Source organism: Sus scrofa, chromosome 7 (assembly GCF_000003025.6).
Source record: "Sus scrofa isolate TJ Tabasco breed Duroc chromosome 7, Sscrofa11.1, whole genome shotgun sequence".
NCBI classification, from domain to species: domain Eukaryota; kingdom Metazoa; phylum Chordata; class Mammalia; order Artiodactyla; family Suidae; genus Sus; species Sus scrofa.
Window position 1 is genome coordinate 23,531,295 of NC_010449.5, and position 124,144 is coordinate 23,655,438.

General features: G+C 49.8%; 8 protein-coding genes, 2 long non-coding RNA genes and 1 pseudogene across 33 annotated transcripts in view; 4 read left to right on the plus strand and 7 right to left on the minus strand.

The window, feature by feature from the left end:
• Positions 1-3,175, plus strand: part of LOC110261492 — a 14,873-nt gene extending 11,698 nt beyond the window's left edge. The window contains exons 3-4 of one of the 2 annotated variants that reach the window (XR_002345609.1): positions 174-284; positions 2,480-3,175. This is a non-coding gene — a long non-coding RNA (uncharacterized LOC110261492). Of the gene's footprint in view, positions 1-173; positions 285-886; positions 933-2,479 lie in introns of those variants that run through there. The other variant, XR_002345610.1, reaches the window with a different exon arrangement.
• On the minus strand, positions 9,047-11,842 carry PSORS1C2 (psoriasis susceptibility 1 candidate 2). 3 transcript variants are annotated; one of them, XM_013977604.2, is made up of 3 exons: positions 11,538-11,842; positions 10,568-10,688; positions 9,047-9,805 (listed from the first exon to the last, which is right to left on the minus strand). In XM_013977604.2, exons 1-3 carry the CDS (start codon positions 11,556-11,558, stop codon positions 9,450-9,452), a joined length of 498 nt encoding a protein of 165 aa, XP_013833058.2. In that variant the 5' UTR covers positions 11,559-11,842; the 3' UTR covers positions 9,047-9,449. The 3 variants fall into 3 exon arrangements, with proteins under 3 accessions (XP_013833058.2, XP_013833059.1, NP_001116643.1); XM_013977605.2 differs by having other exon boundaries at positions 10,568-11,271; positions 11,538-11,555; NM_001123171.1 differs by lacking the exon at positions 11,538-11,842 and having other exon boundaries at positions 9,450-9,805; positions 10,568-10,619.
• On the minus strand, positions 12,625-26,856 carry CCHCR1 (coiled-coil alpha-helical rod protein 1). 10 transcript variants are annotated; one of them, XM_021098444.1, is made up of 19 exons: positions 26,673-26,816; positions 25,939-26,051; positions 25,574-25,640; positions 25,282-25,495; positions 23,177-23,480; positions 19,977-20,140; positions 19,742-19,877; positions 19,443-19,553; positions 19,085-19,234; positions 18,520-18,630; positions 18,329-18,435; positions 15,914-16,026; positions 15,753-15,798; positions 15,462-15,598; positions 15,154-15,342; positions 14,961-15,062; positions 13,704-13,855; positions 13,424-13,595; positions 12,625-12,947 (listed from the first exon to the last, which is right to left on the minus strand). In XM_021098444.1, the coding sequence occupies exons 3-19, from the start codon at positions 25,593-25,595 to the stop codon at positions 12,835-12,837; spliced, it is 2,343 nt and encodes a 780-aa protein (XP_020954103.1). In that variant the 5' UTR covers positions 25,596-25,640; positions 25,939-26,051; positions 26,673-26,816; the 3' UTR covers positions 12,625-12,834. The 10 variants fall into 10 exon arrangements, 9 of the variants coding, with proteins under 9 accessions (XP_020954103.1, XP_020954100.1, XP_020954099.1 ...); XM_021098441.1 differs by having other exon boundaries at positions 25,912-26,125; positions 26,673-26,815; XM_021098440.1 differs by having other exon boundaries at positions 25,912-26,145; positions 26,673-26,815.
• Positions 27,032-30,780, plus strand: TCF19 (transcription factor 19). 3 transcript variants are annotated; one of them, XM_005665754.3, is made up of 4 exons: positions 27,032-27,246; positions 27,660-28,220; positions 29,250-29,811; positions 30,056-30,780. In XM_005665754.3, the coding sequence occupies exons 2-4, from the start codon at positions 27,983-27,985 to the stop codon at positions 30,294-30,296; spliced, it is 1,041 nt and encodes a 346-aa protein (XP_005665811.1). In that variant the 5' UTR covers positions 27,032-27,246; positions 27,660-27,982; the 3' UTR covers positions 30,297-30,780.
• Positions 33,360-39,397, minus strand: POU5F1 (POU class 5 homeobox 1). Of its 2 annotated transcripts, none has more exons than XM_021097869.1 (5): positions 38,899-39,397; positions 35,209-35,329; positions 34,767-34,897; positions 33,980-34,138; positions 33,360-33,880 (listed from the first exon to the last, which is right to left on the minus strand). In XM_021097869.1, exons 1-5 carry the CDS (start codon positions 39,304-39,306, stop codon positions 33,614-33,616), a joined length of 1,086 nt encoding a protein of 361 aa, XP_020953528.1. In that variant the 5' UTR covers positions 39,307-39,397; the 3' UTR covers positions 33,360-33,613.
• On the minus strand, positions 62,762-65,524 carry LOC102165507. The gene is made up of 2 exons (XR_002345612.1): positions 65,065-65,524; positions 62,762-63,929 (listed from the first exon to the last, which is right to left on the minus strand). It is a non-coding gene; the product is annotated as an uncharacterized LOC102165507 (long non-coding RNA).
• Positions 65,606-79,137, plus strand: LOC100153163 (MHC class I polypeptide-related sequence B). 2 transcript variants are annotated; one of them, XM_003128306.4, is made up of 6 exons: positions 65,606-65,753; positions 72,733-72,982; positions 73,264-73,548; positions 74,123-74,401; positions 74,523-74,642; positions 78,235-79,134. In XM_003128306.4, exons 1-6 carry the CDS (start codon positions 65,748-65,750, stop codon positions 78,342-78,344), a joined length of 1,050 nt encoding a protein of 349 aa, XP_003128354.1. In that variant the 5' UTR covers positions 65,606-65,747; the 3' UTR covers positions 78,345-79,134. The 2 variants fall into 2 exon arrangements, with proteins under 2 accessions (XP_003128354.1, XP_013833060.1); XM_013977606.2 differs by lacking the exon at positions 65,606-65,753 and adding an exon at positions 67,992-68,149 and having other exon boundaries at positions 72,728-72,982; positions 78,235-79,137.
• On the minus strand, positions 88,317-89,455 carry MIC-1 (MHC class I related antigen 1; annotated as a pseudogene).
• Positions 91,058-94,524, plus strand: SLA-8 (MHC class I antigen 8). Of its 4 annotated transcripts, none has more exons than XM_013977617.2 (8): positions 91,088-91,211; positions 91,393-91,774; positions 92,046-92,321; positions 92,897-93,172; positions 93,305-93,403; positions 93,845-93,877; positions 94,015-94,062; positions 94,312-94,524. In XM_013977617.2, the coding sequence occupies exons 2-8, from the start codon at positions 91,516-91,518 to the stop codon at positions 94,317-94,319; spliced, it is 999 nt and encodes a 332-aa protein (XP_013833071.1). In that variant the 5' UTR covers positions 91,088-91,211; positions 91,393-91,515; the 3' UTR covers positions 94,320-94,524.
• Positions 103,437-107,428, minus strand: SLA-7 (MHC class I antigen 7). 4 transcript variants are annotated; one of them, XM_021098282.1, is made up of 8 exons: positions 107,401-107,428; positions 106,502-107,265; positions 106,052-106,327; positions 105,181-105,456; positions 104,952-105,062; positions 104,486-104,518; positions 104,300-104,369; positions 103,437-104,156 (listed from the first exon to the last, which is right to left on the minus strand). In XM_021098282.1, the coding sequence occupies exons 2-8, from the start codon at positions 107,058-107,060 to the stop codon at positions 104,090-104,092; spliced, it is 1,392 nt and encodes a 463-aa protein (XP_020953941.1). In that variant the 5' UTR covers positions 107,061-107,265; positions 107,401-107,428; the 3' UTR covers positions 103,437-104,089.
• SLA-6 (MHC class I antigen 6) lies at positions 114,041-118,048 on the minus strand. Of its 2 annotated transcripts, NM_001113704.1 has the most exon segments (7): positions 114,042-114,325; positions 114,969-115,001; positions 115,413-115,514; positions 115,928-116,203; positions 116,778-117,053; positions 117,300-117,644; positions 117,878-117,990. In NM_001113704.1, coding segments are annotated over 7 exon segments (1,110 nt in total). In that variant the 5' UTR covers positions 117,951-117,990; the 3' UTR covers positions 114,042-114,320.

Sequence of the window (124,144 nt, forward strand, 5' to 3'; positions counted from 1 at the left end):
CAGGGGCCCATCTTCCCTCCTCCTTCCTGCCTGTCTGAATCCCTCTGGCGAACTCCTTGTGGGTGGGGAGCCCCTCCTTCCCCCAGAGTGTCCCTGGCACTTGATAACGTCACTGGCACAAGCAGGTGACAGTAAACACAGGCTGTCATCCTATGTCCACCTCTGTTCTCTAGGTTCCAGGACCAGAACCAGAGAAGGAGACTGACTCCTGACAGCGTATAACCATCGGCACGTCACAAACATCTGCACGTGTGGGATTTATCTTGAGTCTCTCAATGCTCCCAGTAAACAGAAATTACTATTTATCCTTTGATGCTGCAGAGGCAAGTTCAGGGCCTTAAAGTGATGCCCACTACCAATAGCTGGGGACTGTACCTGGGATCCTGATGCTGTAGGCTACACACAGCAACAAGCTGGCTCTTCCTCTTCTGCCTGGATGTTTACATGCCCTGGCTCAGTCCCTCATTTCATTTGGTCCGCGTGCCCTGCCGTCTCCTCAGAAGCCCTCCCTGATTTTCCTTTTTTTTTTTTTTGCCTTTTCTAGGGCCACTCCCACAGCATATGGAAGTTCCCAGGCTAGGGGTCAAATTGGAGCTGTAGCTGCTGGCCTATGCCAGAGCCACAGCAATTCGGGATCCGAGCCAAGTCTGCAAACTGCACCACAGCTCACGGCAACGCTGGATCCTTAACCCACTGAGCAAGGCCAGGGATCAAACCCACAACCTCATGGTTCCCCGTCAGATTCGTTAACCACTGAGCCACAACAGGAACCCCCTGATTTTCCTATTAAAATTGCACCCCAGCCCGCCCCCCATACTCATGGACCATCACTCTCTATTTTCTTACCCTGCCTTCCTTTTCTTTTTTCTTTTTTCTTTTTTTTAAGGAGCAGCCAGCCTACACCACAGCCACAGCAAGTTGGGATCCAGGCCACATCTGTGACCTACACCACAGCTCATGGCAAGGCCGGATCCTTAACCCACTGAGTGACACCAGGGATCAAACCCACATCCTCATGGATATTAGTTGGATTCTTGACCTGTTGAGCCACAATGGGAACTCCCTGCCTTCTTTTTCTTCATAACTCTTTTTTTTTTTTTTTTTTTTTTTGTCTTTTTAGGGTCGTACCCATGGCATATGGAAGGTCCCAGGCTAGGGGTCAAATCGGAGCTATAGCTTCCAGCCTACACTGCAGCCACAGCAATGCAGGATCCAAGCTGCATCTGTGACCTACACCAGCAATGCCAGATCCTTAACCCTCTGAGTGAGGCCAGGAATCCAAACTTCATCCTCATGGATGCTAGTCAGATGCGTTTCTGCTGAGCCATGACCGGAACTCCATTCTTCATAACTCTTATCTCAATGTGATATCCTATTGCATACAACCCATATGCTTCTGATTGTTGTCTGCTTCCTCCACTAGAAGGTAAGCCCCGTGGGGGTGTCCAGGCTCTAGAGTGTGCCTGGCCCATGGAAGGAACTCAGAAAATAACGAGAGAAAGAATCGATAATGAATGTGTAGAACATTGAGGCAAGCAGCTGTGACTGAATTTTCCTAAGGGCCCCCACAGCCTGCCTCATTTCACCTCATGTGCCTGACCTGACTTAGAGGGGTCACCTTGGCGACTAAAAGGGCTTTGGTGTGGGCCTGATGGAGGCCCCCAGGGAGTGGATGACATTAAGAGGCAGAGCAAGGACTCTGGAGGAGTCTCTATGCTGCCCTCTGGTGGTAGCTGGTGGAACACAGGCGAGGAGTTTAGGCTCTCAGCTTTGCATGGAAATTTAGAGATTATTTTTAAAATCGCCTAGGAGTTCCTGTTGTGGCTCAGCTGTAACAAACCCAACTAATATCCGTGAGGATGAGGGTTCGATCCCTTGCCTCGCTCAGTGGGTTAAGGATCCAGCATTGCCATGAGCTGTAGTGTAGGTCGCAGATGTACCGATTTGACCCCTAGCCTGGGAAGCTCCATCGCCCCAGTGCAGCCCTGAAAAAAGGAAGGAAAAGAAAAGAAAAAAGAGATCTCCTGGAGTCCCATCCCAAGACCACAGAGAACAGACGGCAGAGTAGGAACAACGAATTGGGTCAGTCTGACACTCTCACCATTGCACTATCCTGTCTGTTCCCATCACAGAGTTGAGATTATGCCGCAAAAGAGATGGATGTTAACTGGACAGCCCTTAAGGGATGGGCTTGATTTAATTCAACAAGTTTTTTGAGCCATTGCTAGGCACCTGCTGGGCACTTAATCAAATAGTAGAGGGAGAAAAGGTAAAGGAAGAGAGCTTAAATTTATACCAAAGGCTTGCTTTGGTCAAATGAATTTGAAATATGAAATTGGCAGAGGAGTTGGGGCTTCCCTGCTGGGCTCCTACCTCAGGGTGTGCCTCTCTCTTTTATCTCATTTTAGCGTCATGATTTATGTCTTTGTTTCCTCACGTCAAATTATCGTCATGATTTACGTCTTTGTTTCCTCTCTAGACGAAGAGCTCCTTGAGGGCAGGGAGGACTGAAACTTCTGCCTGGGATTGTCATCATCACCTCGCACCCCAAACAGTAGATGCCCAATAAATGATCCTGACAAGGGCAAACGGATAAACAAATGAGTGGTTTGGAGTTTCCCTCCTAGAGAGCTTCAAAGGAGAACAGACAACTATCTCCTCTGTCTAGTCCAAAGACATTATTCGCCTGCCCAAAGGCTGAGGGCTGTGCCCGATGCATTCTCTAAATAACTCAGCTTCTATAATTAGGTTATACCATGATGCTCTTCGAGGTTCTTTTCTCTCATTGGCTATGCACTTATTTATCGACTACCTGCCATGTCCAAGGTACTGAGCTATTGTTCTCTAAATCCATCATCCTATTCTATTCTTTGATTCTATGACTCCATGTTGACATAAGATGCAGTAGGGTCCCCACCACATTCACTCCTAAGTGAGGTCAGCCCAGGCTGATGGGAAGGATCAGCACTGTCTCATGGGAATGGATAACCTGGCACAAAGGGTTCCCCTGTATTAATGTTCCATGCCATCCAGTCCCACTCAGCCTCCTCCAGCTCATAAATACAGCATTTTAGGTGCCAGTACCTGCTGCCCCTTTATATGTATTAAAATCTCTGGAGTTCCTGTTGCGGCTCAGTGGATTAAGAACCCAACTGGTATCCACAAGGATGTGGGTTCAATCCCTGGCCTCGACCAATAGGTGAAGAATCCAACGTTGCCACACACTGCAGCATAGGTCGCTGATGGAGCTCAGATCCAGAGTTGCTGTGGCATAGGCCAGTGGCTGCAGCTCTGATTTAACCCCTAGCCTGGGGAACTTCCAGATGCCACAGGTGCAGCCATAAAAAAAATTTTTTTAATTAAAAAAAGTAATAAAGTCTCCAGTTACCTCTTGCCTCCCCTTCCCTCTCCCACTCACCCACCTGTTGTGTCAAACTGGGAAGAATTGGGAGTTCCCTGGTGGCTCAGTGGGTTAAGGATCCAATGTTGTCACTCCTGTGGCTCAGGTCCCTGCTGTGGAGCCTGCATCCAGTTTTGACTTTGGCACCTTGTTAAGTCTTAGATGAGTGACCTCTGTCAGCAGTAGTTTCCTCATCTGTGAAATGGGGGTAATGATTTGCTTTATTGAACACCTTCTGGGCCAGGTATCAGGGGAGAAATAAAGCAAATGAAGACAGACAAGGCACAATCCCTGCCCTCAAGAAGCTCTTACTTTACAAGGGAACCAACACAGCAGGGAGGAAGTGAAGACAGACAGCATGACATAAAGAGCCCTGGGTCCTCTCCTGGGTTACATCAGAGACTCGGTTTTTCCCCTCACATCCTCTCTCCTTTAAAGGTATTTTTCTCCTTCCCTTCCCAACGAGCTCCATCTCGCTGGCTTGGGCAGTTGCCGAGGGCCAGTTTGAGGGGTCCAGCCTTCCTCCTTCCCTTCCACCCCATGACTCCCTGCCACAGTCCACCCAGACAGGTACGTGTCTCCCCACGTGGAACACAGTGCAATCAGAGGAGAAAAACTTCCAGATATGAGCCCTGAGCTAAGCGCCAAGACCTTCTTGAATTGCCCCCCACCTAACTGTCCCACAACACCGCCCCCTCCTCCGGGTCATAAACCTTCACTCTAACCATCTTTTTGTTGGTGGTGGTGGTGTTGTCTTTTTAGGGCCGCACCCACAGCACATGGAGGTTCCCAGGCTAGGGGTCTAATCAGAGCTGTAGTCACCAGCCTACACCACAGCCACAGCAACACCGGATCCGAGCCGAATCCACGAGCTACACCACGGCTCATGGCAACACCAGATCCTTAATCCATTGAGCAAGGCCAGGGATCGAACCTGCAACCTCATAGTTCGTAGTTGGATTTGTTTCCACTGCGCCACGACAGGAACTCCCCCTCTAACCATCTTGATCTACTCTCAGTTGCCCAGACTCGTCATTCATTAATGAACTCAGCCATTCATAAAACATGTATGGGATAGTTAATTTTATGTGTCATTTGGGGCTAAGGGAGGCCCACAATGCTGATAAATTACGTTCCAGTGTGTCTGTGAGGAGGCGACTAGCATTTGAATTGGAAGACTGAGTGGCCAGTGTTGGAGGGCAGCATCCAATGTGTGAGGGTTGAACAAAAAGGTGGAGGAAGGACAGATCTGGGCTCTGAGCTGGGCCATCCACCTCCTCCTGCCCTAAAACATCGGCCGTCCTGGTTCTGGGTCCTTTGGATGGAGACCCGACCCAACAGCGCCTTGATTCTTGGGCCTTTGCACCCATACTGGGACTTAAACTATTGGCTTCCCTGGTTCTCAGGCCTTTGGACTGAGATTAAATTGCTCCATTGGCTTTCCTGGTTCTCCCCCTTGCAAGATGGCAGATAAGAGGAATTCTCAGCGTCCATAATCCCAAGAGCCAATTCCTATAGTAAATCTGCATGCATATTCTATTGGCTTTGTTTTTGTGGAGAGCTCTAATACAAGTGTCCACGTTGGGTCACGGTTACACAGATAAATAAAGAGATGAGATAATGTAGTTAAAGTCATGACAGACCTGAGTTCAAATCCCAATTTTGCCGCTTTTCCCTTGTATGACCTTGCACGAGTCAAGTACCTTTCCAGGCCTCTGTTTCCCTCTTCTGAGAAATGGTGATAACAGTAGTTATTGTGCAAATTAAGTTAGAGTTTAATCTGGAAGCCTTGGGCAACAGTACCGGTACGACCCATGCGCAGTAAAACGTAGCTACAACGATTTGTAGCAAACAGTACTTTGCATCTTAAGTTGGATGCACCAGAAGCAGATCCTGAACAAAAATTCAAGTAAAAAGAATTTATTAAAAAGTTTTGACAGTGGGAAGGAGGAAAAGGGAGTGGGAAAGTGGGACCAAGATGGATAGGAGGCCAAGAAACTGTGTGGAACCAAGCAAAGTCTCACTGAGGGCAACCTGGGCAAAGAGCCCTGCCATATTGATTCTCCCCTATTTCTCCGTCATCCATTAAGGGCGCGGGAGCGGGGCGGGGTGGGGTGGGGAGTGGAGAGCGAGGGCTGTCAGGGAGAAAAGTTTCCAGATGCTTCCAGCACTCCCTGCACAGTGCAGTGCCCCGGAGCGCGAGGGAGGCTCAGGTGGGCTCCTGGGAATGACAGCACACTGGGAGTCTACAGGCACTAGAATGTTGATGGGGTCCAAGAAGAAACACGCAGAACACGGTCTCTGCCCCCAGGGGGCTCGAAACCTGGGAGGGGAGATGGGGCTAAACATTGCCATCGGAGCTCTGTGCCAGGCACAGCCGCAGCGCTGAACGAGGCGGCGAGGCAGAGGGTGCAGGTGAGGTGGGGAGCGGCGCGTGAAAGGCGTCGCTGAAAAGAAATACAACCGGTTGGGGAGAGTGAAGCCATTCCAGGGAACGCGAACAGCACACTGCTGGGAAGAGGCTCTGGCCGGTCGGGCAGCGAGTGGGCGGGGGATTCCAAGGGCCCAGCCTCTGCGCCTGCGGCCCCGGGGTGGCGGGGGCGGGGCTTCCCTGGCAGCTCCTCCCACCTTGACACTTGTTTTCCCCGCGTCTTCTGCTCTGGACCGCCTCCTGCAAGCCTCCCGTGACTACGCCCGGTCCCGGTGCGTGACTTTCTTCTGAACTCTTAGCGTTTACTATCGAGGCTCTTACTTTGGTGCCTACTCATGTAATTATTTAGTTAATGTGTCTTACAGTTTGTAACATTGTCATTTAACTTTGCATGTAAATCCTGTCTCCCCACCTTCACTCCCCGGCTCAATTTTAAGCTTTCTGAGAGTGGAAACTGTGTGTTTTTTTTCTTTATATTCTCCCATGGCCCCCAACATTGATGGAATATTAAGGGTATAACATAATGATTAGTGAATTAATCTAGTCCACGTTGGGGCTGTTGAGTCACAGGCTCACCCCTATAATTAAGTGTTCTAAGATTATTTCCAAACACTAAAGCATAGGGTTGTTTTGTTTTGTTTTCAAACCAGTCACATATAGGTTTGCAAACTGGGTCCTAAAGGGTGGATTTAAGGTCACAGAACCCTCATTTCTTTAAGCCCCTCTTCAACCCCACCCTGGCCAGCCACTTAACTGACATTAGGCCACTGGGATCGCTAGGCTTCTCCTCTTCCAAATTTCCTGCTCAAATACTCCCTTAAATAATTGGCGGGCGACGGGGGGGGGGGGGGGGGTTCCCGTTGTCCTGTGACACGGTGGGTTAAGAATACAGCATTGCCCCAGCTGCTGCTGGAATTTGATCCATGGTTAAGAAACTTCCATACGTGGCAGGGGAAGGCAGAAAAAAAAATTAGGGAAACTATGTACCCCTTACACATTGTTATTATTTATTTATTTATTTGCCTTTTTTTTTTTAGGGCCTCACCTGCTGCATATGGAGATTCCCAGGCTAGGGGTCCAATCAGAGCTACAGCTGCCAGCCTACCCACAGCCACAGCAACGTCAGATCTGAGTGGCATCTGCAACCTACGCCACAGCTCATGGCAACACCAGATTCTTAACCCACTGAGCAAGACCAGGGATCAAACCCGCAACCTCATGTGCCACTATAGGAACTCCCCCCGTAAACATTTTTAAATCAACAACTTTTTTTTTTCTGCAGTGTGCGGTGGCTTGATGTGGTTTCTCAGTTCCCAGACCAGGGATTGAAGCCAGGCCACAGCAGTGAAAGCACTGAGTCCTAACCACTAGGCTACCAGGGAATGCCCAACAACTTTTTTTTTTTAGGGCCTCACCTGCAGCATATGGAAGTTTCCAGGCTAGGGGTCGAATCAGAGCTACAGCCACCAGCTTATGCCAGAGCCACAGCAATGTGGGATCTGAGCCACATCTGTGACCTACATCACAGCTCACGGCAATGCCGGATCCCGACCTGCCCATATTGCAGAGGGTTTACTTTCTCAGGAATTGTAAATACGTATTTAAAAGTCTTTTTTTTTTTTTTTTTTTTTTTTTGGAGGCAGGGGTGTTTTGCAGCATGTGGAAAATCCTGGGCCAGGGATTTAACCTGGGCCACAGCGGCGACCTGAGCTGCTGCAGTGACAACCCTGGATCCTTAACCCACCGCACAAGAGAACAACAAAAGTCATATCACTCTTAAGCGTAGTGGATGGAATATAACACCACAGCCATCTCATGTTTGTGACCACCCTTTTAATAAGTGAACATGTCCATTAGCCAGTCAGCAAATTTACCACATTTCTTTTTCTTTTTAGTTCCTTTTTCCATTCCACTTTCCCTGTAGAGTTTTATCCTCATGAAATACTTTTTTTTTATTGTATCAGGCAGCATGTCATTGTATTTTAGTGTATTCTTGGAAAGTTTTTTATTGTATATCTCTGTAACAAAAATATGGACATAAATTGAAATTTACTTCCCATGACCATAAGACTCTTAAGTGTTAACAGTGAGTTTATAATTACAATTATTGCAAGATACAGTTGATCAAAACTATAAATATTAGCAGTGATTAAACAGAAAAGTAAACTTTTACTGAAATAATGAGATGGAAAAGCCTGGTTTTTATTTTCCATTGACTTCCATTTGGTGGCTCCAGGAAGAGCTCCCTGGTCTGGTTTGGGTTGGCGAGAAAGCTCAGTTTCCTCTGTCTCCAGCAGGAAGGGTGGTTTGTTAATGGAGGCAGGTGGAAAAGGAGAACACAGTTCTCTGCCCGATTCATTTTAGGAAGGGACACACATACTTCTGGAAATTGTTCCTCTTAAAACTTGGCCCTGGAGTTCCTTTCATGGCTCAGCAGTTAACGAACCGGACTAGGATCCATGAGGATTCAGATTCTATCCCTGGCCTCACTCAGTGGGTTAAGGATCTGGCGTTGCCATGGGCTGTGGTGTAGGTCACAGATGTGGCTCGGATCCCGAGTTGCTGTTGCTGTGGCTCTGATTCGATCCCTAGCCTGGGAACTTCCCTAGCCAGGGCCACCTATGGCCCTGAAAAGCAAAAAGACAAAAGACAAAAAAAATTTTGGCCCTGCTCACAGGCCCCTGGGAAAGTTTTCATGTTTAGCTAGAGGTATGCAAATCCTAAGCTATTAAAAGAGGGATTTAGCTTGGTTTCTCATTGTCCAAAATAGAGGTCCCGGAATGGGGGACTTGTAACTGATAGTTGCATTTCCAACCCTCCATCTACTGAGCTCCACATCCTTATGCATACGGGCAAGACAGGAACTCACACGACTTCCGGATCTCTGCAGGTTTGTGGATATGAGGAGGGCATCTGAGTGGCCATAGACCTGCTTGTTGGCAAAGAAACAGCCTAAGGAGTTCCCTTCATGGCGCAGCAGAAACAAATCCGACTAGGACCATGAGGTTGCAGGCTTGATCCCTGGCCTCGCTCAGTGGGTTAAGGATCTGGCGTTGCCGTGAGCTCTGGTGTAGGCTGCAGACAGATCTGGCGTTGCTGTGGCTGTAGCTCCAACTGGACCCCTAGCCTGGGAACCTCCATATGCCGCAGGTGCGGCCCTAAAAAGACAAAAAAAAAAAAAGAAAAGGAAAAGAAAAGAAAAGAAACAGCCTAGATTCAAAACTAAGAAAACGGTTTTTTATTTTTCCATTTCATGGAAGCACTATCATCTCCTGGTAGTTCCCAGCTGATGGCCACCAGGTGGCAGCAGAGAACACAGTGCTGCCGGCCCTGCCCAGAGAGTCCGGTGGAGGAAGAGGTGGTGGGAAGGGTGAGGACTCCACTGAGGGTAGAGTTAGAGGTTATAGGTTTGGGCTGACAGAGACAAAAAGAGGGGTAAGGTGGGGGCTAATATAGATCCCAGGAGGGAACAAAAAATACCGAGAACACCTTCCGGGTTCAGGAATAAGGAAAGGATTAAGAAGTTAGGCTCAGTTGAAGAGAATTCAAGGCAAGTGGGAAAAGAGCTGAGCTGGAGGGCCCTCTGCCTGGAGGCACAGGATGCCTCTGGGGATCCCATTATCTGTACTCCTCCCGGGGTGGGTCAAGGTCTGGCTCCTCTCGGGATCCGTGGTCCACCTCAGGGGCAGGTGGCCAGGGGTTTTCTGGAGGCTGGGGTCCTGCTGGCCAGGGGTCGTCAGGCCGGGGAGGTTGAGGGGGATCAGTACTAGGGGGTTCAGGAGGCCAGACTCCAGATTCAGGCAGGTCTCTCCAGGGACGATTGGGCCCTGGAGCTGGAGGGTCCTCAAAGATAGGAGGTACCCCTGGCCAAGGGTCACCGGGGATTGGGGGGCCCCGAGGCAATGTTGGGGAGCCCTCCTCCTCTGAGGCCTCCGTGGATGGGGGAGATGGGTGGTCTCCGCTGCCTGAGATGCCTGTAGAGGAGGAAGGAGAAAAGTAAGAGGCAGTAAGGGCCAGCGACCCGCCCCAGGTCCCCCCCAAACTTCAGGCCCAGGGGGCACGACTTCTCAGGGATGGACTTCAGTCAGCCGATCCCACAAACCTCAAAGTAACTCTCAGAGAGCTCTCTGCACATTCACAAAATTCCAAAGTGATCTTAAAAATGACATAAAAACCTTGTCTTGAACCATTACCTGGACCAACTTTAAACTGTCAGGACCCTCCTCCCTCTACATAAGCTCCATCCACAACTGGGACACCCAGCTGGCATGGCCCCTGTGCTGGTCTGCAGTCCCAAAGCGGCCTACACTCTGGCCCCATGTGGCACCCAGACCCCACACACCTGAATTCTGATTTTTTTGATGTGTGTTGAGGGGGGGCGCGGAGAGGGAGTGCTTGAGGCATGTGGAAGTTCCCAGGCCAGGGATCAAACCCACGCCCCAGCTGCAACCCAAGCCCTAGCAGTGACAATACCAGATTCTTAACCCAATGTACCACCAGGGAACTCCATGAATTCTGATCTAAATCACCACAGGGAGCTACACTCAAACCAGCCAAGCATTTGGTCTGAGCTAAAATGTACCTTCCGGCATCACCTGCATCCCCTTTGCTCTTACCCTCACATGAATTCTCCGAATCTCCCAGAATCTCCTCTGTGCATCCATGTCACCCCCGCCTCATTTTGACCATCCCCCATCCCCCCCAAACTGCACTCCAGACCTCTACTCCCAGCTCACCTCCGGCGAACAGGCAAAGGACCAGGATCCCCAGTAGCTTCCAGTTGAGCATCTTGGCTGTCTCTTGGCCCCCAAAGTCGGGGGGGTAGGCTGAGTCTGGTTGCCCAGGAACCCCAAGAGGCTTTATAGGGAAGGCAGGAGGGGAAGAGGCCAGTCTCTGGGGAGGGGCTGGCCCAGTGACACAAGGAATCACACGGGAATCTAACTGGTCAAACCCGTTTGGAAGGCCATGGCTAGTGTGTAACCTGTGATGGTGGCGTCCCTCATTTTAGTCCCCCAGCTCAGGACCCAGCCATCCAGGCTTTATCGGTGACCTAGACCTTGGTCATCCCAACTTTGCACATCCCCTTCTGCAGCAGTTTTAATAACAGGGCCTTCCCTTTGCATCCCTCAAGGCCAGCGGCGGCCAAGGAATGGGAGCAGCCTCGCGTGGGGAAGCAGTGTAATTACAGGGGCTGGGAGGCAGGAGGCCGCGTGGGGGTGGGCGATCGGGGGCACAGGGAGGGGTGGATGGGGACGGTGAACCTTTTCAACAATGGGCTGCAGCTAGGACAGTCTCAGCTAGCACAGGTTCCCCCGCCCACCCAGGGTGAGGCCTCTTCCTGGGGCTCAGTTCTTTTCCTGGAATTGCCGCCTTCCAGCCTGTGCCTTCCCCAGGTGTAGGAGGCCTCCAAGGAGTTTCATCCAAGAGTCACCTGGGGTGACTGCAGATCAGGAAGGAAACATGAGGACCTCCTGATTCCTTCTCCCCACCCCAGGGCTGGTTCCGGGTTACACCGGAAGCTGACTCAGCTCCCCTCCTCCCGCTGGAATCCTCTTCACAGCCCTTCTGCCTCCCTCTCCTGGTCCTTGGCGAGAGCTCTGTGCCCACCCGCCTCCTCTCATCCTTCAGATGTCACTAAATGGGGTCTGTGTCTCTGAGAGCCCTCCTAGAAACTTTCTTCAGTAATGTGCCCAGAGCAGAACTCACCTCCTCACCAGGCTGTCCCATGTCCCCCTCGCCCTGGTCTGCTTCCGGCAGGAAGGGACACCACTGTCCCCCTGCGCTTCCTTCCTCTCTCTCCTCATCCCTCGGCCACACCCTAAACCGTCCTCCCCAGCCAGCCAACAGACCCCTTTAAAATGTAAATCGGAATTGTGCCAAAGTCCCCAGGTTAAAAAGCACTCCAAGGAATTCCTGTTGTGGTGCAGCAGAAAGGAATCTGACTAGTATCCATGAGGATGCGACTTCGATCCCTGGTCTCTGTCAGTGGGTTAAGGATCCAGTGTTGGCTTGAGCTGTGGTGTAGGTCGCAGACTCGGCTAAGATCCTGAGCTGCTGTGGCTGTGGTGCAGGCCAGAGGCTGTAGGTCTGAGTCAACCCCCAGCCTGGGAACTTCCATATGTCACATGTGGCCCTAAAAAAGCAAAACAAACAACAAAAAAGCACTGCAAGGACTTTCTATGGCCTTAGAGTAAAATCCAAGCTCCACTAGGTCCTGGCCTCTCCCTGCAGCATCCTCCCTCCACACGGGCCGCGCTTGTGCTTCTCCCAAGTGGAGGCACAGCCTGGTCCTCGCCTGACCCCGGCCTCAGCACATCGGGCCTGAGAGGCCTCGCCTGTCCCTTCATCTGATGCTGCCCCTCCCCACAGAGCCAGGCTCTTATCTCGTCACTGTGATCTTTTTCTTCTCTTCATAGCACTTATTGTTTGAAATGTTGATTTGTTCTTGTGGAAACTTGGTTGAGTCTGTCTCTTCCATGGGAGTGTAAGCACCACAGGAGCAGAAACAGGTCCGTCAACACGGTGGCTTCCTGGCAGGATGCCACCTGGCTGTGCGACACCAGCTGAACCAGTGAAGGTTTATATCTGCCTCACTCCCGGCACTGACCATCTTCCAGACAATTCCAAGCTCTTTAAAGCGCTTTAAAACACAAGTTGGGAATTAAAAAAAAAAAATCTGGAGCTTCTCAAAACAAACTTTGAGCAGCCCGGGAAAGGGATTTTGGAAAAGGAGCCATGTCGTGAAAGAGCCTGTGGGAGGGACCACTTCTCACATTGCCTAGACAAGAGAGGCTGCAGAGAGAAAATTCCCTTTATTCCTAAAGAGAACTGTCCAAACAAAGGCTCCTGCTGTAGGCATCATCTTTAGTGAGTCACGGGAGAAATCACAGACATCTTGGTGCCTGTTGTCCTGACGGTGGCCAGATGGGGAAGGGGCTGGGCGGGACCCCCCCACTCTGGGGCCCACTTCTCCACCATCCTCATCCTTGGTCATCGCAGCTGCTCAGAGGCAGACTGAAGTAGAAGAGGTCTGGTTCTCTCCTTCACAAAGAGCCTCCTCTTTGGAAATGGCCTCACTCAGGCCCTGCAGGTCATCCAGCAGGTCGGAGAGGGATCCTAAGAAAGAAAACCCTGGAGTTCCCAGTGTGGCGCAGCGGACACACATCTGACTAGTATTCAGAAGGGTGCAGGTTTGATCCCTGGCCCTGCTCAGTGGGTTAAGGATCCCGTGTTGCTGTGAGCTGGGGTTTAGGCTGCAGTTGTGGCTCAGATCAGGTGTGGCCGTGGCCGTGGTGTAGGCTGGCAGCTGTAGCTCCAATTCAACCCCTAGCCTGGGAACCTCCATATGCTGCAGGTGCGGGCCTAAAAAAGGAAAAAAAAAAAAAAGTAGACCCAGAGGGACAGGAGGCTGTTAGGTCAAGATGCAGAGGAACAGGGCAGCCTCGGGATGTAAGGGTGATGAAGGAGAAGGCTCCTGGTTCAAGGCGGGCGTGGCTAAGAGGCTGTGGGCCTCCAGGGGTCAAGAGAACAAGGTTCATGCACACCAGAGTGCCTGGAGGAGAGGGTCCTGAAGTCCCCGCCCCATCCCTTACCTCTGATGGACTCCTTGGTGCAGCGGGCCACTGCCAGAGGCGCAGGCGCTGAAGACTCAGGGTTCCCTGGGCCAGACTCCACAGGTTTCCCCTTATCCAACAGGGAAGGAAGAACTGCCAACAGTCGTTGCTGCTTGTAACGGGAGAGGAGACCCTCCTGCTGCAAGGTGGCCTGGGAAGGAGAGGATTAAATGCCACCGAGCCGGGGCAGAGCACCGCCCCCCCAACAGCTCTGCTCCCCAGCCAGCCCAGGCAGGGGCCCCGTCTAGCTGCCTCCTACCAACATGAGGTTCTTGTCCCTCTCCAGCTCCTTCAGGCGCTGGGTCAGCCGCTGCCCCTCCTCCTTTCGGGCCTCCTCCTGCAGGCGCCGGAGCTCCTGGTTCCGCTCCTTCTCCCGGGTGGCTTTGCGCTGCATCTGGCGCAGGGAGACCACTATGGGAAAGCCAGGCCACAGGGGGAACGGGTGTGGGCCAGCCTAGAGGCCGCAAGGCACCAAGAAAACAAGCCTGGAGGGATGGGCAGGAACACTGGGTCCCCAGCTCTGTGACTCAGAGGAGCCACAGACGCTTGTGGCCTTGGGCTCTTCCGTACAGAGGGAGGGTGGCCCATGCTCTAGGATCCCATGAATCTGTGAACCCTAAGTACCTTCCCCATCCCCGAACCTTCCCAGAGTCCCTTAGGGGAAATCAGAACAGGGACCGGATACCAGATTGTGTGCAATGCATGTTCACTTTCTTAAAGGGTGACAATGGCACTGAGGTTATAATATAGGGAAATAGCCTAGTTGTGGGAGATGCTGCTGAAAGGTCATGTTTACAACTTCCTTTCAATCTTCCCCCCGAAAATGTATCTATCAATGTGTGTATGTATATACAGACAGAGAGGAAATGTGATCAAAGGTTATTAACTGCTGCTTCTAACCAGACGTGGTATATGAGTCCATTACATGAGTCTTTTTTTGTCCTTTGAGGGGCCACACCCACAGTATTTGGAGATTCCCAGGCTAGGGGCTGAATCAGAGCTGTAGCTGCCAGCCACAGCCACAGCCACAGCCACGGGGGATCCGAGCCGAGTCTGTGACCTACACCACAGCTCACGGCAATGCTGGATCCTTAACCCACTGAGCAAGGCCAGGGATCAAACCTGTGTCCTCATGGATACTAGTCAGATTCGTTTCCACTGAGCCACAACAGGAACTCCTGCATGATTCTTTTAACTTGGCTAGGTGTTTGAAATTTTTGCCAATTAAAAATCGGGGTGATCATTGGTGTGGGATGTCAGGTGTGAGATGTCACGATGCCTTTGTGAAGGAGAGTGACGGGTGGGGAGCGGCCCCAGGGGCTCCAGGGCTGGGGGCTTGCGTGCTGTTGCTTGATTTGGGAGCCGGGTAGATGGGTGTTTACCACCTGAGAATTCATCTTCCCTGGTAACTTCATTACTTGCACACTTCCAAAAAAGCTTTAAAGTTTCAAAAATAACCTCATGCCTCAACACTTCCTTCTTCCCAGAAGCCCACCTCCACCCCGGCCCATCTCACCGGCCTTGGTGTGTTCCCTCCGAGCCTCATTCAGTCTCCTTTCTGACTCTGAGAGCTGTTCCCGCAGCCGAGTTTCCACTTCGGCCACCTTCTCCTGCAGCGCTGGGGTGGAGGTGCAGATGGGGTGTGGGGGGGTGGGGCTTGCTTCACAGTCCCCACCGCCCCCTCGGGTCTGCCATGCCCCTCTGCACACCTTGCCCATAGATCTCCTGCTGCTGGGTCAGCTCCTGCCGGAGACCAGCAGCCTCCGCCGTGCTCTCTTGCTGGCCCTGGCGAGCTGCCTCCAGCTGCAGCCCCAAACTGGCCAGGGACTCCTGTGTGTGCTGCAGCTCCTGCTCCAGCTGCTGGGCCACCTCGCTCAGCTTCTGCCGCTCCACCTCCCCTGGGAAGAGATGGCACCCTCTAAGGCTTCTCCACCCCTAGACCCAGCTCTTCCTCTTCATCCCCAAGGCTCAGACGCTGGCCCCTGCTCCAGCTCAGTAACCCGAGGACCGGGCATACCTTGTTCCCGGGCCCGGCCCACCTCCTGCTGGATGATGTGGGCGCTCAGCTGCAGTTCTGCGTCCAGGCGGTTCCGCTCTTCCCGCAGCTGCTCCAACTCGAGGTTCATCTCGGTGGCCGGTGGGGGTGGGGGGCAGCTGAGACAGAGAAGAGAAACTGCTGGGTGGGGGAATCACCCAGCTGCCTGACCCGGAAGGCCCACCCTTCCTCCAGCCTCGCTTTTTTGGTCCAGGGACTGACATCTGAAAAGCCCCACCCCCTCCCATCCACTCAAAGTGGCCCGAACGTCACCTCTCCTGGCGCAGCTGAGCAAGGGCCAGTTTTCGAGCCATCAAGCCTGGGGAGAAAAGGTAGAAGAGCAACAGAGAGATGCGTTTGCGAGGAAGAGGGGAGACGGGAGGAAGGGGAAAGAGGATGCGGGGCGGGGCGCATCTGGAGGCTGCTCTACCCACCCCGAATGGTGTGGACCTTTCGGACGGCATAGCTGAGGCGGGCGCTGAGGCTGGGCAGCCGGGCCGTGGCCCGCTCCACCTCGGCCATGGTGCTCTGGAGCCAGGCCTGAAAGCTGGAGAAGGCACAAGGTCACCGACCTTCAACCCCACGGCACATCCAAATAGACTCGACCCCCCTCCCCCCAGAACTGCTAAGCGCGTGGGGAAGGCAGGGAAGAGGGAATGGAGCAGGGGCAAGAGACGCTGAAGCTAAGGGGAGGGGCCCCACCTCTGGGCCCTGCCAGTTGTGAAAGAAGATCTGAGAGCTTACGCCCCTTGGTGATGGTCAGATAAAAATGATGCAGTTGCTCATAAGAAAAGCACAGCTATTGCTGGTCCTCAAACCTATGATAAGCTTCTCGTTTGGGTCCTCATAAAACAACAGTGAGGTTCATGGGGTTGCACCTTCACGGACTACCGTAAGGACTCTGTGACGATGATCTACCTGCAGGGGCTAAAACGAGTGCCCTACGGTGGACTAATTGCTAGTAATTTAGGCATTTTTACCTGCAGGCCCCCGGATGCATCTCCAGAGTGTGGGACTGTCCTGGCACCATAAGCTACATTCAGGGTATATGAACTTATGTGCATTCTTCTTTGGACCAAAGCCCACAGCCCAAGAAGGCATTAAATGACTTTACATCTTTTTAAGCGAACTGCAAAGCTTATTCTCACAATCTGCTTTTTCTTTTTTCTTTTTTGTCTTTTTAGGGCCGCACCCACGGCATATGGAAGTTCCCAGGCTAGGGGTCAAATTGGAGCTATAGCCGCCAGCCTACACCACAGCCACAGCAACGCAGGATCCGAGCCGAGTCTGTGACCTACACTACAGCTCATGGCAACTGTGTCAAGGTCAGATCCTTGACCCACTGAGTGAGGCCAGGGATCGAACCCGAAACCTCATGGTTCCTAGTGGGATTCGTTTCCTCTGTGCCACGACAGGAACTCCTTCTTTTTCTTTTTTGTCCGCGCCAGTGGCACATGGAAGTTCCCAGGCGAGGGGATCAAACTCAAGCCACGGCAGTGACGAGGCGCAGATCCTCAACATCTAGGCCACCAGGGAACTCCTCACAATCTGCTTTTTGATCACTATTATGTATCAGAGATCAAAGTTATCCTCGCCAACCAATCCCTGATGCCAGCGAAGGCCAGGTCCATGTGCTTTATCAGCTGGCTGGACCCAAAGCAGCTGGGTGGCTCTTGAAAATCAAGAAGCCTAACCAGGGCCCCTGGGAGGAGGGCATCCCTAGCATCCAGCACTAGGTGGGGCTGGAACTCCCTAGGAGAGTGCAAGTCTGCGCCAACAGAAAAAGAAGCAGATGACAAAGGGTGAGGTTGTATCCCTAGCAGCACAGCAGACATCACTTTTATCTGGAAATTATTTGAGCAGGTGCTTCCAATACACTGTGGCTCTTATGAAACCCTTTTCCTGATAGCATCTCCAAGCCATCAAGAGACTAATAAATCTGGCAACAATCTGAGATTGGGTTGGGCGTGGTTTTTTTGTTTTTTTTTAGGGCCAAACATGTGGCATATGGAAGTTCCCAGGCTAGGGGTCGAATTGGAGCTGCAGCTGTTGGCCTTCGCCACAGCCACAGCAATGCCAGATCTGAGCCACGTCTGCAACCTACACCACAGCTCATGGCAACACCGGATCCTTGACTCACTGAGCAAGGTTAGGGATCGAACCCGCATCCTCATGGATACTAGTTGGGTTCGTTACCTGAGTCACAACGTCAGGAACCTCCTAAACCTTCAACTGGAAAAACAAACAACCAACGCCCCCCACCCCGGAACAGTTCTGAAGCCTCCTAGGCTCTATTTAGTTCAAGCTGTTACATGACTAACTGTAAGAGGAAGTAATAGCTCACTTCCAGTCAAACACACAATGATTGGGAATCATAACAAGTGACCCTGGTGTGACTGTGGGATGGGGTTACCCCTTAAGAATAAACAAACAGGTTTTAGGAGTTCCCATTGTGGCTTAGCAGCTAACTCTTCCAACTAGCATCCATGAAGATGCAGGTTCGATCGCTGACCTCGCTCAGTGGGTTAAGGATCTGGCATTTCCATCAGCTGTGGTGTAGGTCACAGACACGGCTCGGATCCCGAGTTGCTGTGGCTGTGGTGTACGCCAGCAGCTACAGCTCCTCCTGGACCCCTAGCCTGGGAATCTCCATATGCCGTGGGTGTGGACAGAAAAAGACAAAAAAAAACCAAAAAAAAACCAGGTTTTACAGGGCTAGATACCTCCAGCCCTGCATCCTCCACGTGGCCAGCTTTTTGGCCCCTCTTGCCCAAGGTTCTTGAACTCCAAAGCGCCCAGGAAGCCAGGGAAGCAGAAATGCCACTCTACCCACCCTCCACCCCAGACACCTGCTGACGGCATTGGCCACAAGCTTCAGCTGCTCCTCCGCCTCGGCCGTCTGCTGCTGCCTCCGGCGCCGGGCCTCCTGAGCGCGGCTCAGCTCTATCTGCAGGGCCTAGGAAGGAGGCAGTAAAGAGAAGGGTCCCCTTCCTGGGGTGTCCCTGCTCTCCCCTGGCCTCTGCCTGTCTCAGACGCTGACCTTGGCGCTCATCCGCTCCACCTCCACCTCCGCGGCTTTGTCTTGCAGGGAGCGCTCCAGGATGGCCCGTTCCTGGCCCTGGGTTTCAGCTCTTTCCTGGAGCTCTGCCACCTGGGGGAGGACAGGAGGCAGGTCTAGACCCAAAAGCTGTAGGGGGGACACTGGGAAGGGGTCAGGGGCAGAGGTCTCGGAAAGAAGGCCGCAGAGGGAGACAAAGCTTGGGTTCCTGAGACTGGAGTCTGAGTCGGGATTTCCCTCCAGAAACATGGTCCCTATACCCACACCCTGAGGAAGCGCCCTGTGACCCACCCACAAGGACCCATGGCCTCTGTTCATGCCGCCCACCCATCCTTGAATGCTGTCGCCTCCTCAGGTGACCATCCCACCTAAGGCCGGCCCACCTCACAAAAAGTAAACCCCACAAGAGCAGGTCCTTGTCGGCCTCTGCTCAGGGCGGTGCAGCCAGCATGTGAGAAGCATTCAGTAGGTATCTACTGAATAAATGCCAGCCCTAAGGAACAAAGAGCTGGGGGAGAAGACGGGGAGAAAGAGGGTACCAGGCCACCTGTCCCTTCAGCTGCTCCACGCATCCTCTGTGCTCCAGCTCCTGGGCCTTCAGCTGCACCATGAGGGCGAACACCTTCTCCCGCCAGCGCTTCAGCAGGGCCTGGCACTTCCTGGTGAACTCGGGCTCCAGGCAGTCTGAAGGCTGAACCTGCGGGTGGAGGAAGTGGCGGGGAGTGTGGGCTCCTGGGGAGCAGAGGAAGCGGGTGGGTTTTGTTTCTTCTGTCCTGCCTAGGCCATTGGCAGCCACAGCAAGAAAAGGCATTCAGGGGAAGACGATGCTGGCAGGTTCGGGGAGGGGCACGCCAACCCCTCCCATGCCTGGGGTTGGGGACAGGGCAAGGCACCCAGGGGCCTACCTTGCGGGCCAGCTCCTCCTCCTGTATGCAGAGGATGTGCGTGAGGCTCTGCACGCGCACCTGCAGCAGCTCAGCCGTGGTGTGCAGCCCGTCCCGGTCCTCCTGCAGCTGCTACAGTGGAGTGGGGGTAGGGGGAGGGCAGCCGCTCTGTTGGAGCTCCCAGAAGCCCTCAGGGATGGCCAGTCTGGGCCCCGGTCACGGCACTGCCTTCTCTCCCCGGGGGCTGTATTCTGCTCCAGCGGCCCCCTTGCCCAGGACCTGAGCCCTCATGTCCCACCCCATGCCCAGCACTCTCTCACCTGCACAGTTTCTAGAAGCTCCTGTCGCTCTGATTCCCACGTCTGGCTGTGGACCTCGGGAGGAACCTGCTCCCCCACATATCTCCTTAGGTTCTCAGCCAAGGTCACCTGAGCCTCCAAGGCCTCTTGGGTCTTGCTAGGGTTGGGGTGGGAGCAGGGTAGCCATCAGTGGGGCACCCTGGAGACCCACCCCACCCACCAACTGCTGGACCCCCTCGGCCACCTCCCTACTCACCTCAACTGCTGCCGCAGCAGCTCAGCCTCCCTCTGGGCCGCAGCCAGCTCCTTGGCTTCCTCTGACCTCCTGGTTTCCAGACTACTCAGAGATTTCTCCAGGCCCCCAGCCTTGTGAGTCAAACTGGAAAGAGCCTCCTGGTGAGCCTGTGTCAAGGAGGAGAGCTGTGGAGAGAAGGGGGCGCTCAGCAGGGCCTGCTGGCCCACAGCTGGCTTCCCAAGTCCTCCTCCCGCCTCAGTCCTGCCCCTCACCCCCACTTCCTATGACCTTGGATGACGACCCAAGAAATCACCCAACGGCACACGACTGAATGGAGACCGTCCTTAGCGCCTTACTCCCCCTCACCCCGGCAGGTCTCCCCCAAAACACTGTCACTCCTCTCCATATCCAGTGCCACCAACCTGAGGTTAAAAACCACCCTCATTTCTGGACAAGGACAACTGTCTCCTGACTGGTTTTTAAAAACCACCAGTGGTTTACCCAGACCAAAACCCAGCTTCTTCCCTGGGCCTGTGAAGCGTGTTGTGCCTTGGCCTCTGCCTGCTTCTCTGAGCTCACATCCTGTCCCTCCCTGTGCCCACTCTGCTCCAGCCGCCGTGCTCTCCCACCGTCCCCGCAACAAGCCCGCCCTTTCCCACCTCGGAGTCGACCCAGAGGCTTGGCTTCCCCCAGCTCTTCAAGTCTTGGGGACACCATCCCCTTGGGCAGGCCTCCCGGGGCCTCTACTCCCCACCCACCACCCACTCTGTCCATCACATCACACCCATCCTGCACTTCTTAGCATCATGAAATGATCCAGCTTCTGCATGTGCTTACTATCTGCCTCCCCATCCCGAAGGAAGCCCTAGGAAGGCAGGCAGTTGTCCTTGGTTCACAGCACCTCCGTCAGTGGTGAGGGTGTCAGAGTTGCTGAAAGAGCTGGGGTCAGCCGGTGACGGAGGGGAAGTCGCTGCTCTCACTTGTGGCCTGCCCACCTCTAGCCCTATCTCCAAACCACAGTCACAGGGGGCTTTTTAGATATGAATCACAAAACTGGTCCTTCTAGACATAAAATACAAATGTGATCACCTCATTTCCCTGTTTAAAGCCTTTCGACAGTTGCCCGTTGCTCTTAAGGGAAAGTATAAAGATGAACCAGCCGCTGGCCTCACTCCACCCCAACACCCAGAGCCCCTCTGGCCCCCTCCCGTCCACATACTGCACCCACCGCCTCCCCACATGCTTCCTCGCCAGCCAACTCCTACTCAGCACAAATGTCAATTTCTTAGCATTAACTATCTTTCATCAATCTAAAGGCCCTTTACATTTTTCTTTGAATGACCTCCTTTGTCCATTTTCTGACTGGACTGCTGGACTGCTATCCATTTCTAGGCACACATTATACAATAGGGATATAAGCTTTTTCTTCTGATGTGAGCTGTAACTACTCTTCCTTAGTTTATCACTTGCCTTTAATTTTACTTTGTCATTTCTCAGTTTATTTTTTTTATTTTTTTATTTTTTTGTCTTTTGTTGTTGTTGTTGTTGTTGTTGTTGTTGCTGTTTCTTGGGCCGCTCCCGCGGCATATGGAGATTCCCAGGCTAGGGGTTGAATCGGAGCTGTAGCCACCGGCCTACGCCAGAGCCACAGCAACTTGGGATCCGAGCCGCGTCTGCAACCTACACCACAGCTCACGGCAACGCCGGATCTTTAACCCACCGAGCAAGGGCAGGGACCGAACCCGCAACCTCATGGTTCCTAGTCGGATTCGTTAACCACTGCGCCACGACAGGAACTCCCATTCCTCAGTTTAGAATCATCAAGGCAATACATTAGTCTTTGCTTTAATGGCTCTGAATTTTGGTTTATAGGTAGAAAGGTCCCCATTCCCAAGTTATAAAGGAATTCACCCATATTTTCTTTTTCGTCTTTGGCCACCCCACAGTATATAGAGCCCCCGGGCCAGGGATCAGATCTGAGCTATGGTTGCGACCTAAGCTGCAGCTGTGGCAACTCCAGATCCTTAACCTACTGTGCTGGGCTGGGAATCGAACCCATGTCCCAGTGCTCCCAAGATGCTGCCAATCCCATTGTGCCACAGCAGGTTCTCCCCCCAAACTTTCTTCTAATGCCTTTATGGTTTCATTTCTTAACTTGTCAACTAGTTAAGGTGGCTTTCCCAAACCCCAGACCAGTTAGGCCTTCTTTGTCCCTCTCCTTGGCACTTCTCCCAACTGCAACGAATTTTTTTGTATGCTTGTTTTGCTTTTTTAGGGCCGCACCCGCCGCATATGGAGGTTCCCAGGCTAGGGGTTGAATTGGAGCTGTAGCTGCCAGCCTACACCACAGCCACAGCAACACGGGATCCGAAACACATCTGCAACCTATACCACAGCCCATGGCAATGCCAGACACTTAACTGAGCAAAGCCAGGGATCGAACTCGCATCCTCGTGGATACTAGTCGGGTTTGTTAACTGCTGAGCCATGACGGGAACTCCCTGCAATGAATTAATTAGGACTAAATCAAGCGCTGAATGTATGTGTCCCCCAGCAGGCTGTCAGCTCCACCCAGGAGGGCAGGGACTCAGCTCACCCCAGTGTCCTGTCTCCTGTCTCAGGGTGACAAAGGGTAAGCACGGATAAATGCTTGCTGAGTCAATAATCTCTCTTTCCCAGTCCATTTTAGGACACCACTACCATCTCCCCCCACCCCCACCCCCAGTGCTCCCAGATGAACTGGGTACCTGGAGTAAAGTAGGAAAACAAACTACTTCCTACTGAAGAGGAACAAGGGGGAGTTCCCGTCATGGCGCAGCAGAAACGAATCCGACTAGGAACCATGAGGTTTCGGGTTCGATCCCTGGCCTCGCTCAGTGGGTTAAGGATCTGGCGTTGCTGTGGCTGTGGTGTAGGCCACCAGTTACATCTCAGATTAGACCCCTAGCCTGGGAACCTCCATATGCAGCGGGTGCGGCCCTAAAAAGATAAAAGAGAGAAGAAAAAAAAAGAGGAACAAGGGCTTCAAGTGGTGGAAGGTCGCCTGAGTCCTGGGGGAAAAGGGCAAACGGAATATAACCCACACAGCCAGGTTCCTCTTCCCAGACACCTGTTCTTTTCACCTTCATCAAACAGCTCATTACTCTTTTCTGCAAGACCTGCTGTTTACTGAGGAGCTCCCGCCCAGATCACTACTGAGCCCTTCCCAGGGCCACATTCACCTCCTCTTGGTGCAGCCTCTGAACCTCCTCCAGCTCCCGCTGGCTCCCCTCTTCCAGGTTCTTCCGGACAACCTCAGCCCCGGCCAGGGCAGCACGCAGGCCCTCGGCCTCAGCACGGCCGGCCTTCTCCGCCCGTGCCAGCGCCTCCAGCTCCATGGCCTGGGACTCCAGCCTCATCTTCTGCTGCAGCGAGGTCTCCCGCAGCACCCGGACCTCCTCCTCGAGCCGCCGCAGCTCTTGCAGCTGCCGAGAAATCAGCTCAGCCTGCTGGCTCAGGGCCTGCGACCCCGCCAGCTCCACGGACCTTCAAAGACAGGTTAGCACAGGTGAGACCTGTCTCTGGTGCCAGCAGGGTGGCCAAGGCACAAATGGAGACCGGAAGAGGAGACGATTCCTCTGCTCCAGAGAGGGGGGACGGCAGGGGATGAAGCTGGGCTGTAGCGCTCTCCGCATTTCCATCACCATCATCATTCATGGCCCTACTACGCACATCTGGGCCCACAGGACCTAAAAGCTAGCTGAGTTCCTGGAACATGCTCTATCTCAAGGTCAATATACAGCAGATGTGTTAAACATCAGATGTGCATATTATTAGGCTGCATATTCTGAACTGGAGAAGTTGGAAGGACATTCAGAGACTTCTGAATTCTTTTTTTGGTCTTTTGTCTTTATAGGGCCACACCTGTGGCATATGGAGGTTCCTAGGCTAGGGGTCAAATCAGAGCTGTAGTTGCTGGCCTACACCACAGCTCACAGCAACGCCGGATCCTTAACCCATTGAGCGAGGCCAGGGATAGAACCTGCGTCCTCATAGATACTAGTCAGGTTCGTTAACTACTGAGCCATGATGGGAACTCTGACTTCTGAATTCTGATTTAAGGGTGAGGAAAAGTTTGAGGAAGGTGCAAAGAGAGGTCACAACTTCCAGTGTCAATATGGCAGGGCCAGACGCTAGGGGAAAGTCATATATTGAGTTCCTGCTGGGGAACAATAGATTGGCTGCATCTCTGGAGCACTGGGATGCAGGTTCAATCCCTGGCCCAGCATAGTGGGTTAAGGATCTGGCATTGCTGCATCTGTGGCTCAGATCTGAGTTCCTGGCCCGGGAACTCACTATGCCTCAGGGCAGTCAAAAAAAAAAAAAAAAAAATCAGTTGAGTGTTAGGTACTCATGAGATGTCTGAGAGGGTAGCACTTCCAATAAATTACATAGTCTCAACCAGTCTACTGGTGTCGCATAAAGTTTAAACCAGCTTATCCCATGGCTCTTGACACAGCTTCCTCACTGAGGCCCAGAACAGCATTTTTTTGTTGCTGTTCAAGAAGCAAAGATCTGCAGCCTAGAGTCATTAAGTGACGGCCAAAGGACTCCCAGCTGGTAGCCACATTAGCCACAAAGAGTCTGACTCTCACTCCAGTGCTCCCCTTTTGTCATCATGCTCTTTTCTCTTTGATGGGATCCAAGGTCGACCCATCTGCAATCCTGCTCTTGAGCAAAATGGCAGGATGACGTTCCAATACATTTGGGAGAAGACACCCATGAAACATCAAGAATGAGAATTTTCACAGGTAACACACTGACAGATGGCACGGACAGCTCCCTCAGGACGAATCCTCGCTACCACAGCACATGGCCTGTTCTCCCCGCAGGTACTGCATCTTACCTTATTCTACGCTTAATACAATCGGCTGTGGGTCAACCTATTTCCTCCCTTAGAATTTTTTTTCTTTCTTTTTTGGCTGCACCTGCAACATGTGGAAGTTTTCAGGTCAGGGAGCGAACCTGTGCCATAGCAGCTACCTGAGCCACTGGACTTACAAGGCTGGATCCTTAACCCTTTTGACACAAGAGAACTCCTTCCCTTAGGATTTTAAATTCCATGATATCAGGATCTTTCTTTTTTCTTTTTCAGTTTTGATACCCCTGTCCCTAGCATCAAGCACATCATCTTATTATTATTTGTGCACTGTAGGCACCAACAATTGCTTATGTACAAATGAAGAAATCATGGAATGAAGGGCTGAAATAGGGTAAAGGAATCTATTTCAGTGAAGAAGGGACAGTGGCAAGCAAGCCCGAGAAAACAGCAACAGGAGATCCCTACCTGCCTCGCCACCCTGGCTCCTGCCCTTTGCCAGAAACTTCCTTTTCCCACATGGTCACTTGAGGTCTCTGGTTGTCTGACAGCCTCTCTAAGACATCTTGATGGGCCGGGGGCTGGACCAAGGGAATGTCTGAGACCCAAGGGGGAGCCATTCTCGGCAGAGTTGGATGGGGCCGAGCTTGGAAGTGGGATGGGGGTATCAGCCTGGTGGAACCTGAGGAATCGTAAGGACAAAGATGGTCAGTTTCCCAGGGGGACACAATCACCAGTTCCCTTGCAAGATCCCACTGACCTGAACGTCGAAACATCTCCATATCATCTGAAGTCTCTAGATTCTGTGTCCAGTCATCTATGTTCTCCTGGACAATAGGAGAAACAAGGACACTCCAATTCAATTTTCAAGCCCCCTTCCAAAGAGAGAGCCCCTACAACAGCAAAGTCAAAAGCCTTAAATAACAGCCAGGGATGGCCGACTCTTAGCTCCTCTTTTCCTACTTCCCAAAAGAAGCAGGAAATATCTGAAAATCACTTGCTTGTCTCAATCTGGTTCCTAACAGAACTATGGCAACAGCCACGAGATGGAACAAATTTACTGAGACAGGCTGGGAAGCTCTTAGGTTTTGTTCATACTTGTAGAATTCTGGGCAGTGCCTTTACCCTCCTCCTTAAGTTTCTACAGTCTCTGCTGTTCCTGGATGGAGATGACGAAGGTGTGCGGTGCAGGGGCTGTGAGCCCAATCGCCGGAGTTCTCTCCATGGCTCAGCAAGGCCTTGGGGAAGCCCATCCAGACACCACCAAGCCATGACTCCTGGGTCCTTCCTTATCAAAGCGCTGATCCAAAGCCTGGCCCCAGATGAGCATGGCTACATGTAGAGCAGGACACCTATGGGGCCCCCAGGGAATCCAGGCAGCCTAGACCCCTTGGCAGAAAAGTCATCTCATCCAAACCCTTCCAGCAACTCCCTGCTCAGTTTCTCTCTACTGTCCTCTCAGTTTCCATTCCTGTCTCCCACCAGCCTCTCCAGAGCCCCAGACAAGAGACGGCTCTTCAAGATCTCCCCACCCTCCCACCCGAATCCATCTATTCCCCCCCCCAATCTGAGATTCCTATGCCCCTCCCTACATCCTAATTTGCTTTGATCCAGAAGGAATTATTCTGGTCCCCCACGCTCATCTCTCAATTCAATTGCCTGCTCTCCCTCCCGCCTCTCCCGCAGATACTCCTGAGCCTTCGCCCTGCTGGACGAGGAGCTCTAGGGCTGTTCTGACCACTTCATTTGTCCTTTTACCCGGACCCTGTACCCCTCCACCCTGTGGACCCCTGAACCCACCCCCGCACCCCCTCTTGGCCCTTCCCGCCCCCAACCGACTCTTCCCGAATACCCCTTACCCAGCGCGAGCGACCCCTCTGCCCTTTGACCACACCCCCTACCCCTAGCTCAGAAGCGCGGCCTCAGCCCCTGACCGCGCCTGCGCAAAGCGGGCAGGTTGGCGGGACGCTCTAAAGCCCTTCACCCTTCCGGGAGGAGGAGGGGAAGAGGTGTACGCAGGCGCGGTAGTCTAAAGCCCGGCCCAATTATGGCACTGAGGGCATCTCCGCGCCCTGGCGGCTCCTCCCAACTCCGGGAACCCGGGAAAACTTGTGAACTAATCAGAAAAAGCGGAAGGCGGGAGATCGGAGACCCTCCCAGCGCGTCGCCCAATGGAGAGAAGGAGGGCAAAAGAGATGGCCAATCAGAAACGGCACGGGGGGCGGGCTCTCTCGGCGCGAAGTTCAGACCCGGGAATTCCGAAGGCGGGGTCGGTACTGCCCGCGCGCGGAGACGGCGCCCCTCCTGGCCCCGGCTTCCTCGCTGTCAAACAGCCGCTGGAGCACCAGCCCTGGCCGGAGCCTGAGAGATCCTGAGCTGCCGCACAGGCTGGCACTGCCCGGAGAGGGGACCGCTTCGAGACTGCACCTCGCGGTAGATAAGAATCTGGATTGCGGCGGGGAGGGAAAAGGCTGGGTTTCCCTCGCATGATCCCGGGAAGCCCTATCCTGTCTTTAATCCCACCTGGAGAAGTCGGGAAGCAGGGGTTTAGATCCGCTTTGTTAGAGAACATAGAGACCCATTTGCACTGCCTTTGGAGGGATGACAGTGGATAGACTTCCCACGGGGGTTTAAGCTATCTAGTTATGAGTGAGGGGTTGGCCAGAAGAGCGAGGCGCAGGCTAGCAGGTGGGTTACTCTGTTTGGATTAGCAGAATTGACAGGAAACTTCTCCAAATTACACTGAGGTGACAAGTTAGTATCACACAGAAGCAGGACCCCAGTCCTCCCCCCTTGCAATTCGCATATTCCCCAGAAGCTGCCTAACGTATTGTTGCCTGGCACAGACTTGAAGGCTCCCGGAATATTCTGCAGCCTGAGGATCTGATTCAACTTCGTGCCATAGGACATCTTCGTCTTTGCACTATACTGGGACCCTCACGAAATTTTTCAGTTGGAAAACTGTTGACAGCCAATCTTGCATCGAATCCTAGGCCCTTGCACTCTGAATTTACACTATTCGGGGAGCGTGCCCAAGGTTGAGATTGCACAAAGCACAGTTCAACTCTGCATCAGAGGGAAAGAGAACTTAGGCCAGCTGTGCATGGCCCAGGATTGGGAAGTGATGGATTCCTGAAGTGGAAGAGGTGGTGCAGAGGGGGCACCGCCCATGCTGCCCTGCTTCCAGCTGCTGCGCATAGGGGGCGGCAGGGGTGTCGACCTTTACACCTTCCACCCCCCAAGTGGGGCTGGCTGCACCTACCGCTTGGGCTGCAGGGCCGACCTGTGTGATGTGGCCCTGCGGCCCCAGCAGGAGCCCGGCTTCATCTCGGAAGTCCACGCGGAGCTGCACGCTGAGCGCCGGGGTGATGACTGGAGGGTCAGCCTGGAGGACCATAGCAGCCAAGGTGAGGAGTGAGCAGAGCAGCCTTATGCCTGGGCAATGGCAGTTCTGGGCTGCAAAGTCTCCACAGGGACCATTGCCTGCCTTCCACCCAATCTCCCCTTTGGGCTGGCTGGATGGTTATCACCCAGACCTGTCCTCCCACCAGAAATGTGCAGTGTCAGAAGCTCTTTGTGGAGCTGACCTTGTTTAGCTCATTCAGGGGCGGGAGCATCATCAGAGAAGTATCGCAGTGGGTTGTCCTGGGGCCAAGCTCAGACTTGACCAAGTTTCCAGACTTGTTCCCAAGTTGGCACCTTGTTCTTGGCTTAGGGCAGTTACATGTTGAATTGTTTTAATGATCTGAACCTATGTCTTACTCCTTTGACTCGGAGGCAATTACAGTCTCAGAAGGCCTGGGTTCACATCTGAGTGGTGCCACTGACCCCCGGCAGCGTCCCTCAGGCCTGTCACTTCACCTTTCTAGGTATTAGTTTCCTCCTAGGTAAACTATAAGCCTTTCTTAGGTCTGTTTTGGTTGGGAATGTTGTGAGGATTGGATAACTAGTGGCCAAGATGCACCTAGTGCTTACTGTTACAAGCCAGAACTGTCCTAAATGCACTAAATGTAGGTGAGCACAAATATCCCCACTTTCCAGACAAGGAAAATGAGGCACAAAAGTTGTCCAGGGCCACATGGCTGGTTAAGTAGTGGAGCTTGGATTTGAACCTAGACAATCTGAACTATGCGGATAGGTGTTGAGGCGGAGCTGGGTGAGTGAGCATCTCTGAGAATCAGACCTCAGTAGATTGAGGGAAGGAGCTTTTTCCCTCCATGCCTCCAGTGGGAGGGCATAAGAAACAAAAATTTGTTCCCAGTTCACAAAGAGCTTGCTATCTGGTGTTACCTGCGAAGGGACTTAGAACATGAGAACTGGATAACAGATGCAATGTTCTTCCTCGTGTTCCCCAGAAAATCAAACAGGACCAGATCTCTCCACTTCTGACCCACCATTTGTTTCTGTCGTTCTGTCTGGTGTCCCACCACCAACAGGGACTTTGGTCAATAATGTCCGACTCCCAAGGGGTCACAGGCTGGAGTTGAGTGATGGTGACCTTCTGACCTTTGGCCCTGAAGGGCCCCCAGGAACCAGCCCCTCAGAGTTCTACATGTTTCAGCAAGTCCGAGTCAAACCTCAAGATTTTGCTGCCATCACCATCCCACGGTCCAGGGGAGAAGAGGGAGAAACCAGAGCTGGTTTCCGGCCTATGCTGCCCTCCCAAGGGGCCCCCCAGCGCCCCCTCAGCACCCTCTCCCCCACCCCCAAAGCCACCCTGATCCTCAACTCCATCGGCAGCCTCAGCAAGCTCCACTTGCAGCCGCTCACATTCTCTCGGAGTGGGAGTGGGCCGCAGAATCCACCCGTTTCCACGACTCCTGGGGAAGTGAGGACCACCCCTTCGGCCCCACCCCCAAGAAACCGGAGGAAATCCGCTCACCGCGTGTTGGCAGAACTGGACGATGAGAGAGAGGCTCCCGAGAGCCTCCCACCCGTGCTTATAGAGCCCAGGAAGAAACTGCTCCGTGTAGAGAAAACCCCACCGACACCCAGTGGGTAAGTGGAGAGAACTCCATCTCATCATTTCACTGCCTTTTAACTCCTTTTTAGAGCCCTAGACTGGGAGGCGGCTCTGCCCGGGGGATAGAGACCAGAGGTGGACCTTGGGATCGCAAGACCTGGGTTGGTTCTGCTCGGCAGATTCTAGTGAATCCATATAGGTTCACTTTGATTACCCAGGGGAAAGTTCTAAGTTTCTGCAGGTTTCCAGTGACCCTAGTTTTTGTGTCACTTTCTTCAGAAATCGTCGTGGGCGTCCTCGGAAGCACCCAGTGAGCATCCCCAGGGCTCCCCCAGCAGCTGGGGGCGGGGAGCCCTGTGCAGCCCCCTGTTGCTGCCTACCCCAAGAAGAGACAGTAGCTTGGGTTCAGTGTGATGGTTGTGACACCTGGTTCCATGTGGCCTGTGTTGGCTGCAGCATCCAGGCTGCCAAGGAAGCTGACTTCCGGTGCCCAGGCTGCCGTGTAGGCATCCAGAGCTAGGGCGGCCACCAACACCAGAGGACAGAGCCGGCACCTCCAGGCCATGGGGGGACAGGGAGTCCTAAGAGATGCCTTCTTCTTCCCTTGCCTTCCCCTGGGGTGGTGGGGGGATGAGTACAGAGGAAGGGTCCATTGCTATGGATTATCAATTCAAGGCCCTTGTAGCCAAGGTGACAGAAGAGATGGTTTCCTGCCAAAGATACTGCTGCCTCCAGGAAGTTGCCAGTGAGCTGGAAATCCCCACTGTTATAAGCTGTTGTGGGTCCTTGTCATGGACACTAGAATGTGTGGTCAGGAGCATTCGACTGCAGAGGGCCTGCCTGGGAGGGTGGCAGCCCCAGACTTGAGCAAGCAAGATCTTAATGGCAGCACCTAGCCTTCCTTACCTTGTGGATAGTCCTGCCACTGACCATGACTGTGACCTGACTTTTCAGAGCTTTGCTTCCATTTCCGAATAAAGAATGAGCAGCTTCATACACTCCAAGGTGCTTGCTCTTTTTGTGGGTCTGATACCCCTTGTTTTCTAGTTCTTGGGAGAATGGACTTGGTAAAGTCTGGAAAACTAATTCAGATTCTTTGCTTTTTTTTTTTTTGTCTTTTCTAGGGCCACTCCCACAGCATATGGAGGTTCCCAGGCTAGGAGTTGAATCGGAGCTGTAGCCGCTGGCCTACACCACAGCCACAGCAACGTGGGATCCGAGCCGCGTCTGCAACCTACACGACAGCTCACGGCAACGCCGGATCATTAACCCACTGAGCGAGGCCAGGGATTGAACCCACAACCCCATGGTTCCTAGTCGGATTCATTAACCACTGTGCCACGAGGGGAACTCCAAAAAACTATTCAGATTCTTAAGGGAAGAGAGTGAGCAGACAAATCAGAGAAATACAAACCTGCTTATTGAAATGGTGCAAACATACGGGATAAACTGGAGGTGGGAAGACAGAAAAAAGGAATCCGGGTAATTAGTTTCTTTTTTGTTGTTGTTGTTGTTGCTATTTCTTGGGCCGCTCTCGCGGCATATGGAGGTTCCCAGGCTAGGGGTCGAATCAGAGCTGTAGCCACGGCCTACGCCAGAGCCACAGCAACGCGGGATCCGAGCTGCATCTGCAACCTACACCACAGCTCACGGCAACGCCAGATCGTTAACCCACTGAGCAAGGGCAGGGACCGAACCCGCAACCTCATGGTTCCTAGTCGGATTCGTTAACCACTGCGCCACGACGAGAACTCCTAGTTTCTAGTTTAAAAGAAAATAGGTGTTCCCATTGTGGCTCAGCAGTAACAAACCCCGCTAGTATCCAGGAGGTTTGATCCCTGGCCTTGCTCAGTGGGTTAAGGATCTAGTGTTACCAGGAGCTACATCCGGTGGTATGGGTGGCAGATGTGGCTCAGATCCCAAGTTGCTGTGGCTGTGGTGTAGGTCAGCAGCCACAGCTCAGATTTGACCCCTAGCCTGGGAACTTCCATATACCACAGCTGTAGCCTTAAAAAGACAATAAAGAAAACAGATACACTACCATTAAACTAAGGTAGCTGGGATTTGGTCAAGTTCATGAACGGCAGAACTTTTTTACAAGTTTCGCCGGTACTACCAGGAAGAAAAAAACCTGGGACACCAGCTGGAGCAGATACTGACCTGGTCAAGTCTATCAGCCTAACCTACCTGGCTACACTGATCTCTTCTGAGTCTTAACCAAGCCAAGATACTGTTAAAGCAGAGTTTCTATAATTCTTATTAGGAAAGCCCTGTCTTGACCTAGTCTATTGCAATCTGCATGTCCATATCCACTTCCTATCCTACTTAGACTTACCAACCTAAGTTTTTTACACACCAAGGAAAGGCTCCAGAGCAAGGGCTCTCCGATTAGATAGTATCAGAGCCAGGACTAAAACACGGGGGGTTAGTGGGTCACTCACAGATAGGGGAGGCAAAAACCTTAAGTGGAAACCAAATGGACCCCAGTAGCAAAAAAGCACAGGCGGGAGTTCTCTGGTGGCTCAGCAAGTTAAGGCTCCAGTGTTGTCACTGCTGTGGCAAGGGTTACAGGGGTGGCAAGGGTTCAGTCTCTGGCCCAGGAATTTCCACGTGCTTCAGGGACAACCAAAAGAAAAAAAAACACAAGATGGAGTTTCTGGTTGAGGTGATATGCAAAAGAAATAAGTACATAAAAGACTAGATTCCTTGGAGTTCCCGTCGTGGCTCAGTGGTTAACAAACCCGACTAGGAACCATGGGGTCGTGAGTTCGATCCCTGGCCTTGCTCAGTGGGTTGGGGATATGGCGTTGCCATGAGCTGTGGTGTAGGTTGCAGATGCAGCTTGGTTCCTGCATTGCTGTGGCTCTGGGGTAGTCTGGCAGCTGTAGCTCTAACTGGACCCCTAGCCTGGGAACCTCCATATGCTGTGGGAGCAGCCCAAGAAATGGCAAAAAGACAAAAAAAAAAAAAAAAGCTAGATTTCTTAGCACAAAGCTACTAAATTCCAAAGTAGAGTGGGGGAAAGCAAAAAGCCAGCTCCTAATAGGGAAGGGACTATGTAGAAAACTACATCTTTAGGTAAAAATATGGCCTTCACCTCCAGTTTCCCCAGGACCCCAGGTATCGGGCTTCTAAGAGTGAGCTCACACCTATAAACTTGGGATCCAATCCCAGATCTCCCTCTGACACTGTGACTCTGAGCAGTTTAAATGGCACCTTGGAGAGTTCCCGTCATGGCACAGCGGCAACGAATCAGACTAGGTACCATGAGGTTTCGGGTTCAATCCCTGGCCTTGCTCAGTGGGTTAAGGATCCGGTGCTGCCAAGAGCTGTGGTGTCGAAGATGCGGCTTGGATCTCAAGTGGCTGCGGCTGTGGCGTAGGCTGGCAGCTATAGCTCCAACTGGACCCCTAGCCTGGGAACTTCCATATGCCCCAAGTGCAGCCCTAAAAAGCAAATAAATAAATAAATGGCACCTTGGTTTCAGGGCCATTCAGATCTGAGAGCTGTTAATATCTGCTATTAGACATCCCCATCCACGCTTCAGTAACTAAAGGAGGATAAACCAAAAACAAAAGTATCCACCTACTGGGTCCCAGGCTTCTTTATTTAAGAACAAAGTGATGAGTGATGTGGGGATTAAAATCAAGAGCATCATTGAACTTCACCTTCCCTCCAACCAGTTCCCCTAGACTCCCTGCCCCCACACCCTTTGTGTTCCCAATTCCTTTCTTAGTGAATGAAGAACTTAATCCCAAAGCCCTGGTACAAACCCCAGGCTTCTCTCCCTAGCTCACCCCTTCCTCACCCCCCCCACTCCTGGGAAGGGCAGGCACCTCAGTTTGAATGCATGGGGGAGCCCAGAGGGGTGACAGACACCGAGGGAAAGGCCTCACCCTCAGGGAATGGGACCGAGGAGTACAGGGTGGTGAAGTGAGGGCCCCCATAGCCTGGGGTACCAAAATGGGGCCCTGGCGCCAGAGGAAAGGATACTGGTCCCCCTGGGAAAGGAGACCCAGCAGCCTCAAAATCCTCTCGTTGCGAATAGTCACTGCTTGATCGTTTGCCCTTCTGGCGACGGTTGCAGAACCACACGCGGACCACCTGAGAGCAGGATTCAGGGGAGAGGGACATTGGATCATAAGCTCTGGGAGGGGTGGCGGGGAGGAGTTGGAGCCCACGGGGATGGGGAGAGGCACTCACATCCTTCTCTAGCCCGAGCTGCTGGGCGATGTGGCTGATCTGCTGCAGAGTGGGCTTTGGGCACTGCAGGAACATGCTCTCCAGGTTGCCTCTCACTCGGTTCTCGATACTTGTCCGCTTTCTCTTCCGGGCCTGCACGAGGGTCTCTGCCTTGCATATCTGGGCAGATGGGGAGAGAAATTTAAGGGAGGAAATGGGAAGGGCAAGCCTCAAACCTGCTGAGCAAGGGCACCCCAGGGTCAGTGACTTAAGAGCAAACTGCTCGGGAGCACTGGCTGGATGTGTCACCAGGGCCAGGTTACAAAAAGGAAAGATCCTGGGAGGTCCTGTCGTGACTCAGTGATTAACAAATCTGACTAAAAACCATGAGGTTGCAGGTTTGATCCCTGGCCTTGCTCAGTGGGTTAAGGATCCAGCGTTGCCATGAGCTGTGGCGTAGGTCACAGATGTGGCTCAGATCCCACATGGCTGTGTGTGGCTCTGGCGTAGGCTGGCAGCTATAGCTCCGATTGGACCCCTAGCCTGGGAACCTCCATTTGCTGCGGGTGTGGCCCTAGAAAAAGACAAAAAATAAATAAATAAATGGAAAGAAAGATCTTGGAAGGGTAGGTTTAGACCAGTGCCCCAGGCTGGACCTTCTTCCAACAGAACTGAGGAATTACACCCCATCCCACCGAGGACCACTGCCTCCAAAAGGAAGAGCTGCCAGCCAGGGACAAAAGCAGTGGCAATTGGGCTGAGACTGGGCTGAGATGGGGCGGCCCCTGTGCACCCCTCCCACCCTCACCTCCTGCAGATTCTCGTTGTTGTCAGCTTCCTCCACCCACTTCTGCAGCAGGGGCCGCAGCTTACACATGTTCTTGAAACTGAGCTGCAAAGCCTCAAAACGGCAGATGGTCGTTTGGCTGAACACCTTCCCTGGGGAGGTGGGTGGAAAGAAGCAAGGTGAGGCAGCAGGCAGGGCCCTCCGCACCCCAAGACTCAAGCCCTGCCACCTCTTCCGCCCTCCCTGGGACCCCATGGCAGGAACTCCTCCCAGAGAACGCAAGGCCAAGCACCAAAGCAAAGTACGGTATCTTTCTCCCCCCTGCCCTCACCCATAAAGAGGGTGGAAACCCCCTCCCCTCACTCCCTTGGTGGGGAGGAAAGGCCCACATTTGGGGATGTTCCTTCTGGGGACACGTGTGGCCCTGTGTTCTGTGGGTCAGAACATACTGAGGAAGACTCACCAAAGAGAACCCCCAAAGTGAGCCCCACATCGGCCTGGGTATATCCCAGGGTGATCCTCTTCTGCTTTAGGAGCTTGGCAAATTGTTCGAGATCTTTCTGAAGCGCTTTGATGTCCTGGGACTGCATTTAAAAAGGCAGAGGACATGTAGGAACATAAACGTACCACTTACCCACCCCACCCCCTTTCCACTTAGGCCCCAAGGAGTAAATGGTCTGTGGGGGTATCTGTAGGCTACCCACCTAACAACCAGAAATAACCTTTATTTGAAGGTCATTTACTCCAGAAAGTGACACACCTATCAAATGCAGAAGACCATTCAGTGGAAAGAGGCCCCAGCCTCAGTGAGAACACCTGTCAGGTCATTAAAAAGGCTCCTGCCCTTTAGTTCTTTAATACTCACAAAAGCGTTTTGACTTTAGTATTACCTACCAGTTTGAGGAAGTTTTGAGACTAGAGAAATAGAGAGCACCTCTCTGATTCTCTTTTTTCTTTTTCTTCTTTTTGCTTTTTAGGGCCGCACCTGCAGCATATGGAAGTTCCCAGGCTAGGGGTCAAATCAGAGCTGCAGCTGCCAGCCCCAAAACACAGCCACAGCAATGCCAGATCCTTAACCCACTGAGCGGGGCCAGGGATCAAACCCAAGTTCTCATGGATACTAGTCGGTTTGTTACTGCTGAGCCATAATGGGAACTCCCTCTGATTCTCTTTCCAAATACACTCTCTCTAGCTTGTTTTGAGGGTCCCACAAACTATGGGACAAGGCATGCACATTCACAAACAAAAAACAAAGCATGTATGAATAAAGTGCTCTGTATATAGCACTTTTCTTTTTTTTTGTCTTTTTGCCTTTTCTAGGGCCGCTCCCACAGCATATGGAGGTTCCCAGGCTAGGGGTCGAATCAGAGCTGTAGCCACCAGCCTATGCCAGAGCCACAGCAACGCAGGAACTGAGCCGCATCTGCAACCTACGCCACAGCTCATGGCAATGCCAGATCCTTAACCCACTGAGCAAGGCCAGGGATCGAACCCGAAACCTCATGGTTCCTAGTCAGATTCGTTAACCACTGAGCCACGACAGGAACTCCGCTCTGTATATAGCATTCAACTTAAAAAATCTGGGGAGCTCCCTGGTTGCTCAGCAGGTTAAGGATCCGGCATCACTGCTGTGGCATAGGTTTGATCCCTGGCCCAGGAACTTCTGCATTCCACAGGAATGATTAAAAAATCTGATTATCCCTTATTTTTATCTTTTTGCAACATAAAAGCATCCTCATTGAGTAATTCAACAGATTTATTGAGTACCTTCTGTAAGCCAGTGGCCACACCAAGATAGACAAAAACCCTGGCCCCACAGAGTTTTCACTGTGATGAAATAATTATTATCCCAGATGTTAGAAGTGCTATGGAAAAAGGTAAAGCAGGGTAGGGGGTTACAGGGAAGGTGACAATTTTAAATAAGATAGTCGGAGGTGATGTTTGAGTAAAAGAAGTAGCCAAGTGGAAGGCCTGAGGTGGGCAGGCCCTGGGAGCAAGGCCAGCAGCGAGGCAAGAGGCAAAGCCTGCAGCAAAGCCAGCACTGCCAGAGCACCGGGAGAAGACTGAGGAAAGGGACAGGAGGAACTGATGAGGTCAGAAAGGTGAGCAGGACAGATTCTGGAGCCACTGCCGTGACTCTGGTTTACTTACAGAAATGCAAAGCACCGAAGGGCTTTGTGCAGTGAAATGACTTGACTCTCGCTTTTTATGTGTTTGCTTGGGGTTTTATTTTTTGGCCACATCCAGGGCATGTGGAAGTTCCCAGGCCTGGATCAAACCCCCTCCCATGCCACAGCAGCGACCCGAGCTGCTTACAGTGACAACGCTGGATCCTTAACTCACTGTGCCCGCGCCACAAGGGAACTCCTGACTTTCACGTTTTAAAGTATTCTCTCCAGGAAGTTCCCCTCTGATGCAGCGGGTTAAGAATCTGGTGTTGCAGCAGCTGTGGCGCTGGTTGCAACTGCGGTGCCAGATGGATCCCAGACCGGGGAACTTCCACGTGCCACAGATGCGGCCAAAAAATAAATAAAATGTTCACTCCATTTAGTGTATTGACCTTAGACTGAGGAGACAACTGCAGTAATCCCAGCATAGATGACAGTGGTGGCACCAGGATGGCTCTAAGTGATTGACTCAGGATGTGTTTCTAAGACAGCCGAGTTTCCAAAGGATTGGATGGAAGGATGTGAAAGGAATGTGTGTCTGGTTTGGGCCTTGAGCTACTGGGTGATGGACAGGGTAGGACAGTGCAGGGAGCCATCCTGGCAGGAGACAGAAAATGCAACGGTCACGTCTGCAAGATTTTTGAACCTTGAGGGTGGATGAGAGGAAGGAAGGATAGAGCAGATGTGGACAGATGGAGCCCTGAGGCTCTCCAATGAAGGCCAGTGGCCAGAGGACAGAAGAGCAGTCCTGGAAGCTTCCAGGAAGTAACTCAAAGGTCATCAATCACATCAAACAGGCTAACTTCCATCCCCAACTTCTGCTCAACCAATGTCGCAAACCTATGAACATCCAACCAATGTCGCAAACCTAGAAACATCCTCAGCTGCCCGCATCGCTTCTTTTCCAAATCACATTTTAGCGCTTTGAAAGAAAGGAAACCTAGCTTCATCATTCAGCAGTTAAGACCCATGAAATAGGCTAATAATACCTCCCTAGGAGATTTTGTGCTGGGTTAATGAGATAATGATGTCGAAACTGAGCCCACAGCCAGGCACTTAGGAAATGGACCACAATTGGCAGCCATTATTATTCAAGGCTCAGCAGTCACCGCCTGCAAAGAGTCTAGGGCTTGGGGCCAGCTGAAACCACTCACACCTCCTTGGGTGAGGTCTAAGGGCTTAGTATTTGATCTCTAATTGCTTGCACTTGTCTCTTCAGCGGCCTAGAAGATACATCCTTAAGAGTCAGTCCCCAGCAGGGCTGGATGCGGAAGTCTTCAATTCCTTAGCAAATGCTACCATTGGAGAGTGGCCTGAGATGACTTCTTCCCTCCCCCCTTCACTACTTAGATTATTATAGCTGTAACAGGTACTTCCAGCTCTCTACAAGAGGGTGCCAGGCTGTGCCATCTGCCGGACTCACTGGGTTCAAGGCAGAGGTCAAGGGAAGGCACGCTTTCAACTTGTTGGTGGAAGGTAAACCCAAACTCCACACATCCACACCGCCCAAACAGGAGTTTCTATCAGAAACCAGTCCCACCCTAGACTTTTAGGAACAATAACCCTGGGATAAGGACTGTTTTCACCCTCAGGCCACACTTAACCCTAAGGCCGAGATCCTGGGTCTGATAAGGCTCAAATGTTCCAGAAGGGAGCTGGGTAGAAGAAGGGGCCCAAATCCCAAGCCGGGTCTGGTGCTGGGCTGGTAATGAATGACCCGACCCAGGTCAGCCCTAGGAAGTGGAAGGACCTACTTGACAAGGGCCGAAGGGGGAAGCGAGGTCGGCTTCCGACCGCCCCAGGCCGCCCCTGCCCTCACCTGCGGTTGTCTCTAAATTCGGCGCCTAGTTCCCACCTGGTCCCCGCTCCCGGCGGCCCGCAGCCGCCACACACCCCTCCCTGCCCGGGCCGCCGCAGGCGACCACCTCCCCTCGCGTGGCCGCCCCGGCCAGCGCGATCGCCTCCCCCAGCTCCCGGCAGCTCACTCGCCTCTCGGGGTTCGGCTCCAGCTTCTCCTTGTCCAGCTTCGCGGCGCCAGCGGGGGCGGCACAGGGCTCGGGGGAGGCCCCCTCGGAGTTGCTCTCCACCCCGGCCCCCGCCTCGCCCTCGGGCTGAGGGGTCTCCAGGCCGCCCTGGGGCACCAGCCCCACTCCGACCTGAGGTGCGCAGTAGGCCATCCCTCCGCAGAAGTCATAGGGCGGGGGGCACGCGGGAAGCCCCCACACCTCGGCGCCCGGCCCAACCCCCGGCCCGATCCCTGACCCACCGGGAGGCCCTTGGAAGCTCAGCCAGGTCCGAGGATCAACCCAGCCCGGCTCCGGCCCTCCCGGCCCATCGCCTCCACCGCCCGGCGGGGGCGAGAAGGCGAAGTCGGAAGCCAGGTGTCCCGCCATGGGGAAGGAAGGCGCCCCAAGCCGGGGGCCCAGTAAAACCAGGGCTCTCCAAGGGGACTGCTCGACACCTCTCTCCCTCCCCAATCCCACCCACTAGCCTTGACCTCTGGCCCCGCCCCCTGGATGGGTGGGGGAGGGGTCGGTGGGGGTGGGAGAAACTGAGGCGGAGGGTGTTTGCTGGCTGGTGGCGGTGGTGTCTGGAGGGCGAAAGTCGGAGAGGTCCGCCCGGGCGCCTCTGCGGTCCCCAGGCCCTTGGTGCAGGTCCCCCATGCGGCCTTCACCTCCAACTCCCAACCGGCCGCCCGGCCCTCTCCACTGCTCTATGCACATTGGGGCTGTCGGGGAGCCAGGTGTTGGACCCCTCTTCGAAGACCCTGGCACTGTCTCCTCAAGGGACCCCAGCGACCCTCTCAGGTCCTCACACAGGTCTGGTGTCTGTGCTAAGTCCTGCCGGAGCTACTCCTCAATTCCTGCTCTCTGCCCTCACCCCCAGTCCGGGAACCTAGGCATTCCCAACTAGATTACTGGCCAGATTCCGGCACCCCAAAGCTGCGATGCCCAGCAACCATCCGCCCAGCCTATTAGATTCCACCCCTCACCAGGGGCAGACTGCCACACGGGCTTCCATTCCGTACAGTTTTCCGGGTTCCGGGGCCTCCCTTCCACCAGACCCAGGGATGGAACCCCCATTTTCCCTTCCAGGGATCAAGCTCGATGGACTGGGCCTGAGTCTCCCAATCTTTGTGCAGGCAGAGGAATCAATCGGACACCCGCTCGCAGGTCCCCCGCTGTGGGTCCCCGCGCACATCAGGTTCCTTGTCCCCCAGCCCCCCTTCAGGGACCCAAATATCTAGCCCCATAGTTGACTGTTCTCCCTCCCCCACCTCCCAATCTGGGCCTCCACCCCTAGGCCCTGGGTGGGGAAAGCCAAGGAGGGAGGGGGGGGGAGAGAAAAATATCTGACTTCAGGTTCAAAGAGGCTTGGGAGGGACTGGGGGAAGGGGGCCGGACAATGGCCTTGGCTGGACAATCCTGGTCCCCAGAGGGGGCAGCTCTAACCCTAAACAAGTGCTCAACCCTTGAATGGGCCTGGATGGCTCCCCTGGGGACAGCTTCCTGCCCCCAACCCCCCAGCCCCAATCCCCTCACACAGAATCCCCTTCAGAGCAGCTAAAAGAGCTCCAGCAACAACACCCCCATCCCCTCAAAGACTGAGCCTCAGACAGGGCCCCCCACTGGGACCTAGGTATCCTGTCCCCCCTCTAGAGGACTGAGGCGTCCAGGCCTTTGTTTGGGGGGCTAGCGAAAAGATGCAGAAGGGGGTGAACTGCGATTGGGGAGGGGGTGCAGGAATCCTGCCCTAAGCTCTCCCACAGGGTCTATTTTTCTGGGTCTGTCCTGAGGCTCAGGCTGCTGGCCTAGTGCTTGATTCTGTTTGCAAGAGAATAGCTTTCAGACTGGCTGTCTGCTGGGGATGATGTTTGTCTGTCTGCTCCCCCAACTTGCCCTAAACGAAGGCCCCAGGTGAACCTGAGTGAGGGGGGCTCTCCAGAGAAGCCATGGATCAGAGCTTCCTACAGTTTGGAGGCCAGACTCCTGAGACTGGGACACAGACCTCTGCGGACCTAGACACCTCTTCATCTTGGCTGGGTCTGAGGTTGTTTGCTAGGGTCAGTGGCTCGGCATCTGTCTTGAGGGGCTGGCATCCTCCAGACTGTGACCAGTTAGCTCCACCAGGAGTCCTTTGAGTCTGTTGGGTTTTTGTGTGTCCGTGTTGTTTTGTTTTGCTTTTTCTCCTCTGAATCTCTTCCAGTGCCCATCGGCCTGTGCGTTTGGGGTGACTAATTGCGTGCATGCATTTCAATACTTCCCATAGGTCTGTTGAAAGATTTATAGGGCAGCAGGGCTGGAGCTATTTCAACTCTAAACTACTAACTGCCCCAAAAGCAGATAGATTAAGGGGCCTGGTGGGGGTGGAAAGATGTGCTTCAGACCAGGAGGGGCCCCTCCCTAGCCATCTCCCCAACCCCCAGGACAGAGCCATCATGGCCCCTTTGTCATGCATCTATCTGCTGTCTGCCAAGAAGACGGCCTCCCTGAGGAGGGGGAGGGGCGGGCCTAGGGAATCTACTGCTGAGCTCCTTGGCTCCTCGCCCTCTGGCCTCCCAGAAACCCCTCTCCCCATGTGGTCCAGAGAGCCCCTGTGCCCCTGACTTTCCCGCGGACCCTAAACACCTTCTCCCTTCCCACCCACCCCCGACTAAATAGCACCCTGTGTTTTTTAGATCACCATAAATAGCTGCTCTAGATGGTATGTTTCTGGTTTAAGCAAGTGTCCTTCCTATTCCAGAGGGAAAGCCTGGGGAGGGCTGGGGAGGGCTGGATGCCTGGGTTCCTGGATAGCTTGTAGCCAGACATCTGAGCCAGATCAGTTCTGTGCTTGCCTGGGGTCTGACCCAGAACCTTAAGGACAAGCTAAATTTGTCTGGAGTCTAGTCAGCCTGGGGGTGCTTGGCATGGCAGGGCTGAGCCTATTCCCCTCTCCTCCCCACCCTCCTGTTAGGCCTGAAGTGTAGGCAGCTTCACTTCTGCAGAGGCCAGGTCTCTGCAGGCCCAGAGCAGACTGCAAGTGGGGTTAAGTCATCAGACCTGGCTTCTCCACTCTTTTGGGTAGGGAGTCACTAAAAACTTCAAGTCCCCCAAACCAATTTAGGCCTGGGTTTGCAGACTCTCCACATACACTCCTCACCCCACCCCACCTGTATTTTTCCAGTCACGCCTGCGGCATACAGAAGTTCCCAGGCCAGGAATTGAACCTGCACCAGAGCAGAGATCCATGCCAGAGCAGTGACAATGCCAGATCCTCAACTGCTGAGCCACCAGGGAACTCCCACATGTACCCTTATTAGAGTACAATATTGAGGCCCTACACAAAGACAAATGCCAAGTATCTGGCTGTAGAGCATGACCCAGGGAGGGCAGGTGAGAGCTGCCGCTCCCTGCCAGATGCAGCTGGCCTGGCAAGGCTGCAAAGAGGTGACAGTGACTTTGCTGCTGTCAGCCCGGCCATCCCCTTGCTGTTTGGTAGGGAAAACCAGCTGAAATGACTCCTGGGGAAAATGGAGGCTTGCTCTAGACCAGGGTAGCAAACCACTTTTTTTTTCTTCTTAGGGCAGTACCCACGGCTTATGGAGGTTTCCAGGCTAGGGATCCAATTGGAGCTATAGCTGCTGGCCTACGCCAGTCACAGCAACGCCAGATCTGAGCCAGGTCTTCAGCCTACACCGCAGTTCATGGCAACTCCAGATGCTTAGCCCACTGAGCGAGGCCAGGGATCGAACCCACAACCTCATAGATATTAGTCAGGTTCATTACCGCTGAACCACCATGGGAACTCCCCAAAACATTGAATTTGAATTCTGGCTTCTGTCAGTCTGAAGGCAGAAGAAAGGGACAGAATGGAGGGTTGAGGAGAGAAGTGTCAGGCTTTGCTCAGTTTGGGGGACTATTTCCCTTAATCTCAATTTACACATATTCCCCTGCTCACCGTAAACCAACCGCCCTCGTTTCAACAACTGACCCTACGATGATCTCTCCTGCGAGGTCTGCAAACTGAAATCTGCTTTTCCCAAATCCAGATATTATGACCTCAAACTTAGGAGTCAGCTCCCTGCTTGCAGTCTGCAGGGAGACAGATGAGGGCGAGGGCGAGGGCGAGGGGAAGCCAGGAGAAGAGGTCAGGGAGAAACCCAGGGGGTGCAAACCAGAGTCCTGGTCCCCAGCTCTGACTCCCCAGCTGCTGGTGCCTCCCTTTCTCTGCCTTGGTTTCCTCACCTAATAAAGAAGAATTGGAGGCGTTCCCGTCGTGGCGCAGTGGTTAACGAATCTGACTAGGAACCATGAGGTTGCAGGTTCGATCTCTGGCCCAGCTCAATGGGTTAAGAATCCAGCATTGCCATGAGCTGTGGTGTAGATTGCAGACACCCTGCATTGCTGTGGCTGTGGCATAGGCAGACGGCTATAGCTCTGATTCAACCCCTAGCCTGGGAACCTCCTTGCCAAGGGTGCAGCCCTAGAAAAGCCAAAAAAAAAAAAAAAAAAAAAAAAAGAGGAAAGAGGACTTGGACTAAATGAGCCCTAAAGTTCCTTCCAGCCCAGTCCAGACCTAAAAGCACCGCCCCTCTCCCATACCCCCTCCTGTCTACTTTCTCCTCCTACTTGACACAGGAATATAGCTCCCTCTCCTTGGCACATCTGTGAAAAGTAATGGGGGCAAGGGGGGAGAGAAGGGATCCAGTGAGAGGCTGCAACAGGCCTTGGCTCTCGCCCCCAGCCCCCGCCTCCAAGCAGCCTTCCTGCAGAGTTTCCCCTCAAGTTTGATTAAGATATATATGACGAGAGAGTTTCCACTGTGGCTCATGGGGTTAAGAACCTGACATAGTGTCCCTGAGGATATGTTGATCCATGGCCTCATTCAGTGGGGTTAAGGATCTGGTGTTGCCATGAGCTGTGGTGTAGATTGCAGATGCAGCTCAGATCTGGCATTGGTGTGGCTGTGGCGTAGGCCGGCAGCTGTAGCTCTGATTAGACCGCTGGCCTGAGAAACTCCATATGCTGCGGGTGCAGCCCTAAAAAACACACACGCAAAAAAAAAAAAAAAAAAAAAAGTAAAACTTTTCATGGAAAACAGAAATGTGTGATTGTGTGTGTTGGGAAAAAGACAACGCAGACCAAAGGCCAGAGCAGAAACGGAAATCCTAACCCACTTCTTCATTTTTTTTCATATTCCTCCTTGGTTGCTCCCTTCTAAATCTCTGATGTGCAGTACCAGCTTTCCAGAAAGGGGGTGCCAGAGGATCCTTAAGGTCGCTTTCAGCTCCAAAATTCTGAGCATATCTGCTGCCCTGCCCTTCTGCCGCTTCTTCCAGAGGAAGGTGCCTGCAGCTGCACAAAGACCACTGCAGAGGCCAGGAGACCACAGAGGATCCAGACAGGGGTGGGGTGGAGCGCTCAGAACCCAGCCGGGAGGCTCTGAAAGGGCCTGAAAGAACCAGGAGGCTCTGGGCCACTGACAGACCAGCCTGACTCCCCTACCCTTCCCCTGGGTCACCGGGGCTGCTCACGTGAGACCTAGCATGTGCCTGGTGCCCCACCAGACAGGAGGACTCTGCTCAGTGGACTGCTGGCTCTAAGCAGTTCCATCCCACTGGGATCACGGGGCTTGAGAACCCAAGGACTCAGGGTTCAGCGGCATCTGGGTTCAGGGCTCTGCCTGTTGGGGTAATCACCCTTCTAGGGGCTTTGCAGAGAGGCGCACACATTGAGGGGCCAGTGCGACAAGGAGCAGTGGTGGCAAAGGAGACCTGGAGACTCCCAGGCCAGGGGAACTTGTCACCTCCAGTGCTGGCACACTGACAGGCATCCGCCACACCAGGGCAGGGGCTGCCAACCAGCCACCATTCACACTGTGTGCCGTGGTGACTGTTGCCCCACCCAGAGTGCCCTTGGTTGGACCTTGAACACCAACTGGGGAATGGATTGACCAAATATGTGAGAGAGAAGGCGAGCCCAGTGGCTAGGCTGGTCAGGATGGAACTGTGCTCACAAAGGACACAGACAATGCAATGGGGTGCTTCCCCCCCCCCCCGCCCCCCCTGCGTCCCCACAGTGCCCTCCGCCCCTGCACCTTCCCCCGCTGCTCAGTCCCCACCTACCCCTGCTATCATAGGCAGCGGCGGTAGACCTGGGCCCCACCCCAGCTTCCAGGTATTTCCTGAGAGAGTAGAGAGGGCCCTTTCAGGAAGGAGTACTCTTTTCACGTCTCTCCATCTGTAGCTCTGCTCTTTTCTAGCTTGCTTTTGCTGGAACTGAGAGGCTCAAGTGTGCTGAGAAGCAAGTCCTGGCTGTCAGATTTGTATCACCAGTGTCCCCAGGTGCTCTGGTTCCCAAGCCACTCTCTGGACACTGGGGTCTGGAGGGTGTGTGACTCTGAAATGCCAAAATCCCAGAACTCCAATGTAGCCTTCGCTACCTCCACTCCCAACACTTCCCAAGATGCCTGGAATTCCCTTCCTCAACTGATAAACTCTCACTCATTCTCCAAGATATATCTTCTCTGTCATGCACATCCCCAGCAAAGTCATGCTGTACCCCACCCTCCATCCCCTGCAGCAAGTGGCTCCCTCCTATGCTCCCAGCATGCACTGCTCATGCCATATTTAAGGTATGGACCACACTGAGCTCTCCTGAAGGCAAGATACCCTGTGCCCAGCATCATGTTTATTTGGCTTACTTTTTATTTTTTTAACTAAAATATAGTTGAAGTACAATATTACATTAGTTTCGAGAGTACAACTCGGCGATTTGACATTTGCATACATTAGGAAATGATCACCACATTAAGCAGTAACCACTTGTCCCCACACAGAGTTATCTGTTTACCTTGTGCCTTTCACAGCAGCATGTTTAAACCTCAGACCTAAAGGCCACTTCTTTTTTTTTTTGTCTTTCCCTGACTTTATTTATTTTTTTTTTTTAAGATTTTTAACTTTGGTAACAGAAAACACTTTTTTTTTAATGGGAGTATAGTTGACTTACAATGTTGTGTTAGTTTCAGGTGTACAGCAAAGTGAATCAGTCATACATATACATATATCCATTCTTTTTCCCCATGTAGGTTATTACAAACTATTGAATAGATTTTCTTGTGCTCTACAGTAGGTTCTTATTAATCGTCTGTTGTTGTTGTTTTTTATCACATATTTTTATTTTTATTTTTTTATTTTTTGTTACTCCAATGAATTTATCACATCTATGTGCAGTTGTATAATGATCATAACAATCTGATTTCACAGGATTTCCATCTAAATGCCACTTCTGACTGTATTGCCCATAGCTAAGGTAACCTAACCTCCCTAAGCCTCACGTTCCTCAACTGGAATCAGAAATAATAGTCGTTACCTTACACGTACAGAGCAAATGAGATCATGCATGCCAGTGTTACTGTCATGCCTGCCAATAAGAATTCAAGGACTGGAGTTCCCATTGTGGCTTGGCAGTAACAAACCCAGCTGGTATCCATGAGGATTCAGGTTCAATCCCTGGCCTCCCTGGGTGGGTTAAGGATCTGGTGTTGCCTTGAGCTGTGATGTAGGTCGCAGATGCAGCTGGTATCCTACAGGAGCTAAAAAAAAAAAAAAAAAAAAAAAAGAATTAAAGAACTGATGTCTGCTATTATAATGCTTATTACTGGCAATAGCACCATGGGCAGCACTTACGAGACCCTCAGATATTTGCTAGGTGAGAAAAAGATGATGTAGGTTAGAAATATATTTCTCTTGGGACCTTGACCAAGTCAGAGTTCCTGTAGCTACTGGAGGAGATAGGAGGTGGCTGTATCAGAAAACGGCATTTACTTCCCAGACCCTGGAGCTTAAAAAAGAGGAATACATTTTTCTTTTTTTCTTTTTCTGTCTTTTCTAAGGCCGCACCCATGGCATATGGAGGTTCCCAGGCTAGGGGTCTAATTGGAGCTGTAGCCACCAGCCTACGCCAGAGCCACAGCAACGCCAGGCTTAACCCACCGAGCCTTAACCCACCGAGCAAGGCCAGGGATCAAACCCACAACCTCATGGTTCCTAGTCGGATTTGTTAACCACTGAGCCACGAGGGGAACTCCTGGAATACATTTTTCTTTATTTATTTTTTACTTAAAGGGAAGCCTTGGGAGTCTTAAGACAATAGGGAACTCTCTAGCCCTGGTCCCTGACTGGGGAGAGGATGGGACTCTTATACTTACATCCTACCCTTTCCAATACTCCATACCCCAAATCCAGCCTTTGGGGCACCATGAGGTACACAATAGGGTTTGGGATTCAGGGATGAAATCCCCCAGACAGAAGGAGGAGATAATGTCAGAATCTCGGGGAAGGGCGCTGTACCTAGAACACTCATCACAGTGCGGGCACAGAGTTTAATAAATATTAGTTGAGGATTTGGTATTGTCACTGCCATGGCTCAGGTTTAGTCCTTGACCCAGGAACTTCCATGTGCCATGGGCACAGCTGAATAAATAACTCTTAGAACAATAATGAGTGCATATCTTTTTTTTTTTTTTCTTTTTAGGGCCGCACCCAAGGCATATGGAAGTTCCCAGGCTAGGGGTGCAATCAAAGCTATAGCTACCAGCCTACACCACAGCCACAGCAACTGGGGATCTGAGCTGTGTCTGCAACCTACACCACAGCTCACGGCAATGCCAGATCCTTAACACACTGAGCGAGGTCAGGGATCGAACCTGCAACCTCTTGGTTCCTAGTCGGGTTCGTTAACCGCTGAGCCACGATGGGACCTCCCATGAACACATATCTTTCTTTGGGACTGCAGTGAGCTCCTCCCTGGCTCCCCATCTGCTTATTGACTCCATGATGTTCCTTAGGATAATGACAAGGTGCTGGCCTCTGACTTTCAGCCTGAGAATCAGCTTCTCCCAAGCCGCTGGGTCCCTGGCCCAGAATCAGGATGCCCGATGCTCTGCCCACCTCCCCTCCTTGTAGCACCATTGGAAAAGCTGGTCATGCGAGTAGCCTGAGACTTCGTAAGGGGCTTGCCCAGGACTGGGTGATGAAAGAGCGATGAAGTTTTAGTGCAGAGAATGGGTTGCTGAGAGGGAAAAATATGGTGGGAAAGGGCAATCTCTCATAAATCATCCGCAAAAGATGATCCCACAAGGTTCATGTGAGAAAGTGAGAGGGTGGGACTAACTCTAGGACAATGAAAGAGTGAGTAAGGGGAATGAGGAGTGAACAATAGGAAGGAAAACTCTGGTTTCCCTGCAGGATCTCATCTGGGCTCAAAGTTTACAGAGTAATGACTCCTGCTCTCTAAATCCTTGCTCTTCACATCACTGTATCCAACCTTGACCCAATGGCCACCCTGACCCAATGTCCTACATCACCTCAAATTCAGCCTGCCTAAACTGAGGGCCTCCACCGCAGAACAGGCTTTTTTTTTTTTTTTTTTTTTGTCTTTTGTCTTTTGTCTTTTGTCTTTTCTAGGGCCGCACCCATGGCATGTGGAGGTTCCCAGGCTAGGGGTCAAATCCAAACTGCAGTCGCTGGCCTATACCACAGCCAGAGCAACGTCAGATCCAAGCCACCTCTGGATCTACACCACAGCTCATGGCAACGCCGGATCCTTGACCCACTGAACAAGGCCAGGGATCGAACTCGTGACCTCATGATTCCTAGTTGGATTGGTCAACCACTGAGCCACGACGGGAACTCCAAAAACATAAGATTTATGATGAAATACAATCCAATAGATAAACTGATGAATAATGCTCTGAAAAACTGGGGCATTTTACAGACTGAATGAAGACTAATGAAACTTCATTTCTTCTTCTTTTTTTTTTTTTCTTTTTAGGGCCATACTCGTGGCACATGGAGGTTCCCAGGCTAGGGCTCCAATCAGAGCTACAGCTGCCAGCCTACACCACAGCCACAGCAACACTGGATCCTTAACCCTCTAAGCGAGGCCAGGGGTCAAACTGGCATCCTCATGGATCCTAGTCAGGTTCGTTAACCACTGAGCCATGAAGAAACTCCCTGAACCTTCATTTCTTTCTTTTTTTTTTTTTTGTCTTTTTGTCTTTTTGCCATTTCTTGGGCTGCTCCTGCAGCATAGGGAGGTTCCCAGGCTAGGGGTCGAATCGGAGCTGTAGCCACTGGCCTATGCCAGAGCCACAGCAATATGGGATCCGAGCTGCATCTGCGACCCACACCACAGCTCATAGCAATGCTGGATCCCCAACCCACTGAGCAAGATCAGGGATCGAACCTGCAACCTCATGGTTCCTAGTCGGATTCATTAACCACTGCGCCACGATGGGAACTCCCCTGACCTTCATTTCCTAAGTGGGATGGCTGCAGTGTGTTCAGCACTGCTTTATCAAGGTGCTCCATGCCCACAGCAGGTGCTCAGAGGTGGGCTGGGCTTGGTGCCCTACTCAGTCAGCTGGGCAGGCAAGCAACCCATCTGATCTGTCTACTGGCCTTCCCAGAAGTGCCTGCTGGTGGGCCTACCAGGCACGTCCTAATTGCAAAATCCACCAACACTTTTCAGCCCTTATCTCAGCAGCCTATGACCCTGGATTTCACTTCCTCTTGTCACTCTCCTGTCAGAAGCTGCCACCTCTCCTCTGCCTCCCAGACTGGCTCCAGTACCCAACCCGTGACTGCTGGGTTTTCTGAGTCACGTCCTCAAGCCCCATCTTCTGCTCATTCTCCAGGTGTTGCTTGGAGAAACCCACCCTCCTCTGGACTTCTCTACTTCCCCTGGCAGCTCCCACCATCTGTCCTCCACACAGCTGCTTCGTAAACACAGGTCTCATCATTTTACTGCCCTGCTTGAGATCCTTCAACAAGACACTTGCCTCCCCGGATCCCACTACCTTTAAAACCACAGTCAATTTCTTGGCCTGGCTCCTGTGGAAAACTGAGACCTGTCTAGGATTTGGAATTAGAAAAATCTGGATTGACATCTCTGACTCAACAACATACCAGCAGCGCAAATTTAGGGAAATTATGTAACTTCTAAGACTCCCTCTCTCATCCGTAACACAGGAACCGAGGGGATATAGCTGAGAGTCAATAGTATAAGGTTAGTAAATACCCAGACTACAAGGGCACAGATGAGTACGCTAAAAATTAATACGCTCCAGAATTCCCGGTGCGGCTCAGAAGGTTAAGAATCCAACTAGCATTCATGAGGACGTGGGCTTGAAATCTGGCCTCGATTAGTGGGTTAAAGGATCCAGCATTGCCGGGAGCTGTGGTGTAGGTTAAAGACAGGGTTCCCGTCTGGCGTTGCTGTGGCTGTGATGTAGGCTGGCAGCTGCAGCTCCAATTTGACCCCTAACCTGGGAATTTCCATATGCTGTGGGTGCAGCCCCAAAAAGACCAAAAAAAAAAAAAAAAAAAAAAAAAGGATAAACATTGATATGCTCTGATTCAGCCTATGCCTTCCCACCCCCAGGCAGGTTTACAGATCTCCCTGTGGTTCCCAGAACCCCTACTCTGCCCACCCAGTTGCCTGGAAGTCCTGTTTCCTCCTCTGGTTTGTCTGCCCAAGACCCTGCTTATCTTCCAACATTGAATTTCAGCCACTTCCTCTCAAGCCTTTCTGCACTTCTGGATGTAGAATTTGCTTCCTCCTTGAGAAAGGCCCTGACCCTACACATTCTGCTGTGATAGCATCTTTAACATTTTAATGCACAAATATGGAAGCAAGCTCCCAGGCCAAGGCATCTGGGCAGCTTCTGTTACCGACACCACAGCTGGGGCAGCACCAGATCATTTACCCCCTGCGCCAGGCTGCGAATTGAACCTGTGCTTCCGCAGAGACAACCCTGAAGTTCAACACAGAGTTCAACGCTGTACCACAGCGGGAACTCCTGTTTTTGTTCTGTTTCAGTTTGGTGTTTTCTTGTTGTTTTTTTTTTTTAACCAGACTGACAGATCTTTTAAGATCGGATTTGATTCATCTTTGCATCCCTAGAACAGAGCAAGAAGTCAATCTGTAAGTGGGGGGTTGCGAATATCAATTTGATATAAAACATATTTTTCCCCCTCTGTTCATCTCCCGCCATCCTATAGGACTAGGTGGAAGGGTCAAGTTTAAGACTGAAGCCGGGGGAGAGGACTTGGGGTAATGTACTTATAAGAGGTGACCAGTCTCTGAGGAAATTATCCCATGTGTCTGGCCTTATCTTCTCAGATTTGGCACCCTCTCCAGAGCTCAGTGGTTGGGCTGCAGGAAGTGGTCACAAAAGGCTTCACAAGGGATACAGTTTAGAGCAAGGTGTGGTGGGGGTGGTGAATGACAGTTGGGCGCCCCCAGAACTCAGTGCCCACATGGGGCAAGGTCAGGCCTGGAGCACCCCGCCTCAGTTAACCAAGACGCAAGCCTCCCTGCGGGTTTGGCTTGGAAGGGCTTTGCGGGCACGGCCAGCAGGCCTCACATTGGGCCTCTCCTACGCACCAGCCAGCCTCCTGGAACCAGCTGCCCACAGCAAGCAAAACAGCAGCAAGGGGAAGAACCCGTCACGGTTGAGGGGCGGGGGTGAGGGTGGTGTCCAAGTTGTGCAACTTGCCCAGGGGCGGGAGGAGCTCTCCACACTGTCTGGCCCCCAGCGGTCCCAGGAGGCCTTTGCTGCTTGAGAGGCGGACGTTTCCTTGAATCTCATCGGACTAAATCTTGCCAGAGCCAGGATTCTGTCCTATGCTGATGGAGAGAAGTGCTTTGGTCCATATGGACTTTGGAATTCAGAGTTTAACTTGTTCTTCACCGTGGAATTATAAATGTTTTTATGCCCAGATCCTTCTCATCAATTAAATATTATGCTTTTTAAAAGATTTTAAAAATCTGCTTTCGTGTCTGATGTCGTAGCCTTTGACTACCCTGTCAGTTGCCTGAGCATTTGAAGATGCATCTTTTTTTTTCTGGTTTTGTTTTCAATTGTGCATAACATAAAATATACCATTTTAACCATTTATAAGTGTACCATTCAGTGGCATTCAGTACATTCACACTGCCGTGCAACAATCACCAAGAAACTCTTAATGTGTATAAAATTTAAAGCATAAAAGCAATCTGCACTTTTTGTTACAGGGGAACAATCCTTCATTTTCATTGCTGAGTCAGATTACACTGCAGGTTGGATCACAATTTTTGGACATTTGGGGGGTATTCCGTTTTTGGCTGTTACAAATAAAGTGACTATGAACATTTTAAGAAATCTTTTATTTATTTATTTAAATCTTTTTAGAGCCGCACCTGCAGCATATGGAAGTTCCCAGGCTAGGGGTACCAGATCTGAACTGAGGCTAGGGGTACCAGATCTGAACTGCATCTGCAACCTACACCACAGTTCACGCCAACACGAGATCCTTAACTCACTGAATGAGGTCAGGGATGGAACCAGCATCCTCATGGATACTGGCCACCATGGGAACTCTTAACTCACTGAGCTACCATGGGAAATCTTTTTTTTTTTTTTTTTTTGTCTTTTTGCTATTTCTTGGGCCGCTCACGCGGCATATGGAGGTTCCCAGGCTAGGGGTCGAATCGGAGCTGTAGCCACCAGCCTACGCCAGAACCACAGCAACGCGGGATCCGAGCTGCATCTGCAACCTACACCACAGCTCACGGCAACGCCGGATCGTTAACCCACTGAGCAAGGGCAGGGACCGAACCCACAACCTCATGGTTCCTAGTCGGATTCGTTAACCACTGCGCCACGACGGGAACTCCTCTTTTTTTTTTTTTTTAAATGAGAGTTGCAATGTTTATTTCAGGTTCTCACCCCCCCCCCTTTTTGCCACACCTGAGGCATGTGGAAGTTCCCCGGGCCAAGGATTGAACCTGTGCCACGGCAGCAACCCAAGCCACAGCAGTGAAAACACAGGAGCTTTAACCTGCTAGGCCACTAGAGAACTCCCAAAGTGATTGTTTTAAATTCTCATAGACAGGTCGCTCCACATTCTTGCCAACATTTATGATTATTTGATTGTTTTACTATTAGCCATTCTGATGGGTACATAGTGGTTTCTCACTCTTTTGACTGTGCATTTTTCCCTGATTGATGTTGAGAACTTTTTCATATACATATGTATAATATATATATGTATGTGTGTATATATATATATATATATATATATACACAGTCCATTCATGTATTCTCCTTTGTAAAGTGCCTAAGTCTTTTACTCCTTTTTGTTGTATTTTGTCCCTTTATCATCAAGTCATAGGAGTTGTTTAAATATTCTGGATACAAAACCTTTGTCAATTTGTGTATTGAAACGTTCTAACAAAGAACTTTTTTTTTTTTTTAATTATATGCCCCCACCCAAAAAGGACCTCCCGTCGCAGCTCAGTGGTTAACAAATCTGACTAGCATCCATGAGAATGCAGTTCAATCCCTGGCCTTACTCAGTGGATTAAGGATCCGGTGTTGCCATGAGCTGTGGTGCAGGTTGCAGACACAGCTCAGATCCTGCATTGCTGTAGCTGTGAAGTAGGCCAGCAGCTACAGCAGCTCCAATTAGACCCCTAGCCTGGGAGTCTCCATATGCCACAGGTGTGGCCCTATATATATGTATAAAAAATTCTAGAAAGCAAAATCTATTAATTTTTCACACTTTATTGAGAATAATAGCCCAGATTGGGAGGTCTAGCCCGCAGGAACTTCGCATTTCTGTCTTCGTGTTCAGAAACCAGGCCAAAATACTTAATTTCTCCGAGGGACCCAGGGACTATTAGAAGAATTCATTCTTCAGTTTGTAAAACTTATTTCAGAAGATCTCTCTGAAGATTGTGGAAGGAGCTAAATAATGTTAATGCCCTCTCTCTAAGCTTTGGATCCAAGGAATGCTCAACCCCACCTCCCAGTCCTGCCGACCTCACCACAGCCCCGGAGTTTGACACCCAAGGCCTATTGGTGCCCTTGGTCCTTACTTCTTCTTTTATTTATTTATTTTTGTCTTTTTGCCATTTCTTGGGCCGCTCCCATATGGAGGTTCCCAGGCTAGGGGTCTAATCGGAGCTGTAGCCACTGGCCTACACCAGAGCCATAGCAATGCCAGATCCGAGCCGCGTCTGCGACCTACACCACAGCTCACGGCAACGCCAGATCCTTAACCCACTGAGCAAGGGCAGGGATCGAACCCGCAACCTCATGATTCCTAGTCGGATTCATTAACCACTCTGCCACGACGGGAACTCCTTGGTCCTTACCTCTTCATCCTTCTTTCTTGGTCCTATTAACTTCCTCTGGCTTCTGCTCACATTCCTTGAGGAAGTCTTTTCTGATCAAAGTCAGAAAAGTCAGTTAATTCTAATGAAGAAGTTTTTTCCTCATATTTGTTAACCTCTCGGCACCTTTCCCCACCCTTGACAACTGTTTTATTTATTTTGTTCAATTCTTTTGGATTTAATGTTGCAAAAAAAATTTTTTTTGGTCACACTGGCAGCATGAGGAAGTTCCAGACCAGGGATTGAACCCATGCCACAGCAGGGACCTGAACCACAGTGGTGACAATGCCAGATCCTTAACCCACTGAGCCACCAGGGAACCACTTAACTTCACAAATTTTTTATAAAATAGGTCTAGCTGGAAGAGAATAATAGAGAATTATAAGAAAGCATTAAAGAGTTACCACTCAGGGAGTTCCTGTTGTGGTTCGGTGGTTAATGAACCAACAAGTATCCTGGAGGACATAAGTTCGATCCCTGACCTTGCTCAGTGGGTTAAGGATCTGGCGTTGCCATGAGCTGTGGTGTAGGTTGCAGATTTGGCTTGGGTTCTGCATTGCTATAGCTATGGTGCAGGCTGGCAGCTACAGCTCAAGTTCAGTCCCTAGCCTGGGAACATCCATATGCCGCAGGTGAGGCCCTAAAAAGACCAAAAAAAGACCCCCCCCCAAAAAAAAGGGTTACCACTCAGGTTTGTTAATTTGTAACATTTTAATATCATTTGTTATATGTGCTACACATAGTAAATAGTAGAAATATATACAGACAATCCTCATTTTGTATGATTCTGATATGCATGGGTTTCAGTTAACAGTTTACAGGAAAGGACTGCTGTGTGTGTGTCTTGAATTTGGTGTATGCTTTTACGTGTTACTAAAAAACTTAAAAATCCTTTTTTTTTTTTTTTTTTTTTTTTGTCTTTTTTTGTTGTTGTTGTTGTTGCTATTTCTTGGGCCGCTCCCTCGGTATATGGAGGTTCCCAGGCTAGGGGTTGAATCGGAGCTGTAGCCACCGGCCTACGCCAGAGCCACAGCAACGCGGGATCCGAGCCGCGTCTGCAACCTACACCACAGCTCACGGCAACGCCGGATCGTTAACCCACTGAGCAAGGGCAGGGACCGAACCCCGCAACCTCATGGTTCCTAGTCGGATTCGTTAACCACTGCGCCACGACGGGAACTCCTTAAAAATCCTTTTGTTTGGCATGTTTTAAGACTGTACAAATTGTTTCTTGCTGAATGTATCATTCTGTAAGTTGCCTTTTCAGTTAATATTGTGTATGAGCTGAATCCACATTTATGCAAATAATTTATTCATTTTCATTGCTGGATAGTATCCATAGTATGAATATGCTAAAATGCCTTTTCTTTTCATTGACCCTTTTTTTGGCTGTGCCCGTGGACATGCAGAAGTTCTGGGTTGGGGATCAAACCCATGCCATAAGCCACAGCAGTGATGATGCCGAAAACTTAACTAGCTGTGCCACCAGGGAATTCCATTTTTATTGAACTTTAGTTTGTTTTTATCATAGTCATGGCTTCAGTGAACACTTAGGGGCATATCTCCTTGGTCCCTTGTGTGAGTTCCCCTAGGATATGTTTGTAGGGGTGGAATTATTGCACATATTTATCATGTGATGCCAAATTGTTCTCTAAAGTTACCGTATTAATTTATATTTTACTTCCTCCCCACCCTTAAAGCTTCTGTGACATATAAAGTTCTAGTTTTCTTCCTCCCACACTGGCTACTCCTCAATCTCCTTTGCTGGCTCCTTTTTTATTTTATTTTATTTTTAATAAAGTGCATTTACAATGTTGTGTTTGCTCTAAATTTGGCTGTTTAATAGCTTCAACTGCAGACTCAAAGATTTCAAAACCAAACTTAATGCTTACCAAAGGAGGAATGTTGGGGGGAGGGATAAATCAGGAAATTAGGATTAACATATACACACACTACTATTTCTGAAATAGATAAAAATGAGTTCCCTTGTGATGAAACAGGTTAAGAATCTGGCATTGTCACTGCTGCAGCTGGAGTTGCTGCCGTGGCCAGGTTCTATCCCTAGCCCAGGAAATTCCACATGCCGGAGTTCCCGCTGTGGCTCAGTGGGTTAAAAACCTGACTAGTGTACATGAAGATTTGGCTTTGATCCCTGGCCTTGGTCAGTGGGTTAAAGGACCTGGCATTGCTGTGAGCTGTGGTGTAGGTCACAGTTGAGACTCAGATCTGGTGTGGCTGTGACTGTGGTATAGGCCTGCAGATGCAGCTCCAATTCAACCCCTGACGTAGGAACGTCCTATGCCACAGGTCTGGCCCTAAAAAAAAAAAAAAAAAAAAAAAAAAAATCCACAGGTACAACCAAAAAATTAAATAACATAATAAAAAGATAAGTAACAAGGACCTACTGTATAGCATAGAGAAATCTACTTAATACTCTGTAATAATATATATGGGAAAATAATCTGAAAAGGAAAGGATATTTGTGTGTGTATATACACACATACACACACACATATATATATGTATCAAACTTGTATCCTCATGGATACTAGTCAGATTCATTTCTGATGAGCCACGGGAAAAAAAAAAGAAAAAAAATATATATACGAAACCGATTCACTTCGCTGTATACCTGAAACTAACACAACATTGTAATTCAACTATACCGTAATCAAATTTAAAAAAAAAGAAAGAGAGAGAGGAGTTCCTGTTGTGGCTCAGCGGGAATGAATCTGACTAGTATCCATGAGGATGCAAGTTCGATCCCTGGCCTTGCTCAGTGGGTTAAGCATCCATGATTGGCTTGAGCTGTGGTGTAGGTCATAGACATGGCTCAGATCCCACATTGCTGTGGCTGTGGCATAGGCCAGCAGCTGTAGTTCTAATTCAACCCCTAGCCTGGGAACCTCCATATGCCACGGGTGTGGCCCTAAAAAAGAAAAAAAAAAGAGAGAGAGAGCTTTACCTGGGCTGCTTGCTCTGTTCTTACCACCTTCCTAATTACTCCAACTTCACTCAGTCCCAGGATTTTAAATACCATCTATACACAGACGGCTCCCAAATATGTATTGCTACATATTTTCATTGCTACATATTTCATTTTTATACATTGCAGATGGGACTGTAAACTGGTAATGTTTTTGTGAAGGTCAATATGGCAGTCTCTGTCCAAATTTTAAAAATATATACACTCAGCAGTCCCACTTCTAGGAATGTGTCCAAAAACATACTGGCATATCTGCAAAATGACTGCATTCAAAATTATATCAACTAGAATAAAAAAATTTTTTTAATTATATATTGTAATATTGGTTTTAAAAGCAAAAAACAAAACAAAACAAAACAAAAACAAATGCCTATAAGTAAGGAACTGGTTAAGAAGTATTATATATCTATACAATAAAGTAGTATAGGAATAATTTTTTTTTTTTGTCTTTTCTGGGGCCACTCCCTCGGCACATGGAGGTTCCCAGGCTAGGGGTCTAATTGGAGCTGTAGCCACCAGCCTACGCCAGAGCCACAGCAACATGGGATCCAAGCCGCATCTGCGACCCACATCACAGCTCACGGCAATGCCAGATCCTTAACCAACTGGGCAAGGCCAGGGATCAAACCCGCAACCTCATGGTTCCTAGTCGGATTCGTTAACCACTGTGCCACGATGGGAACTCCCTACAGGAATAATTTTTAAGAAGACATAGGAAACTCTAGATAAGTATCTTGATGGGCTGGTCTTCATGGTACATTGTTAAAGGTAAAAAAGCAAGGTGCAAAAAAGCATTTATTAAATCTTTTATGACGGGAAAAAGAATATATATGTATATAATTATGTTTTCTTGCGTAGGCATAAAATGTGTTTAAGCAAGAAACTCACATCGGTGGTTGCCTGTCAGGGATGAGATGAGATGGAGAGATTCCTTGTCTTTTGGAAGATTCTGAATTTTGAACCAAATCAAAACATATAGTAAAAGATAATTCCAAAGGAGACAAAACAAATGAAATTGAAAAATCCAAAATGAAAAACAAAAAACTGAAAAAAGGATTCTTTTACCTTCACTGAGATTTTTTAAATGTCCCCAAATTATATCATTCCCTGATAATCATTTCATGATGTATATAAGTGAAACCATTACACTGTACCTCTTAAACTTGTGCAGTGCTGTATGTCAATGATATCTCAACAAAACTGGAAGAAAGAAGTTCCTGTCGTGGCGCAGTGGTTAATGAATCTGACTAGGAACCATGAGGTTGCAGGTTTGATCCCTCGCCTTGCTCAGTGAGTTAAGGATCCGGCGTTGCCGTGAGCTGTGGTGTAGGTTGCAGACGCGGCTTGGATCCCGTGTTGCTGTGGCTCTGGCGTAGGCCGGTGGCTACAGCTCTGATTCAACCCCTAGCCTGGGAACCTCCATATGCCGCGGGAGCAGCCCAAGAAATGGCAAAAAGACCAAAAAAAAAAAAAAAAAAACTGGAAGAAAAAAGAAAGGTTTTGTTTTAGCTTATATATATGTATCTCTCCTTGAAGAAGGATATTTATTACCATTTAAATTCAGTATGTTGGGGTTTTATTTAGTTGCATTTTCTTTCTTTACATATCTGTTTTTCATTCATTGATAGGTAAAATGAGGGAGCTTCCTTGTGGTGCAGTGGGTTAAGGATTCCATGTTGTCACTGCAGTGGCTTGGATCACTGCTGTGGTGCAGATTCGATCCCTGGCCCAGGAACTTGCACATATTGCAGGTGCAGCCAAAAAAAACAAATAAATTACATTAAATAAGGACATGATTAATCCACAAATGCAATTTGTTTGGTCAAAGAAATCAGCCACATTTTGAATTGGGCAGGAAAGTCTAATCTACAAGGCGTTCATTCTTCGGGTGGTTGGACACAATGCTTGCAGCTGCAGCAATCTCAGGACACCCTCTAGCGTCTTCATGTGGGCTCAAAGGCTCAATAATTAGAGAAATAAATTTATTTCTCTAATTATTTATTATTTATTTATCTAATTATTTATCAAATTATGTAATTATTAAATAATTAGAAAATAAATACTATTTCCATCTGATTGAAGGCATATGTTATCCCTATCATGCCCGTCAGATTATGTCACCCTATCTTTGGATCAGAAAGTGTGATCAGAGCTTCTCTGCTCACATAATAGGGCCAAACAGCTCCGGTGTAGCAGAGCAGGGCTTGGCGGCCGTGTGGGATGAGGAAATACCTGAGCATGTAGGAGCCACTGTGTGGAGCTGCAGCAGCCCCAGGTGTTGGGTGTAGAGAACTGCCTCTGGATCATGCTCTGACCCCCACATCTGGTTCCTACCTGCCTGTCTGCCACTCCTGTGACCCCCAAGGCCATCAAACACTGGATCCCTGGGTGGGGGGGGTGGGGGTTCCAGGGTGGGTCCGGTGTGGTCTGGTCCATCTTACACCTCTGTCTCATAGCTCTTTTCCAATATTAGAAACCAAACCACACCGATAAACCCTCACCTTTTCTCTAAGAAAGTGGTTCTAATGTAGTTTTCAAAGTGTGGACCCTGGACAGGCTGCACCGGCATCACTGGAATGCAGTTTTCAGGCCCTACTCTAGACCAAATGAGAAACTCCAGGGGTGGAGGCCCAGCCCTTTGCATTTTAACAAGCAGTCTAGTAGAATTTTGCTGTTCAGATCAGCTCTTTCTCCCTCCCTCTCTCAAGTCTCACTATCTAGTAGCTATGACTTCTGAGTCATGTTCATTTGTCCTTTGGACTCCTACTTATACCTCAACATGCAGCGCACATGTTGTCTCTTTTATGCATTTTCTTGTGGTTCCCTGATCCACATATATGTAGCTGATGGTCTACATATATGTCCACAAAGCACTTGTGCAAGTTGCACTTAGCATTGGTGTTAAAATTTCCTTATTGGAGTTCCCCTCTTGGCTCAGTGGTTAATGAACCCAACAAGTATTCCTGAGGACACAGGTTCGATCCCTGGCCTTGCTCAGTGGGTTAGCAATCCGGCTTTGCCTTGAGCTGTGGTGCAGTTTGCAGACACAGTTCGACCTCTGGTTGCTGTAGCTGGGGCGTAGGCCAGGCACTGTAGCTCCGGAACTTTCCTATGCCGAGGGTATGGCCCTAAAAAGACAAAAATAAAAAAAAAAGAAAGAAAGAAAAGAAAAAGAAATTTCCTTACCTATCTGCACCTGAGTAAGACTGCACCAAACTTGAGGGCAAGGAGAGTTCCATGAGCCCCCACTCCTCCTGAAGGCCATGCCCAGCAAGCAGCAGCAGCAGTAGTACTTCTCCCACAGAGACAGGAAACAGGAACCTAAGCTAAGAATGACTGTGAGATTTTCCAGATCCCTTTGTGGGAACTCAGAGCTCACTGAAGTTTGCTTTTGGAATCTTCTCATTTGTCTTCTCCAGTCACTAGGCATTTCTATCCCCTCCCTAAATCCCATCTAGTAAAACATTACCTTCAGGAACTGCCTCCCACATGGCTAAGGCCAAATCCCCAAACAACTTTTTGTCTTGGAATCAAATGGTCAGCTGCAACGCTGACAGTAATTTCAGTAAGATTTAGCAGATTATTTTGCTGGGATGAGTTGCAGGGTGGGACACTGGTTGCCTTAACATGAGTGAAGTTAGATTTGTCTTTCTAAAGAGAAATCTGCTTGACATGGGGGGGGGAAAGATATAGTTTTAGTATATGCAGGAGTCTTCAGGAGAAAAACTATAGATAACTCCAGGAATGCTGGATCCGTACTCAGTGGCTGATGGACCTATTTATCTGTCACCCAGGTGGTGCTCAGATGGCTTTCCCAGGAAAACAAGTCTCATTTAAGTTTCAAGTCCAACATTTTTGGAGAATCCGGGCCAGGCATTCGGCATCTCAGGGATTCGGTTTCTCAAGTTGTGAAAATGAAAGAATTCATCCTACCCTCCTGGGTGTGGTGAAATTAAAATTATATAATAATCAGTAATCTATAATTGATGGTATTTTTTTTGGCTGCACCTGTGGCATGAGAAAGCTCCCAGACCAAGGGTCCTGTGCCACAGCTGTAACCAGAGTCATGGCAGTGACAATACCAGATCCTTAACCCGCTGAACTGTGATGGTACTCTTAATGCTGTCTTTATTTATTATTATTTATTTATTTTTGCCTTTTCTAGGGCTGCTCCCGCGGCATATGGAGATTCCCGGGCTAGAGGTCTAATCGGAGCTATAGCCCCCGGGCTACATCAGAGCCACAGCAATGTGGGATCCGAGCCGCGTCTGCAACCTACACCACAGCTCACGGCAACGCCGGATCCTTAACTCACTGAGCAAGGCGAGGGATCAAACCTGCAACCTCATGGTTCCTAGTCGGATTCATTAACCACTGCGCCACAATGGGAACTCCTAATGCTACTGCTTTGAGGAAGTTTGACATCCACCCTCAGTAGCTCTGACATCCCGCCCAGCTTGGAGGAAATGGACTGTCCTTCACCACTCTTCAGCTTCCCTTTGTGTGGCAGTGATCAGTGGACTTGGAGTCCTGGGGGCTCCCCAATCTCATCCTCCTCCCTAAAGCAGAGTCTTTTAAGCTTTTTTGAGGGATGGGGGTCTTCAAAGTCTGCTGATGAGTATCATTGTCCTATCTCCTGAAATAAAGGTACATGTGACCACAGCACCAAACTCCTTTCTTTTTTGGGAGGGAGGGGGAGGCATGCCATGCAGAAGTTCCTGGGCTAAGGATCAAACCTGACCCACAGCAGTAACCAGAGCCACAGCAGTGAAAACATCAGATCCTTAACCCACTGAGCCCCACCAAACTTTTTTTTTTTTTTTTTTCCTGCCACACAAAAAGGGCAGGTGGAAGTTCTGGGGCCATTCAGAGATTGGGTTGAACACGCATTACAGCAGCAACCTAAGTAACAACACCAGATCCTTAAACCGCTGGATCACAATAGGACTCCTCTACCAAACTCTATTTTATTTTTATTTTTTAAGTCTCTTTAGGGCTGCACCTGCAGCATATGGAGACTCCCAAGCCAGAGGTTGAATCAGAGTTGTAGTCACCGGCCTATACCACAGTCACAGCAATGTGCGATCTGAGCCACATCTGTGACCTACGCCACAGCTCATGGCAACACTGGATCCTTAACCCATTGATCGAGGCCAGGGATTGAACCTGCGACCTCATGGATCCTAGTCAAATTCGTTTCCACTGAGCCAGGAGGGGAATTCCTCCTCCACCAAACTCTCGAATGCAGTGCCAGGGTGGGGATGTTTCCTAAATTTTGATTCTCCATTTACACAGAGAGAGAGCTGGACGGGGTAGGGTGGGAGTAGGGGCTGATGTCCAGACAGGGAGCCACAGAGGTCCTTCGGGGTTTCTCTCACTGGTCTTTGGCACTCTTTTTTTCCTGGGGTTGGGAGGAGTTTGTGCTCCAAAAAAAGGCCTTTGAAAAAGGTGAGAGAGATTCTGGAGAGGAGGAAAGGATGAGGAGTAGAGACAAAGCCCAGTGGAGCTGAGCAAGAAGTGAAGTCATTGAGAGAAGGCGCCAGACCTGAGGACGGCGGGTCTGGAGCCCAGAAGCTCACTGCCCGCAGTCCTGGAACGAGTAAGGAATAGGGAGAGTGCAGACCGTCTGTTGGCCAGAAAAATCAGACTTGGACTTTGTTTTGTTTTTGTGTTTTATTGAGATGAATCTGGTAAACCAGTCAGAGTGGGAGATAGAAGCCAATCTTTCAAAAGAAAAAATTTACAGTCTCCTCGCAGTTTAAGCGCATCAGAAATCGCCAGGAGCAGCCCAGGTCTCGGCACAAAACTCTTGAACCAGCTGGGCCTCCCAAGGCCGAGTGGGCTCCCTCAGCATCTACAGGAAGCAGAGCGGGTCGGGTGGTGATTGTGAGCAGAAGCACATCCTGCTCAGCTGCCTGGGCGCCAGGCTCAGCCAAAAGCGGGTGCAGTTTCTCTTCGTCCTCTCCTTGAGCCGGGGCCAAACTGTGACCTAGAGCAAGCATGCTCCAGGTGGGGCTGGATGCTCTTACCCAGACACTGCCATTGTCCAACATTCTCGAAATTTCCTCAGATCAGAAAATCAGTGTCCTGAGTTCCCGTGGAGGCACAGCAGACACAACTCTGACTAGGAACCACGAGGTTGTGGTTCGATCCCTGGCCTTGCTCAGTGGGTTAAGGATCCGGCATTGCTGTGAGCTGTGTATAGGTCGAAGACAAAGCTAGGATCCTGTGTTGCTGTGGTTGTGGTGTAGGCCGGCGGCTACAGCTCCGATTAGACCCCTAGCCTGGGAGCCTCCATATGCCGCTGGGTGTGGCCCTAAAAAGACCAAAGACAGAAGAATATCCGCGTCCTTCCTCAGACTTGCTCTGAAAGCCTTTAACTTTTCACAAGGACGAATGGAGGCTTAAGGAAAAGATTTGCCCCAAACTTTCCTCGACTGGAGAACGTAATGGCAAGACAGGTTTCAAACTATATGGTTTGATCATAAATGTGACAGGATCCCCTGTGTGCCCCCCATTTGTGTGTCTTTTTATGAGTCTGTGCCTCATAAATGCTTGTGTATGTGTCTGTCCACTCCACTAAAAACATCCCTTTCAAAAGCACTCTTTGAAAAATTCAAGGCTCTGAAAATGTGAAAGATTATCTCAAAATACAGCTTCTGGTGTTGGATTTTAGTTAATTTGATTTTTTAAAATCTGTAGCTTATTAAAAACAAAACCCAAAAACAACAAAGGCGTTCCCTTGTGACTCAGTGGATTAAGGATCCTTTGTTGTCACCGAAGTGGCCTGAGTTGGATCCCTTGCTTGGGGAACTCCCAAATGCCACTGTGAAGCAAAAACAAAAAGCAAACATAAAAACTGTTAACTTTGGGGCTTAATGTCACAGTATCTCCCTGACCCCTTCCCCTACAAATCCAAATTTTTGTTTTGTTTTGTTTTTCCAAATTTATACTAAAAGGAAATTACAACATTTCAGACTAATTGTAAGCCACCAAGTTCTCTCACTCCCTGGAGACACTGTTAAAACTTTGGAGAGCAATCTTCCGGGTTTTCCTGTATTTAAAATATGTCTTTTGTAATGGTATTAGTGGCATTGAAATTTCAGTATGTTTTTTGGCTTTTGCAAAAGCTTAAGGAGTTCCCACTGTGGCCCAACGGGATTGGTGGTGCCTCTGCGGCGCCGGAAAACGCAGTGGGTTAAAGGATGTGAAGTTGCTGCTGCGGGTTAAGTGGGATCTGATCCCTGGCCTCTGCCAATAAAAAAATAAAAAATAAAAAAAAGGAAGGAAAAAAAGGAAAAAAGTGTGTAGGGCATATCTTTTCATATCAATACATTAAAATCTATTTTGTTCCTTATATTGGCTGCATGGAATTATGTCACAAAGCTTTTTCTTTGAGGAGAGTGGAAATGTTCTATCATATTTTTTTTTTAACCACTACATCTTCATTGTGGTAATGGTGACATGAGCATGTAAATTGCCCAAACTCAAACAGCTGTGCATTTCAAATAGCTGCATTGTATTTAAGTTGGTTTTAAAAATATTATTTTTTTTGGAATTTGTACTTTTGTAAGGTAAACAAAACATCTTGTTCTTGTTGCTAAGAGCTGCACCCTGCATGCTTGGAGTTAAGAGGTCCTGATGTTTGCAACTTACTCTCAAGTGGTCCAGTAATAATACTAGCTGTCTATTTCTGTATTCAGAGGGTGATCAAACAGCTATGGCAAAATTTTAATAAATGACAGAACTAGATAAAGAATAAAGTTAGAAACCATAAAATTACATCTTTAAAAATGTATTTCCCTGGAGCATTTTTCTTCCTTTTTCTTCTCTTTTCTTTTCTTCACCCCTTTCTCTGTTCCCCCTCTCATTTTCCCACTCTCTCCTTTACAGCTTGTCTCCTGTGTATTTGAACGTGACTCACCCCCCTGTCAGATATGATTACTAAAATCAGTGCTCACCAGGGCGTGTATGTAAACCGCGGACTCTGCTGGCGTCTTATTTTATTTATTTTTGGTTCTGCTGTCGTCTTATCTCAGGAAGTCACTTTGGATCTAAAGAAGTTTCCTCCCTGAACGCGGCAGAATCTCGGCGGGTTTTGAATCCTGAATCCTTAGTCTCAGTTTTTCTTCTGGGCGGACCAAGTCCGTGGCGGGCGTTTTCCTTCCAGGGGGCAACTCGTAGCTTTAAAAGTGTACTTGGATCCAAGAGTCCAAGGGTGGGATCCGTGGGGGAGGGACTGGAAGAAGCATTTCCCTACTCACGGGCCTTGGAACAATCCAGATGAGTAAAATAAGTCTGATTCTTGATCTCCCTTCAGACCTACGGATTCAGAATTTCCTTGGACCTGGGGAGGTCCGCATTCTCACAGTCCGCAGACAGATGTTAATGTCCGGCAGTTTGAGAACCAGAAACCTACACGCAGCTCACTTCCCTCCCGGCCAGCCAATAGCACCGTAGTTTTGTTTTAAATCCACGCGCAACATTGATTTCCTTTAGACCAGAGTTTGGAGGGCGGGTGATTTTCTGAGCGTTAGTGAAGCTACGCCCTGGGTTAAGGCAAGAGTGGGAGAGAGCTGGGAGGTTTCGGTTTTCTTTTCCGGACCGAGTTGTGCCAGGGGTCTGCGGAGACAAAGACGCCACTATGCCGGTGAGTCCAGGAGTACAAAAGAAAGAGTGGAGGGAGAAAAAGTAGTTTACGGGGCAGAGCAGAGGAGGCTGGAAGCTGCGAGCTTTTTTGCAAAAGACTTGCTGTGAGGCTTGACGGGGCAGGGGCAGCCCCGCCTAAATTCAGGAGAGCACTCCAAAACTGGAGTCCTGGACCATCGAAGCCTCTCCTACTTCTCGCGAAGAGTAGCTAGCTTTATCTGTCATTGCAATCATCTCTCAGCGCTGTGGGATGATCCTAGCATATTACTATTAGTATGACAAGTCGGTACCACCCCCGGCGGGGGGATTTGCCTAAGGAAGTTTTGCGGCCATGGGCCAGGGGTCAGGGTCCTGGGATCCAGCCTATGCCAAAAGGCTGGATCCCTAACTGCTAAGCCACCGTTGCACCCCTAAAGGTCTTTTTTTGGGGGGGAGGGAAAGGGGTGACTTGAATGAGACAGTTTTCAGGAGCTGTCACACCTAGCAAGTCTTTGAAGGAGGAAAGAGTTTGGGTCCAGCTTCAAGAGAGCTGCGTTCCATCTGCCTCTCTCTATTTTCACTACCCTGGGAACCTTTTGCAATGAAAAGAAGCTTTCTGGGAAAAGAATCTAAAAAAGAATAGATTATACTCCAATATAAAACAAAAATATAAAATAGTCTTAAAAAATATGTTCTTAAAAAAACAAAAGAAAAGAATCTCTCTGAGAATGGAACAGGCCCTGACCTCTAAATAAATTGTAATGGTCAAAGTAGTTAATTAATAAAAATGGATGTCAAATCTAAGAAATGGCTAAAACTTTCTGAGGCATGTCATTTCCATCCACAGGAAAAGTAGTGGATAAGGACATTAGTGAATGGTTAGTAATGAGAAGCAGAGTACAACTTTTTAAAAAGCATTTTCAGGGAGACAAAGATGAAATGAACATGGTTCCTGATCCTAAAGTGGCTTGTTGTCTAATGGGGGTAGTATAAGAAGGTAAGATGAGGTTCAAGGCAGGGCATACTTGGTACCAGCAGGGAGGTTCAAACCACGGGCTGGAACAGTGGTTCTAAAACTTAGCTACACATTGGAATCGCTAAGGGGGTTTTGAAAGATAGGAAGGCCTAGGTCCAACCCATGGGATACTGATTCAATTGGTTTTGGCCATGGCTTAGACATATGGAGAGTAAAAACTCCCAAGTGGTTTTATTAAGCAGCCAAGTTTGAGGACCATGGCCTAGATACTCCAAAGGCTAAGATGGGTGTTGGGGATGAAGCACAGCTTTCAGTAGAAGAAGTTTTCAGGATGGCATTATTCTTATTTTATTTTACTTTATTTTATTTTTGGTCCTTTGTCCTTTTTAGGGCTGCACCCATGGCATATGGAGGTTCCCAGGCTAGGGGTCTAATCGGAGCTGTAGCCGCCAGCCTACACCACAGCCCCAGCAACGCAGGATCCAAGCCGGGTCTTCGACCTACACCACAGCTCACGGCAACGCCAGATCCTTAACCCACTGAGCAAGGCCAGGGATGGAATCCACAACCTCATGGTTCGATGGTTCGTAGTCGGATTCATTTCTGCTGCACCACAACGAGAACTCCTTAAATTTTTTTTTTCTTTGGATTACTGCTATTTTATTATGATTGAGGTACAGTTCAGCCATCACATAATTCACCCTTTTAAAGAACACAGGAGTGTTTTTGTATAATCTCTCAGGACTAGAGACCCAGAGACCCATCAGGGTCTCGGAGTTTGGGGAGGAGGAGGAGATTATAATAGAGGAAACCTCTAGGAGAGTTTGGACTCTGGTAGCAGAGGTGGCTGAATCTGCAAAAGGGGTCTGCAAATCTGGTCTCCGTTGACTTTTGCCAGTAACTGGTGGGCAAAGTGGAGGGAGAGCATGTGGAACCGAACTTGCGCCTGAAGGAAGAGAACAAGAAAGGCCCTAAGAGTGGGGCGTCTCTAAAACTGCCCCGGCTGCAGCGGGCGGTGGCGGGGACTGGGGGTGGGGAGCTCTTCTTTGCAGGGAAGGGGGCCAGGATCTGGGTGCCTCTCAGGTGGGGGCTCGGAGTCTGTCCCTTCGGCGTTTGTTTACACTTAACCCTGCGTCCGCCTTTCGCCGGGATCCTAAATTGCAGGCGGCTAATTGGTTATTAGGTGCGGCTTTTCTTGAGACACTCGGAGGCCCCGCCCCTCCCTCGCTGAGCAGCTCCTCCTCGCCTTCCTGAGAGGCGGGCTCAGCTGGGGCGGAGCGAGTGTCCCATTTGGGATGATTGAATGAAAATCCCGAGGTTGAATGTGGCGGGCGGTTCTGTTCGGAAGCTCTGGGCCATGGATAAAGTTTGGTTCGCGGGACTGTGCCGTTACCTGTCGTTTCTGGCAAGCGTTGTTTTTGTACTCCCGGGTACCGTCGTTGGTGAGTGGGGTTCATTGAGGTCCTCAGCTGGGAGCTTGGGGCGGTTTAGGGGTGCAGGTGAGATCCGCGAGTGTCGGGGGGGCCATGTCATTTGCGGTGCGGCGGCGATCGGGAGTTGGGGCCGGGGCTGGGTAAAGTGGCGAGAGGACCGCACGCTGCGGTTGCCACCAAGGCTCAATCTCGCTTTTTTTTCTTTTTCCCCCAACTCCCAACCTTTACTTTCCGTGCGGCACCTACCCTCCCCATTCGCTCTACTTCAGACTTCGCCATTCTCTGATCTCGCGGTCCTCCTCCCTTGGGTGCGAAGACTCCCCCCTGAGGTGCTCGTGTCAAAGACATTCGGAGGCTCTTTGAGGTCTGAGGCTGAGGCCACCACTTCGTGCCAGTTTGTGGGCTGCCCTTAGCTCTGTCCTCTCCTGTTCTTAGTTCTGCCCTCTTCCTATTTATGGATGCTGAAAACCGGAGCTTCCAGGAGGGCAGAGCTCAAGGGGTCTCAGTCCTTGGAGTTAGGTGTCCTTTTCTAGTGATCAGGAGTGATAAGAGGGGCCCAAACCTGAACCGCACTTCCTACTATTGTGGGCACTTTTCATTGAGGGAAGCCGCAAAAATATTTTTTTACACATACGGAAATTGTTCTGGCTTATACCTGAGTTACCTTGAAATTTTTAAGATTTTTATTTCTTTCTGTAATAGTTGATTTACAATTACCTTGAATTTTATGCTTTCTAAAATAGCCTGTTTGTGGCCTATTAAACGTACATTGTACATCTGCTTTTTTAAAGGCAAGGGCACATTGACCAGAAATAAAGAATGTCCATGTTAAAAATAAAGATGAAATAGCCATCTTCCTCGAGGACACTTGTGAAAAACTGGAAAAGTGCAAGCAATGTCTGTAGTGTAGTCAGCAGTAGTTTAGTGGCATTAATTTCCTGGTCTGGATAGATGTACTATGGCTCTATAAGATGTTAGCAAGAGAAGTTGGAAGAGGAGTTCCTGTCGTGGCACAGTGGTTAACGAATCTGACTAGGAACCGTGAGGTTGAGGGTTTGATTCCTGGCCCTGCTCATCGGGTCAACGATCCAGCGTTGCCGTGAGCTGTGGTGTAGTTCGCTAGATGCAGCTCAGATCTGGTGTGGCTGTGGCTGTGGTGTAGGCTGGCGGCCACAGCTCTGATTCAACCCCTAGCCTGAGAACCTCCATATACCTCGGATGTGGCCCTAGAAAAGACAAAAAAAAAGAGAGAGAAGCTGGAGGAAATATACTATTTGTGTAACTCTCAAAAAAAAAAAAATTGTCCATATTAAAAGCAAAGGCTAAATGTCCCTCTTCTGGAACACCAGTGCTGGCACACCTACGATGATGCCTCCCTACGATGATGCCTCCCTTCCCAGGTGCCAAGGCCATACTGTATGTGCTGGTCTGGTTTTTTTTTTTTTTTTTTTTTTGAAACTTGAAGAAATGTACCCCTGACTTGTTTAATGTTTTTTGTTCTGATAAGTTATAAAATTGTGCTGAAAAACTTGCTTCCCTGGAGCAGCTTCTCAGAGTAATCTGGCAAGCTGGCTTCTGGGCTAGTCCTTTGCTTCTAGTCTTATTATAGATTTGCTTCTAGTCTTATTATAGATTGTTTATTGCTTACTTTGCTTGACAGAAGTTAGAGGGTGATGATGTTGGGGGGAAAAGGATTCTTCCTGTGATTTCTGTGGCTTCCTTTCTCTACCTTCTCCTCAACTCTCCCCTCCCCCACTAATGTCAAGGCTAACTTTCTTCTGTGCCCAGTTCCCACACCTGATTCTCTCCTGTCTCCTCCCCTGCCATCTCTCTCTTTTTTTTTTATAATTTTATGTTTTATTTCTTTTTTTCTCTCACAAGTTTTATTTTTTATTTTGTAATGGTATATTTTATTTTTAAAATTTTTTATTACTCAATTAATTTATTACATTTATAGTTGTACAAAAATCATCACAATCCAATTTTATAGGATTTCCAACCTACAACCCCAGCACCACCCCCCACAAACTGTCTCCTTTGGAGACCATAAGTTTTTCAAAGTCTGTGAGTCAGTATCTGTTCTGCAAAGAAGTTCAGTCTGTCCTTTTTTCAGATTCCACATGTCAGTGAAAGCATTTGATGTTGGTGTCTCATTGTATGGCTGACTTCACTTAGCATGATAATTTCTAGGTCCATCCATGTGGCTAAAAATCCCAGTATTTAGTTCCTTTTAATGGCTAAGTAAGATTCTATTGTGTACATGTACCACATCTTCTTGATCCACTTCTCTGTTGATTGACATTTAGGTTGTTTCTGTGTCTTGGCTATTGAAAATAGTGCTGCGATGAACATCAGAGTAAATGTGTCTTTGTGAGTCATGGTTTTCTCTGGATAGATGGCCAGGAGTGGGATTGCTGGATCAAAGGGTAGTTCTATGTTTAGTTTTCTGAGGACTCTCCATACTGTTTTCCACAGTGGTTGCACCCATTTACATTCCCACCAACAGTGTAATAGGGTTCCCTTTTCTCCACACCCTCTCGAGCACTTATTGTTTATAGACTTGTTGATGATGGCCATTTTGGCTGGTGTAAGGTGGTACCTCAGAGTGGTTTTGATTTGCATCTCTCTAATAATGAGTGATGTTGAACATCTTTTCATGTGTTTTTTGGCCATCTGTATGTCTTCTTTCGAGAATTGTCTGTTTAGATCTTCTGCCCATTTTTGGATGGGGTGGTTTGTTTTTTTTTGGTATGGAGCTGCAGAAGGTGTTTATAAATTTTGGAGATTAATCCCTTGTCAGTCGATTCATTTGCAAAGACTGTCTCCCATTCTGTGGGTTGTCTTTTCATTTTGTTTAGGGTTTCCTTTGCTGTGCAGAAACTTTTAAGTTTAATTAGGTCCCATTTGTTTATTTTTGTGTTTACTGTCATTACTCTAAGAGGTGGATCTGAGAAGATGTTGCTGTCATTTATGTCAGAGATTGGCCTCTGTTTTCCTCGAAGAGTTTGATAGTGTCTGGTCTTATATCTAGGTCTTTAATCCATTTTGAGTTTATTTTTGTGTATGGTGTTAGGGAGTGTTCTCATTTCATTCTTGTACATGTGGCTGTCCAGTTTTCCCAGCACCACTTATTGAACAAGCTGTCTTTTCTTCATTGAATATTCTTGCCTCCTTTGTCATAGATTAGTTGGCTGTAGGTGCGTGGGTTGAATTCTGGGCTTTCTATCCTGTTCCACTGATCTATATTTCTGTCTTTGTGCCAGTACCATATGGTTTTGATGATTGTTGCTTTGTAGTATAGTCTGAAGTTAGGGAACCTGATGCCTCCAGCTCCATTTTTCTTTTTCAGGATGTCTTTGGCTATTCTGGGTCTTTTGTTTGTCCAAAAAAACTTGAAAATATTTTGTTCAAGTTCTGTGAAAAATTTCCTTGGTAATTTGATAGGGATTGCATTGAATCTGTAGATTGCCTTGGGTAGTATAGTCGTTTTTATAATATTAACTCTTCCAATCCAAGAGCATGGTATGTCTTTCCATCTATTTGTGTCATCTTTGATTTCTTTCCCCTGCCATCTCTTGTGGTCAGAATTTGTCCTCCCTGCTGTTCCCTTCTCTCTGCTCTTCTCTGATTAAGGTATCCTCAACCTCTTCTTCTTCCCCACTGCAGGTCCCCTCCTCTTCCCCTCATGGCTCTTTACCTGTGAGTTCTGTCACCTGTAAGGCTCTGACCTCCTCCCAGCTTTCACTAACCTTACATTTCCAGGGGTGACTTTGGCCCAAAGGGATGTCCCTCCATCCCCGCTACTCTTTCTTCATCATGGGGTGGGGGCCCTGGAGCTAACACGATTGGGCCTTGAGTACAGTGCACAGCCCCTCTGTTCTTGGCACCCATCCTCCTAACTTCACCCCACTGCAGGCACCTGCTCTGGGTCCTCATTCAATGGGGGCCTTTCCCCCGGCGCTGCCCCTTCCGCCCTCCTGCACCTTTGAGCTCACCCTCTTGAGGCCTCCTCTCTCCAGCCCACAGGTGCCAGACTCTCCTTGCGCTGGTCCCTCGACATCTCCCTCAGTGGCACCTTGCTCTGCTCCCACCTCTTGACCACCCAGACTCTCAGGCCCCTTGGCCTCACATCTCACCCTCCCTGAGCCCACCGTGTCTGTGCTGAGCCTGCACCCCAGGCAGCAGGCTTCTCTCTCCATCTCACCCGACCCGCCTCAGACCAGGGATTCTTCTGCTCCTGGGCCTGACCTGACCCCTGCCCCTCTGACTCCACCTCCACTCAGCCTGGTCTTCCTGCCTCTCCCTTGCCCCCTGCAAGCCAGCCTCTCCCCCTTCCCCTCCTGCCTGGCACTTGTCCTCTGCTTGCCGATCTCCATCCCGCCCTCCACTGCTCATTTCCCCTCTCCTTCCTTTCTCTTTTCCCTTTTGCCCCCTATATTGGAAATCCTCCTTCTGGCCCCTTGTACACATGCATGATCTGCATCCTTAAGGCCTGCAGAAGGTCAGGACCCCAGAACTTTTCTGTTAAACATTTGATGCACGCATGTTTCCAGAAAACAGTTTCATCTGTGGTTCCTCCTTCCCCAGCACAGCACAATCTTTGGTACAACTTCACGGTGATGGCCCAAGATGGATCTGTGCAGCCGACCTTTTTTGCTGAGGGACGCTTGGATGGCCAGGCCTTCTTGCGCCGTGAAAGAGGCACAGTTGAGCCCCAGGGACTGTGGGCAAAAAACCTGAGCACTGAGACATGGCGTAAAGAGACCAAGGATTTGAAAGAGAAAGTAGAGGACCTCAGGAAGTGTCTTGGAGAAATCCTGGGCCTGCAGAAGGAGAAAGGAGGTGAGAGGAGTGGGGAGGGGTCGAGGGAGCCGGGAGGCATTTCCCAGGAGAGTCTGTGGCCCAGAGTCACCTGTCCCTTTCCACTGGATTCCTGGGGTGGGTGGGGGGGATGGGTGAGGAAGGGGGTCTGTGAGCTGAGCATGGAGGTGGCCTTGACTCAGCAGCACAGGGAAGACAGGGAGGGGAGCAGGGAGCAGGCACGTTGGCTGGAGTTTCTCACTTGGCGGGAGGAGACAGAGGGACCTGGGGACTGGAGGAGTCACTGCCGGCCCGGGGGGCAGGCTTGCATTCCCTCCAGGAAATTGTGAGCTGTGAGATGGGAGAAGACAGCCACCCCAGGGGCGTCAGGCGTCTCTACTACGATGGGGAGCTCCTCCTCTCCTGCGGCCTGGAGACCCACGGATGCACAGTGCCCCAGGCCTCGGCTCAGACCTTGGCCCTGGAAATGGAGAAGACGTGCGACATGGACGAGCTAAGCAGACACTACTGGGCCCACGTGCGGGGAGAGCTTTGTGCAAAACTGCAGGGCTATCTGAAATCCTGGACCAGCTTCACAGAGAGAACAGGTACTGGGCCTGGGCCAGGGGCCTTCCTCTCCCCCAGACCCCGAGAGCCTCCCTGCCCCGGCCCTGCCCGTGGGGACCTCCCCGAACTCTGGGCTGCATCTGTGTTCCTTTGGCGCTTTGTACAGTGACTTGCTCTTCTGGTCAGTCCTCCGCAGAAAAAGCTGGCGGGGGCGGGGGGAGGGGGATGAACCACCCCCGTGACAAGAGTCCAGGGGAGCAGTGGGCCCTCTGACAGAAAAGCGTCCCAGGGAAGATGGGTGGCAGGCAGGAGAGGAAGCTTCTAGAGTGGGGGACGGGCCCCCTGGCTCCCAGCCTGCCTGTCACAGGAGCCCACCCCTCACAGTCCCTCCTCAGCATCAGCACGTGGACCCAGGCGGGGGCGGGCCCATCCCTCCCCCTTTGCCTCCAAAGGAATGGGGCCTCGGGGCCCAGAGCAGACTTGGGGAAGGTTGGGGTGCATGAAGGCTCAGCCAGCGGGGGAGGGTGGGGAGGGGCAGCCCTGGTCTCTTGGTCCCCCTCAGTGGGGAGCAGGGCTGGGCCCCAGACCTGACTGGCTCTGTGTTTGCTCCCTCAGTGCCCCCAGCAGTGACGGTGACCTGCAGTCAGGCCTTGGAGGGCACAGACAACCTCACATGCCAGGCCGTCAGCTTCTCTCCCCAGAATATCTCGGTGGCCTGGTATCAGGATGAGAAAGCTGTGAGCCCAGACACCCAGCAGTCTGGGGGTGTCCTGCCTGATGGGAATGGGACCTACCAGACCTGGGTGACCCTAAGGGTCCCCCAAGGAGAGGAGCAGAGGTTCTCGTGCCACGTGGAACATGGTGGGAATCACAGTGTCCACGCCGTGCCCTGCGGTGAGCCTGGGGGGATGCTGGAGGGGGTTCTGCCCCTGGGAGATCCAGAGGCCAGGCTCAGGGGGAGGAGAGCAGGCCTGTGGCTCTGGGGTGCTGGGGTTATAAGAAGCCCTTTTTGCAGGAAAGGCTCCAGGGCGCCATCGATGGTGGATCATTTCGGGTGCTCTGACTCTAGTTATTTTCATCGTGACCTGGTTCTGTTCTTACACGAAGATGACCCCATTAGTTTTGAGGCACCAAGGTGAGAAATCTGGGCAGGGGGTGGGCATGGGAGGGGGTGCCGGGATGTAGGGACCCCCACATGTCCCTCTGCACATATACGACAGGATGACAAGCCTCTATACCAGGAGCTGGACATTGAAGAGTTTGTTAGGGGGATGGGAACTACATCTGTTCTCACCTCTTGACTCTGCCCAAAGCCAGCACCAGGCTGGGGCTCTCGGTGTCCGGCATGGCCTCTTCTCTCTCTGGGTGAGCCTGGGCAACAGTGAGGGTTGTGTGTTTGGTTCTCATCTCATCTCCACCCTCAGGCTCACCAGGGCTCCTCTCGGGGGGCTGTATTAGCTCATGTGCTGGTTGGAGGGATCTAGGTGGTTCTGGATCGATCCAGAGGGAACCCGAAATGTCTCTGACCTGGTAGAGCAGTGTTAAAAACTGGAGGAATTCAGAGGAAAGGCGATGGCCTCATCACTTCCAGTCTGCATAGTTCTCCCCCAGTTTTCTAGCTATTATGGAGAATACAAATAAAAGAACCACGAGGCCCAGGGAGTTCCTCTTGTGGCTCCGTGGTAACCCAACTAGTATCCATGAGGACTTGAGTTCGATCCCTGGCTCTGCTTAGTGAGTTAAGGATCCAGCATTGCTGTGAGCTGAGGTGTAGGTCACAGATGCAGCTCGGATCTGGTGTGGCCGGCAGCTGCAGCTCCAATAGCTGCAGGACCCCTAGCCTGGGAACTTCCATATGCTGCTGATATGGCCCTAAAAAAAAAAAAAAAAAAAAAAAAAAAGAACCACAATCCCAAAGTAGGGGTCAGCTGGTAGTGCCAGAATCATGCCTGTGATGTTCCCTTGCAAGGCTCCACTTTTAACAGCGGTGTTTCACCGTCTCTCAAATTTCTCCTCTGAACTGGCTCCAGAGTGTTTTTCCCTCTGAGTTGCTCCCGGCCTGCACCCTCCTCAAGTTCCCATCATGTTGTCCCACACTTGCTGGGGTTTCCTTGCACACGATGTGGAGGGTTGGTGAGCTGGTACTGCTTGATCATTGGCTAAGCAGCCGATCCTCTGGCACTGCCGTCACTGAACTGTTTTTTTTTTTTTTTTCTTTTTGCCATTTCTTGGGCCGCTCCCGCGGCATATGGAGGTTCCCAGGCTAGGGGTCGAATCGGAGCTGTAGCCACCAGCCTATGCCAGAGCCACAGTAATGCAGGATCCGAGCCGCGTCTGCAACCTACACCACAGCTCACGGCAACGCCAGATCGTTAACCTACTGAGCAAGGGCAGGGATTGAATCCGCAACCTCATGGTTCCTAGTCGGATTCGTTAACCACTACGCCACAACAGGAACTACCCCCCCCCCCTTTTTTAAGGGCCTCGCCTGCAGTATGTGAAGGTTCCCAGGCTAGGGGTCAAATCTGAGCTGCAGCTGTCGGCCTACACCACAGCCCCAGCAACAAGGGATCTGAATCGTGTTTTTGACCTACACCACAGCTCACAGGAACGCTGGACCCCTGACCCACTGAGTGAGGCCAGGGATCTAATCCACATCCTCGTGGATGCTAGTCAGATGTGTTTCTGCTGTGCCACAAAAGGCAGGCCTGTCATCACTGATTTTATCTTACTTCCAGGTGTATTTCCTGTCCAGCCCCTGGGGACACAGTCCAGGGGCACTTTGGAGCAAGGACACGGGGTCTGCCCTGTGGCCTCACCCTGCCTTCCCAGAGCCAGTTCCCTTCCTCATGCTGGCCACTGCTCTGTAGATTTGGGGGGTGGGGGATGGTCAAATCGATTTCCCCATAATCAGGTTGGTGGATGGGGGAGGAAAAGAGAAGCAGAGCTTTGTGTGGGGCCAAGAGAAAAGGCAGAGCTAGTGACCGTGAGGGGGTGGGGTGTGCAGGAACCCGGGTCCTCCTATTGATTCCATGGCTTCTGTGTCCCCCTTATGGTTGGGGGATGGTTTCTCCTCAGTGAACCTCATTTCCTTATCAGTCGCCCCTCAGCCTGGGCAGACAGGGACCATTAGCGACCTGGCCCCATAGCCAGGGGCTCTGTCCATGTCACAGCCAGAGCAGGGGCTGGGCAGGTTTCCAGTGGCTCTGGCTCTCACCCAGGGCACCTCCCCGCCCCCACCCCGCAATACGAACCTCAGTTCTGGTTTCCTTGAGGCAGACATTGTTGTCTTGTAAGTCATTGGGACATTTCCTGGGAAAACAGTGTGAAAATTATGTGCCAGTTTCTCAAAATCACTTAAGAATTTTTTTTTTTTTGGTCTTTTTTTGCTATTTCTTGGGCTGCTCCTGCAGCATATGGAGGTTCCCAGGCTTGGGGTCTAATCGGAGCTGTAGCCATCAGCCTACCCCAGAGCCACAGCAACGTGGGATCTGAGCCACATCTGTGACCTACACCACAGCTCACGGCAACACCGGATCCTTAACCCACTAAGCAAGGGCAGGGACCGAACCCGCAACCTCACGGTTCCTAGGCAGATTCCTTAACCACTGCGCCACAATGGGAACTCCAAGAAATTTTTGATGTCCAGTAAAAATGTTTATGCGTTCAGGTGGCTAGCCTTAATAGGATTTCCTCCACAGCTGACATCTTAAGTGTCATATTAATATAATAGTGCATATTAAATGCAACAGGAGTTGAAATGGGGAGCTCCCTGTGGGAGGTGGAAGGGAGCAGTGGCAGTCCCAGTGGCAGTGGCAGAGAGGCCGGGTATAGCCTCAGGCAGGGGAGGGAGGTGGGTCTCAAGAACCCCTCATCCACATTGAGAAGCAGATCCCTTACCAGTAGTGAGGGCAGGTCCTGGCTGGAATCCCTGCCTGGAACAGGGCAGGAGGCCTGGGCCGCCTCAGCCAAGCACTTGGGGCTGGAGCTGGGATTCCAGGGGCCAGTGGACCGGGAAGGAGCAGGGAAGGCCAAGGGCCACCTGAGAGCCTGGGCCGGGAGTGAGGGTTGGAGCATGGTCAGGCCTCTGCAAGCAAAGGCTGCTCCAGGGTCAGGTCAGGGGCAGAGCCTGTGGGGGCCTAGTTTTTCTAGAGGAGTCTGCTGTCTGCTGAGCATCCTGATGGGCTTTCCAGTGAGGAGCTGCTGGCTTGGGGCTGGGGGTGGGAAGGAGGCTGGGCTGTACGTGGAGATCAGGGCCTGAGATGGAGCGGGGCGGCAGAGTAGACAGTGGCCCTCGTGGCAGGTGCTTGTGCAGGTGAGGAGGCCTGAGGACTGAGGCGAGAGCTGGGCCTTGTGTGTGTCTACTCCCAGGCCAGGAGGAACACGGATCCAGGGCGGGTCTGGCAGGGAGGCTGGCATGGTGTTGGGAGAGGGGTCTGGGTGTAAGGCGGCAGGGCTTTGGGTTTCCACCCTTGGATCTTTTCCCCTAGTCCTGCCAAGGTTTGTTCCTTTTGTGGAGGAGGGTGGAAGCTGGGACAAGTGACAGTGTGGATGGAGATAGTGGAGAAGACCAGCAAGGGCTGGGGACACAGGAGGGGTGTTTTCTTCCCTCGGAGGAAGGCAGAATCTGACTTTGAAGCAACTGAAGGAGCATCTCAGGGCATAAAAAGCAATATTCTGCAATCAATTGGTCATTTATTGGTTTTTTTTGGTTTATTTTTCCCCAGAGTCCATTGAGCTCGAAGACCTACAACAAAGTCAGGTGCTAACTAGAACGGCTTCACACCAGAGACCAGTGTTCCAACCCAGAGCCATCAGTTCAACTGAAGGAGCTTAGATTGTGTAGCCAGGAGGCCTGAATTCAACTCCCTGTTCTGGCCTTTTTGTCACTTTTCTTGTGTGTGGGGGGTGGGGGGTGGGGGAAGGGCAAGGGGTTTGTTATTTTTTAAATTAGTTTTGGGAGTTCCCTCCTGACTCAGTGGGTTAAGAATCTAGAGTCACTGCTGTGGCTCATTGTCGTTATTGTAGCAGGGTTTCAGTCCCTGGCCCTGAAACTTCCCTGTGCTGCTGGTGCCCTGAATTATTTTAGTTTAAATTTTTTTAAATTGTTTTTTGAAGTGTAGTTTATAATAGACCACTTCTCTTCTTGGTGCTTCGCTTTCTTCATCTGTGAAAAGGGAGACACAGGGGCTCCCGATGTGGCTCAGCAGAAATGAAATCTGACTAGCATCCATGAAGATGAAGGTTTGATCCCTGGCCTTGCTCAGTGGGTTAAAGATCCGGTGTTGCCATGAGCAGTAGTGTAGGTCACCGATGCGGCTCAGATCTGGCGTTGCTGTGGCTGTGGTGTAGGCCGGCAGCAACAGCTCCGATTCAACCCCTAGCCTGGAAACCTCCATATGCTGCAGAAGATTTGAGATCATTGCAGCTGCACCACACTAATAACACCTCTATTTTTTTTAATAGTATAATATATATTCTATATATTATCAATAAGCTTTATATATTAAAAATAAGTATTTCTTAATAGTATAATATAATATATTTTATATATTATCAGTAAGCTTTATCTATAAGTTTCCTTGTAGCTTCTGCTTAAATGGCTAATAAATTTCTGGAAACTCGGGCTATCCTGTTACCTCCTCTCACAATTATGTATGCATTACTTCATGTCTGCAATATCTGCATAATTTAATGTTTTACTTGCTCTTTAAATATATTTATAGGGAGTTCCCGTCGTGGCTCAGTGGTTAACGAACCATGAGGTTTCTGGTTCGATCCCTTCCCTTGCTCAGTGGGTTAAGGATCTGGCGTTGCCGTGAGCTGTGGTGTAGGTCACAGACGCGGCTCAGATCTGGCATTGCTGTGGCTGTGGCATAGGCTGGTGGCTACAGCTCCAATTAGACCCCCTAGCCTGGAAGCCTCCACATGCCACAGGTGTGACCCTAGAAAAGACAGAAATACAAAAAAATATAAATAAATAAATAAATTTGGTCTGTGTTTTATTTCATATGTCTGGGAAGGGATAGTGGAGGAGAGGTGTATATCTCAGTGCCTTGATGTAGCACTTAAAGCTGCCCCTCTCTGCCCTCCAGCTCCTAGTGTGACAACAGATTCACACCAAAGCATAAAGGGCTGGGGGCAGATGCAGTGAACACCTGGGGCCAGTGTTCAGGGGCCGAATCTGGGGGCAGGGCTGGGGGGAAATCTCCCCTGAACAGTTGTAACCCTCACATGATGAAGCAGAGCTGAAGGGTGATATCAGGGAGGAGGATGGGGACAGGGCTTTGGGGTTTGCAGGAATAGGGGCGGCTGCTGTGGGGTGTCATGACTGCTGGGGATATGTGGACTGAGTTGATAAGAGAGTAAAGAATCCAGGAGTTCCCGTCATAGTGCAGTGGTTAACGAATCCGACTAGGAACCATGAGGTTGCAGGTTCGATCCCTGCCCTTGCTCAGTGGGTTAACTATCTGGTGTTGCCGTGAGCTGTGGTGTAGGTCACAGACGTGGGTTGCAGACGTGGCTCAGATCTTGAGTTGCTGTGGCTCTGGCGTAAGCCAGTGGCTACAGCTCCGATTAGACCCCTAGCCTGGGAACCTCCATATGCCACGGGTACAGCCCTAAAAAGCAAAAAAAAAAAAAAAAAAAAAAAAAAAAAAGTGGGGCAGGATCAACCAAGCATCAGCATCTCCCGCCATCAGTTCAGACTGATTTCTGCAGTGGAGCTGGGGAGGTAAGCTGTTCCTCTACCTCAGTCCTTCCTGACTTCTGGTTTTGGGGCACACGGTACACGGTGCTCTTCTTGGTCAAGACAACCTTAGCCCTGCCCAGGGAAAGCACTGGTGGCAGAGTGTACCAGGGCGCACCTGCCAGAGACTGGAGACAGCTGCAGGGGGCACTCCTGTAGCTGTACAACACGTGCCTGGAAGCAAAAGGGTAACCAAGGGCCCTTGTCAGTCACTGTTCCCTCCCTGCCTGGTTCCCCAGGTGCACAGTTAGGTAACTGGGATAGAGAATTTTCTTTTCTTTTCTTTCTTTGTCTTTTGTCTTTTTAGGGCCGTACCCATGGCATGTGGATGTTCCCAGGCTAGGGGTCTAATTAGAGCTACAGCCACCAGCCTATGCCACAGCCACAGCAATGGGGATCCAAGCTGTGTCTGCAACCTACACCACAGCTCACAGCAATGCTGGATCGATCCTTAACCCACTGATCGAGGCCAGGAATCGAACCTGTGTCCTCATGGATGCTAGTCAGATTCATTTCTGCTGAGCCACGACGGGAACTCCGAGGATTTTCATTCATGCATCTATCTACCCAGATAGGTGGGTACCGACATACTCTTTCATGTTTTTCTTCAGGGTTGGTGTTACACATTTATGCCTGCCTGTTTTCCTTCGCATATTCTTGCATTCTAGTCAACTCTGAAAGTGCCTATGTTGTACTCAGTTGTCAACAAACAAAAATTTTCATAATCATTTAATTTTGGGTGGTTATTTTAATCAGAGGCACAATTGCTTATAAATTAAAGAGTCAGATAGCAGCGCCAGATTTCTCACAAAATAGCCTGTTATTGTAGTCCGCTCCGATTCTTCTCAATTTCTGCCTTCCCAGAGGTGGCCACTTTCAATATTTTTAGTTGATTGTTTTGGCCTGTACTTTCAAATCCCTACACACAATGCCTTATTAATACCCCTGTTGGATTTTTCTGCTGCAGCCACTGTTTGTTGCATGACACGGTGCAATAGTTAATAGTCATTGCCTTCTTTCTTACTTCCAGTTCCTTCTTTTCCCCAGTTTATTTCCACAGTAATTGTAGTTATTTCAGCTTTTTCTTTTCCATGACGAATGCTTTCATATGTGAACTCTTCTTACTTTCTACACAACCTCTTGTTTTCCCTGGATTTCCTTTTTTTTAATTTAATTTAATTTAATTTAATTTTATTTTATTTATTTATTTATTTATTTTTCTGTCTAGGGCTCACCTACGCATATGAGTTCTAAGGCTAGGGGTCAGATCGGAGCTGTAGCCACCAGTGTACACCACAGCTCACGGCAATGCTGAATCCTTAACCCACTGAGCAAGGACAGAGATCAAACCTGCGTCCTCATGGATATTAGTTGGGTTCTTTACTGCTAAGCCACAACGGGAACTCTTCCTCCTAGATTTAATAACTGACTTTGTTTTTGTCTGATTATGTTCTGTGTTGTTCTCACTAATTTAACTTTGATGTTTCTTCTATTTGTATGAATCTTTCAAGAAGTGAGGGGTTCCCGTTGCAGTGCAGTGGAAACGAATCTGATTAGTATCCATGAGGTTTCGGGTTTGATCAGTGGGTTAAGGATCCGGTGTTGCAGCAAGCTGTGGTGTAGGCTGCAGATGTGGCTTGGATCCTGAGTCACTGTGGCTGTGGTATAGGCTGGGAGTTGTAGCTCTGATTTGATTCCTAGTCTGAAAACTCCTATTTGCTGTGAGTGTGGCCCTAAATAGCAAAAAAAAAAAAAAAGAAGATACTTTGTTTTTTTTATGAATTGCTCCCTTTTGGAAATAATCCTCTGCCCTGCTCCCACCTAGACTGGATTCCTCTACAGCTGGAGCAGGGCCACCCTCCTAGAATCTCCCTCCACCATCAACTGGGCAGTGTTTCAAAGTGCGGTGGAGTCCACACACAGAGAACAGACTGTGGCTGCCAAAGGGGATGTTGAGGGCCGCAGTGAGGGATAGATTGAAAGTTTTGGATTAACAGATGCAAACTATTATATGTAGAATGGACAAACAAGACCCTACTGTATAGCACAGGGACCTCTATTCAATATCCTGTGATGGAAGTTCCCGTCGTGGCTCAGTGGTTAACGAACCCGACTAGGATCCATGAGGATGCAGGTTCGAACCCTGGCCTCGCTCAGTGGGTTACGGATCTGGCATTGCTGTGAGCTGTGGCGTAGGTGGCAGAGGCTGCTCGGATCCCGAGTTGCTGTGGCTGTGCGTAGGCTGGCAGCTGTGGCTCCGATTTGACTCCTAGCCTGGGAATCGTCATATGCCTTGAATGCGGACCTAAAAAAAAAGCATGAGGCTTGAACTGGAATATGTGAATATACATGTTACACAATAATGGAGTTAAAACCTTTTTTTTTTTTTTGGCAGCCCCAGGGCATATGAAAGGGCCAGAGATCAAATCTGAGCTACAGCTGTCACCCACACCACAGCTGTGGCAAAACCAGTTCCTTTACCCACTATGTTGGGCTGGGATGAAACCCGCGTCCCGAGCAGCAGCCTTAGCTGCTGCAGAGACAACGCTGACTCTGCTGCACCCCCTCCTCCTTGGCAACCACAAGTCTGTTCTCCATGTCCATGAGTTTGTTCTGCTCTGTAGATGGGTTCGTTTATGCCATATTTTCGATCCTACATGTAAGTGATATCATATGGTATTTGTCTTTCTCTTTCTGACTTACTTCACTTAGTATGAGACCCTCTAGTTACGTCCATATTGCTGCAAATGACATTATTTTGTTCTTTTTTATGACTCAGTAGTATTCCATTGAGTATACATACTACATCTTCTTAATCCATTCATCCACTGATGGACATTTAGGTTGTTTCCTTGTCTTGGCTACTGTGAACAGTGCTGCAATGAACACAGGGGTGCATGATTTTTTTTTTTTAATTAAAGTTTTTTCCAGATATATGGCCAGGAGTGTGATTGCTGGATCATATGGCAGTTCTATATTTAGTTTTCTAAGGTACCTCCATACTGTTTTCCATAGTGGGGGTACCAATTTACATTCCCACCAACAGTGTAGGAGGGTTCCCTTTTCTCCACACCCTCCCAAGCATTTGTTACTTGTAGATTTATTAATGATAGCCATTCTGAGTGGTGTAAGGTGGTACCTCATAGTTCTGATACCCACTTAACCATTTTTAAGCATCCAGTACAGTGGTGTGAAATATATGAATGTTATTATGTGACAGATCACTAGAATCTTTTTATCTTGCAAAACTGAAACTCTGCACCCATTGGACAAAAACCCCAGTTCTCTCTCCCTGCCAGATCCTGGCCATCACCATTCTCTTTCTAAGAGTGTGACTACTTTAGACACCTCATGTAAGTGGGATCCTGCAGCATCTGGGGGACTTTTTTCTCCCCCTGTGCCCAGAGAACTCAGAAATTCCCTGGCCAGAGATCAAACCTGAGCTACAGCAGTAACAACACTGAATTGTTAACCATCAGGGCACCAGGGAACTCCAGTATGTGTCATTTTGTGGCTGGCTTATTTTAGTTGGTATAATGTCCTCAAGGTTCATCCAAGCTAAGCAAATGGCAAGATTTCCTTCCTTTTTAAAGCCGAATAATATTCAGTTATACATACCCAGTATTTTCTTTATCCACATATCTATCAATACACAGTTTGCTTCTGTCTCTTGGCTTTTGTGATTAATGCTGCAATAATGTACACGGATATGCACACTTTCCCTATTTTTTTTTTCTTTTTAGGGTCACACCCGCAGAATATGGAGGTTCCCAGGCTAGGGGTCAAATCCGAGCTACAGCTGTTAGCCTCCGCCAGAGCCACAGCAACGCCAGATCCGAGCCGTGTCTGCAACCTACATCACAGCTCACGGCAATGCTGGGTCCTTAATCCACTGAGCAAGGCCAGGGATCGAGCCTGCATCCTCATGGATACTAGTCAGGTTTGTTTGTTAACCACTGAGCCACAATGGGAACTCCACTTTCCCTATTTTTATACTCACTCTCCCTCTCTCTCTCTCTCTCTCTCTTTTTTAGCCATGCCCATGGCATGTGGAAGTTCTCAGGGCAAGGAATGAACCCTTGGCATGGCACCTGAGCTGCTGCAGTGACAATGCTAGGTCCTTAACCTGCCGTGCCACAAGGGAACTCCCCCCTCTCTCATTTTGATGGAATTAATATTTTACTAGTTTCTTATCAGCATATTTTGAAGTGCATGTAGCATGTTTCGAAGTGTTATTACTATTTACTGAGCCACAGCAGTAACTCCCTGTTTAACGTGTATTTTATGCTGCTAGACACATCTTGCGTTTGCCCTCCCTTATATGCTGTGATTTCTGCAAGAGTCACGTACACTCATGTGTTAGGTTTTCATTTGGAAAGCCTCTCTGCAACCCTCCTGACTCTAAGGATTATACCAAATAGCTAATAAATGTGTTTTCTTCCGTCACTCATCACTTTCCCTGTTAGTTAAAAATTGCCCAATAAATTCTCTATATATCTCAGTTCGCCTCCCCACAGCATCATGTCCTTTGTGAAGTAACCAGCTAGGTTATTTGTAAAGAAACAAAATCAGTCTTACTCTGTGGGAAAAAGGGAATGTGTTGGGAAAACAGATATAGATTATAGACTCATGGAGGCAGCTGAAGAAGTAAGGCTCCAAGCAGGTGGGGACCAGGGCAGTGCTGAGATGGGGCAGCAATACTGATCCTCAGTCTCGTTAAGGAACAATCATTGGGGAAGTTTCCAGGTGGCGCGGTGGATCTGGTGTTGCTGTCGTTGTGGCACAGGCTGCTGTGGCCCAGGTTCGATCCTTGGTCCTGGAACTTCTGCATGTCATGGGGCATGGCAGAAAAAAAAAGAAACAACCATTGGGGTAAAAAATGAAATACATCCACAGTGTTCACACTCTTGCCACTTGCTCAAGGTTCGTATTTCCTTGAGAGCATATCTAGGGGGTCTAGCTTAGGCCTGCTGTCTCCTCCTTTATTTTTGAATTCTTTAAAAATTCATGGCCTCGCCCATGGCATGTGGAAGTTCCCAGGCCAGAGGTCAAACCGGCACCGCAGCAGACATCAGAGCCACAGCAGTGGTAACCCGGATCTTTTAACCACTAGACCACTAGGGAACTCCTATTCCTTTATTAAAAGAAGAAATCACCAGGAGTTCTCTGATGGCCCAGTGGGGTTAAGGCTCCTTCGTTTTCACTGCTGTGGTTCTGGTCACTGCTGTGGCACAGGCTTGATCCCTGGCCTGGGAACTTCCACACACTGTGGGTGTGGCCAAAAAGAAAAAAGAAAAAAAGAGAGAGAACCTGAAATAAATACTGCGACTCTCACTAAAAAAAAAAAGCGGGGGAGGGGGTGGAGTTCCCGTTGTGGCTCAGTGGTTAACCCGACTAGTATCTATGAGGACTTGGGTTCAATCCTGGCCCCCACTCAGTAGGTTAAGGATCTGGTGTTGCCTTGAGCTGTGGGTAGGTCACAGACTTGGCTCAGATCCAGCATTGCTGTGGTATAGGCTGGCAGCTTAGCTGATTCGATCCCTAGCCTGGGAACCTCCATGTACTGCGGGGTGTGGCCCTAAAAAGACCAAAAAAAAAAAAAAAAAAGAAGAAGAAGAAGAAGCAACACTGATCAACACACCTTCTTTAGGCTGTATCCAGATGGTATATTATAGTTCCCTAGAGCATACTGGGGTACACTTGCAAGGAATGGGCATGATATATAAAAACTTGTAATGATAAGGAGTTCCCGTTGTGGCTCAGTGGGTTATGAACCCAACTAGCGTCCACGAGGACGCAGGTTCAATCCCTGGCCACCCTCAATGGGCTGGGGATCTGGCGTTGCTGTGGCTGTGGAGTAGGCCAGCGGCTACAGCTCCAATTCGACCCTAGCCTGGGGACTTCCATAAGCTGCATGTGCGGAGCTAAAAAGCAAAAAAATAAACAAACAAAATTATAATAATGTTCACTGCACAGGCAATAGTGTGGATTCCTTTAGAAACCGAGCCTTGGAGGCCAGATCATCCTCAGGGTGACGCATGTGGTCGCTGTGCATGACCACAGTGTGTCCAGGGAGGTGACCCTCAGCTTGGTCTTGAGCATCTCAGCTCTAGGCCAGGGACAGCATCAGAGGGAGAGGGTCTTTGGGGCTGGGGCTCAAGAGGAAGTGGCCTTCAATGCCTCTCCATCTGCAGCCTTTTTCTCCTCACAGTTTTCATGGGCTTAATAAGTTTACTCCTATTTGCAGCACCCAGCATTCCTTTGAAATACCAGACAGACCCAGCCATGGCCAAAAGGAAATTCAAACCACCAGAATTTAAAAGTTCACGTTCTCTGAGCATTCTGGGTTGTCCAAAACAGATACCTCCCTAAAGTTGGTGAACTTTAAACGCACCAGTGAAAAAGCTTTTTCCCCCCGTCAAGGAGAAGAAAGAAATCCCTCCTCAAAACCCAGGAGTTCCCATCTTGGCTCAGTGGTTACGAATCCGACTAGGAACCATGAGGTTGCAGGTTCGATCCCTGACCTTGCTCAATGGGTTAAGGATCCAGGGTTGCCATGAGCTGTGGTGTAGGTCGCAGACGTGGCTTAGATCTCGAGTTGCTGTGGCTCTCGCGTAGGCTGGTGACTACAGCTCCAATTAGACCCCTAGCCTGGGAAAGTCCATATGCTGTGGGAGCGGCCCCAGAAAAGGCAAAAAGACAACCAAAACAAAACAAAACACCAGGGGAACTCCGTGGCTCAGCGGTTAATGAACCCAACTAGGATCCATGAGGATGTGGGTTCGATCCCTGGCTTTGATCAGTGGGTTAAGTACCTGGCCTTGCTGTGAGTTGTGGTGTAGGTCACAGACTCGGTTTGGATCCTGTGTTGCTGTGGCTGTGGTGCAGGCCGGCCGTTGCAGCTCTGATTTGACCCCTAGCCTGAGAACTTCCATATGCTTCGGGTGCGGCCATTAAAAAAAAAGCAAAAACGACAAAACCCAGCAGTTCTGGCGGTGAGGTCTTTCCTCCCGTCCCGTCTCTTCAGGCTTGTTTTCTGTAGTGGAGCAGGAGACCAAAATCTAACCTGAGTTGCAAGAAACAAGACAGCGATGCTCTAAAGGCAGTGACAGATTCTCCTCTACCTCCCACATCCAAAATGTGTGTTTCACGGGAAAATGAAAGTTCATGCAACAGCTAAGGTTACAAAAATCCATTCATCCAAGGCAGTGGAAGGAAGGAAGGGAAGTGGTTGGGCAAACGGCACTGGCAGGAGAAGAAGAAAGGAGTGGAAGGAGAAATAGTCGTGTCAGTCCAGGCAAGGAGGAGGAGGCCTTGTTACAAAAAAAAAATGGAGGCCATGCTGTCCTTGGACATAAAGCACATATGAAAAATTTACGGCATTTTTAATACAGTTTATTTACTCTGATGAGATCCTAAGGCAAAATGCCACATATTTGACATAGTGGGTGCGTAATAAATCCGTGTTGAATGAACAAAGTACCCAGGAATTCAAGTATTATTCCTATTTTAGAGAGGAGGACTGGGAGTTCCCTGGTGGCCCAGAAGTTAGGGACCCAGCATGGTCACTGCTTTGGCTTGGTTTTGAACCCTGGCTGGGGAACATCCAAATGCCTTGGAGTTGGTAACAACACACACAAACACAAATAAAATTAAGAGGGCATTCCCGTGTGGCTTAGTTGGTTAAGAACCTGACTAGTATCCATGAGGATTCAGGTTTGATCCCTGGGCTTGTTCAGTGGGTTAAGGATCTAGCATTGTTGTGGCTGTGGCATAGGCCGGCAGCTGCAGCTCCAATTCGACCCCTAGTCCGGGAACATCCATATGTTGCAGGTGCAGCCATAAAAAGGAATAAAAAGAAAAATAAAAAAAACCAACAAGAACTAAGGCAGCAACACCCAGAATGACCCACCATCGATGTTGGCGCCCTGGAGCCTTTCCTGCAAAAAGGGATTCTTATAACCCCAGCACCCCAGAGCCACAGGCCTGCTCTCCTCCCCCTGAGCCTGGCCTCTGGCTCTCCCAGGGGCAGAACCCCCTCCAGCATCCCCCCAGGCTCACCGCAGGGCACGGCGTGGACACTGTGATTCCCACCATGTTCCACGTGGCACGAGAACCTCTGCTCCTCTCCTTGGGGGACCCTTAGGGTCACCCAGGTCTGGTAGGTCCCATTCCCATCAGGCAGGACACCCCCAGACTGCTGGGTGTCTGGGCTCACAGCTTTCTCATCCTGATACCAGGCCACCGAGATATTCTGGGGAGAGAAGCTGACGGCCTGGCATGTGAGGTTGTCTGTGCCCTCCAAGGCCTGACTGCAGGTCACCGTCACTGCTGGGGGCACTGAGGGAGCAAACACAGAGCCAGTCAGGTCTGGGGCCCAGCCCTGCTCCCCACTGAGGGGGACCAAGAGACCAGGGCTGCCCCTCCCCACCCTCCCCCGCTGGCTGAGCCTTCATGCACCCCAACCTTCCCCAAGTCTGCTCTGGGCCCCGAGGCCCCATTCCTTTGGAGGCAAAGGGGGAGGGATGGGCCCGCCCCCGCCTGGGTCCACGTGCTGATGCTGAGGAGGGACTGTGAGGGGTGGGCTCCTGTGACAGGCAGGCTGGGAGCCAGGGGGCCCGTCCCCCACTCTAGAAGCTTCCTCTCCTGCCTGCCACCCATCTTCCCTGGGACGCTTTTCTGTCAGAGGGCCCACTGCTCCCCTGGACTCTTGTCACGGGGGTGGTTCATCCCCCTCCCCCCCGCCCCCGCCAGCTTTTTCTGCGGAGGACTGACCAGAAGAGCAAGTCACTGTACAAAGCGCCAAAGGAACACAGATGCAGCCCAGAGTTCAGGGAGCTCCCAACGGGCAGGGCCGGGGCGGGGAGGCTCTCGGGGTCTGGGGGAGAGGAAGGCCCCTGGCCCAGGCCTGGTACCTGTTCTCTCTGTGAAGCTGGTCCAGGATTTCGGATAGCCCTGCAGTTTTGCACAAAGCTCTCCCCGCACGTGGGCCCAGTAGTGTCTGCTTAGCTCGTCCATGTCGCACGTCTTCTCCATTTCCAGGGCCAAGGTCTGAGCCAAGGCCTGGGGCACTGTGCATCCGTGGGTCTCCAGGCCGCAGGAGAGGAGGAGCTCCCCATCGTAGTAGAGACGCCTGACGCCCCTGGGGTGGCTGTCTTCTCCCATCTCACAGCTCACAATTTCCTGGAGGGAATGCAAGCCTGCCCCCCGGGCTGGCAGTGACTCCTCCAGTCCCCAGGTCCCTCTGTCTCCTCCCGCCAAGTGAGAAACTCCAGCCAACGTGCCTGCTCCCTGCTCCCCTCCCTGTCTTCCCTGTGCTGCTGAATCAAGGCCACCTCCATGCTCAGCTCACAGACCCCCTTCCTCACCCATCCCCCCCACCCACCCCAGGAATCCAGTGGAAAGGGACAGGTGACTCTGAGCCACAGACTCTCCTGGGAAATGCCTCCTGGATCCCTCGACCCCTCCCCACTCCTCTCACCTCCTTTCTCCTTCTGCAGGCCCAGGATTTCTCCAAGACACTTCCTGAGGTCCTCCCCTTCTATGCCAATTCCTTGGACTCTGTGTCCCATGTCTCAGCACTGGCATCTTCTGTCCACGGCCCCTGGGGCCCTGACATATTTGCGGACCTATTCGATTTCAGCCACCTCTGTCACCAGAGTCCAAATTCTCCTAGATGTTTCCACCATTATAATCTCCTCCTCCCAATGACTCCAAGACCCAGAGGGGTCCCCATTCCTGGGTTCTCCTCCTCTAAGTATCTGCCTTCTCCCAGAGCAGCCTCTTGATTCAGCCCCCGGGGGGCTCACAAGCCCAGTGAGGCGGCTCCCCTGATCCCCTCCAATACCAAGCTCTCCACACCCCCTGAGCTGAGATGATGAGCATAGTTCCTGGGGAAGGAGCTTGGAAGTGCCTCTGACCACTGAGGTGTGTGCTGCCTCCATAATGGTCGCTGTAAAACAACCTTAATGCTCTTTCTCCTTTGCTGCTTTTTTTCTAAGAGTGAAAATCCTCTTCAAATTTCTTTTCTTAGTCTAAACAGTTACTAATGTAGTTCTTTTGGAAAAGTGAGGTGGAGAGTCAAGCAAACTTTCCAAAAATAAGGAATGCCTGTGATGCATAAAAATAGGCCATGCAGGGCACTGGTGAAAGGCATTAGGACCGCACTGAACACTTGCAGCTTTTAGGTGATTTAAGTTTGTATGCTCTTTTTTTTTTTTTTTTTTTTTTTTTTTTTTTTTCTTTTTACAGTTGCATCCGTGACATATAGAAGTTCCTGGGGAGTTCCCGTCGTGGCGCAGTGGTTAATGAATCTTACTAGGAACCATGAGGTTGCGGGTTCAATCCCTGGCCTTGCTCAGGGGTTAAGGATCCGGCGTTGCCGTGAGCGAGACGCGGCTCGGATCCCGCGTTGCTGTGGCTCTGGCGTAGGCTGGCGGTTACAGCTGCGATTAGACCCCTAGCCTGGGAACCTCCATATGCCGCGGGAGCGGCCCAAGAAATGGCAAAAAGACAAAAAAAAAAAAAGAAGTTCCTGGGCCAAGGGTCTAATCGAAGCTGCAGAAAACCCTGGGCCAGGACTCAGGGAGATAGGGAGACAAAGAATTCTTGGTGCAGGAAGAGCCAAAATCAGGGCAGAGTCTCAGGTCCTTACTCGACTCACCGTGTCTTTCCGAGGGCGGTGTCTGGGGGCACAGAAGCTCCTTGTTGGGGATTCTCCATCTCTCGGTTTTCACTTGTCTCACAACCTGTGTCGGGCTCTTCTGCCTGGATACGCATGATGCGACTCCATTTCCCTCTCTCATTGGAGAAGCCAATCAAGTCACCGCGGTTCCGGGGTCTCCACCAATCCGAATTCTCGGATTCTCGGACTCTCTGCAGACCCACAGGATTCGGTCATGGAGTCTCAGATGCTCCTTCTGGTGCTCTTGGGGGCCCTGACCGAGACCTGGGCGGGTGAGTGCGGGGTGGGTCCTTTGTTCGGGAGGATCGAGGGGACGGCTCGGCCCCCGGAGAAGGCGCGATTCGATGCCTCCTACTTCAGTCGAGGCCGGTCCTGGCCACTTCCTGACTCTCCTGGACTATTGTCCGCTTCTCTTACCACCCCTAAATCCGGACCCTTCTCCGACCCGTTCAGGTTTTTCCGTCTCAGGAGCCCCTCGCCCTCTTTCTACTCCCGGTCTCCTCACCCCGCACCCAGGGCTCCGCGCCGAAAGGAGGGAAGGGTCTCAACCTCTCCCCGCCCCCAGGCTCTCACTCCATGAGGTATTTCCACACGGTCGTGTCCCGGCCCGGCCACGGGGAGCCCCGGTACCTTGAGGTCGGCTATGTGGACGACACGCAGTTCGTGCGGTTCGACAGCGAAGCTCAGAATCCGAGGATGGAGCCGCGGGCGCCGTGGGTGGAGCAGGAGGGGCAGGAGTATTGGGATGAGGAGACACAGCGCGCCAAGGATCTTGTACAGAATTTTCGAAGGAACCTGATGATCCTTCGGGGCTACTACAACCAGAGTGAGACCGGTGAGTGACGGCCCAGCAGGTTGTAGGTCACGAGTCTCCCCCATCTCCCACCTTCGGGCTGGGGTCTCCCTGAGGCTCAGGGTTCAAATTTCACCTTGAGGCCTCAGAATTCAGTGGGATCTTCCACCCAGGAAGGGGTTGGGTTGGAAAACGGCTCTGACCAATCACCACCCCTCAGTGTGGGACGAGGTCTGGGACTTCTTAGGCAAGGCTGACCAAGAGGAGTGGGAGTGGGGGTGTTGAGAGGGGCTGATCTCGGGGACGGGGCCAGGGTCTCATACCTTCCAGTTGACCTATGGTTGCGAGGAGGAGTCGCACGGAGGCCCCCTTCACGCGCACTGGCAGTACGCCTACGACGGCGAGGATTACATCACTTTGAACGAGGACCTGAGTTCCTGGACTGCAGCGGACATGGCGGCTCGGGTCACACAGCGCAAGTGGGACAAGTCCCGTGCTCATGAGCGCTTCAAGAGCTACCTGGAGGGCACGTGTGTGGAGTGGCTCAGAAGATACCTGGAGAACGGGAGGGAGATGCTGCAACGTGCAGGTACAAGGGGCATTGCAGAGTTCCCGGATCTCCCTGCAGGTTGGGGAGGAAAGTGGACCATAGGCAAATATACCGTCCCTCCCATGAGTCAGGAGAGGAGGGATTCCACGGGTGTACAGATCCTAGAGAGAGTGACTAGCCCCAAGGACCAGCCCTTCTCCCAGGAACTGTTAAGGGATGAAAACCATCCCAGCAATAACCATCAGCAGTATCCTTTGATTCTCTGTCAGCAGTTGTGGTAGCTGAGGGGAACTTTCTCTCCCAGTCGGTTTTCTCTCCCCCACACTATGTGTTGTGTGTTTGAACATTTCTGAATCATGCCAGTTCCACCTAGATCAGAACCAGAAATACCCCTTCCTTCCTCAGAGACCTGGAACCTTTTATCCTGATTGGTCTCACCCTCATTCTACAACTTTGCAGAGAGTAAGAGATTATCTCAGGTTGCTGAGTCCAGGCTGATGTCTGGGTTTTGTGCTCCCTTCCCCCACCCAATTGTCCAGGATAGTCCCATGAGCTTTGCAGTAGTGTCCCATGATGGATGCAAAGTTTCTGAATTTTCTGACCCTTTCTTTCAGACCCCCCAAAGGCATATGTGACCTGCCACCCCAGCTCTGACAATAAAGTCACCCTGAGGTGCTGGGCCCTGGGCTTCTACCCTAAGGAGATCTCCCTGACCTGGCGGCGGGAGGGGCAGGACCAGAGCCAGGACGTGGAGGTTGTGGAAACCAGGCCCTCAGGGGATGGGACCTTCCAGAAGTGGGCGGCCCTGGTGGTGCCTCCTGGAGAGGAGCAGAGCTACACCTGCCATGTGAAGCACGAGGGCCTGCAGGAGCCCCTCACCCTGAGATGGGGTAAGGAGGGCCCTGGGGGCGGAGCCTCTTCTCAGACAAAGCAGAAGCCCTTCTGGAGACCTTCGGCGGGGTCAGGACTCAAGCCTGGGAGTCAGAGTGCTCACCTTCTCTTCCCTTCCCTTCCTGTCACAGAACCGTCTCGGCTGTCCGCCATCACCATCGTAGGAATCGTTGCTGGTCTGGTTCTCCTTGGAGCTGTGATCACTGTGATATGGAAAAAAAGGTTCTCAGGTAGGAAAGGGGTGTGGTCTGAGATTTCTTGTCCCACCGAGAGGATTCTAGCCCCAGGTAGAAGCTGGCTCTGCCTCTTTCCTAGGAAATGCCGTCCATACACTTGCTTACCCAGTCTAGGGTCAGCGGTCAGTGCTAACATTTACTCTTTAGTAAAGTACATGAGAAAATGAAGAACAAAATTTTCACCCTGATGAATCTGCAGATGGGGACCTGATTCCCAACATAGAGCAGAGAAGCTCCTGCCTGAGGGCAGACCTCCAGGAGGGCGGTATTTCCAGCCTCTCCATGTGTACTTTCCTCATGTCTTCCGACCCTGTCCTGAATCTGGTTTCGGTTCTTACAGGGAAACTTCCCTGGGATCCAGGAGTAGGGGGTTCCTCTAGGATCCCATGGCCCGATCTCTTCCCTGGCCTCTCACAGGGTGTTTTCTTCCCACAGGCAGAAAAAGAGGAAGCTACTCTCAGGCGCCAAGTAAGTAGGGGAGGGGGCTGGGAGAGGGGGCTGGTCCCCGAGACTCTTGAGATAGTGCCTATGAGAGCCTATGCATTCCTCCTTTAGTCTCATCTCCTGTAGGCTCTTGACCACGTCCTGCTTTTATTCTACCCTAGGCAACAACAGCGTCGAGAACTCTGATGTGTCTCCCGCAAGTCCTCAAGGTGAGACCCTGCAATGGGAAGGGGTTATAGCAAAGGGGACACAACAAGATTCCGGGGATCCTTTGATGGAAATATTTTCAGCATATGATGGGGAATGTCAGGGAATGACCTGAATTTGTTCATGATTTTATTTCCTTCTACACCATGAGACAGCTGCCTGGTGGGGGACTGACTCAGGCAAGATTTGTTTCATGCCCCACTCCTTCCCCATTGTGACCTCAGGAATCTCTGACTTCTCTTTTTGCAAAGGCATCTGAATGCGTCTGTGTTCCCATCAGCGCAATGTGGGGAGATGGAAGACTGGCTTCTCCACACTGATCTTCGCCCCATGTCCAAGCCACTTTCCTGTTCCAGCAGAGGCAGAGCTGAGACATCTCAGCTTCTCGTAATTTCACATTCTACTGAGCTGCACTATTTTCCATATTGGAAATAAAAATCCAAATATAAATTTATTTTTTCAAATTTTTGCCATGAGGTGTTAACTGATGGGTTCATTAAAGGAGAAGATTCTTAAAATTTGGGAGAGGAATTAATGGAAGCATTGAGAACCTTCCAGAATCCACATTTGCTGTGCTGAGTCTGTTGCAGGTGGGACAGGAGAAGGGGGTGCCAAATGCGCAGAGACAGCACCTGTGCTCAGTGCATCATGGGCTTTGTTGTGGTCCCTGCGCGGCTGGGGCATCTTCTCTGCTCCTTTGTCCTTGTAACTTCAGAAGAACCTTATCCCACCAGGACCTCTGATCACAGGGACTCAAATACCCCTTGTCTTGTTTCCAGGACTGTGGGCAGTGAGGGCTTCATGTGGCCAGGTAAGCCTAGGCTCAGGCCCAGGTCTGGCCCACAACCCCCATCTTTTGTGTATTTAATTTTGTCCTTTGTTTCCTTGGAGGATTACACCTATTCTTGTTGAGAGTTCTGGTCTCATTCTTCTCTGGGTGTCCCCTCTTCTGATAGCAGCAGGAATCACTTGCCTGTCATTGTCCCCACAAGGCCAAAGGCAAAGACACCCCACAAGGTGTCTCTGTGGAAAGGAGAGATGAATTTTCAGACTCACCCACATCTTGTCCTCTTTCCTGGGCTGTCCCTGGATTGTTTTTCACCATCCTCTTCCTCAACCTTTTAAAAAGAATTAGATTCTGGAGTTCTCGCTGTGGCACAGTGGGATCCGTGTTATCTCTGTAGGGGCTTGGGCTGCTTGTGGGATACGGGTTTGATCCCTGGCCCAGTGCATTAGGATAAGGATCTTGCATTGCTGAAGCTGTGGTGTAGATTGCAATTGTGGCTTGGATTCACTCCCTGTTCCAGGGCGGCCAAAAAAGAAAAAAGAAATTAGATTCTGGAATTAGCATAGAGTTTCCTATCTTTGATAAATTCTGTTATAAATGTCCATCCTTCTCTGCTCACCTACCCTATCTCTCTGTCCTTCGATCTAGTAATCCCAGTGCTGGCTTCAATCCAAACTCAATCTGATTCGCCAAAATAATCTTGAGAAAGAACAAAAGTGGAGGTATCACACTTTCTGATTTCAAATTACACTGCAAACCTACATTAATCAAAACACTATGGTACTGGCATAAAAACAGACACATAGATGAAGGGCACAGAACAGAGAAGCCAGAGATAAAGCTATACCTGTATGGTCAATTAATCTGTCTTAAAGGAGGCAAGAATATACAATGGGGAAAAGACAGCCTCTTTAATAAATGATATTGGGAAAACTAGAGAGCTACATGCAAAAGAACCAAACCATACCAGATACAAAAAGTAAACTCAAAATGAATTAAAGACTTAAATGGGGAGTTCCCGTCGTGGCGCAGTGGTTAATGAATCCGACTAGGAACCATGAGGTTGCGGGTTCGGTCCCTGCCCTTGCTCAGTGGGTTAACGACCCGGCGTTGCCGTGAGCTGTGGTGTAGGTTGCAGACGCGGCTCGGATCCTGCGTTGCTGTGGCTCTGGTGTAGGCCGGTGGCTACAGATCCAATTAGACCCCTAGCCTGGGAACCTCCATGTGCCGCGGAAGCGGCCCAAAGAAATAGCAAAAAAAAGACAGAAAAAAAAAAAAAAAAGACTTAAATGTAGCACCTGAAACCATGAAACTCCTAGAAAAATATAGGCTATATATTCTTTGACATTGGCCTTAGTAATATTTTTTTGTCTCTGACTTTGTAAGCTTAGCACCCTCACGGCTGGGGCAGCCCTGAGTTAGCGGCTGCAGGCTTCGTGGATGCCTGCATGTGGAGGAGTGGGCTGAGTTCTGGGCTGGCTCTGTAGCCAGTCCAGGTGCATGCCTACTCATGACTATGGCAGGGCCTGGTGCCTGACTTCAACAGATCTGTGCTGGTGGCTTTGTGAACACAGTGCCTGCTTATTGCCTGCATTGCCATAGCCGAGATGGGGCAGTAACAGAATATTTTTCGAGCCTGCACAATGAATGACAGGACACCACAGAGTGCACTTGTTGGTGGACAGTGCCTGTGGAGGAATACTCAGTGGCTCCTCTCCCAGTGGGTGCACTCCAGTTCCAGCTCACATTGCAGCTCAAAAATGGATTTACCTCAACAACTGGGGAGTCAGACTCAGCCCCTGATAGGGCTGTGGCAAACAACCGCACGGCAAAGAGGAGGCCCCCACTCGACATCCACTGCAGGCTCTGGTTACCACAATACCAATCACACCACCTATCGAGGGGATAGCAGAGAAATGATATGGCAGGAATCCATACTAAAGATAATTCTTGCACCGGGAGTTCCTGTCGTGGCACAGCGGAAATGAATCCTACTAGGAACAATGAGGTTGCGGGTTCAATCCCTGGCTTTGCTCAGTGGGTTAAGGATCTGGCGTTGCCCTGAGCTGTGGTGTAGTTTCCAGACATGGCTCAGATCCTGCGTTGCTGTGGCTGTGGCGTAGGCCGGCAGCTGCAGCTCCAATTTGACCCCTAGCCTGGGAATCTCCATATGCCTTGGGTGTGGCCCTAAAAAGCAAAAAAAAAAAAAAAAAAAAAGAAAGAAAGAAAGAAAAGGAAAAAAAAAAAGAAAAAAGATAACCCCTCCACTAAACCTTTTAGATTCACATAGGCTACACAAGGATATAGCCACATAAATTAAAAACAGCCCTTCAAAGCCACAGTAAATAACTGTTATTCTTAAATTCATAAAGTCAGAGAAATAAAAGTAAAATGATGAAGTAGAGGACCATTTACAATTAAAATAATAAGAGGCGTTTCCTCTGTGGCCAATGGGATTAATGCTATCTCTGCAGCAACTTGGGCCACTGCTGGGACTTGGGTTTGATCCCTGGCCCAGTGCAGTGTGTTGTTATAGATCTGGCATTGCCACAGCTGAGGTGTAGTTTGCAACTGTAGCTTGGGTTCGATTCCTGGCCTCTCCATATGCCGTAGGATGGCCAAAGAAAAAGAAAAAAGAAGAAGAAAGAAATCCCCTGAAATAACAAAAAGCGAAGCTGACCTCTCCAGTCTACCAGATCCCAAGTTCAGAAAGAGGTAATAAAAATACTGAAGGAGCTGGAGTTTCCTTCATGGCTCAGCGGTTAACAAACCCAACTAGGATCCATGAGGATTCGGGTTTGATTCCTGGCCTCGCTCAGTGAGTTAAGGATCTGGTGTTGCTGTGAGCTGTGGTATAGACACTGCTCAGATCTAGTGTGGCTGCAGCTGTGGTGTAGGCTGGCAGCTGCAGCTCCGATTCGACCCCTAGCCTGGGAACTTCCATATGTCATGGGTGTGGCCCTAAAAAACAAAAAAATTTAAAAAAGAAGAAGAAATCCCTTAGGAGGTCTCATCGTGGCTCAGTGGTTAATGAACCCAACTAGTATCCATGAGGATGCAGGTTCGATCCCTGGCCTTGCTCAGTGGGTTAAGAATCCAACATTGCCCTGAGCTGTGGTGTAGGTCGCAGATGCGTCTCAGATCCTGTGTTGCTGTGGTTGTGGTGTAGACCAGCAGCTGTAGCTCCAATTTGACTCCTAGCCTGGGAACCTCCATATACTGTGGGTGCAGCCTAAAAAGAAAAAAAAAAAAAAACTGAAGGAATTAAGAAAGGCTATAACTTATAGAAGTGCAGATCTCTGCTACAAAGAACTAGAAACTATAAAAAAGAGCCAATTAAAGTTAGAAAAGTCATCTGCTGGGACAAAAGCCAAGCTCAAGACAATAAATAGCAAACCAAACAATGCAAAAGAGTTAAATAAGTGATCTGGGAGGACAGAATAATGGAAGTCACCCAATCAGAATAGTAGACAGAAAGACAAGTGGAAAAAAAAAAAAAGAAAGAAAGCAACATAGAAGGCGTACGGGATAATATAAAGTGTGCCAGTCTGTGTGTGGTAGGGATACCAGAAAGATAAGAAAGAGAAGCAGAAATCAGAAATATATTTGAAGACATTATTATGACCAAAAACTTTCCAAACCTAAAGAAGAAAACAGATATCCAGTTACAAGAAGCACAAAAGTGGAGTTCCTGTTGTGGCTCAGTGGTTAACAAATCCAACTAGCCATGAGGTTTCGGGTTCCATCCCTGGCCTCGCTCAGTGGGTTAAGGATCCGGCATTGCCGTGAGCTGTGGTGTAGGTTACAGATATGGCTCGGATCCCGAGTTGCTGTGGCTCTGGCATAGACCGGCGGCCAGCAGCTACAGCTCCGATTCGACCCCCAGCCCGGGAACCTCCATATGCCATGGGAAGCGGCCCTGGAAAAGACAAAAAGACAAAAAAAAAAGAAAAGAGAGAGAAAAGGAGTTCCCATGGTGGCACAGTGGTTAACGAATCCGACTAGGAACGATGAGACTGCAGGTTCGACCCCCGGCCTTGCTCAGTGGGTTAAGGATCCGGTGTTGCCGTGAGCTGTGGTGTAGGTTGCAGACGTGGCTCGGATCTGGCGTTGCTGTGGCTCTGGCGTAGGCCGGTGGCTACAGCTCCGATTCAACCCCTAGCCTGGGAACCTCCATATGCCGCGGGAGCGGCCCAAGAAATAGCAACAACAACAACAATAAAAAAGACAAAAAGACAAAAAAAAAAAAAAAAAAAAAAAAGAAAAGGCAAAAAGACTAAATAAATAAATAAATGGAAAAGAAGCAAGGATCTATAGAAAGAAGAAAATCACAATTGGAAAAGTGATGATAACTACAATGAACAGCAAAAGAATAAGCATGAAGATGTAAGAGAAGACATCAAAATCATAAGATGTGGGTGAGAGAGGAGTAAGAAAATGCAGTTGTTTTTTTTAGAATGTGTTTAGAATGCTTTTTTATTTTTGTTTTTCCTTTTGTGGTTTGATGAATCTTTTTTTTTTTTTGTATTATGCTTGAGTTCTCCCTTTTGGTTTTTGTAAATCTATTATATGTTTTAGATTTGAGGCTTTCCTGTGAGGGGTGGGCTCCTGGAGACTAGGAGGGAACGTTCTGTTTCCCTGGATTATTGTCACTGAGAGGGGCCTGAGGGGCTGGCTTGTGGCCCTAAGAGAGCTGTGCCCTTTGGGGAGGTGAAGCAGAGGGTCTGGGCCCAGAGTACAAGAGGCATAGTGAGGACCCGGATGGGGAGGTGGCTCACCTGGGAAGTTGCCAGGGTCCCCTGCTGGGAGGCAGGTGTTGGAGGCCTCAGAGTGAGTGCAGTGTGCCCGAGGGTCATGTAGAATTAGAAGGAGAAGGGTGGCAGTAGAAAATAGAACTTAAAAGCCAAGGTACCCATTGGGAAAGGATTACGGGGTGGGGCAGGTCACACCTCCACGCAGGGTGATAGCTGAACTGTATCTCAATCATAACAAAATAGCAATAATGCCGTCCTGAAGGCTTCTTCTACTAAAAGCTGCACTTCATCCCCAACGCACACCTCTTAGTCTTTGGAGTCTCTAGGCCATGGTTCTCAAACTTGGCTGCTTAAGACAACCACTTGGGGAGTATTTGCTCTCCATATGTCTAAGCCATGGCCAAAACTGATTGAATCAGTATCCCATGGGTTGGACCTAGGCCTTCCTATCTTTTAAATCTCCTCAGTGATTCCAATGTGTAGGCAAGTTTGATTTATTTTTATTTTTATTTTTTATTTTTATTTATTTTTTGTCTTTTTGCTATTTCTTTTGGCTGCTCCCACGGCATATGGAGGTTCCCAGGCTAGGGGTCTAATCGGAGCTGTAGCCGCTGGCCTACGCCAGAGCCACAGCAACACGGGATCCGAGCCACATCTGCAACCTACACCACAGCTCACGGCAACGCCGGATCGTTAACCCACTGAGCAAGGGCAGGGACCGAACCCGCAACCTCATGGTTTCTAGTCGGATTCGTTAACCACTGCGCCACAACAGGAACTCCTATTTTTATTTTTATTTTTTATGGCCACACCCATGGCATATGGAAGTTCCCAAGCCAGGAACCAAATCCAAGCCCCAGCGGCAACCTATACCACAGCTGCGGTATCACTGGGTCCTTTTACTCACTGTGCCACCCTGGGATGAAACCCTTGCCTCCCCAGCGACCTAAGCTGCTGTAATTGGATTCTTAACCCCCTGGGCCACAGCAGGAGCTCCTAGGTAAGTTTTAGAATCACCAGTCTAGCCCTTGTTGAATCCTCACTGATGGTACCAAGTATGCCCTGCCTTGAACCCCATCTTACCATCTGATATCCCTCACTTTAGATAATGAGCCACTTTAGGATCAGGAACTGTGTTCATTTCATCTCAGTGTCCCTGCAAATGCTTTCTTCAAGTTGAACTCTGCCTGTCACTGCTAAGCATTCCACTGAGGTCCCAACCCTACACTTTTCTGTGGATAAAAATGTCATGCCCCAGAAAGTTTCAACTATTTCTTAGATTTCACATCCATTTGTATGAATTAATTACTTTGAGCATCATGATTTATTTAGCCACTCAGGGATTGTGTCCTGTCCCATTCTCAGAGAGAATCTTTTTCCTTCCTAAAGAGAACAGAGGCAGTGAGATGAGGCAGCAGAGGGAAGCCAGCTCTCCCGGCAGCTGGACCCAAGTCCTCTCCTCCGTGATGTCAGCACTCCTTAGAGGACTTCTTACTTGTGCCAACCCAGGAAACTGTCTCATTCGGCTCACCCCACCCTCCCCCAAAGACTCCTAATACTTTAAAAATAGTAAGAATAAGAATAATATGCTAGGTTTCTTGCACATTTAGAGAGGATTATAATTAGAGATAAAGACAATCCTGGGGGTGAAAGAGGCCCTGATGATATATGGCTCAGGGTTAGGGTTGCTCCCCAGGGTCTAGATTTGGCTGCCTACCCCTCACCAAGGCTTCCTGGTTGACTTTTTGTACAAGGTTGTTCCCTCCACCCCGCCCTGCTTCCAGCCCCTCTACGCTGTCCCAGAAAAGATGTTTTCTTCCTCCAGTCTCACTCTGGGACCGTGTTTCTCCCCTCAGATCTTTGGCTCCACTGCTAGGTCTGGAAATTAAGCTGAAAAGACCCAGCCTGGATGCTTGCATAACCCAAAGCGGGGATTGGCACAGACGCTCTGGAATATGTTCCCGTCTGTCGGGCCAGCATGTACAGGGAGAACTGGAAAACACCCTTCCCCCAAACCCTGGACCAAGGGAAATAAAAACTGTTCCCCAAAATAAAAGCAGAATAAAGGAGCTGATGTGCAGGTTGGGGAACAAGCTGCACTTCGGTTTACTGGTTCTCACACTGCTGATTGTGAAAATGAAGTCCTGACTGGATCCATGGATCTGGAATCTGCCTTATTTTAAAGAAGATCTGGGTGGATTTTGAGCCACATGAATAAAGAAATACTTCTTACAGCCCTTCTCCCACGGCCCCTGCCCTTAGATTTTAAGAACCAGAACCACTTCCTCCAGCCTCATGTACCTCCAGGAAACAAGGGGTCTGCCTTGGAAAGTCACATTTGAGTGGGACCCCACCGGCCTACATCAAAATCAGTGACTGAAGATCCAGGAAATACCCACTGAACTCTCCGCCTTCTTCCGTGGGAACACAATTTCGACCTGGTGTGACTTCCATCAAAGCCAAGAGTGACTTCACTGAAGGGTATAATAATAGCAGGTCAGGCATGGCTTACAAGTTGCCCTGGCAAGCACCTGCACCCCTGTCCCTACCTGGCTTGTCTGAGATGGATGGATGGAGTTCCCGTCGTGGCGCAGTGGTTAACGAATCCGACTAGGAACCATGAGGTCGCGGGTTCGGTCCCTGCCCTTGCTCAGTGGGTTAACGATCCGGCGTTGCCGTGAGCTGTGGTGTAGGTTGCAGACGCGGCTCGGATCCTGCGTTGCTGTGGCTCTGGTGTAGGCCAGCGGCTACAGCTCCGATTAGACCCCTAGCCTGGGAACCTCCATATGCCGCAGGAGCAGCCCAAGAAATAGCCAAAAAAAAAAAAAAAAAAAAAAAAAAAAAAAAAACCATGAGATGGATGGAGTCACTTGCGTTCACTGTGGGAGTGGAATCTGCAGCCAAGAAGATGTAGAGACTGGGAAAAGGAGGGGGCGTGGAGGGGGGATGATAGAGTGTTGAAGAAAGCAAGAGAGAGAAAGAAAAAAGCTATGGGGGAATTGTATTCTTTAAGTTTTTAAAAATTATTTCTAACTTTTGTATTATTAATCTAGTTCTATCAGTTATTAATTTTTTTTTTAGGGCTGCACCTACACCATATGGAGGTTCTCAGGCTAGAGGTCTAATCAGAGCTGTAGCTGCCAGCCTACACCACAGCCACAGCAACGCCAGATCCTTAACCCACTGAGCGAGGCCAGGGATTGAACCTGTGTCCTCAAGGATGCTAGTCAGATTCGTTTCTGCAGAGCCAGGACGGGAACTCCCATTTATTAAAATTTTGTCATAACTGATCTCCCTCTAAAAACATAAAGATGACTGGTATTGTTATCACTGGACCACTTGACACTGACTGGCAAACATCAGGACTCTGCTTCCAGATGTGCAGGGTGTAGCTCTTAGCAACAGGAGCAAGGTGTTTTGTTTGTTTTGGCCCACAATCAAAGCACAGATTCCAAAGAGGATAACAGACTGAAAACCAAGCTGCTTGGAACATACTTTACATACGATAAAACGCTACGATTTGAAATGGTTGTGTTTTGGCAGTTTACACACTCATGTCACCTTTACCACAGTGAAGGTATACAGCAACCCCACTGTCCCCAAGGGAAAGTCATGTGGTAAAATTCTAAGCAGCCATTATGAGATAAAAGAATTCTAATGTATGGCTATTAAAGATGTACCCAACACACTTTTAACCTTTTTTAAAAGGTTAAGAACATACTGAATAATAGTGCCACTAATACTACTTACGAAAAAAATTTAATAGAAAATCTGGAATATTTCTCATCAATATTTTGATAATGGTATTGCCAGGGAATGAGATAAACTTGGTGACTCACTTTCTCTGAAAGGTTGGAATTTTATTTTTAGTATAAAAATAAAGTTATGTGGGGGTCAGGGAGAAACTATTTCAAAACATTACGAAGCTAAGCCCCCAATTCAGTAATTTACAGATAATAAAACTATACATAGCTATATATATATATATATAGTCTTATATAGTCATATGACAACTGATTATCTATAAATTGATGGTATTCTCTTTTTTTTCCCTTCTTTTGGCCTCCCTGAGGCATGTGGGATTCCTGGGACAACGATCAGATCGGAGCTATGGTTGGGACCTTCATGGCTGCGTCAACACCAGATCCTTAACCCAGTATGCCAGGCTGGGGATGGGAGTTGTGTCTTGGTGCTGCAGAGCCACTGCTGATCCAGTTGCGCCATAGCCGGAACTCCTGACGGTTTCTTTCTTTCTTTCTTTCTTTTTAGGGCTGCACCTGTGGCATATGGAAGTTCCCAGGCTAGGAGTCAAATCAGAGCTGTAGCTGCTGGCCTACACCACAGCTCACGGCAACGTTGGCTCCCACTGAGTGAGGCCAGGGATCAAACTTGCATCCTCACGGAAACCGTGTTGGGTTCTTAATCTACTGATCCTCAACTGGGACTCCTGAAATTACTTTTGAGAAGAAAAGTCGGAGGATCTTCAAGTCACAGTGCCATGAGGGAGATGTTTGTTACTTGATCAGTCCGTCTTGTATAAGGCAGCTGTTTCCCACTATAGAAGAAAACAATCATGAACCAAGTCAGGTCAGTCACATAAGTGCTGACCTTCTGACAGCCCCCCACATGCTCAAATTGTTCCACTTAAAGAACCCCCATAACCCTGTTGTGTCCCCTCTACCCCAACCGCTGTCCCACCTCAGGGCCTCCAGGGTCTCAGCTTTGAAAGGCATCGAACATACACCAGAGTTCTCGCTACGGCTGCTCCCTGAAGTAGAACAGAAACAGGAATAGGTCAGTGGAGACCGAGGAGGAATGACGGAGTGGGTGAGCTCCCGCTACAATATCACAAGGTTTTGGGGATCTCAGCCCATCTATACTTACTTTCAGCCTGTTGGTATTTCCTTACTTTTCCACCTGTGAAAAGAAAAGATCCTGTGAGAGGCCAGGGAGGAAGCAGGGCCACGAGATCTTAAGGAACCCTCTAATTCTGGTCCCCAGAATAGTTTCCAGAACTACGATCTCAGACCCAAGGCAAGATCAAGAAACGTGAGGATTGCACATGTTTGGGGACTGGACCAACCGCCCTGCTGGAGGTCTCCTTAGCAGCAACCTTCCCTCTGTTCTGAGACTGCTGCAAATCAGGTCTCTGTCACAAGATCCATCACACTGATACATATGTCCTTCCCTTTCATAGATGCTTTACTAGAGAGTGTTGGCACTCAGGCCCAGACTGGGAAAGCACATGTGTGTGGAGCGGACGTCCCAGGAACAAGGCAGAACAAGTTTCCACCTGGGCTTGAAACCCCCCGTGAGACAAGGAGACTCAGATCCCCACTCCCTTCCCTACCTGAGCACTTCTTCCTCCAGATCACAACTCCAGTCACCACGGCTCCAGTGACCAGGACGAGAACCAGGCCAACAATGATGCCCACGATGGGGACGGGGGGCTGAGGAGGGTCTGGGAACAAAGGGCAAGGGGAGGGCCCTCCTCAGGCTTGAGTCCTGACCTTGCGGAAGTCTCCAGAAGGGCTTCTGCTGTGTCTGAGAAGAAGCTCCGCCCCCAGGTCCCTCCTTACCCCATCTCAGGGTGAGGGACTCCTGCAGGCCCTCGTGCTGCACATGGCAGGTGTAGCTCTGCTCCTCTCCAGGAGGCACCACCAGGGCCGCCCACTTCTGGAAGGTCCCATCCCCTGAGGGCCTGGTTTCCACAACCTCCACGTCCTGGCTCTGGTCCTGCCCCTCCTGCTGCCAGGTCAGTGAGATCTCCTTAGGGTAGAAGCCCAGGGCCCAGCACCTCAAGGTGACTTTATTGTCAGAGCTGGGGTGGCGGGTCACATGTGTCTTTGGAGGATCTGAGGAGAAAGTCAGGAAATTCTGAATCTTTGCATCCCCCTTCACATACAGACTCAGCACTCAGGTGACCATCCTGAGACTGGGGAGGACAACTGGGGTGGGGAAAGGGAGCACAAAACCCAGACACCAGCCTGGATGCTGGCATCTGGGATAATCTATTCTTTGGAAATTTCTGGAATCCATTGGATACCCTAGGGTAGGAGGCAGGTCTCAGAGGCAGAGAAAAGGAATTTCTGATCCTGATTTGGGGGAGACCCAGAGACTCAGAAAAGCTGGATCCTGATCTCAAACATTCTGGAGGTGGGGCTGAGAACAAGGCTTGAGAGAGTCCCTCAAGGTTCCCAGAGCTGCTGCCAGAATCAAAAGGTACAGTTGATGAGTTATGCTGAAGATGGTCTCCCCTCCATCTCCAGATAAACTAGATCCTTTAATTGTCCACTGAGAAGGTACCCCGTCTGAATATTTGGATAGATGCCTCCGTCTCCTGATTCATAGGAGGGTCTGGATTTGGGCATCCATCCCATTTTCCACCCCTAGCAGAGATGCCAGTCCCGGCCTGAGGGAGATCCGGGAGGCACCTGAGGCCCTTAGTACCTGACCGCTGTAGCGTCTCCTTCCCGTTCGCCAGGTATCTGTGGAGCGACTGCACGCATGCCACTTCCAGGTAGGCTCTGCTCTGCTCTGCCACAGTTTCCTCCTCCCATTTGCGCCGAGTGATCTGAGCCGCCATGCCCACCGCGGTCCAGGAGCGCAGGTCCTCGTTCAGGACGATGTAATCCGCGCCATCATAGGCGAACTGACTGTACCCGCGGAGGAGGTGCCCGTCCCGCGCAACATAGCATCCACAAAGCCACTGGTAGGTGTGAGACCCTGGCCAAGCCACTGAAGTTAGACCCGCGCCTTTGCCTGGGCCCCCCAAGAGATCTATCAGCTGAGATCCGTCAGGGTCGAAGAGAACCGGAGCAAATCCCCCAGGGCAAATCCTGGAACTAGAGGCCGCCCTAGGCGGAGGATGGTCGTGACCTGGATCAGGGCGTCACTCACCGGCCTCGCTCTGGTTGTAGTAGCCGCGCAGGACATTCAGGCTCACTTGGAAATTCTGTGAGGTGTCCTTGTAGATGCGTGTGTTCCGATCGCAATACTCCGGGCCCTCCAGCTCCACCCACGGTGTCCGCGGCTCCTCCCTCGGATTCGGGGCATTGCTGTCGAACCGCACGAACTGCGTGTCGTCTACATAGCCGACGACGGAGAAGCGGGGATCCCGTCGACTCGGTCGGGACACGGCTGTGTAGAAATACCTCAGGGAGTGGGGACCTGGGGGCAAGGGGCGGGGGGTTGAGGCGCTGGACCCCGGGTCCGACGTGATGGGACCAGGAGCGGGGAGGGCACGAAGAGAGCGTGAGACGGAAAAGGACAGCGTGAGACCCGAGTGAGTGAGAAGAGGGTGCGGAGACCAGGCAGGGACAGGGGAGGATAAGGACGGGGCGGGTCCGAGGGGCTGAGTAGCGGGATCTGGACCGGGGTTATGGAGACGCGCCTTCCCTGAGGGTCCTGTCCCCCAACCACGCTCTTCTCGCGCTCCCCTTCCACCCCCCAAAGCCATTTATCTCCCCATCCCGCACTCACGCGCCCAGGGCTGGGTCAATACCAGGGTCCCGGAGAGCAGCAGGAGGAGGGCTCGGGGCCCCATGAACGCACCCTCGGGGTCAGGGGAGAAGCTGAATTGGTGGAAACTTTGTAATCAGAAATCCAATGGGAGAACCGGGGTCCTGTCGCGAGTGTTCCGGTAGGAGGGCCCCACCCAAGTCCTGAGAAAGAAAGTGAAACTGAGCCGGTGGAATCCCCAACCCTGAGCTTCCCGCCGCAGCAAACACCGCCTGCTGGGAGGTCCTGAGAGCTTTCCGTGATCCCAGTCCTCCCCTGTCGGGAGCGCTCTTTGTTACCTTGTCTTCCGGAGTCCAGGCCCAGGGGCTGCCGGAGGAAACCCGGAAGCTGTCCCTATATTGGGCTCAGTCCCTTTTTCCTTTACTGTTCTTTTCAGAATCATCTTTGAAAAGGGTTCTCTGCCTTCCATCCCTTACCTCTCCTCCTGGACTCATCTTGAAGGGAACCCCCACTCCAGGGGAACTTGGTATCAGGGAGCAGGGTCGCTTTGGGAATGGAGGTGGAGGGACATGGGTTTTGTCTTTCAACCTGGAGAAGTTGTGCCTGAAAAACACCAAACAGATGTTCCCCTAGAGACTACTCTCCTTTGTGTGTATTCACTGCAGCAGGGAACACCCTCTTGATGACCCCCAAATAGCAGGAATTTCATCTGTAAAAGTGACTTTGGTCCCTATGTATAGAAATATGTCTAAACAGCACTGCAGTCAGACTCACAAAGCTCCTAGCTTTTACTTTCCCAAGCAATATGTCAGTGACTCCTGCAGTGGTGTATTTTGAAAGTGTCATCATTCCATGCCCTGAGTTTGTCTGAGTGAGTTGAAGGGAAGCAGAAAACACCACCCCAAAATATGCCATTTGGGCATGTTGATTATTTTGAACCGAAGTCACTTAAGAAACAGCAGTGCCAGAAGGACATTCTGAGCTTCCTTTGTCTCTTTGGGAGCAAGAAGTAAATCTTCCATATGCAAGGTATCCTCCCTGTACCAGGAGGGTAGAAGGCATCCTTCACACCAGAGACAGGGAATTTAGGGCGAGATGATGTTTAAAAATCTTGTTACTTACAAATTTAATACCCCAAACCCAAACTTCTTTGCCTTGTCAGTTCTTCAAAAATAAACTGGGTTTTGTTGTTGTTGTTGTTGTTTTGTCTAAAAGGTATTAAAGCTGCCTGCTTTCAGTTGCTTGAGTCTCATATGTCAGTGAGGTCCTGTACATATGAAATTAAATTTGTTTTTCTCTTATCACTCTGCTTATGTCAGTTTAATCATTAGACCAGCCAAAGACCATAGAAGGGAAGAAAGGAAAGGTTTTCCTCACCTACAGATCCTGGACAAGCTTCAATCCCCAGAAGCACAGTTTGTTACTGTGTATTCCAACTAGAAGGGTGGACAAACTTTAAACACCCCAAAGTTGCAAGTATTCGCTGCAGTCCAAATGCCCTTCATGGGGGTCCTGTTGTGGCGCTCTCGAAACGAATCTGACTAGTATCCATGAGGATGTGGGTTCGATCCCTGGCCTCGCTCAGTGGGCCAGGGATCCGGCGTTGCCATGAGCTGTGGTGTAGGCTGAAGACGCGGCTCGGATCCGGCGTTGCTGTGACTGTGGCCTAGGCCAGCAGCTGCAGCTCTGATTAGACCCCTAGCCTGGGAACCTCCATATGCTTCGGGAGTGGCCCAAGAAATGGCAAAAAGACAAAAAAAAAAAAAAGAAAGAAAGAAAACAAAGAAAATAAAAATAAAAGAAAGAGAATAGGAATTGGAAATGAGTATAGATAACAATTTCAAGGTGCAAGGGGATAAAACAGATTTAGGAATACCTATAGAATCATAGAAACTTAAGAGAGCTTTGTTAGTTATCTATTGCTGTGTATCAAACTACTTCTAAACCTAATGGCTCAAAACAAAAAACATCCATTACCTTAGAGCAATAAAAGACAAAGCAAAGACAAGGAAAATGGAGCAGACGCTGGTGGGAGAAGTTGGATAAAAAGAAGGATTTTACAAGATGGAATCATAGGTCACTGGTACACAGATGAAAATGATTCTGTTAGTCGCAGTCCTCCAAGAAGCAAATGCCAAATTGAAAGTAAACTCACCAGAATTTTATTAAGCACCAGTCAGGGAATTCCCATTGTGGCACAGCAGAAATGAATCTGAAGAGTATCCGTGAAGACGTGGGTTCGATCCCTGGCCTCACTCAGTGGGTTAAGGGTCCAGCATTGCTGTGAGCTGTGGTGTAGGCCAGTAGCTGTAGCTCCAGTTCGACCCCTAGTCTGGGAATTTCCATATGCCGAGCGTGCGGCCCTAAAAAACAACAACAACAACAAAAAAAACCCAAAACCAAAAACACCTATCAGAGATGTTATGGAGAGGGAGCCAGAAAGATGAGCAAACCAGCAGACTGAGATGCAAGTCTGACCCCTAGCGGTGGACAGGAGAGAAGGTTCGTTGGACTACCCTAGATAAGCAGGTGATTGAGGTTGAGCAAGGCTATAGGAGAGTCCTTGAGCCGTAATTGGCCATCAGAGGAGCCCTTTGTCTCCTGGAGATGAGCCTGCCTTAGGGTCCCAGCTGTGAAGCAGGGCCTCTGCACAAATGCTGCCATGGTTTCAGAGCACAGGAGCACCGGCCTTGCCCCTTCCCTGGGAGTGTGACCCGAACCTTTATGAGTGACGGGTCTGGGCCTCTGGAAATCAAGCCCTTCTGTTATTGGACTTAAACACATCCCAACCAAAAAATTTTTTCCCCTTTTTTTGGCTGCCCCTACAGCACATGGACTTGCTAGGCCAGGGATCAGATCAAGCCACAGTTTCAACCTACATTGAAATGTCGAAATGCCAGATCCTTAACCCACTGTTCTAAGCCAGGGACGAAGCCTGTATCCCAGACTCCCAATTGCACCACAGTGGGAACTTCTCAACCAATTGTTTTTTGTTTTTGCTTTTTAGGGCCGTGTGTGGAGGTTCCCAGGCTAGTGGTCAAATTGGAGCTGTAGCTGCTGGCCTACACTATAGCCACAGGAAATGTAAACTCCCCCAGTGGGTGATTGGAAGAATGGTGAAGGAGGGTCATACCTGCTTCCACACCTTGGTCCTGGACCCACCTCATCTTCCTACTGAGAATATAGCACTATATGAAAGTCTCTGATTCAATAAATACACTGCTTCCTAAAAGACGTAACCACATCACAAGAGCTTTCCTCAAAACTGGAGCTTCATTTGAACCTTCAGAAGACCTGGCTGGCATGCCGTGTGGCCGACAGCCCCTGGATGATGCAGGTGGTGATGTGATCTGTGGATTTTGTGGTCCATCCTGCACTTCCTTCTGTGAACTGGGTCCCCTGGTCAGATAATCTGTTAAGAGCAAGTCTGTGCATCAGGAATTTCTGTGGGCACCGGAGCATGGTGCTGGATGAAGTTCCGAGGACAGGAAAAGAAGATCTGTGCATGAAATAAGTGTTGGTGGCAGAGTGGCTTGGATCCTGCATGGCTGTGGGGTAGGCAGGCAGCTACAGCTCCAATTGGACCCCTAGCCTGGGAACTTCCATATCTTGGGGGTGTGGCCCTAAAAAGACAATAAATAAATAAATAAAATGCTACTTCCATATTAAAAAAAAAAGAGTTCATGGATAGGAATTGGAACTCTGAGTTGTCATCATGCTGTAATTATACTCAAGATTCTGCCTATGAAACAAGAATTCATTGGAATGCTGCTGCCCAAAAGTCCTTTCTACAATGACAGAAATGTTGTAGATATGCACTGTTGATTATGGTAGCTACTGGGCACATGTGATTTTTGAGCACTGGAAATAAGGCTAGTGGGATGAAGGAGCTGAATTTTAAATTTTATTTCACTTTAGTTGATTTAAATTTAAATAGTTGCACACGGACAGGACAGCATTAGAAAAATGAAACGGAGAGTCTGCCATTGCTTTCTTCGCCCCCACCCCACCCAAGGCATGCAGAATTTCCTGGGCCAGGGATCTAACCCGCACTGCAAACTGACAAGGGCTTAATCTTCAAAATATACCAAGTCATACACCTCAACAACAACAACAACAAACGACCCAATTGAAAAATGGGCAGAAGTCCTAAATAGACATTTCTCCAAAGAAGACATACGGATGGCCAGTAGGCACATGAAAAATTGCTCAACATCACTAATTAGCAGAGAAATGCAAATCAAAACTACTATGAGGTACCACCTCACACGAGTCAGTATGGCCATCATTAATAAGCCTACAAATAACAAATGCTGGAGAGGGTGTAGAGAGAAGGGAACCCTCCTACACTGTTGGTGAAAATATAAATTCAGGATTTCCCATCGTGACGCAGTGGTAATTAATCTGACTAGGAACCATGAGGATGCAGGTTCAATTCCTGGCCTCCCTCAGTGGGTTAAGGATCCAGCATTGCTGTGAGTTGTGGTGTAGGTTGCAGATGCAGCTTGGATCTGGCATTGCTGTGGTTGTGGTGTAGGCCAGCAGCTGCAGCTCAGATTTGACCCCTAGCCTGGGAACCTCCATGTGCTGCGGGTGTAGTTCTAAAAAGCAAAAAAAAAAAAAGCTAAATACAGAACTACCATATGATCCAGCAATCCCACTCCTAGCCACATATCTGGACAAAACTACAATTTAAAAATAAAAATAAATAAATAAATAAATAAAAATATACATGCTGGGAGTTCCCGTTGTGGCTCAGTGGTTAACGAATCTGACTAGGAACCATGAGGTTGTGGGTTCGATCCCTGGCCTTGCTCAGTGGGTTAAGGATCCGGCATTGCTGTGAGCTGTGGTGTAGGTCACAGACGCAGCTCAGATCCCGTGTTGCTGTGGCTCTGTTGTAGGCCGGCAGCTACAGCTCCAATTTGACCCCTAGCCTGGGAACCTCCATATGCTGTGGGAGCAGCCCAAGAAAATGGCAAAAAGACAAAAAAAAAAAAAAAAAAAGATACATGCGGTGTTCCTGTTGTGGCACAGTGATTAATGAATCCAATTAGGAACCATGAGGTTTTGGGATTGATCCCTGGCCTTGCTCAGTGGGATCCCGAGTTGCTGTGGCTGTGGTATAGGCTGGTGGCTATAGCTCTGATTAGACCCCTAGCCTGGCAAGCTCCATATGCTGCGGGAAGTGGCCCTAGAAAAGGCAAAAAGACAAAAAAATAATAATAATAAATTAAAAAAATAAAAGATACATGGATCTCTACACCCATAGCAGCAATGTTCACAATAGCCAAGACTTGGAAACAACCTAAATGTCCATCAGCAGATGAATGGATTAAGATGTAGGACACATACAAAATGGAATACTACTCAGCCATGAAAAAGAACAAAAATAATGTCATTTGCAACAACATGGATGCAACTAGAGATTCTCATACTAAATGAAGTAAGTCAGACAGAGAAAAACAAATACCATATGATATCACTTATACATGGAATCTAAAATGTGGCACAAATGAATCTATCTACAGAACAGAAACAGACTCACAGACATGGAGAACAGACTTGTTGTCAAGGGGGAGGGGGTGGGAGTGGAAAGGACTAGGAGTTTGGGGTTAATAGGTACAAACTATTACATTTAGAATGGATAAACAGGAGTTCCCGTCGTGGCGCAGTGGTTAACGAATCCGACTAGGAACCATGAGGTTGCGGGTTCGCTCCCTGCCTTTGCTCAGTGGGTTAACGATCTGGCGTTGCCGTGAGCTGTGGTGTAGGTTGCAGACGCGGCTCGGATCCCGCGTTGCTGTGGCTCTGGCGTAGGCTGGTGGCTACAGCTCCGATTAGACCCCTAGCCTGGGAACCTCCATATGCCGAGGGAGCGGCCCAAGAAATAGCAACAACAACAACAAAAGACAAAAAGACAAAAAAAAAAAAAAAAAAAGAATGGATAAACAATGAGGCCCTACTGTATAGCACAGGGAACTATATCCAAACTCCTGTGATAGAACATGATGGATGATAAATATGAGAAAAAGTATGTGTGTGTATATACATATATCTGGGTCACTTTGCTGTACAGTGATTGCTGTACAGAGATTGACACAACACATAAATCAACTATACTTTAATAAATTTTTTTAATTAAAAAAAACACAGTGCTGTAGCTGCGACCCAAGCCACAGCAGCGACAATACAAGATCCTGAACTGTTAGGCCACCAGGGAACTCCTGAAGAGGTATTTTATAGTTTGTCAGTCTACTATATCTATCTATCTATCTATCTATCTATCTATCTATCTATCTATCTATCTATCTATATATATATATATATTTTTTTTTTCCTTTTTAGGGCCGCACCTGCAGCATATGGAAGTTCCTGGGCTAGGGGCTGAATCACAGCTGCAGCTGCTGACCTACACCACAGCCACAGCAATGCCAGATCCAAGCCGCATCTGTGACCTATGCTGCAGCTTATAGCAATGCAAGATTCTCAAACCACTGATTGAGGCCAGGGATTGAACCCATATCCTCATGGGTACTAATTGGGTTCTTAACCCGCTAAGCCACAACGAGAACTCCTTAAAATTATTTACATCATCTAAATTTTAAACCTAGCAATACCTAAGAGAATGGAAAGACAAGCCACAGAGACTAGGAGAAAAATGTCTGCAAATAACAGAGAAATCACTGTTATCCAAAATATACAAAGAATTTAAAATTCAACAATAAGAGGAGTTCCCGCTATGGTGCAGTGGATTAAGGATCCAGCATTTTGGCAGCTGTGGTGCAGGTCACAGCTGCAGCTCAAATTTGATCCCTGGCCCAGGAACTTGCATATGCCATGGGATGTGGCTTAGAAAAAAAAAAGAAAGAAAAAGAAAAAGTAAAAAACATAAAAGTTACAAGGACTTTGTCAACCTAATATACGATCTCAAATAGCAACAGTTAAATTAGGAATCACTCAGCCACTTTCAAAACATGCTTTTCAAAGTGATATTATTTTTCACACAGCTTTATTGAAGCAACATTGATATACAAAGAACTGCCCACAGCTGAGATATACCCTACATGCAAACACACAATGCTATAGGGGGACTGGGGGCCGCGCTGGGCAGGGATGGGTTAACCTCGGCACTTCCTCACATGAAACTACAGCAAGGCAGACACATTCAGAAGCCCTCTAGGAAAACAGAAGGCCAGGTTCTGAAGTCACAGCTTGGGGGCATGAACAAATCTTTCTTCACTCAGTCCCACACAAGTCAGCCTGTAGGAGAAAACATCAAGAATAAATTCAGGGAGTTCCCGTCATGGCACAGCGGAAACGAATCCGACTAGGAACCATGAGGTTGCAGGTTTGATCCCTGGCCTCGCTCAACAGGTTGTGGGTCCAGCGTTGCCATGAGCTGCGGTGTAGGTTACAGATGTGGCTCGGATCCCGCCTTGCTCTGGCTGTGGTATAGGCTGGCAGCTGCAGCTCTAATTAGACCCCTAGCCTGGGAACCTCCACATGCCATGGGTGCCGCCCTAAAAAGACGGGGAAAAAAAAAAAAAGGGAAGAAATTCACATCAGTCAGTGTTTTGCATTCTGAACAAACTTCCACTCTCAAAATTGTTCAAATCCAGAGAGTCCCCATAACCCAACCCTTCTCTCTCTTCAGGGCCTCCAGAGCCTCACTTTTGGAAGCCATGAGAAAAAATATAAAGACAACAAAAAAAGAAGCCATGAGAGATATGTTAGAGCCCTGGATCCTGTCTGCCTGGAGTAGAATAGTAAAGAACTGTGTCAGGGCCCATAGGAAGTGAGGCTAAAGGAAGTACTATGGGCTAGGTGAGCCCCCCTAGTGGGCTCCATCAACACTCACTCTCTCAAGGGTCTCGCCCTCGCCCCTATATGCCTCCATACTTACTTGCAGCCTGAACATAGTTCCCTCTATTTCCACCTGTAGGAGAAAAACATCATGTGAGAAGCTGGAGGGTGGGGCTCAGGGCCTATAGGAAGACCCTGGTCCTGGACCCTAGGGAAGTTTCCAGAACTGGGAATGCAGAACCAATGCAGGATTGAGAAACCCAAGGAAAGAGACTGTGAGAGAATTATACTAAGCGCCTCCTGGAGGTGTGGCCTTAGCTGCTGGAAATCAGATCACCATTACCAGAATCATCAAGGGAAAAAATGTTCCTCTTTTACCCATGTTCTTTTCAAAAGAGTGTTAGCAAAAAGGGACTTCTTCCAGACTGGGAAAGTACGTGCACGTAGATGTTGCCTCCCAGTCCTGAGGCAAAATATTGGACATCTTCTGCCTTGAAACCCCTCCAGTGGCATAAGAAAACTCAGCTTTCACATCTTCCCTTACCTGAGTTCCTCTTTCTCCAGATCACAGTTCCAAGCACAGTGACCACAAGCACACTCACAGCAATGCAAATCATGATGAGGTTGAGGGACAGAGGAGGTGGCTCTGGGAACAGAAGGGAAGGTGAAGGCCCCTGACCACCCAGTCTAAGCTCTGACCCCCCCCGAAGGTCTACAGAAGGACTCCTGCTCTCTCTGTTTTCTTTCCTTCTTTTCCTTTTTTTTTTTTTTTCTAAAGGGCCTCACCCGTGGCATATGGAGGTTCCCAGGCTAGGGGGTCAAATCAGAGCTACAGCTGCCAGCCTAGACCACAGCCACAACAACAGGGGATCCGAGCCACATTTGCGACCTACACCACAGCTCACAGCAATGCTGGATCCTTAACCCTCTGAGTAAGGCCAGGGATTGAATCTTCCACCTCATGGTTTCTAGTCAGATTGGTTTCCACTGTGCCATGACGGGAACTCCCTGTTCTCGGTTTTCTGAGAACAAAATCCACCCCTTCATCTCCCTCCTTACCCCATCTCAGGGTGAGGGGCTCCTGCAGGCCCTCGTGCTGCACCTGGCAGGTGTAGCTCTGCTCCTCTCCAGAAGGCACCACCAGGGCCGCCCACTTCTGGAAGGTCCCATCCCCTGAAGGCCTGGTCTCCACGAGCTCCATGTCCTGGGTCTGGTCCTCCCCATCACGCTGCCAGGTCAGGGAGATCTCCTTAGGGTAGAAGCCCAGGGCCCAGCATCTTAGAGTGACTTTATTGTCATAGAAGGGGTGGCGGGTCACATGAGTCTTTGGAGGAACTGAGGAGAAAGGTGAGAAAATTTAGGAACTTTGCATTAACTCTCATGGGCCCCATGAAGGGGCACTCCTGTGACCACTCTGAGACTGGAAGGAACAACCAGGGTTGGGGGAGGGAATGCAAAACCCAGACACCAGCCTGGACTCCAGGATACGGGATAATTTCCTATGCCTTAGAAAGTTCTAGAAACAGGGCAAGACAGCTGAGGCTCCAGGGCTCTCTGTGGGACAACACAGACTTCTGGTCCTGACCTAAGTGGAAGACCAGTGACTCAAAAAACCTGGAGTCAGATTGCCAGTGAATTTGGGCATGGGGCAGAGAAGGAGGCCTGAGAAGGTAAGTCAGTAAGGCTTCGGCCATGGCCAAAGAAATCCGCTAATAAATTATTTCAGAGATCTCCTCCGCATCGAGAGACAGAATCCTTTAATTGTTCTGAGGTCCTCTGATAGAGGATCTGAAAACCACAGGTTCCAGTGGTCTTAATGTCAAGTCCATTTTTTCTCCCCTTCAGGTTGGGCCAGCTGGAGGTAGAGCCCCAGCGTGAAGTGAGATCTGGGAGGGCCCGCAGTCTCTACCTGCGCGCTGCAGCACGTCCTTCCCCTTCTCGAGGTACTTGCGGAGCCACTCCACACACTCGATCTCCAAGTATGCCCGATACTGTTCAGCTACTCCCTCCGCCTCCCACTTGCGCCGGATGATCTGAGCCACTGTACTGATCGCGGTCCAGGAGCGCAGGTCTTCATTCAGGACGATGTAATCGTCGCCGTCGTAGGAGAACTGCTCGTACCCTCGAAGGATGCGCCCGTCGGATCCCACGTCGCAGCCGGATACCCAAAGAAAGCTGTGCGACTCTGCCCCGCCCCCGCGGTTAGCTCCGCCCACCTAACCCGCCCCCTGCAAGACCTCACCCACCTAGCCTAGTTTTGCTCCAGCCCCACGCTCTGTGATTGGTCAGAGACCGTTCTTCTAAATTGAAAACAAAATCCAAGTGAATCCTAGCGGGCTCTTCCCAGACGAAAGGGCCTGACCTCGGGGTGAATCTTGGACCCAGAAACGCAGGGAGACCCCGGCTCGTGTAAGGGGGTGCAGGAACTTACCCGACTGGCTATGGTTGTGGTTGCCAATGATCACCCGCAGGTTCGAGCTTGAAGCCTTCGAATGTTCTTTGGCTATATCAGTCTGACGATCCCAATATTCCCGCCCCTCCTGCTCCATCCACGGCGCCCGAGGCTCCACCCTTGGATTCGCGGCATCGCTGCTGAACCGTACGAACTGCGTGTCGTCCAAGAAACCGACAGAGCTGTAAAGGTCACTACCGTGGCCGGGCCGGGATACCAAAATATGGAGGTATCTTAGCGAGTGGGATCCTATAACAGGGAGGGGCTGAGGCCGGGTCTGACCCTTCTCCAGACGCGGGTCCTTGGGTCCGTGGTGAAGGTGGCCTGGAAGGGAGAAGGAGGTGAGAGAGTAAGTGAGACGGAAAAGGGGCACTAGTGAAAGAGAGGGTTTGAGGCTCGGAACGGACAGGCTGAGGGTCAGGACGCTGCGGGACCCGGGTGTTGGCTGTGGCCCAGGGTCGACAGAAACACATCTTCCCCGGGGGTCCTTCGCCCCAGCCAGTTGGTCCCCTCGCTCCTCCCTCGCAAAAGCCATTTTCTCTGGACCCCGCACTCACCTGCCCAGGTCTCGGTCAGGGCCAGGGACCCCGAGAGCACCAGCAGGAGGGTTCGAGGCTCCGTGACCTGCATCCTTCCCGTCTGTGGCGGATCTGAGTTTGGCTGGTCTGAGAACTTCCTAACAGGCATCCGCGGAGAGCTGATTGGCTTCTTTAGAAACCAATGGGATTACGATCTGGGGTAGTATCACGTGTGTCCAGGAAAAAGAACAAGACGCAGGTTAGCGAAGTGAAACGCTGGGGAGGTGGAGAATCCCCAATGCTTGGCTTCCCCCACCCGGACTCCTTACTGGGGACCTGAGACCCTGAAAGCCACGCTCTTCCTGGGCACCTGGGACGTTGCCCTGACCCCTCTCCTCTTAAAACAAGAGAGAGCTATTTGATATATAGTTTCCCTGAATCCTGGCCCAGGGGCTGTTTGAGAAAACCAAGGAGAAACCCCCAGGCTGAGCTCAGCCTCTTTGCCTTCCCTTCCTGGGTTCCCTCTCCCTGACCTGTACTACTCCTTAACCCTCCCCCTGGGCTTTACTAGAAAAAAACAAACTTTCAAGGTATATGATGCCAGATAGTGAGCTGGCTTTAGGAAACTTGGTGAAGAAACAATAGTTCCTCTTTAAAACCGGGGCAGTTGTGCCTGGGGTACCACATAGAGATTCCTATAGGATCAGTTTTCGTTTTATTATTATTATTATTATTTTTGCTTTTTAGGGCCACACCCGCGGAATATGGAGGTTCCCAGGTTAGGAATCGCAGCTTTAGTCACTGGCCTACGCCACAGCCACAGCAACATCTGATCTGAGCCGCATCTGCGAACTACACCACAACTCAGGGCAACACTGGATCCTTAATCCACTGAGAGAGGTCAAGGATCAAACGTGCAACCTCATCATTCCTAGTCGGATATGTTTCCTCTGCACCACATGGGAATTCCTTTCCTGTTAACCATGATCTTAATAACCCTGAATGACTGGGAATCTAATCTGTAAAAGCAGCAGTTTTACCTTTCACCTATGTGTCTAAACACCCCTGTAATAATCAAAGTTCATAACTTCACTTTCCCAAACTGTGACTCTAAGTTTTTATGTTTTAAAATTACCTTCATTCCATAGCCCTGAGTTTTTCTGTGGGAGTGCCAGATGTATGCTCAGTACAAAGAAGCACTGAGCACACTTGTTCCTGCATAAGATCTGTGCCTGAGCTTTAATTTACAAAGGTAACTAAGTGATGATGGGGGAGACTAAAGCCACTGAAAGATTTTTTTATTACTTACATTTCCTGAATGGGGTGTGTGGGGGGGACCATGCAGGGCGACATAAGGAAGCACCAAGGCTGGTCAGGAGGCAGAGGTGAGAGAGAAAGCATGACTCAGAACTTTCAGTTTTCCTCGAGAAAAGCAAAGTAAGGATGAGGAAACACAGGATTGGCTGGTTGGTATAATGGCATTGGTGGGGTCTGGGAGATAGGGCTTGGCTCTGGGTGTCTGCTAGCTGACCCGGATAATTAGGATAATTAGGGCAGGGGGATAATGCCTCTTGGAGTATAAGACCTGATAGAAAAGGTGGTTCCAAATACAAGCTCTGGCTTGTCTAGTTTGCAAAGGGAAAGAGCTGCTCCTGGACAAGACTTTTGCTAAGAATTGGTCAGCCCTTGGAAGCAAGTCTCCCCCCGGTTATCCAGGCCACAGAAGCCAGAACATCAAGCATACAGAAAATATAATTTAGGAGTTCCCGTCGTGGCGCAGTGGTTAACGAATCCGACTAGGAACCATGAGGTTGCGGGTTCTATCCCTGCCCTTGCTCAGTGGGTTAATGGTCCGGCGTTGCCGTGAGCTGGGGTGTAGGTCGCAGGCGCGGCTCGGATCCCGCGTTGCTGTGGCTCTGGCATAGGCCAGCAGCTACAGCTCCTATTCGACCCCTAGCCTGGGAACCTCCATATGCCGCAGGAGCGGCCCAAGAAATGGCAAAAAGACCAAAAAATAAATGAATAAATAAAAATAAAGGCATTAGTTTAAAAAAAATTTTGAAAAAAAATTCTATAAAAAAAGAAAATATAATTTAAACATTATATTTCAACCAGAGTGTACAAACTTATTTATTTTTAGGGCTGCACCCAAGGCACATGGAAGTTCCTCAGGGTAGATGATCAGGGGTAGGATTGTTGGATTATATGGTGTATGTAATATAACCACACCTGATATCAATAATTTGATTTTCAAAGTGCTTGTGTCAATTTAAACTTTTACCAGGGATATTTATCCATTCACCTTGTTTTTGTGATTGTTCAAGAGGAAGGGTGTTCAGTAGAAGGGGAAGAAAAATAAATGTTGAAACCCATTTCTAGGGGTGAACATTACTTCCTGGATGCATCACCCAGGCATATTTTTCTCACTCAAAAAGAAGAAGAAGAAAGGAAAGAAATAAGCTAGGGATGAGGGAAAGAAAGCCAACAGACAAAAAGAAATAAAAGAACAACAGGACAAGAATTGGAAAAAGTAAGTATAAACAACAATCTTTTTTTTTTTGGAGCTGCACCCAAGGCATGTGGAAGTTCCCAGGCTAGGTGTTAAATTGGAGCTGCAGCTGCCAGCACACCCCACAGCCACAGCCACAGCAACTCAGGATCTGAGCCATATCTGAAACCTGCAGTGAAGCTCAGGGCAATGACGCCTAACACCTAGTTAAAAGTGTTAATCTACGATAACCTAGGTAACACTTTTATGGTACAAGAAATAAAACCAATTTAGATGATATCTAGAGAACAATAGAAACATAAAAGATATTTATTTATTTATTTATTTTGCATTTTCTTGAGCCTCTCCTGCGGCATATGGAGGTTCCCAGGCTAGGGGTCTAACCGGAGCTGTAGCCGTTGGCCTACACCACAGCCACAGCAATGCCGGATCTGAGCCGTGTCTGTAACCTACACCACAGCTCATGGCAACGCCTGATCCTTAACCCACTGAGCAAGGCCAGGGATCAAACCTGCAACCTTATGGTTCCTAGTTGGATTCGTTAACCACTGTGCCACGCCAGGAACTCCACTTTAGTTTTGTTGTATAGAAAATTACCTTAAAACTTAGCACCCTGGAGTTTCTGTTGTGGCTCACCAGTAATGAACCCAACTAGTATCCATGAGGGTGCAGGTTCGATCCTTGGCCCTGCTCAGTTGGTTAAGCATCCAGCATCGCCAAGAGCTTCGCTGTAGGTCGCAGATGTGGCTCAGATCCCAAGTTGCTGTGGCTGTGGTGTAGAGCGGCAGATGCAGCTCTGATTTGACCCCTAGCCCAGGAACTTCCATATGCTGCAGGTGCAGCCCTAAAAAGAAAAAAAAAAAAAAAACTTAGTGTCTTAAAGCAACAAATATCATTAGCTTGAAGAGATACTAAATTTTAGACATGCCAAGAAGCAGATGCTAGTGGGAGAAGTTGGATAAAGAGGAGGATTTTACAAGATGCAATAATTAATAATAGGTCATTGATACACAAATGAAAATGATTTTGTTACTCCACGTGCTCCAAGAAGCAGCTGTCAAGATGAGATTAAACTCACCAATATCTTAGGTGAAATACTTGTCAGAGAATATGAAGAGGGAGGCAGAAAGTGCTGGGAGAGCCAGCAGACTCAGATGCCAAGTCTGACCCCTAGCAATGCACAGGAGGGAAGATCACCAGGCAATGAAGCGAAGCTGAGTAAGGCCATGGAGTATCTCCTATCACCAACAAACTGGGTGCCCCAATGTGATTTTTTTCTTTTTCTTTTTGCTTTTTAGGGCCGCACCCGCAGCATATGGTGGTTCCCATGCTAGGGGCTGAACCAGAGCTATAGCTGCCAGCCTACACCACAGCCACAGCCGCAGGGGATCGGAGCCACATCTATGACCTACACTACAGCTCACTGAGTAAGGCCAGGGATCGAGTCTGCACCCTCACGGATGTTAGTTGGATTCATTTCCACTTTGCCACAGCAGGAACTCCCCAATGTGATTTTTTTGTTTTGGTTTTTGGGGGCCGAAACTGTGGCATATGGAGGTTCCTAGGCTAGGGGTCTAAATCGGAGCTACAGCTGCCAGTCCACGCCACAGCAAAGCCAGATCTGAGCTGCATCTGCAACCTACACCACAGTGCACAGCAACGCCAGACCCTTAACCCACTGAGTGAGGCTAGGGATCGAACCCACAACCTCTTGTTTCCTAGTAGGATTCATTTCCGCTGTGCTGCAACGGGAATTCCCAATGTGATATTTTAATTGAAGTATAGTTGATGTACAATATTATATAAATTTCAGGTGTCCAACAATGATTCACATTTTTAAGGTTATATTTATAATTATTATAAAATGTTGGCTATATGCCCTGTTATACAATAAATACATCCTTGTAGACTACTTACTTTGTGCATAGTAGTTTGTACCTCCTAATCCCCTCCCATTATCTTGCCCCTCCCCCTTTCCCTCTCCCCACTGTTAAGCACTAGTTTTTCTTTCTTTCTTTTTGGCCATGGCTGCAGCACATGGAAGTTCCCAAGCTAGGATCAAATCCATGCCTGCGCCATAGCAGTGACAACCACTAGATCGACAGGTAACTCTAGTCTGTTCCTTCTTTGTTACATTCACTGGTGTTTTATTTTTCTGATTCCACATATGTAATATCATACAGATATTTCTCTGACTTACTTTAGTAAGCATAATACCTTCCAAGTCAATCCATGTTGCTGCAAATGGCAAATTTTCATTTTTATGGCTGAGTAGTATTCCGTGTGTGTGCGCATCTCACATATTCTTTATCCTTTTTTTTTTTTTTTTTCATTTCTTGGGCCACTTCCACGGCATATGGAAGTTGCCAGGCTAGGGGTCGAATCAGAGATGCAGCTGCCGGTCTACACCAGAGCCACAGCAACTCGGGATCCGAGCTGCGTCTGCAACCTACACCACAGCTCACGGCAACGCCGGATCCTTAACCCACTGAGCAAGCGCAGGGACCGAACCCGCAACCTCATGGTTCCTAGTCAGATTCGTTAACCACTGCGCCACGACGGGAACTCCTGTATCTTTTCTAATTAGTATTTTTGGGTTTTTTTTTCCGATATATACCCAGGAGTGAAATTGCTGAGTCATACTTTTAGGACTTTTTTGAGAAAACTCCATACTGTTTTCTACAGAAGCTACACCAATTTACAATCCCATCAAAAGTGCACAAGGGCCCTAAAAAAAAAAAAAAAAAAAAAAGGGAATTTCTGTCATGGTGCAGCAGAAGCGAATCTGACTAGGAACCGTGAGGTTGCAAGTTCGATCCCTGGCCTTGCTCCGTGGGTTTAAGGATCTGGCGTTGCTGTGAGCTGTGGCGTAGGTCACAGAAGCAGCTTGGATCCTGCATTGCCGTGGCTATGGCATAGGCCGGTCTGATTGGACCCCTAGCCTGGGAACCTCCATTTGCCTCGGGTGCGGCCCTAAAAGACAAAAGACAAAAAAAAAAAAAAAAAAGTGTACAAGGGCCCTTTTCCCCACATCTTCCCTAACACTTATTTGTGTCCTTTTTGATGACAGTTATTCTTACAAGTATTAAGTGATATCTCATTTTTGTTTTAATTTGCACTAAAGATGATTAATGATGCTGAACATCTTTTCTTTTTTTTTTTTTTTTGTCTTTTTGCTATTTTTTTTTGGGCCGCTCCCGCGGCATATGGAGGTTCCCGGGCTAGGGGTCGAATCGGAGCTGTAGCCACTGGCCTACGCCAGAGCCACAGCAACAAAGGATCCAAGCTGCGTCTGCAACCTACACCACAGCTCACGGCAACGCAGGATCTTTAACCCACTGAGCAAGGGCAGGGATCAAACCCGCAACCTCATGGTTCCTAGTCGGATTCGTTAACCACTGCGCCACAACGGGAACTCCTGAACATCTTTTCATGTGCGTTCTTAGCCATCTGTATGTCTTCTTTGGAAAAATGCCTGCTCAGGTTTTTTTTTGTTTTTTGTTTGTCTTTTTAGAGCCACACCTGTGGCATATGGAGGTTCCCAGGCTAGGGGGTCTAATCAGAGCTGTAGCCTCCGGCCTATGCCACAGCCACAGCAATGCAGGATCCAAGCAGTTTCTGTGACCTACACCACAGCTCACAGCAACACCAGATCCTTAACTCGCTGAACAAGGCCAGGCATTGAACCCGCAATCCCATGGTTCCTAGTCAGATTCATTTCCACGGTGCCATGACGGGAACTCCCTCCTATTTTAATAGTTACTAATTTTGCTTTTAATTTATAAATGTGGTTAGTT

Excerpts from the sequence above, each read along its gene's own strand:
- PSORS1C2 (XM_013977604.2), bottom strand. The coding sequence starts at position 11,558 with ATGGGACAGCCTGGTGAGGAG. Across the intron at positions 10,689-11,537 it reads TGGGACAGCCTGGTGAGGAG|CCTCTTGGGGTTCCTGGGCA; the intron begins GTGAGTTCTGCT and ends TTCCCTATAAAG. Across the intron at positions 9,806-10,567 it reads CCTTTGCCTGTTCGCCGGAG|GCATCTCAGGCAGCGGAGAC; the intron begins GTGAGCTGGGAG and ends CCTCCTCTACAG.
- CCHCR1 (XM_021098441.1), bottom strand. The coding sequence starts at position 26,085 with ATGGCTTGGTGGTGTCTGGATGGGCTTCCCCAAGGCCTTGCTGAGCCA. Across the intron at positions 20,141-23,176 it reads AGAGGCTGCACCAAGAGGAG|CTCTCCTCCTTGACACAGGC; the intron begins GTGAATGTGGCC and ends TTCTCTCCACAG. Across the intron at positions 19,878-19,976 it reads CTGCTGCGGCAGCAGTTGAG|CAAGACCCAAGAGGCCTTGG; the intron begins GTGAGTAGGGAG and ends CCCCAACCCTAG.
- TCF19 (XM_013977603.2), top strand. The coding sequence starts at position 27,983 with ATGCTGCCCTGCTTCCAGCTGCTGCGCATAGGGGGCGGCAGGGGTGTC. Across the intron at positions 28,221-29,168 it reads GGAGGACCATAGCAGCCAAG|AAAATCAAACAGGACCAGAT; the intron begins GTGAGGAGTGAG and ends CGTGTTCCCCAG. Across the intron at positions 29,812-30,055 it reads ACCCCACCGACACCCAGTGG|AAATCGTCGTGGGCGTCCTC; the intron begins GTAAGTGGAGAG and ends CACTTTCTTCAG.
- POU5F1 (XM_021097869.1), bottom strand. The coding sequence starts at position 39,306 with ATGGCGGGACACCTGGCTTCCGACTTCGCCTTCTCGCCCCCGCCGGGC. Across the intron at positions 35,330-38,898 it reads AGCCGAACCCCGAGAGGCGA|TCCCAGGACATCAAAGCGCT; the intron begins GTGAGCTGCCGG and ends TTTTAAATGCAG. Across the intron at positions 34,898-35,208 it reads CACTTTGGGGGTTCTCTTTG|GGAAGGTGTTCAGCCAAACG; the intron begins GTGAGTCTTCCT and ends CCACCTCCCCAG.
- LOC100153163 (XM_013977606.2), top strand. The coding sequence starts at position 68,011 with ATGAAAATCCCGAGGTTGAATGTGGCGGGCGGTTCTGTTCGGAAGCTC. Across the intron at positions 72,983-73,263 it reads CCTGCAGAAGGAGAAAGGAG|GCTTGCATTCCCTCCAGGAA; the intron begins GTGAGAGGAGTG and ends CCCGGGGGGCAG. Across the intron at positions 73,549-74,122 it reads CAGCTTCACAGAGAGAACAG|TGCCCCCAGCAGTGACGGTG; the intron begins GTACTGGGCCTG and ends TTGCTCCCTCAG.
- SLA-8 (XM_013977617.2), top strand. The coding sequence starts at position 91,516 with ATGAGGTATTTCCACACGGTCGTGTCCCGGCCCGGCCACGGGGAGCCC. Across the intron at positions 93,173-93,304 it reads GCCCCTCACCCTGAGATGGG|AACCGTCTCGGCTGTCCGCC; the intron begins GTAAGGAGGGCC and ends TTCCTGTCACAG. Across the intron at positions 93,878-94,014 it reads AAGCTACTCTCAGGCGCCAA|GCAACAACAGCGTCGAGAAC; the intron begins GTAAGTAGGGGA and ends ATTCTACCCTAG.
- SLA-7 (XM_021098282.1), bottom strand. The coding sequence starts at position 107,060 with ATGGCTTTGGGGGGTGGAAGGGGAGCGCGAGAAGAGCGTGGTTGGGGG. Across the intron at positions 106,328-106,501 it reads CTACAACCAGAGCGAGGCCG|GGTCTCACACCTACCAGTGG; the intron begins GTGAGTGACGCC and ends TGGCTTGGCCAG. Across the intron at positions 104,157-104,299 it reads GAGACCCTGGAGGCCCTGAG|TGGGAAACAGCTGCCTTATA; the intron begins GTGGGACAGCGG and ends TTTCTTCTATAG.
- SLA-6 (XM_013977620.2), bottom strand. The coding sequence starts at position 118,007 with ATGCCTGTTAGGAAGTTCTCAGACCAGCCAAACTCAGATCCGCCACAG. Across the intron at positions 117,645-117,877 it reads CCTGACCGAGACCTGGGCAG|GCCACCTTCACCACGGACCC; the intron begins GTGAGTGCGGGG and ends TCTCCCTTCCAG. Across the intron at positions 117,054-117,299 it reads CCACAACCATAGCCAGTCGG|AGTCGCACAGCTTTCTTTGG; the intron begins GTAAGTTCCTGC and ends GGGGCGGGGCAG.